Source organism: Mustela putorius, unplaced genomic scaffold, assembly GCF_011764305.1.
Source record: "Mustela putorius furo isolate JIRA1106 unplaced genomic scaffold, ASM1176430v1.1 tig00003974_pilon_pilon_pilon, whole genome shotgun sequence".
Classification (NCBI taxonomy): domain Eukaryota; kingdom Metazoa; phylum Chordata; class Mammalia; order Carnivora; family Mustelidae; genus Mustela; species Mustela putorius.
Genome location: NW_025422117.1, coordinates 14,332,652 through 14,476,830, shown reverse-complemented (window position 1 = coordinate 14,476,830; position 144,179 = coordinate 14,332,652). Strand labels below are relative to the sequence as shown.

Genomic DNA, 144,179 nt, shown 5'->3' with positions numbered 1-144,179 from the left:
AAGGTACAGCATAGGGGCTATAGTCAGTGGGAATATTTAATGTAATTGTGATGTAGTGGAATGGTGGATGGTAGCTGCACTTACAGTGAGCATAGCATAACGTATAGAGTTGTACAGTCACTATGTTGTACACTTAAAACCAATATGACATGTGTCAACTATACTCAGTAAAATACAAATAACATTTGTAGTAGTAGTAGTAGTAATAATAATAATAACTGTGAGTATCTAAAGAGATATCAATAGAAGAACTAGAAGACAAGTTTGAAGTCACATTCAAAAACCTAAGACAAAAATCAAGGTGATAGATAATGAGACAGAAGGAATAAAATTTTTTAAAAATTGAGAGATTAGGCTAGGAGGTCCCATAACCAAATAATGAAGTTCTGAAGAGGGAAAACAAAGACAATAAAGAAGGGAAATTATCAAAGAAATAATTAAAGGACATTTGTCAGAATTGAAGAAACAGGAACCTTCAGATGGGAAGGGTCAACAAGAATCTAGCACAATAAATGAAAAAGTCCCTCACATCATAAAATTTCAGAACACCTAAGAAATCAGTAGATTTCACAAGTTTCCAGAAAGAAGACCATTTATATATGAATAAACAAACATCAAAATGCATTAGGTTTCTCAACAGCAAAATTAGAAACTAAGCAACAGAGGAATCGCTCTAAAATTCTAAGGCATGATTATTTCAAACCCCATATGTTAATAATACCCACTCAAATTATCAAGCAAGAGTGAGAGTAGGATAAAAATATTTTCAGCCATACAACTTCCCAAATCATTTATTTCCCATGTACCCTTTCCCATAAATTACAGATATACCCTCCACCAACATGAGAGAGAGTAAGTACATCAGGAAAGAAGAATGGGGTCCAGGAATTAGAGGATCAATCATAAGAGAATAAAAGATAATCTCAGGCAGACAACAAAGACAGGACCCAAGGAATGATGATATTATATCAGGCAAGAGAATTTCCAGGCTGAAGTCAGTGGATGAAGGGCTGCAGGAGGGATGTCAGAGGGGAAGCCAGGGGAAGAAGGACTTGCTAGATCATCGGATACATGTGATCACTCTAAAGAGTAGATTAGGAAAATTTCATGAAAATAACAGAAAAATTAGCAAGAGAAAAATTGACAACTATTAGTACTAGGAAAATAATTTTAATTAGAAAAGAAAACTTACCATGGTACACTATGTTGTCCAGCAGTAAAAAACAAAAACTTGCATTGTCAGAACAATGTAAACACTAAAGTTCTTAAATGAAAAATTATGACATAATTATACTGAAGGAGAGTAATGTAACTCTATTGGTATGGAGAGAGGGGAGAGTAAAGAGAAATATATCTTCATCTACCACAGTAGCAAGTCAATTGATGTTTCTAAAATTGATAAATCAATTTAAAGTTGACTAAACTGATTTGGATAAATAGCAATATAAGCATATTATCTAGAAATACAGAGGTAAAAACCATAAAAAACAATTAAAAGACTTCAAGGTAGCTGTCTCTGGGGAGCATGACTGAGGGGTAAGAAAGAATACAGTCGAGGGCTGTCATATTTGCTGTTAAGCCTTCATTAAAAGCCCGGACACTTTAAATTGTGTGTGTTCTTTTGATAAAAATAGAAAATAATTTTTTGAGATTAATATTCCTTTCCAACCATTCCATTCCTTTCTCCTTTCTTTTTCTTAAGTTCTAAATGCCCATAAACACATACCTTTATAATGAACAACACAGGGCAAGGGGGGCAGTCATCGTAGTGGTGATCTCGACAGGCGTAAACCAAATGGTTGTTGAGCTGGAATGGGAATTATCTGCTCTTTTAAGATTGATGTCATATGTGAGATACTTAAATTCATCTCTTTATTTTCAAAAGACAGAATTAGGTGGACATGAAAATTTCTACATTCCAAGTTAAGTTTTTCACATAATCAGGTTCTGAAATATAATTACAACCTCAATTCTAAAACTGGGTCTATATGACATTTAACCACTCAGTTAAAAAATAAGAAAACAGAAAAACAAAAATTCTGAACATTTTCACAAAAGCAGTAATACCATAAGGACAAAACTCACCAATACCTATTTGTAGAATTCCATAGAAGGTTATTTTTACGAATCAATACAACCAAAAAGAGAGATCTTTTTTCTCTTCAAAGGGGGCAGGGCAGGGAGAGCTCAACAACATCATGAAATAAAATAAAGAATAAAGCAACAAGTCCAGGGTCCGAAACGTTATTTCCTTAAATTTGAAAATATAAAATGCCTTTTGTGTCTTACAATTAATCGAATTAACCTACACTCAGATGCTAGAAAATACCTGTCCATTCTTCCCACAAAGAAAAAAAGTCCATCTTTACCCAGCATCCTCCCTAGATGGGGTTTTCGCATTGTTTTGCTTTTTGTTTAGGATGCTAAATAGCACTGCAAATTGATAATAAATCAAGCCAGTCTAATATACAGTCTCAAAGTTAACTGACGTTACATTAAACAGATGATCAACCATCAAAATTACTACAGCAGTGTTTATTTTCCAGATCATATTTTGTAGTCTTTGAAATGTCAAGTATGCATTCCCACTGAGAGGCAAATGTGCATATACGTATGCAAGGATGTCATCAACATGGAGAAGATTGAAAGCAAATTTACAAGGATTCATTACAGAACTAATCCTTCCTAAAATTCTGATTAAACAAGGGACTGACAGGTTGCTTGATTCTGGGGGATTCGAGTGATTGATTACTGACATTGGAACTAGAGCTCCTTATCGTCTGACTGAAGAGAATTTCAGACGTGAAAGTCTGTGGCCTCCAAATAAAGAACATTCATTTACATTGTGCTTTGTGGAAATCAACATTATATAGTCTCTGACGACCTATCAACAGACTGAGAGCTGTCACCTGAAGAGCTATATTCCTTTTTATCACATTAAAGAGCAAAGGGCCACGAACGTGTTCATTAATGAGTCTAAAAGTTCTCAAAAAATATAAACCTTTCAGAATAGTGATGGGAAATATTATACCAGACTTCCATGCCAAACACTCATCCCAAGCATTTAAACTTGCCTTTGCTTTCTGGCTGAGCCAACCTCCCACCCAACCTACCCCAAACAAACACACTTTAAAAAGTATCTATGACCCTGCAATTGCACTACGGGGTATTTACCCCAAAGATACAGATGTAGTGAAAAAAAGGGCGGGCTATACCCCAATGTTCATAGCAGCAATGGCCACAGTTGCCAAACTGTGGAATGAACCAAGATGTCCTTCAACAGACGAATGGATAAAGAAGATATTGTCCATATATACAATGGAGTATTATGCCTCCGTCAGAAAGGATGGGACTGGAGGAAATTATACTGAGTGAAATAAGTCAAGCAGAGAGGGTCAATTACCATATGGTTTCACTTACTAGTGGAGCATAAGGAATAACACGAAAGACATTGGGAGATGGAGAGGAGAAGGGAGTTGGGGGAAATCAGAGGGGGAGACAAACCATGAGAGACTGTGGACTCTGAGAAACAAACTGAAGGTTTGGGAGGGGTTTGGGTGAGCCCGGTGGTGGGTAGTATGGAGGGCACATATTTTAAGGAGCACCGGGTGTGGTGCAAAAACAATGAATCTTGGAACACTGAAAAAAAAAAAAAAAAAAAAAAAACTAAAAAAATTTTTTAAAGTATCTGTAAATGTGTTTAGTCATGACGCTCAAGTGACTGACTTCTGGCAGTGGCCTTCTTGTCACAAAAACACCAAGGCACTAAGTGGGAACAATGTCTTTCCTTCAGACTCTTTGTGCCTTTGTCTTACACTATGTCTGGGGACAATAGCACAGGTTTCCCTCTTTAAAGGGGTCACAGTTTATGCACAGAAACAATAGCCAAAGGGACAACTGCAGATAACAGTTGAGTGAGAGAAGAAAGCATGAAGGAGGGATCCGGGGGAAGGAAGGTGCTCACTGCTCACTGCATCCATTTGAGGCAACAGGTAAGCTTGGCCTTGAAGGTTAGGGGAGGAACAGCATCAGCAGAAGCTAAGAGCAACATTCCAGTCCAAGAGACAGCATCTGAATACAAAGGCACTGTCTGCAAGCACAGGGTCTTCAGGAATTATAAGTGGGTTCCCGATAGCTGAGACCAGAATGCGCTGTAGCAAAGGTAAGGGATGGGGCTGAAAAGACAAGTTTCAGGAATAAATTAGAAAGGGTCTAGAATGCTGAGCTAAGAGCCTTGGCTTTTTCTCTTGTAGGCAATAAAGAACCATTCAGAATTTCTAAGTAAGAGAATATAGTCCTATAAGTTTCAAAATTAATCTGCTCCTTCATGTTTTACCAAAAATTCACCTAAGACGACCCTGAAAAGGCTCTTATCTCCATTTTAGAGTTGAAAGGAGGATTCACTCACCAGCATAGATTCCCATAGGGCCTTAGATCAAGTGCCTCTAAAAGGAGAGAAAACATCTCCTCTGTATTTTATGCCCCCTCTAATTCTGCCCTAAGCAAGGGGGCCTTCAGTGCAGGCTAAATCTATCCCGAGAATTTCCTAAAGTAATCTGCAACCTCAAGTCTCCTACAAATAATATTCACCGAAGGAAACTTTTAGAAGCCTCTCTTCATTCTATATATTGCTTCATTTTTTAGGACTGATGTCTCCTTTTTAAAAAAATTCAATGTATTTGGATTTTTTCCCTTTCACCAAACCGGTGTGTGGTTTTATGTCCTGACAAAACCTCCCTTCCTTTGCACTGCACCACAGAAGCCAAACACTTGACTCGGGTCACCTCTTCAACTTAAGACCATTTTCTTGCATTCCTATGAAAGGGGAGCCTTTTTAAAAAGCATAGTAAGTGCTCGATAAATGCTGACTCTTGGACTGATAAATACCAACTGCTAATTTCTAAGCAGACTGGAAGAGCAGCAGATCTCCAGACAAGACCACATTCCCAGGACTGATCTAACCAGAGAACACAAAACCAGTCAGCACTAGAATTAGCCTTAGCTGAACTGCTGGTTAGAGATGGTTCCTTGAAGAACTGAGCTGCACAGTGCCAGATGGACAGATGTAGTTTATTCAGAAATTTCTCCAGAGAGCCGCAGGCTCAAAGTTGCTACTGGGGCTCAGGAGAGGCAGTCCAGACCTGCAGGCTACTGGCCTGAGGCCAATGCACACCACAGTTATAGCCTGGGCTTCTTACATTGCAGATAAGTAGTGGGAGCAGAGGTCTACCTCCTGCCCTGCACCAGAATCCCCCACGCAGCCCTTCTGAATCAGCTGACACCTGTTAACACTGACCCTAGGCACCATGTTGATGGAGGTGCTCTATGGGTACCTTCAACACCTACAGATATGGCCATGCCATCAATCAAAACATTATTTTTTCAAAAATTTTGCCTTTACAATTTATTTTTAAATTATTTTTCAGCTGTGTTATTCAGAATTAAACTACTTTCTAAAGCACCGTTATATTTACCCCATACATAGCTCTTATGTTAAATATTGTCCCCATTCTAGAGATGAGGAAAATGTATCTCTGAGAAGCTGAGTGCCTTGCCCATCACACAGCTTTTAAGCCGTGCAGCCAGAGCCACCTTCCAGATTTTTCTGTTCCCTTTGGCGAATGCTCTTTCCCCTATGCCACACTAACTCATGAGGCTTGTTGAGACAAGTGGAATCAGTGAGCAATTCAGGGAGGATTATCTCCTGGAGATTCAGGTGTGTAACCAAGTCCTGGTAGAGAGGAGGGGCAGAGAGGGTGAGAGACAGAGAGGAGAAGGAGGAAGACAGAGAAAGAGAAGAGCAATGGAGGAAGGGGCCCACTTCCACTCGCCAAGCAGACCTGTAGACAGACTGACACAATATTTACAACAGGTTTCATAAGTAGACCTATGTCCAGCTTATACAAATGTGTTGAGCATTCATCTTTTGGTTTTAGAGAGGCTTTTGTCAAACTGCTCTGGGTATTGAGTCCCTCTCTCTGCTGCCGAACATTGCTGCCCTATGTGCCCGGATGGTTATCTCTGACACAGAGGCAGCAAATTCCGGAGGCATTAGCACACTCTAGGAGGCTGCTTAAAGCCTTGAGTGTTGTGCCCTGGTAAGGGGGTTTAAGACGGCAAAGAGAGGCATTAAATTTACCTTCTACTATCAACTTCCTTCGCTATAGAATCTCGTTTTGCTTTCTTAAATTCTTGATTATGATTTAGCCACTATTTTTCCTGCCTTTCCTCAGAACCCATGTCTTCTTGGAATGTTGTACCCAGAATTTTTTTTTTTTTTCAAGGACAGCCTGACTGATGAAATATTTTATTGAAATACAATAAGAAAGACAATCCCTAATTGCCCCTCACATAATAGAGCTTCTGGGGACCAACCTTAAAAACATCAAATTGCAAATTGTAGGCCTTTTGATTACTGAAGTATAATAATTAAATTATAGAAATTTCCTTAACTGTAGGGTTGAAAGGAACAAAATAACTGGCAATTGGTCTCACCAGAGTAAATAATGTCCTTCTTTTTATTTACATTTGGCTTTCCTATAAACTGCCTACTGGGTTGTGTGGAACTAAGAGGCCAGCAAAAAACTGAATCCCCATCCATCAGTATTAATCTCACACTTTACTGTGGCTCCATCCATTTATCTTTCCGACACAAATTAGAAATTCAAGAGTTTTAACAAATGAGCCTGCAAATGTAAACTTATTAGGCCATATATTTTTACTACACACTGTGCAGTGCCCTCCACAAAGCTGTCCCTTCAGAGAGCATTTTCCTATTTTGTGTTATTGATGGCAGCTAACTAATCACATTTTTAATGTTGTCTTTGGGGAGGGCTGTTTGAGTGAATGTGCAAGCTAAACTACCCAGAATAAATCTACCTTATTAAATGCTTGAAATTATGTGTCTTTTACGATAAAGAAACTCCCGAGCATTGTTACATTTGCTAACCTTCTTTCTGCAGGAATCAAAAGACTGGGATTAATTAAAATAATACATCAAAACTGGGGTGTTGTACAGAATGTGTCTATGTGTGAGGAAAGGCCAAGAAAAATTGGTTAATTGGTCTCTTCATCCCTATTCACTCCCCTCCATCTAAATAGCTTTAAGTGTTGCTTTCTAAACTGGAACTACAATCACATGAGCTGATGCTCAGACAATGGCTGGTCCCAATCCCTAGCTCCACCCCAGGAAATTCCTTCTGGTTTACATAGAGCCTTTCTGATTAACAAAGAACTCCAAAAAATTTGTCCCTAGAACTAGGTGCTCTTAAACCTAGTGTACACAAAGTATAAATTGTGGCCCCAATGTTGTAATTCATCTAAACAAAGATGTCCTGATTTAAATGCCCCTGAACAGAATCATTTATTAGAAGTATCAAAAGAAAACGTCTACATGTCAACACTTCTCTCAAAGCCCAGGTCCTCCTTTCCTTTGGGTATGGTAAGCAATCTAATGATGGGGTTCCCTCCATACTGTGTACAATCATTTCATTATTCTGAGGTGGTTTAATTACTGGCCGGTCCCTTATTACTGAGCTCAAGTGCTAACCTGAGCCCTGAGTGCATCTGATTTTCACTTCTTTGCATTGAAAGTTTTGCACTCTCAGAAGTGGCCACGATTCTGGCTTGTCACATAAATTTCAGGAATAATAAATGATGCTTAAGCTTGAATAGAAGGAATGGAGATCATCTAGGAACTAGAGCTCTTCAACAGTATGAGTGGTAGAGACTTTGCAGGCTGTCATCAATGCATGCACTTCAGGATATAAAGAGACAGAATAGAAATTTACCTAAAGGGGAAAAAAAATGCATGCAAAGTGGGAGGTGATAAAGCAAGAACTCAATTTTTTGCAGATTATTTTCCAATTACTTGATTGTGCCACTTGAGATGTATGGTTTTGTGAAACTGACATTTAAACACAATAAGCATATGCTCTTTGTAGAAATTAAAGTCACAAGCATTTCAAGGCTGTGTAATAGATGGCTTTAGTGTCCCCCTGCAATCAGAGTTCTCTATTACTTAGCTTGGAGGGGAAACATAAACTTGATTAGTGCTTAACTAGAGTGTAATGGCTGATAAATTGGTCTTAACGTTTCAAAACTAGACAACTATGCTAAGGTTGCCTAGAATTTATTTCTTGACTACACAGATACACTCATTTTTCTCACTCAGTCACAGGAATCAACAATTTAAGGATGCACCAGCTCTCTTGAAGTGTACTTCTTACTTGTCTTGGATTACTTAAAGATTTAGCTGTTCTCTCTAGCAAAGGTGCAATCCCAAAAGAGGTAAGTTCTGATGAATTAAAAAGAAAGTCCTGGTTGGCAAAGGTGAAACATGCTGGGAAAGCATTCCACATCAGAACCGGGTTTGAAAAATGCAAGGTGCTTATTTAGTCACTCAGCAAACACTTTCTGAGCACCTACTAAGAGCTAGGACCTGTTCAGGTGCTGGAGAGACAAAATTAAGGACTCCTGCCATCAAGGAGCTGGTGGAGAAGATAGCCATGTAAGCCAGGTAACTAAACATGGTAAGGGCTATTACAGAAACATAAACCAAGAGTTTGGCAGCTCAAATAATCACCAAAGAAATGTCCCTGCCTATCAAATTTATATTTGTTACAATGCCTAGAATCTAAATTACACTTGCTTCCATTGCATTCACATGGGGGAAAGAAAATCCATTCTGCTCTTAATGTTAATGGCAACAACATTCACATTTTAAAGCTACACTGTTACCTTCATTGTGGAACAGGTGGAAGTCCCCACTACAGAAGAGCTTCTAAAAAGTTGAGTTTACACAGTAAATAAATATTCATTTCAATATTTCAAACAGTACATACTAAGGGATATTTACACTTAAAGAGCAACCTGCAATTAATCCTTTATTTAAGCAAAGAACACTTTTGCAATTTGAACAGTCCCCGTGTTTATTTGCAGTATAAGCCTGGATTTTCATATATTAGGTTTGAATCACAAAAATCTTAGTGATGGGTCTTGAGGCAACATTCTGTATTGTCTTCTTAGACCATGAAACTCTCTTGCTTGCAATGAACAGAACAAAAAGCATTAAAAGCACTAATCCCTCTTGCCCTCAGGATAAGGTCCAAACTCTTTAACCTTTCATGGATCTGGTTCCCCTTAATCCTCCAGTCTCCAGTAGAGTGACATAAAATAGTGGGATCTCTGTCAGTCTAGTTTCCTGAGTGACTGTATGGGACAGAAACACTTCTCACCCCACCACTGTCACTTCCAATCATATTAGATATATAATGTGAGCTATAAATAAATGAAACATTTTTCTCAAACTCTTGGATTTAAGAGTTGTTTCTTACAACAGCGTGGCCTAGTCTCAGCCCTCAGCCTTTTGGCAGCTATGGGTTCAGTGTGACCTAGAAGACTGCTTTCCACACCTAAGCCCTTGACTTCCACAATTTTTGCATACCTGAATACTATTTTTATTTAAATCAATTTAAGGGTGCCTGGGTGGCTCAGTAGGTTAAGCCTCTGCCTTCCACTCAGGTCATGATCTCAAGGTCCTGGAATCCATCCCCACATTGGGCTCTCTACTCAGCAGGGAGCCTGCTTCCCCCTCTCTCTCTGCCTGCCTCTCTGCCTACTTGTGATCTCTCTCTCTCTCTGTCAAGTAAATAAATAAAATCGTAAAAATAAAATAAAGTAAAACTACATATTACTGGTGTAAGTGGGAAGTAGAAACTATACAAACCATAACTCTTAAAACAAGATATTTATGCACTGCATTAAAATTGGTAATGTACCACTACTGAAGATCTAACACACTTTTAGAAATACTAGTAAGAAAGGCATAGGCCTTGATGTGTAACAAAATTGGGCATCATCCACCACCTACAGTGTTTCAGGTGATTTAACTGACCTCTCCGAAGCTGATATTTTATCTATTTTAAAACATGGAAAACAATTACATAAGATTAATTTGAACATTAAGTGGGAAATGTATGTGAAATTCCAAGAACATATTTTTTAAGTGCACAATTCCTGTTTTTTAGTACACTAGCTCATTTTTAAATTGCCAGAGATATTAGAGGTTATCGCTATTATAATCGGTTTCATGTAGTCACTAGATCATGAGCTCCTTAAGGTACGATGCTTATTCTTCTCTGAATCCTCAAACCTAGTATTGTCCTTTTGGGGGGAGGGGCCAATATACATAGTCTTTGTTTTTTGTTTTCCATCCCTGTACATATAGAATCAAGTGATCAATTAAATAGCTTTTCAAGTTTCCGCTGTACACCACTCTGACAAAGCAGTGCCTGATTCCCGCCTATAGGCTATTCAAGAGTTCTCATGTTCACAAACTTCTCTGTTCTCCAGAATGATCTGGATCTTGTCTTTCAGTTCAATGATTTGCTAATCAGTATAATCCATAGCAGAAAGGATCTCAAGTTTGAAAATCTGATGCACATGGTTATAATAGAAGAGAAAGCCAGGTTTTACACTGAGAAACGACAGGACCCATGACACTCAGATATTCAGAGCATAAATTACGGCTCACCTTTCCTGGAGACAGCCAGGGGCCATTTCGCAGCAGCTAAGCACACAGAATCTAAAATTAGAGAGACTTGGGTTTCAACCTTGAACCTACCTTGGGCAAGTTAAAAATCCTCTCTATCCTTAGTTTCCTCATCTGGAAATGGCCTTATTAATAGCAGTCTCCTCTTAGGGTTGTCAAAAGGGCTAAAGAGAGATGCACAGAGGTTACACGGATTCGGAACAGGCAGTGGCACACAGCAAAACTTACTATTCTTTTTTAAAAGATGTTACTTATTTAAGAGAGAGAGAAAGCAAGAGACAGAGCATGCATGAGGGGGTGGTACGCGAGGGGCGGGAGGAGAAGCAGGCTCCCGGCTGAGCAGGGACCCTGACAGACAACGGGGCTCAATCCCACCAGGACCCTCAGATCATGACCTGAGCCAAAGGAAAATGCTTAACCGACTGAGCCATTCAGGTGCCCCAGCAAAAGTTCATTAAATGTCAGCTGTTATTACTATCTTTTGTACACATGATTATTATGATTGCAAAACTATACAACTGACAAAGTATAAGGACTCATGCACTGAACCACTGTAAAATTTTTAAGTAACTGAAGAGAGACCTTTTAGGCATCCTACAACTGCTTTTTTGTTAATATTTTTTTCAACTCATTATGCTGTGGTTAAAAAAAAAAAAAAAAAAAAAGTCCAACAAAGGTTTCTCTCTTACTCTCCCAGACAACAGATGACGGACAACTCTCCAGGGTAGCTCATTTCCATGGGCTGCCTTCATTCTCACCTGCTTTAGCCATAAGGCATCTCCACACCAACATGCATGTCCATGGCTGATGGCAGTGAGCGGGATGAGCTTGGCCACAGCAACCTGCATAGCATACCTGTCCTCAGGGCAGCAGGTGGAGAAAAGCCACCTACCCATCTGCTAGAAGGTAAAGGAGAGGAAGAGTGCTAATGCCCACCACAGCTGTGGATGAGTATTATAATCATTTGTGCAGTGCTGGGTCTTGGCTGTTACAATTTTCAAAACTCTTAATGAAAAGCTATCATTACATTAAGAAATCCAATAAAACACTTAACAAAATTCCAAACCAGAGGCTGAGGGCAAAAGAATGTTGCTCAAACATTTTTAATTCACACAAAATTTCGTGGATTTAGGTAGTTTCTTTTCCCACTCTAAGCTCTGATCTTACCTCGTGCGAGATAAAGGGGGTTCCCTCTCTTTGTTGTCCACAAAGCAGCAAAAAAGGAACCTAGTTCTCAGATCCAAGGAAATGTGGGATTTGGACTGTAGTCAATATGATCATGTGATTTGCATCGGGCAGGGGAACAACCAACAATTACCTTCCCATAGGAAAGAGGTGTTCCTGGAGCGCCTCTGGGTGGCTCAGTCAGTTAAGCATCTGCCTTCAGCTTAGGTCATGATCCCAGAGTCTTGGGATAGCCCTGCACGGAGCCCCGATCCCCACAAGAAGCCCCAGACGGAGATTCCTGCTCAGCAGGAAGCCTGCCTCTGGCCTCTCCCACTCCTCATACATGTGGTCCCTCTCTTGCTGTGTGTGTCTCTCTCTCTGTCAAATATATAAATTAAGTCTTTAAAAAATAAAAATAAAGAGGTGCCCCTGTTTTACTGACTCCTTTCAGTTTTCCTCTCTTTTCTTGAAATATAATAACCTTCTTCTAATTCTCCTGCTTGCTCAAGCTATCTCCCTAGTTTGCTTATTTTTCTTTCACTGTCAGCCTACTAAAACGAGTTATATCCCCTGACTCTTGTTCATTATTTCTATTTCCTCCTTCGATGTAACTTTTGAATTTGATCTCCAAATCTGCATCTCCAATCTCAATCATCCAGCCCGCTACATAGCCGTCACATCACTGGAATATCTAACTTCACAGATTCAGAATTGCATGCAGCATTTCTGCCCAAGCTAGCTCTCTCGGTTTCATTATTTTAGTTAATATTCTGCCCAAGTTTGAATTGTCAATAAATTTTGATTTCTTCATCTTTCCTGGCTTTAAATTTTATCTGGTCCCAGGCCTATTTAATTCTTTTTATGAAATCTTTGTTTTGCATGCGCCTCCCTTTCCATTCTTTACCATCATGATACCCAGTACTTCACACCAGGACCACTGAAACCATCTTCTAACTGATCTCCTTTTCTCCAGGCTTTTCTATCTCTGGATTTCAGCATGCCATCTGCACAACCATCCCACACCTTACTTTTGTTAGGTTGACCTCCAGGAAAGGGGAGAAGACCCTTCTATAACTGACCACTACACATAGTATGAACACTACCTCCTTTTCATGGGTGGAACTTTTATCATGGGCATGATTCCCTCCCAAATAAAATCAAAGCACTCGCTGATTTTAGGAGAGATCATGTACTTTCTCTGTCTCTGACTTTCCCCATCAATGCACTGTCCCTGCCTAGCTGGATATAAACTCCCAACTTCAAATCCCACTTGTCATTTAAAACCTAGAAGCAATGCCTCCATAAACTCTTCCTGGACCATGTACACATAATCTGTGTACAAGGAGTCAAAAAGCAGCATCCCACAGAATGACATTCAGATGTATTTTGTTAAGTCAACATTGTGTTGTTGCCATCATTTAGGTTATATTTTAATACTCTTAGGGACTACATACACTCTTCAGTTTCCTTACCGCTTGATTTTGAGAACCATGGTCTATGCTATGTCATGCTGATGGCATTATTTCATAATCTTTGTCTATGGTTTGTAAAAATAAGTTTTGTTTATTTTTCCAACTTGTGAATTTCCTAAGATCAGAGAAGTGTTTCTATACAATTAATATTTTATTTTTTTAAAGACTTAATTTACTTGTTTACAGAGACACAGCAAGACAGGGACCACAAGCAGGGGGGAGTGGGAGAGGCAGAAGCAGGCTCCCTGCTGAGCAAGGAGCCCAATGCACGGCTCAATCCCAGGACCCTGGGATCATGACCTGAGCTGAAGGCAATTACTTGACCTATTGAGCCACCCAGGCACCTCACAATTAAAATTTTAAAAAGGGCAAGATGAAAAAGCACTTTGTACACATAATTAGTCAAAGAGTTATTGGCCACCATGTCTCTTTTACTCCAAATTCTGCGAGTACCAACACCAGAAGGATATCTTTGAGCCATGCAGGAACCAAAATGGTTTTATTACGGGGGAAGAAAAATCGTTCCGTAAACATCTTCTCTCCTCTTTTCCCTATTCCCCACCCAAATGATAACTTTTATTTTTATATAAATTCACAGATCTCCTCAGCATTTTATCCCAGTTGAAGTTTAATATTAAAACAAAAACTTTTGCATGCAAAAGCATCCATTTGAGACCTCTTCAAATCCCAAATAAGAGTAGTTGTTGAAGCAACTAGATCCAATATAAAGAAATGAGCAAAAATGATTTCAAAAGAAAAACATATGGAAATTCAGAGAGAGAAAAAGAATCTCTGTGTTTGCAATGGTTTGGAAATAAAAGAGGAAAAATATCTGTAGGAAATAGTTTGAAAAAAGAGCAAAAGTAGGAACAGAGTAGTGACCGAAAAAGTAAATTAACTAGTAATTATTGAGTATCTAAAGCCAGTCAAGATTTCACACACCTCATATGACATGTGACTTGTATGTCACAGTGACCATTCGAGTTTGGTGTGGTTGTTCTTAGAGGAATTGAAGTTCACAGAATTTACCTGAGGCTATTCAACCCATAAGTAATAACATCATGATTCAAACCGGATCTGTCTGACTCGAAGCCTGCATTCTTGGAACTAAGCTGCACAGCCTCCTAGTAAAATAAAATAGAAATTGTAGGCTTAGTAGATGACAATTGGTCTAGCAGTTTATTTTAATTAATAAAAACTTCTAACTTGATTCAAAAAGAAGTAGAAGCCACAGAAGAAAAATTCTAACGGTCATAAGAAAAACAATGATTAGGAAGAGTTATCCTAGTATGAAATGAGTAAGAAGTGAGCGACAAGCATCGAGCTGCAAGAGAAGACCACAGCAAAAGTTTGGGGAGTCCTTGACCTTGGACAGGACTTGGTAATGATGAGCACACACAGGCAGGAAATACTAGCAAGACCAACACAAGTGAGGGTCGAGATCAAACTTAACATTTTAAAGTGTTCAGACTTTTTGGATGAGGATTTTGCAATATAATTCAATATCCATTAAAATTTTCATGCCTTATGAAACAGAATCTCATCCTCTGGAAACTTAAATCAGCGAAATAATACAAAATGCGGGGTGCTGGAGGGAGAAGAGCCTGAATGAACAGAGATACACATAGCTGTGTTCATGTATTTTTGAAAAAACTACTAATAATATGAATATCCAATAGTTGGGGAAATATTGGGTAAACTATGTATATTATATAAGCCATTAAAATGCTAAATGTGATTGCTTAGAAATCTTGGGAAATTATTTAAAATAGGTCAAAAGCAAAAAGAAAAACATTAATCTTGTATGCGCTGTAATAATAGCTACTATTCTTGAGCTATTCTGATCTAAAAGCATCACACGCATGAACTCATATAAATCTAATAACTTCTCTATGAGGAAGGTGTTATTATAATCTCTGTTATGTAAAAGAGAAGTCTGGAGGTAACAACTAGTTATACCCCAGGTCACACAGTACTGAGTGCATGAGATAGGTTTCCAACCAATGTAGTCTGGCTCTAAGGCCTAGACAATTAACAACCACAGTGTTAATGCCGCCTACATAATTATAAGATCTGTAATTAAATGAATGCAAAAATGAAATATATGTGGATAAAGACTAAGAAATATTACTGAAGAGGAATTAGCACAACCTCGAAGTAGAATGAAATCAGACAATGGAGTATATTTAATTTATTATCTTCCTAATCCACATAAGTGTCTGTACTAACTGTCATAATAAGAGATCTCTCTGGTAAAGATTTCATTCAATCCTTTCTGGAGGGTTAAATTAATTCTGTAGTCCTTTCCGGATTTTTGGTTTGGAGACACTGAAATCTCATAATACTGTTCATATGTAACTAGTCACATCTAGTTGAAATTTATACATACAGTTTCACAGATACTTCACCCACAAAAGAAACTACAATGGCATAAAAATAGTGAAGTATAAACAAAATGTAATAGGAATAAAATTATTCCTCCAGCTCTGTCAAAAACAAAAGTTAAACCCTTAAATTTATCATGTATGTTTTAAAGTAGTGAGCAATTCATACCATAACCTAATTTCTTTGAACTAAAATGTGATTAAACATTGTAAAGAGATTAGTGTACCTTCAAATTTTCAAGTTAGATTTAATCCCTCAGCATCTTAAGGGGGTTATGACAAAGGGAACGCTGCTGTTTTCTTTAGGATAGGGCTGTATAAAATTATATATATTCAAATACTTCTTCAATTAGTCCATTTCTTATGACCTACTAAAAATAAATCTCAAAGGAATACTGTAATACATGATGTTACATCCAACTTTTGCAAACCGCAAACTGTCACTGTAATGTCACGTTTCATTTCAACACAATTTCAAGACTATAACCCTCCAATTCTCAAAGGTAATTTAAGCTGTATTCAACTTTAAAAGGTTTCAACTTTAGTTAATGCCATCTTCGTTGTGGCTTGAAGATTACATAACCTAAAATACTAGGGACAAGTTAACACAGTAAAGCAATCAGAGGTTTTGTTCTTAACAAAAGAGACGTTTTCTCGTGTGGCTCCTGGAAAACAAGTTTTTTCCCTCTGTAGCCACACCATACGTATTGTTTTCATGGGCACCAAGAAATCATCAACTGAACGCCTAGACAAAGAGACTAGTTAAAACCTCTGCGTAATGAACACCGAACCAGACTATACATAATACACAAACATATTTTCAAAACACCCATATCGCATACCATTTAAACAGAGCTCCTATGATTGAGTGTTGTAAGGCAAAGGAATTGTATCCATTGTTTCTAATACTATTTCAAATGGAATCATTTGAAACCTTGATTAAAAATGTATACTGGCATGTCAGGTAAAGTATTAGGGAATAGAAATGTGCTTTTTAAGACCCATTATACAATTTCTGTTATTTGAGAAACAGAAAGTAAGAAACACATAGGTTTCCAAATAACAAGGCTGGCTCCAGCACCCATCCTCAATTTTCTACCAGAGGTTATATAAAGAAATAAAACTATCAAATGGAAGAGCACACAGAGGCATACACCAGCATTGTAAAAATCAATTTAAGAAGTGCAACTGCAGTTGTCTTTCCTGGGTTTTTAATTATGTGTTTGTTTGCCATGGTGGCCTAATTTAGTCAAGAAGATGAGCCAACATTAAAAGCTGGTAGGAGAGGTAAGTAATCCCCAGGGTGGGCTGCTTGTGCTCAAGAGTTTAAAAGCTCCGTACACAGAGGCAGAAGCCAAGACACATTTGAGAAGGGGGTCCACATGACAAACCGTGAAAGGCGAGCAAATCAAATTTTTCACAATTAGTTGAACAACAACTGTGACAGGTTTAGCGCTTAGCATTTTCATTTGTGTGCTCAAATTTGGTTATCTGTCCTCTTTTATGCAAATGCGATGTGACAGGAGAAGCTGGGAGCACTGGAGCAGGCCAATCACTCACAACAGGGGCTGGGGCTGCTCAGCTGAGAGGCCGGGATTAAGTGGACTGAATGCTGATGGATAAATGACAGCAGCCTAGCTGAAAGCCTCATGAACTGATTTAAAACTTCTAAGGGAGGATGCCAAGAATATAATTATGCTTTATGCCCCAGCCTAAACTGTCAAAAATAAAAAGATAAAAGAAGAATATAAATTGTACCAAATGAATATTATCAGCATTCATAATTTAACTAAACCCAACATGTTTATCCTACCCTGGAAAATAGATAAGATTGGAAAGCTCTGTTCTTCTACCACAGCCCTTAGGACTGCAGCAAAGTTTAAAAATTTAAAAGTGGAGCATAATGGAAGGAAATCCTAGACATCGCAGCTTTCTTCTTAAAGGGCACCCATGTCCAGCAAGGCAGGGGCCCTCCCTGCAAAGGTGGCCCAGGCAGTTCACCGTCTACTGTCTCTCTGCAGAGAGCTAGAGGTTCAAGGTTGTGTCTCCTTCAAGCCTAGAGCCGTGAAGCACCATCACCAGCGCCTGGGAGACTCTGAGTGACATTTCCATGAAGCTGCAGGCTGTCTGCATTCTGCCCAACCAGTACTAACAGTCAATGATTCTATCAAGCTGAAAGGGTTGAAAAACATTAGAGCTTGTTAGCCCGTTTGCTTCACGAAGGTCTGGTAATTTTATGGTCTCCGTAAGTTCTTAAGAGAATGTTTTACAACACTAAATTTCTCAGAAGGTAGAGCCTCCTGTCTGAAATCCGGGATGTGAACTATTGTCCTCAGTTTCTTTCAACTTCTGACTACAGTCTCTCTATTATTACTACACATACACACACACACACACACACACACACACAACACACACGCATGCGCGCGCGCACACACACACAGAGCTTTCTGGGAAGACATCAATGATATAAGACAAAAAAGACAGCAAAAGCCCATACATATGTACTTTGTGGATAAACACATACAGAAAGGGAAAATATGATCTGACATTCTCTTCATAAAAAGGGAGGATACCAAACAATGCCATACAATAGGAAGAAACACAGAAAGTAAAGATGGCAACAAAGGCAAATCATGTTTAAATGAACTACATAATATTCATCCTGAAGAAAATAAATACACAAATGGAAAACATGATTTGTCCCAATCAGTGCTATTAGTGGAAGAAAACCTTCCACTCTCTAAGAAACTTTGATATAATTTGTTACCTTAGTCCAGCTCGTAAAATTCAGCATTGTTTACCACAAGATTAACTACTGTAGAGAATGTCATAAAATTCAGAAAATATTAGCTGTTACCCATATGTATTTAACAAAAACAACTGAATAAAAATACCAATTCTTGTAACAAAGACTTGACCTTAATATGCTAAGAAGTAAGAAATAATTAAACCTATCTTTACAAGACTAGAATAATATAAATACAACATTTATTACTAAACAAACCTCTTAAAATTTTTTATGGATGTAAAAATATAGTTGCAGAAAAGTATACAAATCATAAGTATATATATCGACATTTTACAAAGTAAATACACCTGTTTAACCACCATCAACATCAAGAAATAGAACTGCAGAATGTTATGTTCCCTTCTCGTTCATTAGCTCTTCAAATGTAGACACTCTTTTGAATTCTGTCAGCACAAATTTCTTTGGCCTGTTTTTGAAATTCATACAAATCAAGTCATACAAAATCTACTCTTCTGGTCTGACTTCTTTTTTTGGGAAGGTGGGAATGTCTGATTTCTTTACTCAATATTATGTTTGGGGCCTATCTGTGGTGTTGTGTTAAGTATAGTTTACACTTTTTCATTGTATAATATTCCATGGTATGTACAGATTATTCTACTATTGATAAACACGGATTTGTTGCTGTGAGCATTGATGTACATTTACTTTGGTGCATATATATTTTCGTTTCCATGTAGTATATACTTAGGAGTGGAATGCTGGGTCATTGCCTCTCCATGTATATTTTAATATGAATATATAGCGTTAGTAGAATCCTGCCTAATAGCTTTCTAAAGAAGAACAAAGCACTTTTTACATAGTAAGGAAATCTCACTATGCCCTATGAAATTTTCTTTCAGGTTACAAAAAAAAATTAGCAAGAAAAGAAGTTGACCAAAATTAAATACACATGCCACAGACACAATTCTCAGCCAGAAAACAGTGTGCTTAAATTGAAACCTGAATCGATTTCCCCTATCTCTGTCAGCCAATAGTATTTATTATGCCTCACCGTGAGTAGAAAGCAGTGGTAGGCATCACCTCCAACTCTGAAGCAGGCTGCTTAATGAGTTCGTTGAATGCACTAGAAAATGATTAGTTCATTGAGTGGCTTCCCCCAAAGTGTGCCATGTGACTAGTTACATATATACTCCCACAAATCTCAGTCGAATGTGGCAGACACAGGACCCACTCTACGTCATTCACAACATGAGGCCCAATGCTATTCATCTAACATACTGGCTATCCTTTTAGAACAACAAAAGTCCCACTGTTTGGCCTATACGAGTGCTTTTTCAGTGGGTAAATGGAGGCTGCTCTTCCTCATAGCCAGTCTTATACAGGTGAGGGCTTAGACATCATTGTAAGTCAATCATGACACTAGTGAGGCTCACCTGTTGCCGAAATAGGAATGCACAGCTTAAGAAGCAAATCCAGGGGTGCCTGGGTGGCTCAGTGGGTTAAAGCCTCTGCCTTCGGTTCAGGTCATGATCTCAGGGTCCTGGGATCGAGCCCTGGATCGGGCTCTCTTCTCTCTTTGCCTGTATCTCTGCCTGCTTGTGATCTCTAATAAATAAATAAAATCTTAAAAAAAAAAAAAAAAAAAAAGGAAGAAGCAGCAGCAAATCCAACTGCTAACTCTATCTACCAGGCATGGCAACACAGTCATAACTCAGAATGTCAGCAGCCTCCAAACAACATTCAAGTTTATGTCAGGGAAGCCTATCCTCTAGTCCACACTCCCTTCTCCCCAAGTTTTCAATAGCTCCTAAGGAGAAGGAGTTGAGATCTGAATCTCTTCCCTCCAAGAAGGTTTCTCATCTGAGACTTTCCCCCACTTTTTCCCAGAAACAATTATGGTATATGGAGTATTTTTTATTTCTATTTTGGGGTGGGGTGTAGTTTATACATATTAAAAATGAAATCTTCACCCACTAGCACACAATCAGCTTATCCTTCCCTGGCTCCACATAACCTTTCTTCTGGCAACTGACTCCTCTGTTCACCTGACCCTTGATGATCATTCTCATAACTTCATACTTTACCTTGCTGCTATTCTCTAGCATAAGGTACCATTTCCATCCTTATTTTCCTACAGAAGTGAGGTCGTTTCCTGGAAGGCCCTTGATTTCAGGCCACCCCCTCCCAAACCCTTACACAAATTCCCTCATGAACCCCTCCAATCCCCTGCCCCTTCCCAGCCAGTGTGCCTGCTTCCATCTCCAGTTTTGATCAGCATAGTTCTGTCCTCTCTGCTTCCAAGCTGTTATCTGGTGTTATCATCCAGAGATATTTAAACTTCTATCTGAATGACTCATCCCTCCTTTCCCAGGCAGTTCCAATTACATTTCCAGGCCTGCATCATTTGACTAAAGTTTCTTAAACAAACATCAGAATCCTCATTAACAATTATATTTCAATTTTTTAGACTCTACCTTAACCAAAACAACCTGAAAAATAGAAATAATTTGTGGGGAGAAACTCTTTTTCAAAAATGCCAACATACCTAAGCTCTTCTTCTCCACCAGACAAATTTTTATTCATCAGTTAACACTCAGCTCAGATATCATCTCTACAGAACCTGCAGCAACTCCTTGAGACAAAGTTAGTCATTTCAATTTTTGAGCTTCATAAGACCATTACAGCATTTAACATGTTGTACTGGAATTATCTACTATGATGTGAGCCTTCTCCATTGGGCCATGAACTCCACAAGAGGAAGGGCTGTGCCTATTCATCTTTCTATCCCCCATTTCAATTCAATTCAGCAAATATTCAACATGCAGCCCTGTGTCAATTTCAAAGTTGGTACTTAATAAATATTTCATGAGAGAATGGAAGAGTGAAGGGAGATAAATTTACATTATTTTAAAACTCTTTCAAAAAGTTCTGGCAGAAACTTCCTTTTTTATTCTTATTTCCAAAAGGAGAAAGTGCATTTTTCCAAAATCCATGTTTAGACCAGGGAACCTCGAGGTTTGTTTTCCCACTTTGTTTTATGTTTATAAACCTAAATTTACTTGATGAATAACTTGAATTATATGGAATAGTACAAGTGGCCTTGGAGGTAATCTACTCTAGAGAGACAGTTAATATATGGCACTCTCAGGGCCGCTCTCCACCTCCTGCACCCGGAGCAGACAGCACTAATCGATCATGGCACTCCTTCTCATTAAGCCCAGACTCAGCCTTACAATTCTCAACTCAGCACTTAACAAACAGACTGCTCTCTGGAGTTGGTGGTCAAGATGAATCCTGCTTGTCCCTCTTGGTCTATTCTCTCTTATTACAGATTAGCAAAGTGAGTCCTAGAGCGGTTAAATGACTTTGCCTAGGCCACAGAGCTAATTAGTAGTAGTAGAGGCTGAACCAAACCTTATCACCTAAGACTCTTTCCAATACAATACACTTCTTATGTCTATAGTTGATCAATAGGAATGACTACTTCATAGAAAATGTTAGTTTTGGTTATTATATGTGCATGTGTGTTATACATTAGATTATACATTATATATAATGGTTTAGAACCTTCACTTAGTATTTCTCAACCAATGGTATCACCGGGCATAAAGACCTCAGTTGGTTTTTCATATCAATCCAATCTTCCCTTAAAGCCATGGAGGCAGGGGCACCTGAGTGGCTCAGTGGGTTAAAGCCTCTGCCTTCAGCTCAGGTCATGATCCCAGGGTCCTAGGATCGAGCCCTGCATCGGGCTCTCTGCTCAGCAGGGAGCCTGCTTTCTTCTCTTTCTCTGCCTGCCTCTCTGTCTGTCAAATAAATAAATAAAATCTTAAAAAAAAAAAAAAAGCCATGGAGGCATGGTTTTTCAAAACTGGTAACAGCTTAGTCCATGTCACTAGAATAAACACACTATAAATTATTTAGTAATCAAAAGTGAAGTGCCGGGGCGCCTGGGTGTGGCTCAGCGGGTTAAGCCTCTGCCTTCGGTTCAGGTCATGATCCCAGGGTCCTGGGATCGAGCCCCACATTGGGCTCTCTGCTCGGCAGGGAGCCTGCTTCCCTCCTCTCTCTCTCTGCCTCTCTGCCTACTTGTGATCTCTCTCTGTCAAATAAATAAATAAAATCTTTAAAAAAAAAAAAAAAGGTGAAGTGCCAAGAAAAAAAGAAGTGAAGTGCCTCTAAAATTTTGCCATAAAAAATAGTAAACACAAAAAAATTCAACAGTAGCACTGGTCAGTTTAACTGGTATCTTTCTCATAGCTTCTTAGGGTATCAAAGACATATTTGAAAAAATAGCTATGGAAATTATAATATAAGCAGGCCTTATCATCTGTATTAGTTTTTCAGTTGGTTGTCCAATTAGTAATTTTTAAACTGTCTCTGCATATTCACATTATCCTCTTCCACCCAGGTGCCACTGCCACCAGCACAAGTCGTGTTAGACAGGACCCTGAACTTCATAACAGTATTTTTTTTTAAACAATTCAAATACTGTAGTTGTCTATCTTTATCAGACATAAATGCTTATTATATGTAAAAGAGTGTATGTAAAAGAAAAAAAAAGAAATATTAAGAAGTACATATAAGCCATTGTTTTCTTTTCCAGAGCATAAGTTTCAAATTCTCTAAGGGGTGGACTTGTTTCTTCCCAATAGACCAGGAGGAGTATAAGAAAGAAACCAAGAAAGTTGAAATAAATTAAAATCTCAGAATCCTTAGCCTCTTTTTCTTTGAGTAGCAAACTGAAAAATACTCTCAAAGAATCAACACCCAGGATACCTCATTACCAGAAGCAGAGACGTAAATAAGAAATAGAGTAAAGAAAAAGCAACCCCACAGCCTGAGAATAGATAAAAGAAGAAAAGCTAAGTTCTTAGACACGGAATCACACAAAGGTTAGCCATTTTAGGAGAAATGAAATAAAATATTAGCAAATAACAATGATAATGGGAGGGGGGGGGTGTCTGATTTTTGTGGACCAAGAAAAAGTGGTTGTTATTGACCTCTGGTTGATATTTGGGCAACCTGTTTCCATTTATTTCAAGGCATGAATTACAAGGGTAGCAGACTTATGACAGTGGCCCTATAGACATGCCTCTTCAGAGACCTGATGTATCAAAGCAAAGCATTAGCAATTTAATTTTTGCAACAATCCTTAGGAGAAATAGTGATGGCTGCTATTGCGGTACTTACCTAGCACTTTTCAAACCCAGTCCAACCCTCCTACTTCCCGCTTTGATTGTATATCTGCGAACAGTATTTCCTAGACTAACTGCCAATGGGAGGAGCTACTGGGAGACTACCACGGGAAGAAAGGGAGAAGAGATGCTCCGACTTCAGGTCTCATTTGCATCCTTCCAGCATCTTTTGCCACTTTCAGAATCAGCTGTGTGATCCCCTTAGGAATCCAAGCAGCAACTGTGAGTTAGTCCCACTTCCCTGACAGCTATCTGTTCCCTTCTATTCTTTGCTCTTGAAAGAACGACCTCCATCAGTTTTAAGCTGGTGTAACTAATACTTGATTACCCATTTTTATAAACTGCTACATGAACTTATCACTGGGAGACAAGAAGGAACACAATGACATGCTTTGCTGTATGTGTGTGAACTGAATAAAAGATGCATAGTGACCAATCACAGACAGAGTCTGAAAGAAGCAATGTGATTGTTCACTGATCATGATACACATCTGTTATTCACACAGTGATATGCAGACTTAAGAGCTAGCGTTGAAGTTTATACTTTAAGCACTCACAGTTAATATACTGTGGTTAACTGATTTTGAGTCACAGTGTTGTGGGACTGTGTTAAGTAAACTATGGTATGTGAAATTCATGTACATTGGGTTAGTCTAGAGCAAAGACCGCCTGTAGTTTTTATATTAAGACTCAAATATTTGAGGGTTCATAACTACATTTCTTTTGAATCATAACTCATCCATTTCAAGAAATGTACCTCCAGACTCAACTAACCTTGCTTTTGAAACATATTCATGGTAAAATGTTATGAATGAGGGCTATCCATTCCTCTCTACTCTCTATATTCTCTCATGTGATTGACACCTTTCCTAGTGTTCACATACTAGATACAAGTCATGTGGGTCACACCCATTGACCCATTGTTTCCACTGTGGGCTGTTCTACTCAGCAGCGTTTTGTTAAGTACAGCCAAAGATTTGATGAGAGTGGGCACCTGATGTACACATAGATTATAGTTGTCTGGGACAAAGTTTGAATCGTTGTTTATAATTATTCATAACTTCCTGTTTTAGAATTCTACACCCATGCTCTTTCCCATGTGACACTGTTTTATTAAAGTAAGAAAAGTATATTTACTACCATATTGATGGCTTTGGCTATGTGCCTTGCTTAAGTTGATGAAATATGGGTAGATGTGACAATGTGCCAGACTGAGGTCTCAAGAGGCATGAATTGGTCAATTATCCAACATGAGAAGAGAATGCCCAGGAAGCTGTTGCTTAGCCTCGCCCCCAGAATGAACATACATTCATATATGTATGAATGAATGTACATACATGACATGAGCTAATGTCAACCCACAGCCTCAAGCAAATCTTCCCAGTTGACCCCAGTTCTAAATAAGTGGAATCACCATCAACCTGTGCACATGCAAAAGAACAAAGGCTTATTGTAAGCCACTGGGATTTTTTTAATATTTCCTTTCACGTCTGTGGGTTTGTTGTTGTTGCTGCTGCTGCTGCTGTTTTATTTGCAATAGCTGAATAATATAATATAATAATAATATAGGACAGCAGAGTGCATTTATTTAGCTAATTAGAAAATCTTCCCAAAGTGTGTACTGGAAAGTACAGAAAAGAATTTCTACCTAGTAGAGAGAGAAGAATGGAGTAGAAACACAGAGAAGGCTGAGAGATTATGGAAAAGAAGCACAGAGTGATAACTGAATAATTCTGGAATTCCAGGCCATATACGCCTCTGAAACCAGTTTTCCCCAAGACATTGAAATCATAGGAAGTAGCCAGAGTTCTCTGCAACACAGAGCTCAACTCTGACTATTCCACAGCTGTCATACCTCCTTAGATTAGGGTTTCAGAGTATATTAGAAGCAGGTCGAGTAGAGAAGAGGAAATGATGAGCCTTCCCCAGGATTCTCTGTATCTAAAGCAGATCAGATCTGAGGGTAAATCCAATTCAGATTTCTGAATGCGGCACTGGGAGTGGATGATGGAACTACACTGCATCCATTTTCCTTAACACTATCTGGGCCTTTCCTTTTTCCTAAGATATGTAACCCACAGGAAATAGTTTCCATTTCCTGAGACATTCAAGTAATTATGAATCCATTGAGCCATTACCGTAGCCCGAGAAAATCCTTAATCCACACAATTTAATCAGATTTTCTCAATAGTGAGATGGTGCTATTTTTACCTCCATTATACATACGAGAGGACGGAGACTGACCCTGGAATTCGTTTGCTTGAGGTCACACAGTTTCTTTAAACCCAAGTGCTCACCTCCCTACTCCAGCCGTCTTATGCTGGTTGTCTTTAGGAAGTAGAAGCAAGAGCCAAAGTACCAACTCTCATTTTCTTTACCCTGACTCCAAGATAGAGGTCACTGAAAGAAACAAATACCTCAGAGGAAAACAGAACATTTTTGTTTTACTTGCAGCAAGCATAAACAAACATGTTTTTCCTTATACAGGGTGTTTTTACTCTAGTACTAGGTTTTGTTATTACACCTTTCTTCCCTGGGATTCTCCCCTTCCTACACCCTTTTTTATCAGTTTTTTCTCCCTTCCCCCCAGAAAAATCCAGGGCAACCTAATCCACTTATTTTACAAACATTTGGGTGCTTATTATGAGCAAGTTACTTAGGTTTTGTAAATAGAAACTACGATACTTCAGGTGTGTTCAGATTTGTAGGGATTGGATGAAAACAGCTATCCTCATCCCCTGGCATGGCCCAGCTGCCCTGAGTTCTGAGCAAAAGAACCTTCTATTAAAACGGACTTAAAAGTCCATGAGTTCCATGCATTTCTGTTGGCCATATCACATTTGGGCAGTCCCCAAATGATCGGGCTGCGGTGGCCGTGTTCTAGTACACTCTATCGCTGTGCTCACAACTCATTCTGTCCTCCCTTCCCGCGGTGTGCCCTGAAATATCTGTCGGTTATAAACCACTTCTCTTACATTCTTAGTCTCCTCCTTCCCCATTGATGCTTTTCCTTCAGCTTATAAAATACAGACCTTTCCTTTCCTTTACCCAGCAAAGTCTTCAAGCTACCATGCTACATTTTGCCTTCTGCTTGGAATTTCCCACATTCAGTCTCCACCAAACACCAGTCGGACTTCTCCTTCCATGAAACTGCCTATGCACTTCCGAATTTGCCATTCCACGGGTTCCTTCCGTCTTCATCGTCCTGACTTCTTGCTTTATCAAGCCCCCTTTGGTGATGTTCTCTCCTTCACTGGCTTTTGGGACATCCTTTCAGTTAGGTCTTTTTTTCAACTAGCTACTCTTTTTCGTCTACTTCAGGGGTACCCTCTCCTCTTTCTTTTACAAATATTGGGGTTTACCATCCTTAGTTTTACCACTCTGCATGCTACAAGTCCTCACTGAAGAATCTTACTCAGGTAGTGTATATGGTTCTTCGGTGTGTACCTGCATCCCAGACTCCTCTCCTACACCTTAGAGAGCAGACATCTGCCTAGAGGGTTATTTCCATTTTTATATCCCTCAAGGCCCTGAAGCTCAACATGTCACACATGAGTTCAACTCCCCTTCTTGTCCTACAAACTTGCTCCCAATCCCATTGGTGCCACTCAGGGTACGACAAGACCATCACCTTTGTTGCTCAGCTTAGAAGCCTGGAGTCTCGGCCTTTGTTATACTCAATGTCATCCCTGCCTCCAGCATATCTGCCTCATCATTGCCAAAATAACCACTTCACATTTCCCTGCCCTCATCTCTTCCTTCTACTCCATCCCCTTCTTTCTTCTAAACTTTCAAACTGTTCAGTGCCTCCCACTCCAACACCTCAGGATGAAGTTCAAAGATCTTACCATGCTCTGAACCTTGTTTCTTTCCAGACTCCTTCTATCTTAGTTTCTATTTCTTTTAAAACCCTCTACATCCCAAGGGCTTCATGCTCCTGGCCACTCCTACTATTTTCATAAATTGATGTTTACGAGAATTTCTTCCCACTAAATATCAGGAGAGTAGATAGAGGGGCACCTGGGTGGCTCGGCCATTAAGCAGCTGCCTTCAGCTCATGTCATGATCCCAGGGTGCTGGGATTGAGCCCTGCATCGGGCTCCTTGCTCAGCGGAAAGCCTGCTTCTCCCTCTCCCACTCCCCCTGCTTGTGTTCCTTCTCTCGCTGTTTGCTGTGTCTGTCAAACAAAGAAATAAAATCTTAAAAAAAAAAAAAAGAGTAGATAGATCAGAAAAAGATTATAAAAGGGATGGCAAGATATTTGTTTACTCACTGGCTCGAGAGGGCAAGAAATAAAAGGAGCTGTGTTAAAAGATGTTATGCATTGGGTCCCAGGAGCAAAGATTGATAGATTTGAAGAAGGATCATGGACTTCCTCAGACTGCAGTGCAGCTTTGCTGCCCTGAAGGTGTGGTACTGGTAAGGGAGAGGGGCACTGTGAAGTGTGGGTGTATCCAGTGAAGCAGTGTTGTAACAGAGGCCACAGAGATTGGCGGTAGAGGCTGTGGGGAAAGCTCCAGTTGAGTCTGGATGACAGAAGAATGACAGGGGATTAGTTGAGACTATTTAGGGAATGCTCAGGGGTAACTGGGAAAAATGATAAAAGTGGGGTGGGAATGCTATTTACCATTATAGGGTGGAGGCCATGAAGCAAATGATATTCCTAAGTACCTGCAAAGAAAACTAAAGTCATCTCACGGGAACCCTTTGAATCCTACCACCAAGCTTTCTAAAAACATGACATTTTCCTCCTGTCCTTACTTTTCTCTATTACCTTCTAAAGGCGGTCCTAAATGTGTTTTGGAGTTTTTCTCATTTCCTGTGTTTTGGCATCTTAAACTATCATTGTTAATCTTTTTACCTTCTTATTAGGACTTTTCTGTGAAGATTAAACATGATTTTCTGGCCTCCCTTTATCCTACTTGCCTTGCAAACTACTAATCTCTCACTCCTACCCTTAAAAAATCTCAAGGAACCTGCCTGTACTGTTTTTACATCCTCACCTTCCTTTTGCTCTTTAGCCTATCCATTTTGTCTCCCATATCCATCATTAAAAAATAAGCAAAACAAAACAACAACAAAAAGACAAAAGCATATTCCGGAGTCAATGATTTCGTTATCCCAAAATCCAATGGACATTTTTCACATTTCATCTTCCTTTGCCTTTTAACACTTGACACTTTATCACCACCTCCTTCCTAACATTTTTTTTGGCAGGGGGTGGGCAGGGGAGGGCTGCTATTTGTAACTACCATTCCTAGTTTTGTTCCTACCCTTTGGCTGTCCTTTCTAATTCTCCTTTACAGAATCTGCCTACATTATCTGGATTAAATGTAGACTTCCTCAATCTATATGCAATCTCTAGGAATCTCATTCTCACCCATAGATTAGTATTTCTCTACTAAATCATTCTCAAATTGTTTATCACTGCATTGCAGTCGCACTGGGCTTCCTTCTGCCCTGAAATAGACCATATTTGGTCCTTGTATGGTATTTTCACACAAAACTGCTTATTCCTCAAGAATATGCTCTCCCTCTAGTAAGATCCTGCTCAGCTTTCAGACCTCAACTAAAAAATCACTTTTCGTGGGAAGACTTTCCTGACATCATAGGTCAGGTCAGGTTTTTTGTTTTTTGTTTTTCCTTTAGAGCATTTAATTAATTTATACTTTTGCTTTTGTTCTATGTTTTCTCTTTTGGATGATTTCACACACACCACCCACCCTCCCCTGAACTATGGTAAAAAGGGCAGGGAAAAATAAGTAAGCATCAGTTGTTTTAATCATCACCCACCTTTTCATAGGTGAGCTCTGCCATTTCTCAGTATGAAGTCTCTTTCAGGCAGCAGTACTGATGGGAAGAATAAATGAGCCACCATGTATGCAGGACTACTTCGTTTACTGGCACTGGGTATGTAACCAGTGGGAGAAGTAAGTGTGCAGTACTTCCAGAAATTCCCAAGCATGTGAACTCAATTGATTCCTTTTATATACCTCAAGGATTTCATTCGTTATGAGTAGCATGCATCCTTCCAAGGCATTTCTCCAGATTGTGCCCTAAGATGGAACTGGGTGTTAGTATGCCTTTACTTTTTTCCCAAATTAAGCTTTTTGAGATAACTTAAATTCACAAGCAGTTGTAAGAAATAAAGTTCTCGTGTATCCTTTACCAAGTTCCCTCCAATGGTAATATCTTGCAAAAAATGTAGTACAATGTTAACAACCATCTAGTCAAGACACAGAACATTCCCATTACCTTAACATTTCTCATGTTGTCCATTTACATTCACACCCACCACTTCCATAACACCTAGCAACTTTGTCACTTCAAGAATATTATACAAATGGAATCACACAGTAAGTAGCCTTTTGCGATTGGCTTTTTTTTTTTTTAATTTCCACTTAGCATAGTCTGGAAATTCATACAAGGTGTGGCACATACCAATAATGTGGTTTCTGTTTGTTTGTTGTTGTTTTTAATGCTGAGTAGTACTTCATGGAATGAATGTATCAGATCAATCATTCACATATTCAGAAACATGTTAGATTACTTCCAGTGGTTTATTATTGTGAACATTTATATATAAGTATTTGTGTGAAAATAAGTTAAATGCCCAGGCGTATAACTTTGGTTGATATGATGGTTGGTTTAGCTATTTTAATAAACTGCCACACTGTTTCCCAGACTGACTATACAATTTAACATTCCCACTAGCTATCTATGAGTGATCCAGTTTCTTTTAAAAAAAATTTTTTTTTTAAGAGGTAAGGGGACAAAAGCAGGAGAGAATTTTAAGCAGGCTGCATGCCCAGAACTGAGCCCTGTGTAAGGATTGATCTCTGGACCCTAAATCATGACTTGAGCTGAAAACAAGAGTGGACACTTAAGCTACTGAGCCACCCAAGTTCCTCAGTGAGTGATCCGGTTTCTGTGTATCCTTGCCAGCATTTGATTTTGTCACTTTTTCTTTGGCTATTCTGATAGCACGTAAGAACATCTTAGAGTGGTTTTAATTTCCACTTCCCTAATGGCAGAGGATGTCGAGTATATTTTCATTTGTTTATCTGTCACCTGGATAGTCTCTTGGGTGAAATGTCTTTAGCCCATGTACTAGCTGGATTGTTTGCATTTTATTGTTGAGCTTTTAAGGAATTATATATTCTAGATACCAGTGCTGACGCATACTACATGTGGTTTGCAAAATTTCTTCCATTTGTAGCTTATGTTATTACAACAAATTCTTTCACACAGCAAGTTTTAAGTTTTGATGAAGTCCCATTTGTCATGTTGTACAGGACCATACTTTTAGTGTCAAGTCTAAGAACTTTTGCTTAGTCCTGGATCACACAGATTTTTCTTTTCCCTAAAAATTTTATAGTTTTATATTTAAATCCTTGATTCATTTTAATTGTTGAATGACAGGAGAATTCGTTTTTGCCAATAAATGTCATTTGTTCCAGGATCATTTGAAGATTTTATTTCCTACATTCCATTGTTTTTGTACCCTGTCAAAAATCAGTTGGGCGTATTTGTGTGCATCTTTAGGAGGTCTCTATTCTGTTTCACTGATCCATGTGCTTATCCTCCCATGAAGACCCCTCCATTATAAAAACAATCTCAATTACTATAGCTTTAAGTCTTGAAACGGGTAGACTGATTCCTTTCATTCCATTTCTCTTAAAATTGTATTCTCTTTTGCCTTTCCATATAAACTTTAAGATAATCTTACCTATAAAAAACTTATTGGGATTTTGGTATTATATTAAACCTGTGTGTGAATTCGGAGAATGAACATATTATGTTGGGTTTTCCAATCCATGAACTCCAGCTTTCCATTTATTTATGTCTTCCTTGGTTATTGGCATTTTGTAGTTTTTAGCATACAAGTCCTGTACATGGTTAGATTTTCTTTTAGGTATATCATTCCCCCCCCCCCCAGTTTGGTTGTAACTAGCATTGCACTTTAAATTTCAGTCTCCCACCTGTTTGATGCTAGTATTTGGAAAAAAAAATATTCTTTTATGTTTATGATTCGTAGTAAGCAATAGCTAGAATTGCACACAGAAAGGCCCTAACTGTTCATCTTTTGGAAAATTCTCAGGTCCAACTGGACAAGAGCAGTTACACATAGGTTATGTAAGTATGTAGCACAGTGAAAATCTTAGGAAATTGAACTTGGTTGAACATTAGGTCTAAATGGTGTGGCTTATGCTTTATGTGGTAATGTAAGTTATGCTGAGGTGCTCTTGAGGCAGAGAAAAAGGGTGGGTCTTTTTTTGGAGGGATACCTTAGAACTCAGGCTGCAATCACCCCTATATTGTTTCCCCATGAGGAACAGAGGAGGGTCATTGTATAAATGTATTCTTGGGTACATGTTTTATAATACACATTTTTGTATTTTATATAACTCACACCCCTGCAATCAAGACCTGAGCTAAGATCAAGAGTCAGACACTTAACTGACTGAGCCACTCAAGTGCCCTGGATGTGTACTTGTAATAAATTTTATAAACTGAGCTATATATAGCATAGCTCAGTTTATAAAATATAAGTCAAAATATAAATATAAATTATAAATTTATATAATATAAATATAAAATATAAATTATATATAAATATATAATATATAATTATATTATAAATATAATTATAATATATATTGTAATTATAATAAAAAATAAATATAAAGTATATATATAAAATATAAATATAGAATATATATATATATATATATATATATCAATAAGGCTCATCAGCTTGGGAAAAAACCTAAAATACAAATGCATTCTTGCTTGTAGGCTGCTTTCTTTCAATTAGAACTTCCACAAATGCAGGACTAAATCTAGTCTCCCCATCTCCAGCACCTTAGAAGGCTCTATTCCGTGAGTATTCCCAATTTGAGGATTCTCTCCTCTTTTTCACTGGATATCTTGATAAAACAAAATTTAAAAACTCCTCTAGGTTAATCATAGAATCATTGGTTAGGATGCTATTTTGTTCTCAATATATGTGGTTTTCATCCATTTATTATTACAAATATGGCACATGTGAGGGCTATCGTGGCTAACAATCAAATCAATACTCAAAGAATATTTTAAGAGTTACCTGTTTGATGTTTAAATTCTTACCTCATTCAGACATGACAAATGCTAAGTGCCAGAGATCTTCTATCATTCTTTAATTTCTGTTAACTCTGAATATTAACTTGATAAAAAAAAAATAAAATGTGAAATTGGCATATTACCTACTAGACTTACCACACAAAAACTAAAATGCTGCATTAAACTTAGTACAAATTTGACTGCTATCCATTTCTAACTCCAAAATTGCAGACATCTCTAAGTATTTCTTCCTAACATCAACTTCTAATAAAAAGTGATGATCATTAAGTCTTAAGTCATAGATATTACTCTTTTAAAAATGGTATGGTAACAACCCTGAAATTTTTTTATTTAAATAAGATCTTTGGAATAAGTAACGTTTTAACATTAAGTGTTTCAAAAATGTGGGAGATTTTAAAAGCTTACTTTGCGTTTAACTTGCACTCTATCCTCCTTGAAGTCAGAAGTCTTTTCATTCACTCCATTTCCTAAATTCAAAATCCTCAAAACAAATACATTGCATACTCATTTTATATCATCAGAATCGTGATTCTCAGAGCACGGAACACAAAGTGTATTGTTCCATACTTCAGTAACACATTCTAGGTTTTAAAAAGGTGAATCAAAGACTGGCAAGAAAACACCACAAGGCAAACCCTCAGATACTGGAATTAATGTCATATAATGTAGTAGATTAATTAGATAAAACATTACCATTACATAAATAGCTCAGGAGAATGTTCATGCTTTGCTAGGGATTTTATTCTTCCCAAGAAAATGGATTATCTTTTCAATTTTTTTTTTTTTTTTTGCTTAGGACATAGAAGGAAAATCTATGGAACCCATTGTCTTCCCATTTCTATATAATTTCCTTCTTTTATTCCATTTCATGCTTTGTGTTTCAGAAACAAATGTTCATGAACTTCATGGGGAAAACAAATTGTTTTCCTGAAGAAGAGCAGTTTGGAGTTGAAATTTAAAAAAATAAGGGGAGTTTGTCCTTGCTATAAATTATGTGGTCTTTGTGTATTTCTAGTGCTTGTGAGATTGAGAAATGGAAATTCCAGTCCTGATTCTGCCATTTATCTTACTTAATAAATGTAAAGATTATTTGTCCTTTCAATACAGACTAGATAGGAGACTATAAAAAAATTTTGGTATGGTATACAAAATCCTGGCAACAACATACTATGGAAAATACTAATAGTGTCACCACTGCATCAGAGTTGAACTACTCTATCAAGCATAATTTAGTTCCTGTTAAAATATGAATATAAATTCGGTTTTAACACACGTAAAAAACTGAATTTATGCTGCTCTCCAAAGCTAAACTGTGGAAGTACCAACACATTTATACATCTCTGCTTTGTAAAAGATCAAACTGAAAACATAACGTGTTTTAAAAACAAGTATACTTTAACCCAGTAGTTTTGAGAATGTATCTTGCAGGAATAATCAAAGATATTCAAGGGTACAGCATCATGTATATTAAAATAAAAAACGGCCCTACACACCCAAAGTAAGGATTCAATACATTATGATTCATCTACAACTAGAGGGGCTTTAAAAAATGGAATGAATCTACTATCATAACTGAAAAAAAGACCACTAAACGGTATATATTATATAACCCCATTTTTAAATGTTCTGTGATAATTTATAAATAACAGGCTATCATGCTTTTTAACTTCTAGCTTTCTATATAGTAAGATACTATATGTGATTTAAAAAAAATTTTTTTTAAAGACCAAAGTCATTCATACTTCATGCAGAAATATTTTTTCAAGTTAAGTGAAGGTTGATAATATGCTCAATGTGCAAATATCCACAGGGCTGGATATGTAAAGTATGTTTTAAAAATAATTTTACCCAATACATCATTATTAACCAAAAACCTCCACTATTTCATAAGCAGCTTTAACTAGATTTGTACCAAGACTTGTGCACTTTTGAGATGATAATGTATTTTCTTGTAGAAGCAGTGTCACAAGTGGAAGACACGTTATTACCAAGCTTATTTAACCCACATTATAGATGACAGGTGTATCTGCAATGAAAACAAAAAAAAAAATTGCAGTATTTATCAATCAGTGAAACTGAATATGAAATGAGCATGCTGAATGCTGAGAAAGCAGATCAAATCAGGAAAACACTGAGATGAAAACTGAAAATTAGAGGGAAGTTCTAGAAACTTTCAATGGCTTTGGAGGTTGACAGCATAAGCACTTTACAGAATTTCATTTCAGAATATATGTCAGTCTTTCTTTGACACACAGTAGTTATGTTTATTACTCATGATAAGGGAAAACTTTCTGGCCCCCGAATAGAATGAAGAGACAAATTCTAGCAGTAGAGAGGCAGGTATTAAGGAGAAGGGTATGGAGGATCTGTATGTGTGTTAGAAAAGGAGTCACTAGGCCAGTAACAAATTGGTACCAAAGGTGACTTAGAACAATTTAAAGTGGGAATGGAGGGTAGAGGAGAAGAGGCAAAGTGGAGCCACTTGTACGTATATGTGTATATATATGTGTGTGTGAGTGTGTGTGTGTATATATGTACACACACACATATATAAATATTTTCAAAATTCTCAACTGTGAAATACCTGAGGGTTGCAAATTCTTCTTTCTATTCCATATTAATATAACTAATGCAAGATGCAGGACAATTTTAAAAAGTTAACAACTGTTTTTAGTAAGACTATTTTATTTAAAAATTTTTCAAAATATAAAAATAATAAACATTATGGATATTTAACAAACAAAACAACATAATTCAACTATAAATAATAAAAATGTTGACAACCCCACATAAACATGTAATACTATAAATATTCTAAGCATACAAGAGTAGTTTTCTAGTTCAAGTTTTACCTTTTTCAAGTTTTATTATCACTTTGAAAAATAAACCAAAAAAAAGCTGCTACAGCTTAACCAATTACTTTCGCTCCACTCAAAGAGCAGGGAACTTTTTCCCCATGCCAACACACATTCGTGAAATGGGATACTTATGGGCACAGGTATTAAAAACTGGAACAATCCAGTCTCCAGACAAGAAAAGACTCCTTTGGTGTTTTTAGGTTCAACAATCCACAGAAATTGAGTAGAACTAAACCATTTATTAAAGGAAATCTTGTGCCAGATAACATGTTCTGAAGTAATATCACATCCAAAACAGATTCAGGATTCTGAGAATCAAAAGTAAACATCTATGAATGCTTTGTTGATACTTAAAAACTGTATCTTAAGAACATTCACTAAGGTGCTGGAATGAAGTCTTCTAGATGTAGAAAACAATCTACACATCAACGCAACACTTGTAGAACGTAAATAATACATCCCTTTACAACTCATCAAATGTTCTATTATTATGTAAGAATTACCCTGCCGCCTCCTGTTCAGTTAAAAACAGATGGGAATTTGAAGCAGAGTAGGATTACAGCATATCTTTAGGACTAGAAGTTTTCCACTTGAAATTTGGAATAACTGAGCCATGCTGAATGTATCTTTTTTTTTTTTTTAAATTCTAGCCAAATTCAAATTCCTCTTATCAAAAGAGCTAATGAAAAACTGAAGAAACTACTTTCTTTTTTGGAAGCTGGGCACAAATAAGTGTACTGTAATTCTGTATCATATTTTTAAATTCTAACAGGCTGGGCTCTTTACCTGACTTACCGCAGACCACTTTATGCTGCTAGATTAGAGTAAGTCACAAGTGATCATACATTAAAGCCTAGCGAAGTCTAGATAACAGGTTCAAAAATGATATTGAAAGGTTTTTTAGCACCAATAACTTTTTCCTAAGACACTTGAGGGGCTGCATCACTTTAAAGTATTATTTATCTTGTAAACAAGACCAAAAATATTCAGTTGATCTGTATTTTGAGCATAAATATTTATAAACTCTATTTAAAAAAAACAAATATAGCATGACTAGAGCTGCTAATAGTGTAAAATCTAAGTATATTGAAAAATATAAAGATATATAAAAGGCTTCCATAATGCAATCATGCAGAGGTAAACCACTTCATTCAATTACACAAAAGTGATTCTGTACAGTTATCTACACATAGCTCCATGAGAATTCTATTCAGGAAAACAAAATAATGAAAATCCTTATCTTTAATTAATAAACACATAGGAATTTAAATATGTAACTGACCTATTGGCTCTCATAGAAATTTTCAAAAAGTACAATGATCTTGCTGAGAGTCAAATCATCTCGACTTCTGATTCCCAATGGCATGTTTAATTTTGCTTTGCTTTATTTTGTTTTTTAATTTAAAAGCAAGGGAAAGAAAAAGAAAGATGACAAAGTAATTTGAGGGTGCTGGTATGTAGTCCGCATCCAAGAACCAATCAAAACTGTTAACAAGTATGGTCTCTCTTCAGTCTATGTTCTTTGGGTTTCTAACCTAGCAAGTAAGTCACTACCATCAGGGAAGAGAATCTTCTTTCCTTGAAAAGAAAAAATACTGAACTAATGAGGGAAAGTATCTTTGAACTCCTTGTGGCTATATGCTAGTTTGCGAATATGAACTAAAACAAAAGTCTAATTTTAAAAATGTCCTGTATGCTACTAGGTCATAATTATATTAGAAGACCTTCCGAAATATATGTACTTTGCCTTTAAACACAAACCTAATATTACCAAAGCAATTATCAACTAATGTGGATCAAAATAATTTACATTATGATTGATGTGTTCATTCTTTTTATTTTTCATGAAGACAAATGCACTGCACACTCAAGAAAAAAGTGTTTGCAGAACAGTCAACTGCACACAAAAAAAGTGAAAATATGAGCATGGCTTAAAGAAACTAAAAAAACAAGGATGAATAGAATCAAGTATAATTGGGCTTTTCTAATAAAGTGTAACTTTCCAACTTCTCAAATGCCTCATGAGAATCTATGAAGGAATACTCAAATTAATTTTCTGAAAGCTTCATATGATGCTCATTATAAAAAAGGTATTTGGGGTGAATATTTAGGATCAGATTTAATCACACTCTTTATAAATAATTCTAACCCATATTGCTTATAAATAAATATTATGAACATACACCTTTTAAACAACGTTAGACATACAACACAATTTCCCCTTGCTTTTAAGATTGTCTTTGATGTCTTGATTGCAAGTGAGGAAAATATGGAAAAACTGTGTAAATTAGACATTTAATAGATATTTCTCAATATTTATAATCCACAGATCATCCTGTATGACTTGAAAAGAAAATTGTTCTCCTTGTTGGCTTTGAAGAGCTAAGAAACTTTTTAAAAAAATTATTTGGATAAGTGGCCTTGGCAACAATTTCAGTTAAGTATATTTAGAAGAAATAGGCAAGTTATTACAGTGTATAAAAAAGTATTTTAGCATCTGTTCAAAATTATTTAAGTGACTATCCTAACCCCAGAAATGTATCCTAAAACCCAGAAAAATTAAAAACAGACTGATGCTTAACTGTTTAATCATTTTCTTCATTCTAAATTGTTCATGCTAATGAACACAATATCATGGCTTTATAGATTTCCTAGACACAATTTTCAACTTGGCTGAGACTGAACTTATCTCGTATTAGGAAGCCAAGAGGTCTTTTTCCTTCTTAGTGTTTAAAAACTAAATGGCTATAAAGTAAGGGGAGAAGACGTTTAAGAGCAAGGTCAGACAAAGCACACACTCAGACATACTTCTGGACTCAGGTGTAGCAATTAGAGAACTGTGAAAAGACAAAATGCGAATTATAGTACATGTAAACATCTATTCAAATTGATAAAGAGCAAACATTAAATGATAGGATGATATTATAACAGTCGTCTCCAGACAGGAACAGGTCTTGCTGTTGTAGTCACAAAGCTAAATTCAGGCAATGATGATCTCTCTCTGCTGGAAAAAGAGAAGACTATTAAAAAACACTTTGAAAATTGTAAATAAATCTAAAAACTGAATCACACCATAAATTGATCTCCAACTTTTCTAAACATTAAGAAAAAATCTATTGGAGAAAGGAATCAAAATCAAAGTTGCAGACAAATTTCACAAAAAATCAGCTTTGGGTTAAATGATTTTAACAAAACCTCTCTGCATCATGCTTCCTCCTTAAAACATTAAGCCAAAGATCACAGCTCTACAACACAGCCATGATCTATAACTTCTGCTCAGGAAGTGCAGTAACTGACAAGATACTCAAATGTTAAATAAGTGTGGGTAGGCAAAGTAACTTTAAGAAATCACAAACAAATTCCAAGATAGATTACATAAAAATAAAAGCAAGAACAATTTTCTTAAATTTCCCAATGATTTCAAAGTAATTGTGAGGTGTATCTAATTTCCTTAAACTCTGTATGATAACCATTTCATTCTTTAATTACACTACAGGACATAAAATTCTATACTGAGCACAATGATTAAACAACCAAAAATAAAAAGGAACACATCAGAATGAGACAGTGCTTCATATACAAAGGGGAGACTAACTGGATGATGGGAAGTTACTGGATGGATGAAATCAAGTAAGAGGGAGGGAAGAATCAGGAACAATAATAAATTGATACCAAAAAAAGTAAAACAAATAAGTGCTTTTAATACACTATGTAATGAATACATATTACTGATAAACTGCAAGAAAGTTATTTACCAAACTCAGAATTTTTCTACTAACCAAGTATGATGTTTTCATTAGAAAATAGTGAGAATGGCAGTCATTTCACCAAGATTTCTTTTTTTCTCAGAACTTTTAGGTAGCTAATTTGGAAGATAATCTCTTGTCATCTGATAAGTATATAATGATCAGAGAGAGAGAGAGAGAAAATAACAACAACAACAAAAAATGCTACTCTCCTCTAAAAGCCTGTATACATACCTGAGAGCAACTAGCCAGTTCAAGAAGTTAACAAGAAAAGGGTAGTTCCTGAGATCTGGGAAAATGAAATTTTCTCTCTGCCTTACAAACATCATTCATTGATGACTTAATCCTAAATTTCTGTTTTTATTTATAGGGCTTTAGAAGAATAAAAGCCCTGAGAGAAAAGACCAAAAAGTGAACTAATTAACTAGAATTCCACGCAGGATATTTTTGTTTTAAAAGATTAAAAGATTTTTGTGTAAGGTAAGAAAAAAAGCTTGTAAATATTTCTACAAATTCTAGGATGACTAAAACTAATTTTCTACAATTGGTTCACTTTATGTGTAAGGGGAAGAAAAAAAGATAATATAGATCGGTAAAGTTTGTATAACACTCTAAAATAACCATTGATATTTCAACATACCAAACAAGCAAATGTTTTGCTTTCTTATGTAACCCTTAGAGCCAATGATTAGTGTCCCAAGTTGAAGATTGGAAATACAGTCCCCATAAAACAGTTCTAGTCACAGGAAATTTCCTACAATTAAGCTCAGCCATACTTTTCTGCAGGTAATCAGCCTAAACCACTGAAGTTTTGTTTTTATGGTAAACTATTGGTTGATACACTTGACTGTATTACAATAAAACAAGAGCTATGGAATACTCTTCCATTCCTGCAACATGATTTCATTAAATAGTTGGGCATCAATTAAATACTAAAATTAATTTTTTAAAATCTCACAATTATTCAATAACATTTAAACAACACTGCTTAAGACATAAAATATTGAGTGAAATATATAAAATGACAACCATCCCTTGAGGTAATCCTAATCAATCTTTTAACCAGTAATACAGAATTTCTCTCTCTCTTTTTTTTTTTTTGGTTAAGTAGCAGCTACCTACACTGTTCTGAATCTTTTTTTCACTTCAAACTCAGCCCAGATCTGTACTAAAGCAAAGAACTTGTTGGGAGAATTGTAGAATTAAATATATGTTTCAAGTTTTAGGTAGCATATCATTAACAGAAAGAGTTTTAGACTTTTGAGTTTAGAAGCAAAAGGAAAGTTGTAAGCAGAAGTCTACCAAGTTTAGTGAATAGGGAAGCTGAGCTATACTTTAAAGTTAAATTAATTTTGTGCCAGCAAAAGCAAGCATTTGGGAACACTATATACAAAACTGTACTGAGACACATTTATTCAGACTATCATAACCAAATCTAAGTTGTTTCCATTGATGACAGAAACAACAATACCATCAACAGGTAGGGGGAACTGGCACAGATACATTAAAGTGTTTTATATTAAATATACTACCAAGGAAATTACAGTGTGAAAGGGACCTTAAGATCATCTAGTCCAAGCCCTTTCATTTTACAGACAAGGAAACACCCCTGGATAAGTTGAGAGATTTGTCTAAGGCCAAAGAGTCAGTTGCAGAGCTGGGACCAAAAGTTAAATCGCTTAACTCTTATCTGGTACCTCCATGCTAGGTCATCTTTGGATATAAAAAAGTTAGTGGGATGGACTAGATTGGTGGCTCTTGGCATTTCTATTCTCACACACAGAAAGAAACCAAAGGCTAGCTTACTCCTGAAACGGACTACAACATTTAATACTCCAAATTATTAAAGTCTTAACTGTTGTGGAAATTCCATTAAGACTATATGTATATTCCTCCATCAGTATTTTTAACCCCACTGTTGCAATACGTAACTGTTCAACTGTTTAGCAAAATGGTCTCAATAACTGAGAAGACCTTCAGGAGAGATTTGAAAAATTGATAAGAATTAACAAGGGAGGTAATTGTCACTCCATTATTGGAGATCTAAATATGCATTCATTCATTAATTCACCCAACAAACATCTGAGTGCCCATTATAAGCCAGGCTTTGTGATAATCACTAGAGATAAAAAGATGAATAAGACATGGTCCCCTTCCTAGAGGAGCTTGTAATTTAGTGGGGAAGACAGACATATAAACCAGATAAATTATATTACAACATAAGTACTATAACAGAGATATGAACAAAGTGCTGCATTAGAAGGGAGGGTAAAGGTATGAACTGGCTAATGACCAAGTCGTCTACCAATTTTGTGCAAGAACTACCGTATTTACTGCAAACACAATCTCATGCTCAATCAATATTTAGGAAGGAGTAGCAATGTAGAGTTAAAAAAAAAAAAAATGGCACCCAAATCAGAACACCTGCATTCAAATCTAGTCCTTTCATTCACTAGCTGTGACTTTCGGAAGTCACTCCATCTCTATTAGCCTAAGTTTCCTTATCTGTAAAATGGGAATTAGCAACTACTTCAAAGGGATACCTTGAGTTTAAAATCAGAACATTTGAAAGTACATGCACAGTATTTATAAGCATATTCATTAATTTCAAAAATCCAGTAGCAATTAAGTACTAATATTTATAGTTAAAATCATCTTAATGATAATGAAAATGTAACTCTGAACCTAATGAATGTAATATTTACTCTGCATTCTTTGGAACGAAACTGAAACACACTTGTTTTCTGATTCATTCAAAGCAACATGGCTTAAAACATTTTAATTTTGGGTTACGAGAAAATTTAAGACTAGGGAAACTGATAAGCTATTTATGGATTTAAATAAGTAGGTAATTTCAGTTACATTATAAGGGAATTTTATAATAATTTCTAAAAATCAGGCTAAAATTTACTAGTCAAATTATAAAGCCAAAAATCAGCATGGAGATTTAACTGGCCTTTGAAAGATTTTCTTTCTTTATAATACCTGTTTGGTGTAAAGAGAAGAAACGTGAGCCTCTGCCAATTTGGCACCTTTCACGACTACTAAAAAGAAAAGAAAACAAACTTACCTAATGAATCAGAATAGCACATAGTCAACATACAAGAGACTACATAAAAATATATCACAGATCTAAGTAAAGAAGTTTTTGAGTAAAGTCACTATTTTGACAAAAGAAATCGATTTTGAAATTTTAAATATTAAGACATGTACCAAATGTAAGCCAAAACATTCCTATGAAATAGTATTACCATCAAGAACATATATACAACTTTAACCCTAAGTGTGGGAGGAAAAACATAAAAGAGGAACAGCATCCATTAGTTATTCCACTGACAGCGGACTATGGTGTTGGAATTACGGTTTGTGACTGTGAGGACCCCAGTATGGGAAGAATGTGATTTTTTTTAATGTGACACTGAATATAATCACTATAATCTCAGGAGGGGAAGAAACACTTGCAAATGAAATGATAAATTTTGAAAGGTAAATATGTAATCTCCCACCCCCTCATTCTACAAAGAATGCATTTATTTCCTGAAACTGCTGTATCAACTTTCAACGATCATGTTCATTTGCCAGAGAAATCCACTTAAAAATCACAATACTGTTGCAAATGTCAAAGATTTTTATACAAGAATAGGAAATGCACACTTAAAATATCAGACTGGAACACTTACCAAACAGTGTTTTCCTAAAGTAGTATCTATAGTACATTTCTTTATTCATACATCTTCAAATGGTCAAGTTTTCTTTCATACATCCAAAATGTAATGTGATGTTTTCTTATTCACCAAATGTTAGCTCTACTTGAAGTCTGGTTCCAAACTAATCAGCCTGCTTTTAAATTTTAAGACATCTGTTGAAAATTTATAGGATCAAACCAAACTGAAGTGGTATAAATTTTTTACATTGGATTGTACATTATTGTAAAGGTACCAGTAACCATTATTAATAAATTAGTGATTATAGCTCCTTTTGTGATAATTGGGGGGAAGGGTAGATCACCATCTGGAATGGTCTATTTATTTTAATTTTTTTTCTTTTCTTTTTTTTTTTCTTTTTTTTTTTTTTAAATCAAGGAACATTGTCTTGGTCTTTGTGGGGTTTTTTTGTCATTGCTTTTTTTTTTCTTTTCTTTTCTTTTCTTTTCAAGAGACCATTCCACTTTATTTTTAACATCTGAATGCATAAGGACTCATATGCAAAGCAGTCATACACCGTTATCATTAAAACCCATATGGTAAAATACATACACAAGTCCAACAAAAGGCTAATACATAGTAAAGCCTAAGCATACTACTATGTAATATTATGAATACATAACTTGGAGACTTTAGTTAGAGTACTATGTTATCTATTCATTTTTGAAAACATTCATTAAGATTTTAAATGCAAATTCATTCCTTATTTGGAGTAAAACAAAATCCTCTAAGTTATAACAAGTATTGGTCGTAAGGTTTTAGACCTATTCATTAAATTACAAAGAACCCAAAGAATTCCGTAATGTTCAGTAGAAGTATGTAATAAAAACATTGCATATGTTTCTAGTGTGATGTCTTTAGCAATTGTTTACTGAAATAAAATGCAAACATCAATCTTTCAAAATACAGGATCAGAAGGTAGTTTGCTTCTCTTCTATTTGTGAAATCCATCTTCATCACATTTTACCAAAAAAATTGTTTTTACAAATATGTAAAAGTACATTAGATAATACTAATGAAACACAGGTAGAGTTCTAGCATATGCAGATCAATGATCAGTCAAATCATCTTCTCCAAGAACGAGATTCATTGTCCTCTTCTTCTTCATCATCATCTTGAAGTAATGAGTCATCCACCAAAGACTCTTCCTGAAACTTTAGGTTAAAATGCATTTAGGAATTTACCCAAAAAAAAAGAAAAGAAAAAAGGTGACACTTTTAAATACTGATTTCTCTCAAAAGAGGCGAATACAAACGGTATTTCTATAGCTACAATATTCAAGAACAAAGAAAAGCAACCTTTATCCACTCAATGGTTTCTCTACAATATCTAGTCTATGGTTTATATTGAACAGATACTAAAATAATATCCAAGTAAGCCTTTTTACATGCCATTTCTCCTGCCTCAACTTGATCAAATTATGCCATCTTCTACACCTACAAAACAGTGCTCAATACCTTTAGTTTTTAAAAAAAGAAAACATCAATAAGTGTTCTCTGACTTACCCTGTCTAACCCTGGACACTAAATCAACCAATAACTTGTAGAAACATCTATCAAGATTTATAGATTTATATTTTTTTCTGCTATATGAAACAAACATTTCTTTTATAGCATTCCTTGCTTTTCCCCATTCCCTTCATAAAAGCTTCTCAGACTGCTTTTCAAACTTTTCAAAATACCTAATACCAGGAGCTCTCCTGCTTTTCTCCCCATTCAATTCAAACTCATGGAAGGACAAAGGTATAATCTAAAATATAAAATGACAAATCATGTATATGAGTTTCAAAATACACATTTTATTCTTGCATTTGACTATGGATATGTATAACAGCCTCGAATGCTCTTCAAACAAAATGAAGTGCCATTAAGAAAATCTAACAAAGGCAAAACATGGAATCATTATTTCCCCACCTTACCTTTATTAACCTCAACTTTTTCCTACAGCTTATTTCAAGATCAAACAAACAGAGCTGTGCTTATGTTTATGATTGCAAAGGGCCCTCCCACTGCATTGTTCTTTATGTTCACACCTTTCAGCCAGCATACTAATTGTTGTTCCCAAGAAAAATGGACTGTTCAACACCTAGTCCCCTTTCACACCTACAATGCCTCTCTCAACTCTATTCCCAGTCCCAGCTCTTGGTTATGGAAAGCTTTTTTTATCACTTAGGGTTCAGCTCCACTGTCACCACCTTCTTCAAGACTCTTTTGGTCAGAAATAACCACTCCTTCCCCAGGGTTCCCACAGCGTATTGTTCAGATCTCTTATTGAGCGTATCACTCTGCCTTTCATTATAATTAGTTTCTTATGTGTCTGTCACCACCCCCCTTTCCCGATTAAAGCTCCTTGATGATAGGGACCGTGTCTTATTCATTTTTGTGCCTATCACAGTATCTACCATATAGAAGGCATTCACGCTAATGAACTAAAAAGGTATAAATTAAAGGAAACCTGAAATGTTAATAAAGCAAATAAGTAGGAGATATACTCTAAAACTTAAAATATTACAAGATATCCTGTGGATAAAAATCTAAAGAATAATTATTGTTTTCTAAGAGTAAATGAAAACTGAGTATATATATGATTTTCTTTCTTTCTTTTTTTGGATTAGTAATCCATAGTTCTCATTAATCCAGAAAATTTAGAGTTGGTCTGCATTTATCTGACATCCCCTGCCTGGAATATGGCTCAGGAATAAAGGTTTTATGTTAAAATCACAGCCATAAAATATTTCATATAAAAATGTGAACATTTAAGATCCAACACAAATTAAAAAAAAAAAAAACATACTTCCTCTTCATCAGGTTCAACTTCTTCTGTTTCAACAGCTGAAATATTAGTTATTGGTTTATTCCATGCCAGTTTTAGATCCTGCCCTTTGAAACGAGCTCCATGAACTGCAGCCTAAAATAATTAAGAACATTAGAATGCAGAATATTAATAATTTCTAAACAATGAAATGTTATAGTATCTAATATTTAAATTAGTAAAACAAAAGCGAAGATACCTATCCATTTACTTTGTGGTTATTTCTCTATTTACTATTTATTATTATAATTTATAACTTACTTTTTATGGTTATTTACTTCTAAAATCAGCTTTGTGTTTGGAAATAAGTTTAAAAAGAAAATGAGTACACTTTCTCATGATAGAGCAGAGCTATTCTACAAATGGCCAGTATGTGACTATTACTATGTCTACATGTTTACAATACAATGATAATGGCTATTAAAGGCAACAATCTCAAGACATTTCAAGATTCTGGCTGTAGGTTCTGAACTGAAGTCTAAATTAGGATCCACAGGCTAAATGTACTTTATTGTATTTTAATTCTTGTTAATTTATGAATGACATATGTAGTAACTACAAACTAGAAACCTTTAACAGATCTAAGAATACTTCTGCATGCGTAAAGTACCACATTATTTTAAAATTACATCAATAAGGTATCACATTATCTTTAAATATATGATGCTCAACATGTATCACTCTTACGAAACCTAAGTATCTCCTTGAAGAAAAAAAAACCCTGAATGTTTCTACTGAAACTAAAGTACTTCCTACAAAGCTTTCAGAACTATGTAAGGTAAAAGTCAAACTTAGTATTTGCTAAATTAAGTGATTAGGAAATCGTGCATTCAAATTAAAATAACATGAAGGAATATAAATGAATGTTAGCAACATACCAGAATAACTCATAGTCATGATTTATAGCACAACTTCATAGTATAATGTGAAATCCAGAAACAATTACATGTTCAACAACACCTAATCATGAGTTGTGTGATATTTAAGTCTCCAGGTATAAATTTTAAATCTGCACATGTAAATCTATTATAAATTTAAGAGATTTCATACCTATTACAAAATGCAGCTCAGGAGTTTTTAGTCCATGGCCTCACCACAATTTTTTAAGTACTTATATATGATATTTAAGTTTAGAAATGACTTGTAATTTTTTAAAGCTAAAACTATTACATAAAAATACATTACTATAAGAAATTCCAATAGTGTCATGCAAAATGTCTACTCATAAAGCTCATCTTTTCATCCAGTTAAAAAGGGCCAAAAATTTTCTCTAAGTTCTTAAGTTCTTAACAGTTCTGATGACCTAATACTGTAAATCTCTGTATTTAGCACATATCTCTTCAAATTTATAAGGTGAGTCTACAACCCTCTAAAGTTTTTAACATTTTATAGGATGATTTCAAAGCTAGGTATATTTAACATTTTATCAGCATTCGCCATTAGAAAATTTTTTTTTTAAAGATTTTATTTATTTATTTGACAGAGAGAAATCACAGGTAAGCAGAGAGGCAGACAGAGAGAGAAGGAAGCAGGCTTCTCACGGAGCAGAGAGCCTGATGCAGGGCTCGATCCCAGGACCCTGGGATCATGACCTGAGCCAAAAGCAGAGGCTTTAACCCACTGAGCCACCCAGGCGCCCCTCGCCATTAGAAATTTTTGATTTGGCTATATAAATCTGAGATAACTGAGTTCTTCCTTTTTAAATATACAAATTTATTTTAAGTCATTTGCAACATAAAATCTTTAATGTTTAAAAAATTCATTATATAATCTACCCATTTTATTTTTTTAAAAATTCCAAAATTTCTGGTTACATAATATAAAGTATCATAATCCATGACTGTCCTATCCTGAAGAGATAACCACTATTCTATGAAGAGTTTGGAAAAAAGTCCTGTAACCCACTAAAAAAAGTCCTATGCACTTATGAAGAGTGTTCATGTATATAGATATATAGGATATGTACACGGGAACATACTTTACTGGTCTCACACCTCTTTCTTGAATTATTAATTCAATTATGTCACAGACCCTTTCCATAGCCATACCAATAGATTTTTCACTTTTTTGAATGGCTACTTACATACACACACACCTACACCATATTTAAACTAATTTCTTGAATGGAACTTTGTCCTATTTGTTTGGCAGAATATTCTTTTCTCAACTAGACCTTGATTTTACAATTACAATGGATGTTTTACTAAAGGGAAAGGGGCTGCTACTGATCTTTTTGTCATAAATTTAAATAAGTTTAAATTTTCATGTACTGTAATTTATCAGTGTTTACCTTTATGGCTTCCAGATTGTGCCAGTCCTTTAAAAAGCCCCCTCCACACTAAAATTACTTTTAGGAATTCCCAGCTTTTTACTAGTCATATGTACAGAAAAAAGAAAAAACTTTTATGCAGCTTTATTTTGATACCAAAAATAAAGGCATAATGTAAAATGTTTTCCTAATAGTCAAATGTCGTAACATTATTTTCAGATTACTCAGTAAATTTAAATTTCCTGATTTAAATAAAATACCTTAATCCTCTATAATTCTTTCATAGATTCAGGTCTTTTTCTGGACTATTTTATTGTCTGTCTATCCATACCATTACTATATTAATTATTTCACAATGAATTTGGTATCACTCTTCATCTTTTTCAGAATATTCTTAGTTATTCTGACATTATTTTGTCCTTATGCTCTCTGGAATATTTTGCCCAAGTCCAGTATCACACTGTCTTACTATTGCTTAATAGTATAATATCAACTAGGTCAATGCTTTTCAATACTGTGGCAGTCACTTCAAGAGTTCTGCAACCATTTTATTAAAATGTACATTTAAAAATGAACTTTGTAACTAACTACTTATAAAATGTTAACAAAAACATTATGTTTAAATGTATTCTACAGGATGCTTATTTGAGCAAGGTGGTAGTGATTATAAAGGTGGAAGTGGGGCTAACTGTAAAAATAAACAAAATAAGGAAAAGTGGGGAAAATAACTCCAGAAGAAGATAAAATTAAATTTGCTCATCTTAATGAAAATAGTTGATAATTTCAATGAAAAACCACTAACGTAGGGGTGCCTGGGTGGCTCAGTGGGTTAGTGCCTCTGCCTTCACCTCACGTCATGATTCTGGGGTCCTGGGATCAAGCCCCACATCAGGCTCTCTGCTTCAGCAGGAAGCCTGCTTCCCTTCCTCTCTCTCTGCCTGCCTCTCTGCCTACTTGTGATCTCTGTCAAATAAATGAATTTTTTAAAAAATCTTTAAAAACAAAACAAAACACCAAAGTACCAAAATAAAGCCAAAAAAGAAAAAATATATATATCAGGACTCCTGGGTGTCTTAGTTGGTTGAGTATCTGCCTTCAGCTCAGGTCACGATCCCAGGGTCCTGAGACCAAGTCCCGCATCCACTGGGCTCCTTACTCAGCACGGAGCCTACTTCTCCCACTGCTTATGCTCACTCTCCCTCTCCCCTTCTGACAAATAAATTAAATCTTTTAAAAAAAGCAATAAATAAACAAATCTTTTCTACAGAAAAGAAATATGTTTTAAAAAGATACGAGAGTCTAAAATCAGTAGAAGCTGATATATTCACAGATAAACTCTATTAAACATTTAAGAAAATGCATCTCCAATGCTACTTAAAATTAACTCAGTACAAAGAAAGATGGAAAACTTTTCAGTGACTTTTTATAAAGCCAAGTAGTATTGATACCTGATGTAAATAACACCCCTCCAGTCTACAAACAAATCTTACTTCCGAAGACTAAATTAAAACTACAAATAAATACAAGAATAAAACCTTATCATCTTATCATCGACAACATGATGAATCTGGAGGGTTATTATGCTAAGTGAAGTAACTCAGAAAAAGACAAATACCATATGATTTCACTTATATGCAGAATATAAAAAACAAAGCAAACACTCTTAAATACAGAGAACAGACTGGTGGTTGCCAGAGGGGAGATGGATAGGGGAATGGGCAAAATTATCTACAGAGAATTAAGAGGTACAAATTTTGGTTAAAAAATAAGTATGTCACATGGATCAAGAGTATAATATAGGAAATATAATCAGTAATATTGTAATAATGTTATATGGTGACAGATGGTGACTACACCTATCATGATAAGAAATGAGTAAGAGAATTGCCAAATCACTATGCTGTACCCCTGAAACTAATATAACATGCCTATCAACTATACTTCAATAAAGTCTTTTAGAAGTAAAAATAAATAAAAATTTTTTTTAAAAAGGAAGACTTCAGACTTCAGTGATTTATCAGAGAAAAATACAGTACCATGGGGATCTGTACCAGAAGCAAATGGTTAGTCAATCTCAGGAAACAATATAAATAGATGGGGGGACCCTCATATTTCTATAAATACACAAAAATTATGATAAAATCTCTCTCTGATCAAAACCCAAAATCACTACAGCTTCCAAAAAACAGGAATCATTTGTATCCTATCCTAATCTAAAAAGCTAGCATCATATATGATACTAAAATTAGAAAAGTTTTCATTCATTTCATGAGCAAGACAATGAATGGAATGTCATGAGTGGAGACACAATTACTATTCCTATTTTTAATATTTTTCTAAAGGTACCAATAAGTAACAGAAAGTAAGAAGTTATAAACATTAAAGACAGATATGGTTACCTGAAAAACCAAGGACAACAAAACTAAAAATCTATCAAGATAATTTGGTAAGATGGCAGCTACATATTTAATAAGAACAGACAAATGATTTTTCTACATAAAGAAGACCTAATTTAAAATAACTAGAAGTTAAATGGGGGAAAACTAATGTATTTATTTATGTAAAAAATTATACAAATGTTATATATATTTCACATGAAATACTATATGTTACTATATTATATACTTATATGTTATATATTATGTAATCTGCAGCATATAAGTATTACCTATATCGATTTTACATATATAAATAAAATCTATATTTAAAAAAAACCTCTAAATGCTGTTAGAGAAAAAAAGATTGAAATATAATGATGTTATAGAGGAATATTTGTATCACAAAGATGTTAAATCTCATAAATTATTCTATCTTATTAGAACCTGGTAAGCTTATATAACAAATAAACATATAAAATCTATGAGGAAGATGTTTAAAATGAGTTAATAGGTGAGTACAATAAGAGGGAATCCAAACAACAACCCTGACAAACTATTAAAATATAAAGTTTAGCTTAATTAAAGCAGTGCAGAAGAGGCACATGAAAAGAAAACTGATCAACAGAAGAGAATGAATCCCGAACATGATCCAATAAACATGGAAAATTTTTACACACTAAGGGTAGTTCACCTAAGTTTGGGAAACTAGCTTTTATTCAGTAAAATCAAGTAGGCTCCCTATTTCACACCTTATGCCAAATAAAAGTCACATGAATTTTCAATGAAATGTTTAGAAATTATGAGCTAATTTTCTAGGAAAAAAATTGAAAAAAAAATCATAATAGAACTCAGCAAGAGAGTAAACAAATGACATTAACAGTTGACAGAAAGAGAAATAAAGAACATTTAAACAAGTATGAAAATGTTCAATTTTAATCATAAAAGTGTATTAAAACTGAAATGAGTTGCTATTTTACCAAAATAAAACTGATACTATTCTGTGGCTCATGTACCCATGTATTTTATATGAGCAAACCACTACACAAAGTATACACTACGGCAAGTGTGTGGGGAAAAGGCACTCTCATACATCCTTGGTGGGCAAGGAAATGTGGTACAACCTATATGAGGGGGAATGAAGGAAGCAATCTTAGAACTATCCAGCAAAAATTTAAGCGCACATATCATTTCATCCAGCTATATTGGATCAAGAATGTATCTTATATTCATATTCACATATGTACACAGAGAAATATGCTCCAAGAACATTCACTGCTGCACTGTAAGAGAACAAAAACAATTTAAAGGCCATCAGCATGGTTGATTAAATTTGGTACATCTATATGGGGAAAATTTCTCACTTTCCAGTCATATATGAATGTCTGAAGTACCTTATTTTGTACTTTCACTATGAAATACTATGCCATCTATTGATTACAGAAAATACAAAGACATTCATTCACTCATCTAGGACAATGGTTCAGAAAATAAAAACAAAGAAATATTTGGAAATAAACATTTAAAAAGGTAGGTAATTTTCTTTTCCTGGGAAGACCTATCATTTACCTTGAGTTTATAACCTCTTACATTTTTGGTGTCAAAATTTCCTTTATTTTACAAAATGATGATGATGGTACATGAAATTTGTTTGTATTTTGTAAGTGTTCATCCTTAACAAAATTAAAAACTGGCGCCTCTATGTCAAACACACTAATTTTTTTAAATTCCCAAACTTCAATGGTCGCCCAAATCTAGACGTTTGGAAAACCGCTGCCTTAGCCTATATAGTTTGGAGAAGATAAGCTTCAATTTAATTTTCTATTCTACAACAGAAAGTCACAAAATTTCAAGAACTGTTTTGGCTTATTTGGCTTTGGATCAACAACTTCTATAACTTAATTCAAATGTTTATCATAGCAATGGTAGTTCTTCCTTTCAGGCTATTAAGTAATTCCAACTAAAATGGTATTTACTCTGAAAAGATAATTCTAATTGGATCTAACTTACTCTGTCACTTCTTTAACTCCCATAAAATTCAGTGTTTGTCATACATCAATCCCTAGTCTTCCGAATTGATTGCTATTCATTTGGAAAACATATGCATTGTATAAATATACATGTATTTATATATATATTTATATGTACATATAAAAATATATTTTATATATAAATATGTACACATATATATAGTATGTACATATAAATATACATATCTGAGGTGGAAAAAGCAATACCCAAGAAAGAGGCTGTATGTCAATAAATTTTCCAAGAGCCAAACTTTCAAAAATTATTTCAAAGGTAAAAAGTTTTTTTCCCTTAGCCACATAAACAAGAAGTTTTTAACAAACTTATAATCATTTATACAATGACAACTACCACTGTTTTAGGACTACTGCCTAGAAAATAGAACATAAAGAGACTTACTCAAGCTACCTAACAAAAAGAAGCTTATTTTTCAACTTATACTCAATAATACCTTTGAGAGAAAACTTGATCAAAGATCTATTTTCTAATATAACATGTACACATACAAGTTTATAAAAGTTTTAAACTCTCATCAATAACAAATTTTACTCTGAAAAAAGATCTTTAAGTGAAACATTACCCAAAAGTAGATTTTAAAAAAACAAACTCTAGGATCAGGAGCTCCTATTCCAAAAAACTATCCATCTCCTACACCACTAATCTTGACACTAGTTATTACAAGGCCCCAGCTGAGCACTTCACTGAGACTTTTCAGACCCACAGTCTTTTATTGGTGACAATGCTCCAAGCCCAACTCCTACCAGGCTAGGTCCCCAGTAAGGTACCATTGTGTTGTCAGGGAATATTCACTACAAAGAAGACAAATCAATTTAGAAAGTTTTTAAAAACTTTAATTTAGACCACAATCCACTTAAAAACTTCTGAAAAGCATACTACTCTTTCATTCACATTAGGTTAACTGTTTGGAACTCTTACTTTTTCCAAGGATAAGATGGTACATCTATTTCTCTACAATCCTGAAGAAAGCACACACAGGGCTAAAAACATTCCTATCAAACTCCTATACTTTATACCCATTTTCCTTTTTTTTAACAATCTTTTAAACCCCAATGGAAGACAGGGTTGCATATACTCATCCTTTATAAAGACAATTCAAGATGCATGGTTTAAAACAACCATAATAAAAGGACCCTAAAAACTAATGCAATGTATCATGCCTGGGCAGGAAGTTATAGAAGCTTAGTTGGGGATATGCTGAGCTAGGGACATGTTAAAGTTCAGCCTACTGGACTAGAAAGCAAGCAGATAAGGGATGCTTTAGAAGATCCGACACCACGATTTATCTTAGCTTCTACCTTATCTCTCATCACTCTTTCTGCCAAAGCAGACTATGTTCTGTGCCAGCTGAGAAAAAGGATAATGGAAAGTTGGGTGGCCTTATCCCCTGTGAAAGAGAAAGGAAGGAGAACTGCTAGTGTCTCAAGACAATACAACTTACTATTCATCTTGGTGACTATTCTAATTATATCACGTGATAAACAGAATTGCCTAACTGCTTTAGGACATTCTTTGTGGCCATGAATTACTTCTTATAATCTATCTACTGTCAAACTGTAGTTATTTAGTAAGTAAAACAAAATTTCTTTATATTAAGACTTAAAAGCAATATTTATAAAACATTTAAATCTGAATTTTCAACAAATCAGATTATTTCTAATACTTACTGCTTCAGCTTCTGCTCTTGTCTTGAATGTAATTACTGCATGAAGTGAAGAGTCATCAATCTGACAATCTTCAATTTCACCATATTGCTTTAAATTAAAAAGAAGTATTTCCTCCAAATAAATATTTTGAAACATCCAAAATCCTAATGGCTTTTAAAATTACCAATAAATGTAACCCAGAATATATAACAATTCATGGTGATTAACAGAAAAAAATGATGAATAATTCATTTTAGTACTTGATATTATAAGATAAAGAATGGTCCTATTTACAATTCTATACTTTTTAGAATTAGGGAAACTTATATTTGAATCACCTATTCCTTAAAAAAATGAAATAACAGTCACAATTGGGCTTCCTTACTGACCTTCATAATCCTAGAATATGCTAAATTCTTTCTGAAACAGAATATTTAATCCTCAGGATAGTCTATGAGTTTTTTGTGTCATTCCCAATTTAAAGAAGGTGCCAAAAAGAAGATTCAGAGAATTTAAATAATTTTCCCAAAGTAATTTAAATTAAATAGCAGGAGAGTCTAGGTCTTTTGATTTAACATCCGAACTGACCTTGCTTTCACTCCTATTACATACTCCTCTACACAGCACACGCTAAAAAAAAAACTAAATAAATTATGCTTGCTTTTGTTTTGTTGGATTTTATTTTTTCTCTATGTAGAAGGATTTTTTTTTATCATATTTCCTTTAAACAGCAACCTTTATCATATAAAATTCTAGTCCTTTATCATTACTAATACCTGCCTTCTTTCCTACCCCAAAACAAAATAACTATAATCTCATTAAATACACACACACACACACACACACACACACTCCCCATATTGAAAATTTCTGTAAAAATAACAATACTCTAGCATCAATCAGCTCCTTTCAGCTCTGTGTTACTAGCTGTTTGAACTTGAACAAGTTACTTAATCTCTTCATAGTTCATCTTCATCTCTAAAGTGGGTACGTACCTCAGAGATGTTGAGATAACGCAAAATATAATGAATTATATAAGACACTCAGAATAATACCTGCCACAAAATAAATGCTCTAAAACTTTTAGCTATTATTTTTATTACTAATACTACTACTGGTTTAGGTGGATAAATTAATGAAAGCATGTTGTTAATCACAATCTGTTAACAGTTAATGGTCCTATAATAACGCAGTTTTCTTCTGTTACTTGTCACATGTTCAAATCGCAGGTTGAGACAGAGAACTAAATGTTAAACATGCACCATTCTTAAAGACTATTTTTAAATGTGCATTACCACTACTAACTTTGAAAGGAGTTCAAATCTCTAAATACACACAAGCATCTCCATTTAGAGACTCTGAATATTTATAAAACCAAAACCCATCCTAGTTGTCACTAAAATACATTATAACAAACTCACTGGTGTATCTGGATTATTTTAGCATATTCTTTGCTATATAACTGCAGGCAAAACAATTATCTGAATCTCCTTTCCTTTGTGAAAGGGGTGGGAGAAGCTGGGGTGAGTAACAGACAAAAATTGGGTTAAATTATCTCTAAGATCCTTTGTAGTTCTCTGATCCCTTTCTTTCTCCCTTTGAAACCATCAAGCACAAGACTTTCCAGACTCCTCATCCTTAAATATTAATCATTTTTGTTACTTCTTTAATATTTTCCATTTCTTTCAATAATTCCCTATGTCCTGACAAAATATAGTTTCACCTTTGTAACTTCTATTAACAGCCTAGAATATAACTGTCAAACATCTAAATCAGAATTTCCAAAAGATTCAATCTTTTGTGTACCTATCTATAAGCTTACTGATCCTTCAAGATCTAAGCTCCAGTTTTCCTACCTTATGAAATTCTCCTATACTATTCTTTTTCCATCATATGCCTATGTGAAAGATACTTTTCTGAGTTACTCAAGTACTTACAGTTTTTAATAAATTTAGCTTGATGATGTGGTAAATTATGTTTGCAGCTTACTTTAACTGCCTTGTGTTAAAACAATATATATAAAGCCTTTGAAGGTGAAGAACTGGTTATTTCTTTTGTATCTCCAGAGCAATTACTATAGTCCTGAAGGCAAGGCCGATGCTTAGTAACTAATCTTTGAGATACCACTAAGAATCACAATATTTAAGTTGAAAAGGCCTTTAGGCAAATATAATTTCTATTCTACACACAAGCCCAATGGATCCCAGGAAGTCCAAGTAAAATAATGGGTTAGCCAGGACTAGAATCTCATTCTCCTTTCTCATAGGTCTACATTAGACTTACTCCCTTTAATTATATCCTGCCAGTGAATACAGGCAACTTCCAGGTCATATATCAAAATTTTCTCTTGTTTCATTTCTAAGGTCAGCAAGATCAAGAATATGGTATTAAGACATAAAATTCCATCTTAATTTTAAAGTATCTGGGTGGCCTTTGCGATGTGTTAAGTTTTCTATTCCATGTATATATCAAATGAAACTAAACTATAGGACATTCCCCTCTGAAACAGCAAAATTTAAATCATTCATTTCACAATATCTGAAGGCCTACTGTTAAGAATAGCAACCTGTCTTCCAGACAGTAATTAAACAAACAAAAAAAATCCCTCAGTTTATTTTTTAAATAATTAGCAAAAGACTATTATGGATTAATCAAACCCTTTGGTCAGATTAAAGGGTTTAAATTACTCATATTTTCATAATTTGCCCTTCAATATCCATTATCCCCAACAATGATTATTAGTATGTGTTCTGTTGGACAGTAAGAAAGTACCGCAAAATGAGGAAGAAGATCTTCTCTATCACTCTCTGTAAACGCAGAAATCTCCAATGCCCTGGGACGATGATCCACCACGGCATGACCAGGCACACCTCGACCTCGACCTCGACCCCTGCCTCGGCCATGAGCTGCACCTCGACCTCTTGAGTGAATTCCTCTACCCCGACCAGATGAAAGGATCCCTCGTTTTGCAGCCTTGAAGAGATCAGACACACAAGTTAAACGTCACAATTTCTAACACAGGCCGTGTTACATATATTCTGTGAGAATAGTCCATCTTTTATACAATTTGACATCATATTCAAATACTGGCCTATGAAAGGATCTCATAATTTAAGGTAGGGTTTTAGTTTTTGTTTTTTTTTTTAAAAAAGATTTTATTTATTTATTTGACAGAGAGGCAGAGAGGCAGGTGGAGGAGCGGGGGTAGGCTCCCCTGAGCAGAGAGCCCAACATGGGGCTTGATCCCAGGACCCTGGGATCATGACCCAAGCCGAAGGCAAAGGCTTATTAGCCCACTGAGCCACCCAGGCACCCCTGAGGGTTTTAGTTTTTAAAGTGAAAGCATTTTAGGTAGCCGATGCAATTAGAAAACAAAATAACATGGATTTAAACAACGTTTTGTTTAAATGTGCCTTTTTCTACTAAGTTCCTACTTTCCAAGATATCAGACTGTATCTTAAAAACACCAGCAATTCTTGATTTCCAAATAATACACAATGTTAAAATGTTACTTCAGCAGTTTAATACATACAAAATATACAATAAATTTATTTTTCCACTTAAAACTTCTAAGTAGTGTATTTGTTTGCCTGTTGGACTTCAGTAGGTATAATTATCTCGAATTCATCATTTTAGTCACTTATACTAACATCACTTTATAACCAATGTAGCACAATAACTTATATTCCACCACATTTTTCTATATGGATAGTATACCATTCCTTCACTGCACAAATATTTAACAGTACTTCCTCTATGCAAGTCCTTTCCTTCCTGAAACTCAAATCCTAGAGGGGTAAGAGACCTTTAGCAACCAAGTTACTTAATAGTACTAATGAGAAGTAAAGCAAAGAGTTAAGGAAATGCTTTAAAGACTTGAACAGAACATTAAAGACTGGCAATGAGTAAGATACTAGAACGAAAGCTCCATGAGGATACATACTTGTTTTATTTTCTACTTGATCCCTAGCACTTACAATAGCAGCTGAGAGAGCAGATATTTAATATGTGTTCAGTGAATCAAAGAAGACACAAAGAACAAAAAACGTAAGGGTATGGAGTGGGCTACAGCATGAACAAAGCAATCGAATTTGAAAGAAACATGGTACATCCAAGAATACAGGAAATGCAGTTCAACTGGACTACATGCGATGGAAAAAACAAAGCTAGAGAGACAGGCAGAACCATATCACGAAAAATTTTAAGGACCACAATTAAGGATTTTTAATTTTATCCCAAGAGCCAAGAAAATCAGTTAAAACATTTTAAACACAAAAGCAGAGTGATACCATCAAATCAGTATTTAACATGTTATTCTGGCTAGTTTTAAGAACAGAGTAGAAAAAAGTAAGAACAAGCTGGGAAACCAGTCAGCAGGCTACTAAAATAGCTCCAACAACAAGATGGAAGCTTCGTCTACAGTGGTGGCATCAGAGAGAAGTAAACATATTTTAAGATATATTTGGAGGTAATATGTATAAAACTTGGTAATTAATTGATATGGACAATGAAGAAAAGGGAGGAATCAATGAAGATTCCCAGATTTCTGGTTTGGGTAACTGTGTAGATGGAATTTAGGGGCAAAACAAATTCAATTTTGAACAGGTTGAGTCTGAGGATGTGAAGTATCCAAGCAGAAATGTCAAGTAGGCACCACTGACAAATCTCTTTAAGTATAAATATTTGTTTGTTCATCTCAAGACAGTTCATCTTAACATTTGTTAAAATAATAATCTAAAACCCAAATAATAAATTTCACAGGTCAAGGATTAATGTTCATAATAGAGCAGCATATACAGACATACGCTTTGAGCAACACTATCTCAAAATATTCCCTGAAAGAGGATTCATAACAAATCTGAGCAATACTGAATACTGAATACGTATATTTAGGGATTCACAAACCAAAAACCTCTAAAGAAACCCTATGGTAACAAGCATGTTTAATATAAACTTTTCCAAATTTATTTGGCCTCAAAAGCTTTTTGCACTAATATGTTAACAAAAAAATGGAATTGGTATGGTCAGTGACACACTCTGGGAAATAATACATTATTGCATATTCCAACGGTAACTACAAACTGAAGTCTAGCCATCATACAAGGAAACCAGAAAATGCCATTCAGCATTTAGTTTTATTATGATAGAGAAACAAAGCATGGACTAATAAAGATTACTGGTAGAACCACTATTTACTAAAATTTCTGAGCCAAAATTTTAAAAATAACCTGTTTTTTAAAGTATCACCAACAAACAATGAATTCTGGAACACTGAAATTAAAAAAAATAAATAAAAATTAAAAATAAAATAAAGTGCCACCAACACAGGCAAGTAATCTCTATAATAAAGAAAACACAATTTCTATCTTAACTGAAAGAAATCTATCTTTTTCAAAACCTGTTCCCTTGGCCAGAATACAAAGGCAACCCTATCAAGTTTCCAGAGAATGCAAAATGTATGCAGGTTGTGAGACCATCCTATGTTTCTATGACAGGCAAGACGGAGCCTTAAGACAGCACAGTGGTTTGGCTACTAAATGTTAAGTCTTTAATACCCGGATGCCAGTACTAAATTCAGAATATGTCCTATTAGGAAAAAAATCAAGGTGCTAACAAATTTGGGCAAAAAAAGCATAATTCTCAAATGAGGGCAAAATAATTTAAAATATAAAAAATTTTAATTGTGGCATCAATCATAAATGTACCCAAGGACCAACTGCATTAATGACATTAATGTCTCTGTACTTCAAAATGTAATTCTGATTTTTAAACACTGTTTTGCTAAATGTTACAAATGCTCATTATAATGATCAATTTCATTAAATTTTTCTTATACAATCATATAGCTAAATTAGAAGAAGTTTATTTTCTTTTATAAACATCCACAGCACCATCTATAGGCAAAACTTAAGTAAGCATGCTTTTAATACAGTTCTCCACTAAAGTCTAATCCTTACAGCAACTCAATATAATATGTCTGTATACACACAGAATATCTTTGTAATAACTGAAAAGGCTTTAACAGATCTTGGTCCCAGGGAGAAGGAGAGACTAAAATTAGGAAAAGAACCGAATTCACTAGAAGTGGAAGGACTTAGGTGTAAAGGTAGAACTGCCGCCACCCCTCACTAAATAACAGATTTTCTCTACCAGTTCTGAAAAATTTGCTAATTTCTTCTCTCTTTCCTGTACCAAATCCCAGTATGTATGTCATAGACTACCAACAATTACAATGAGGGGGATATATTTTCAAATTGACCACCATGACTACATCTGCTTCTCTTTGGCATACTATGTAGTTGTGGTGAAACATACTTCCAGCTGTAATTCTGTATACTTTCTCCTAAGTTCAGTGACTTCTTCTCCAGCTTGCATCTTCTTATATAAATCCAATTCTGTATCAAGCAATTCTTTCTGCATCTAGAAAATTGTAATTAATAATTTAAGTGACAAAAATTAATATCCTGCATTTACAAAAAAACTTTTTTTTTTTTTTTTTTTACAAAGAGCTTTTTATACATTCCCATTTAATCCGTACATTCCTTCTGTATCTCCAGTCCTACCACCCTAGTCCAAGCCATCAATCACTTCTGGTCTACACTACTACAATAGCTTCCTAACTTGTTCCTACTTCCATTCATTTCCCTATAGTTCATTTTCCATACAGAAGCCAGAGTGAGATTTCTATGGGCTGATATGAAGTAATTTTCAGGAAATAACTGTGAAAAGAAAAAAACAAAAACAAAAAACAAGATGTTAATGAGCAATATATAGTATGCTTTTACGTAGGAAAGAATACATACACACATACCAAAAGGGAGAGAAAAATGGGGATAGAGTGGCAGGGATTAAAGGGAAAAGGTATTCTATATATACTTTTTTAATGTAATTTAACTTTCAAAACATGTTTATGTTTTATTCAAAAAATAAAGGCAGCAAGAATGAAATGGAGGGAGATCCAAAATTGACTACGAATAGACACATTTAACTTCATTAACTTGATGGCATAATCACATAAAAGGGGAAAAAAAGTAAGCATAGGCCACAGTTCTGACCCTATACTCTTAGTTGAATATACTGTGAGCTTGTAAAAAATACAAATACATTTTGAATCTTTTACTTAATGGTCGGAAGTGCTATTGTTAGAGCAATTCAGGAACTATGTGGAATGTATTAAATGACTGTGAAAATGAGTACTGTACTGATGTTAGTGGGAAGCAAGCTGTTATTATGGCAACAGGAGATAAAATACGGAATAAGAGGAGGAAAAGAAGCATCCTGTGGTACTGGAGAGAATCAGAAATATCAATATGAGTTCATGACTTTACACATATACGTACATACACACAACACCAAGTATAAATGTTGTGTAACTGGAGATTTTTAAAAATCACTTACTATCACATGAAATTATCTTCCTCACTTATTCACATCCAACAGACTGATGTACTTGAATGTCCCCCCTTTTAATCAATTCAATATAAGGCTGCTGGAATGTTATTGTTTTTTTAAGATTTTACTTATTCATTTCAGAAAGAGAGAGAGAGAACGAACAAGCAGAGGGGTTGAAGGAGAAAGAGAAGCAGACTCCCCACTGAGTAGGGAGCCGGACATGGAACTTGATTCCAGGACCCAGAGATCACAACCTGAGCCAAAGGCAGATGCTTAACCAACTGCGATACCCAGGTGCCTCTGGAATGTTACCTCTGTTTTTAACCTTTTGTACTATGAACTCCTTATAAAATGAAGTTCAAATTCTTCCCTCAAGTACCTGTATCACTCAAGTTATCTTTTAAAGATTATCCATAACTATTCTCCTAATTACTGACTCTAACTGTAATCTAAAGAATTTAAAAAATTAATAGAGACAGGATTTAAAAGAATAATAGAGTTTGCTTATCTATACATATTTACTATTAATTAATGAAGGAGGGAAAAAATGTTAGCATATAATAGTCGGATTTTAAGCAAAAGATATTACCTAAAAGGAAAATAATCTTAAAGCATTTAAATGTTAAATGTTTTTTAGTAAGTGGTATAATGAAGAACAACACGAAGTAAAATACCTGAGTCTTGGTTTTTATACTTTTTGGAAGACAGCGTCCAGGAGAAACAGCTTTGACTTCATCTTTCAATTTGGTAATATTTTTGGTCAAAACCTCTAAAGTTTTCATTATTTCTGCTTTATCTTCAGACTTCATTGATTTGTTTTTCTCCAGTTTTGAAATTAACATCTGCCAAATTTTTTAAAAAGAAAAAATTAAGATACTTATTCCTCATACTATTAACAAAGCAAACACAGCAAAATAAACATAAAAATAAATAACTACTAGTTTTAATTTATATATTTATGGCAAGGCTTACAACTTCTAAGCAGAATAACAGATTTTGGTGGTGCTATCTCAAGTCTTAATCTTGGCACACTTTGTCAAGAGTTTCACGTTATCACTGGTCTCTCAGAATATAAGTTCAAATCACAAACATAAGAAATTCAATCTGACCACCGAAAAGTTGTCAATTTAAAGTAATATCAATAATTTTACTTTCCAATCCTTGTGATTATTACTGGCCCTAAGTATTCCCACTCCAAATGTAGTCTGCAGCCCAGAAAGAACCAGAGGAAGTTTTACGGCTCCCTTCACATAATGAAATCTTAAAAAATTACTTACATTCTTTGTCACAGGGAACAATAACTGGCTAGCCTAAGACTGATATCCCCAACTGATTCCTGATGGACAGGAATCAAAAGATAAACAAGGCAATATGGGGGAGAAGATGCCACATACTACAGGTTTTCTCAGTCAAGCTGGTTTCAGTTTGTGGTGTAAAGTACTATAATTTCTCTTTACCAAGTATATCTAAAATTTAAATTAGAAATTTTAAGTGAAAATGTAAGAAGTTTCTGCCTTTTCAATATTTTGAAATGTCATAACTTTTATTACAAGACATAATCAAAAACTGACACTAATTAAATGTCACAGAGCAACCCCGTACAAAATACTGTAAACCATGCAATTTTACATTTTTCTAGCAGCTACATTAAAAAGATTTTTAAAAACCCAAACCAGTAAAGTTAATACTGTGTTTAACTCAATATATCCAAAATGCTATATTTCAAAAAAATTACTGAAATGTTTTACTTTTTTCCTTCATATTACATCTTTGAAATCTAGTATGCATTTTATATCCACAGAGCACATAACAATTTAGACAAGACTTTTCTCTAGTACTCAAAAGTTGGATGAAGCTACTATCTACCATACTGGACAACACAAAACTAGAGGATTCCAAGCCAATTAAAGAAAGGTACATATTTCAACAGAAAAAAAACCTGAGAAAAAGATTCCAATTCACTATCAGTTGACAAACTACTATGCAGCAACATATCTTGATAAACACTCATTTTCACTTCAAGTTGACGACCTGAGTTCCGTGAAATCACTCCAAACCCCAGTTCACCATTTAATGCTCTTCATCCTCAATACATTAAATCAACTGATATATACCTTATCAGACAAATATTTCAGTTTTACCCTTTCCAATTACATAAAATATATTTCTTAGGATTAGCTATATAGTGTCAAATTAAATTTACTTAAAATTAAAAGAACATAAATATATTTTGCCAAATCTAATATTTTACCTTCTGTGTTTCAATGTGCTTTTCTAAAATTTCTTGTTTCCTTTTCCTTACATCTTGCTGAAGTTTCAGTGCCTCCTAGTGAAAGAGACCAAGAATATCATTAGAATATTTACTGTATATTTTTCCGATAAACAGATATTCCAGAGGAAAGAAATGGTTGTAGATGCAACAATTTGGCAACAAATAAAGTTTACAAGTTAAATACATATGTAAGTTTCAAGAGAATCCTTCAACCCCAAATTAATACCTATTATTACACTATGAAAAACAGAAGTTCAGTGGCAGCCAACATACACTTTTCTTTTAGTTCTGTTTTGTGATAAGTCTTGAAAAAACATATACATGCAGAAAAGCTTTCCCACATGCACATTTTGGACACTATTATCTGTACTTACCTGTTTTTTTTTCTGTGCTTCATTATTATCAACTGCAGAGGTGGAAACAAGTAAGGTTTTCTGCGCAGCCTTCAAAGCAGCTGGATTATATACTGTTTTAGTTAGGCCAGTAGATGTAGACAACACCTACCGATACAAATTTAATTTATTAAAAAATGTATTAAGCATTCATGATACCTGTCTTTTCTATAAAACCCAATTTTAAAACACTTTTGTCAAAAATCAGTACACTGAAATAAATGTATTATTTAAATAATTGTAACATTATTAATTAAACCACATTTCGTGATTTGAAAGGGTATGACTGAGGCATAAACTATAAAATAAAAAAACTAAACAGTATATATCTATAGAAAAAAACATACAAAAACTGGAAATCAAGAAAAAGACACTGCAATTACTTCACCACTGAGAAAATATTAGTTGCTAAAAACATTTACTTAGTATCCCTAGTGACTAGAACAAACACTGTACACAAGAGCATGACACAGGAGGAAACTGGATACTGTCCCTCAATTTAACATGATCGTTCACGATTTATAGTTCTGAAATTAACCTTTGTTAAGAACTTAAGAAACTGCTTTCTTTCTCCATTCCTTTTGATGCATTGATCCCTCTGTTTTAAGTGACCTTATTCCCTTAAACCTAGCTCAAGTTCGGCACCAAATGGTCAAGACCTCCACAAACCCCTAATTATTTATTTCTTCTACCCAGATCCTTCCATGAAATTTTATTCCTATTCCTATTCAAACACCTAACTAAAATGACCAAATGATATATTAATTTATGTGTCTGTCTATTCAGTAAAACCACCAAAACCACGTCTTTCTCCTCTTTGTGCTTCTTCTAGTACCTAAACCTTGTTACCAACTAATTATGACACTCTGGGTAACTTCAAGCACCTTCAAGCACCTTCTTTGGGCCTCAGTTTGTTCATCTATAAAATGAAAATGTTTAAATTAATGGCATCTAATGTCCTTACAAACTCAAAAATTCATTCCATGAGGGCACAGCTTTTTTTTTGCTTCATTCACCACTCTATCTTCAGTGCCTATAACAGTGCCAGGGCATGTAGTAAACACTCAATGAATAGTTTTGCACCTAAATTAAACTGAAATGATGATAAACTGAAGTTTACAATCTATTCATGAAAATAAAAGTGTATAGGCTACCTTTTTCATTCTTCAAAAGCAGGAAGCTGTAGGTTCCAGAGTGTGGTCAGTTACCAGTTTTTAAGAAAGGAGTCTAGAGATCCCTTAAGAGTAATCTATGAATGTTACAAAAACTAAACATGGAATCATATGTGTGAACGATGTAACTTTCCAGAGGAAAAAAAACACAGTTTCCAAAGTGTTAAGGGAGTTCCCTTCTTAAAATTAGGTTAAAAGAATTACAAAAACAAATTATCAGTGAGAAAAAGCCTGACCTTTTAGCTACTAAAATATAAACATCTGGGTCTATCAGAGAAGTACCAGACACTATTTTCTAGTGTGCTTTCATGAAGTTAGATTAGTAAACATCACAAAGATTAGACAACTCATCACTAGTCTAAGTATTCAAGAATGTTTTAGCCTCCAGGTAACATAAAAACCAAGAATACTATTAATTATACTGGTTCCACACAATAAAACTGACGTTTAAAAATAAAGGTTCTTTATAATACTTGAGGTGTATCAAATCTGACTGATAATTTTCTTCAATAACAAAAAATAATACTCAGATATCACTAAAAATAATGAAATGGTTGCCTTCGGTAATATATGGAGTAGATACAGATTTACTTTGCAGTCTAACTTCAGTCACCATTCTCTGTAATATCAGAAAAAAAATTTCTTCTATGCTACCCTACCATACCATGTGATGCTAAACTGCACGATCATACAAGGATGACATTATAACTTTATAGAGAAACACAAGATAATGTGCTAAAGACAGTCTGAGTGTCTCATAAACTGTTTCCTTCATGAGCGTGCCATAAAAAGTTGAAAAGTTGTGACCAAAAAGATTTTTATACTCAAATAAGTTGGAAATAATACAAACCTACTTTCTAGTTTCAAGATGCATTTTACCATAAAAGCTGTGAGAAGGCCTGAACTAAAGAAACCCATGTAACTTGTTTAATCTGGCATTTCTCCAATTTCAGTGAGAAGGGAACACTCCTTTTCAAAGTATACTTGTTAACATCTGATATCAGACTAAGAAATACTAGTTCGAAGTGAATAAAACTGTATGACAAAAATGAGAAGACTCCGTTACTCCTAAAAGCATCCCACCTCCTTGTTTTATCCAGGAACCGCCTTCTATTCTCTCTACACAGAACATTAGCTGGCACATTTCACTGAGTTCAAGACATCACTAGGAAACACATTATCACAATGTACCCCTACTAAAGACAAATGTGTTGCCAATTATAACCGCAAACAGATAAGATGTAGCTTAATTCAGAGGTGTTGAAAGGTGAAAATAAAATGTCTTATAAACAATGAACTATATGATCACAAAAACTGCTCACTATTTGAATCTATTTGGTTCTAGAGTTTATAGACAGTAAGAGTATGAATAGCAAGGGATATCTGTATTTTCAAAAGACAAAGATGGAGTTGTGATAAAAGAGAAGAAAATCTGTTAAGAACGAAACCAGTGGAAGGACATGACAAATCCAAAAGAACAGAAGGTGCTACAACTTCTAAGAACAAAGTCAAAGCACAGGTGGTGGCTTTTCAAACAATCACACCTTCTCTTTTTTCCAAATGGGTTTCTGCCTGCGCTGTATTTTTTTTATATATTGACCTTACTGCATTCACCTATTAATTCCAAAGGTTGGTGAATTCCTTTGGATTTTTCACATATATGATGTCATCTGCGAGTAAATACAGTTTTGTTTCTTCTTTTGCCATCTTTTCACCATTTATTTCACTTTCTTGCCTTACTACACTGATCAGGCTCTACACTTAAAAAAGTGATGATTTCTAGAAGAAATCTTGTTCCTGATCTCAAGAAGAAAATCATTCAATATTCCACTATTTGGTATTTTAGCTATAGAGGTTTTATGAAGATAAAGTTTATCAAATTAAGGAAGTTTCTATTCTTATTTTGTATGCTGTTTATTGTGACTAAGTAATAAATTTCATCATATGCTTTTTCTACTGAAATAATCATAGGAGGTTCTTCCTACTCTTCTCCCCCTTATTCTGTTAATGTGGTAAATTAAGTGGATTTTCAAATGTTAACTCAATCTTGCATTTCTGGAATAAATTCTACCTGGCCAGCACGTATTTTCTTTCTTATTATCACTGAGAACCTGCTAATATTTAGCTTAGGATTTTTAGGTATACATTCATGAGCTATTGCTTATAATTTTCCCTTATTGTAATATACTTGTTAGGTTTGGTGTCAAAGGTTTGTTGAATTCAAAAAGTGAGCTGAAAAGTATCATATATGCTTTGTTATTAAAATGTACATCACTACTACCTCTCACTTTCCAAGACAAAAGTCAATTTCTTAACAAGTTACAATCCATTAACACCTCTTTACCTTATTTCCTATGTGAAATATTATCAGACGTAAACTACTATTAATTCTTGTAAATAAAAAGAAAAACAGGGGCGCCTGGGTGGCTCAGTGGGTTAAGCCGCTGCCTTTAGCTCAGGTCATGATCTCAGGGTCCTGGGATCGAGCCCCTCATTGGGCTCTCTGCTAGGCAGGGAGCCTGCTTCCTCCTCTCTCTCTCTCTCTCTCTCTGCCTACTTCTCTACTTGTGATCTCTGTCAAATAAATAAATAAAATCTTAAAAAAAAAAAAAAAAAAACCAATCTTGGTAATAATTCTGACTAAATAATCCAGGTAATAATCCTGAGAAAGATCAATGCATTTAAAAAAAAAATCAGGGACACCTGGGTGGCTCAGCCATTGAGCATCAGCCTTTGGCTCAGGTCATGATCCCAGAGTTATGGGATCGAACCCTGCATCAGGCTCCCTGCTCAGCAGGAAGCCTGCTTCTCTCTCTCCCACTCCCCCTGTTTGTGTTCCCTCTCTTACTATCTTTCTGTCAAAAAAAAAAAAAAAATCTTAAAAAAAAAACAAAAGTATTCAGTAACAGTTACGAAAAGAAACTCATAAATTCCTTAACTGTTATATTTAAAAATTACACAACAAATGAAAATTAAAAAATCAGAGGGTTACTTAGATGGCTGCGTTTTTTAGTTAAGGAAACAGAGAGTAAGCTTTGTTCAGGATCATACCTAATGTCAGCTGTTAACTCAACAGCTGAAGTCTCCAAATGACTCGCAATGTTCCTTCAGTATACCACATAATTTCCCTTTTAAAAGTCCCATGGTGCTTATGTTAACATATCATATTGCAAAGAGACAAAGATACATATTTTTAGATTTTAAAAAAGGTAAGGGGGAGGAGGGAAAGAAAGAAACTATTGCTAAGCTGCTAAGGAACAATAACATCCTATACCTGAAACTGATAATGATACACAAACCTTAAATATTCATGTAATTAATCATTTTACTTTCTTAGTTAAGAAGGGTCTTAGGGAGATAATTTGGACAGTCTTAAGTCTTTCTGTAGACTAATCAAGGTGGTACACACAGATGCCACCTTTATTCTTAATAAATCACTGTATCTTGAGAAGTACTCAAACATCATTTCACTGATCAGTCTTTCCAAATCATATCATTTAATAGCTACTGCAATGTCTTAAGATTTCGGTGTATAAATTAAGTTTTAAGTTTTCTCTTTCAACATAAAAATGGGCTTTTAGAATAAAGAATCACTGGAGGGTTTACTCAGTGTTGTTCAGAGGAAGGGGAAATTTTTTATATTTGTATACTTATTTGCTTTCATAACGACAGAAGACACTGTATAGATACTAGTTTTGAGTATTTCCCAGCCTTCAATTTGATGATGGGAAACATTCTTCTATCCTTCCTAAGACTTCTCTGAATCACTAAGCTCTAAGGATTCTTCATCAAAAACCCCTACAGACTTGGGGAATGGGAACAACCAAGAATAAGCAAAAACAAAATGCTATTCTATAAAGAAGTTCACTGAAGATGACTGAAAGTTACACACTTCTAAATAACTGTTTTCCTTAAAAGATTCTTTATAGTATTTACAGTATTTCTTCATAAAAATACTACCATTAGTGATTTTTCAGTTAATGGTAACTCTATTACTAAATGTACACTATCAATTCCAAATCTCTTTTATCCTAAAGCTATATAAAACACATTAAAAAAGAAAAAAAGAAGCAAACATACCAGAAGAGTTCTGTAAAAGCTATAAATTTCAGATTCTAAATCTTGACATAAACAGATGCTAAGTATAAAGTTTTTAGACCTCTCCAGAATTGGTCATTACTAAACAAAGTGTAACAGACTTATTTTCTTTATTCCTTAGTTACTTACTATCAAGGTGATAAACCTAATCAAAGTTAATACTTAGATACTGCTAAAGTCAGTAGCATGGACTAAGATATAGACAAATACAGGGGGGGAAAAGGGAGGCATCATATGGGGAAAAAAATTAAAGATTTTATAGACTAGGGAAAAGAGATTTTTTCAAATCTTTAAAAGAATGACTAGAATTCACTTAGAGGAAAATGGACTCCAGGAAAATCACCACCAAAAAAAGAAAAAGAAAAAAGGCAGGAAAGAGTGAGAAATAATGAGCAGAAAAAGGCTTGCTAAGGTAAAAAGAAGATCCAACACAGAGACATAAGCCCCAAATAACTGAGATCTAATACGCTACGAATAAAGCAGGTATGTAGCTGGGGAAATGAAGTTCTTAACTTCTGTAAGAAGTTAACATTAAAATAAGTCTGAAAGTACAGTGGTGGTAGTATAAATCTCAGGAGGAGCATACGGCTAGGACACCACATCCAGAGGCCAAGAAACTGAAGGTGGGGAAGAAAAAGAAGCGGATGACAAACACAAGTGAATGACTCTCGGGTTTTTAGACTGCACAACTTGGAAAATGGTGGTAGAACTTCCAGAGTCAGAGTGAGGAAGAGAGGTTAATTTAGGTGGCAAATCATCATTTTTTAAGCACATTATGCCTGAAGTAATGTAGAGGTGCCCAAGACGAAAATCTGAAATACAGAATGAGATTCAAATTCAAATTTCTAGAACTGCCTTAGTTTAACATGGCAACTAAGGAAGAGGATACCCTGAAAAACCAGTGAGGAGAGGTTAGCCGTTTCATGGGGTGCTCTACGTAACATCTAAGAATCAACTTTCTACATAATCTTAATCATGGAAAGAGCCATGGATATAAAATAGAGGAGACCCACATTCTAGTCCTGACTCACTAATTCCTAGTTTATCCACCGGCCCTTACCTTCCTTCTAAGGTGAGGACACAGAAATGAGAAAAATGATCTAATCCTATTCTGTGATTCCATATATCAGATAAGACTAAAGACCAGAGCATTCGCTCATACCTAAATGGAAAAAATAAATAATACACCTACACAAAACTATGAGATAGGTCCATTTAATCAGTAATTACCCCATTGTTTAAAAAAAGAAATGACAAATGACAATTGTCAGGCTATGTACAACAGCTGTTAGTAATAGGTAACAAATTTACATTTACATCATCCTTTCCAATTAAAAAATACTTTTAAATGAATCATTTTATTTAATCCTCACAAAACTCTGTGAGCAACACAAATTTACAATCATCATTTCACCAACGAGGAAAAAGAATCGGAAAGGTTAAGAGCACTGCCCAGTACCATGCAGTTAGTAAGTGAAGAGCCAAAACTCAAACTCAGGTAAAATTTCTAATTTGTGGCCTTTTCCATTAGGCTGCGAGAGTTTTCAAATTAAAATGCACAATGTCGCTAAAGAAAATACAGTAATAAAATGAGAAAATGAAAAGAAGGAAGCACATAGACATATAGTGAGAGGCAAATATTAAAATGCTGATGCAAAAGTTAAAAAAAAAAAAGGCAAAATTTTTTCTTTTTCAGCAGATGGAAAGCAAAAAGGTAGGAATAAGAGATACAGATACTATTAAGAAGCAAGAGTTTAGAACTATGAAAAAAATTAAAAAATTAAGATGCCACCTGAAAACATTTATGAAGCCAAGACAAACAGATCATGCTATTATTCTTCTTACCTTTTCAGTTGCTGAAACAGATGGCTTTGATACAAAACCCAACCTGTCCTTCACAGATAACTTAGTTACATTCTAAAAAAATTAAAATGGACATATTCAGTGTTTCCCCAAACATATAGGTCTGTTGGGATTTTGAACATTCTGATTCTACTAATATATTCTAACTCGTTAAGTATACTGATGTTAATCACACAAACCTGGGCCTTTTTCAAAGACAGAGACAGAAAGAAAATGTGTGTGGAAAAACAAACAGTACGCAGTATTATGCACTCATAAAAAATCATGATGTAAAGTAAGGTTTCAACTAGGTATTTATTAAAGTCCCTCCACTGATACAGAATCATTAATTCTTAGAATCCTATGTTGACAAGTGTTCAGAAAGTGTGAACACTGTAAATATTAGATTTGAGAAACTAAAATATCTGCCTGCTTCTTGAGCTTAAAAATAAAAGCCATTCTTTCCTAAAGTATGTTTCTATAGCCAAATACACTGTATCTGGCGATGATTTGAGATTACAGGATGGGGAATTATTATCACTGGGGTTTTTTTAGTAATTGAAAATTATCAATTTCCGTTCTGCATGTTTCCATACAATCTCATTATCTGACTCTTCAGGAATTACCTAGAAGACTATTTTAATAAAATAGCATCCTAACTATATCCTAATGCTTACACTGAACAACAAATGCTAAAATACATAGAGAAAAAGAAAGCTAAGTTTCAAAGACAGAGGGTGCAGAAACAAGAAACTGCCACTCAAGTGTGGAAGGGAATGACATGTGGAGAAGAGAATCTGAAAGTCAGGAATGAGTGATGCAAAGTTCTGAGAACTATGTAAGTAACTTGAAACAGTATCATCAAGCATGCTAAAACCTGATGGCTTAAGCCTTCCCTTCACAAAAGCTTTTGGTGCAGTCTACTGTATCATCTTCTCTGGAATAGAAATGTAGTTAAGTAAAAGATGATGGGAAAAATAAGATTTAATATAATGAACTTGATTTTTCAGGCAGTTTTGCTTAAAATTAATTCCTTCACAAAGTGAAAGGGAACTCAAGTATTAACTAGAGAGAAGAATTTAAAATTCAAATACTATAGGAAAAACAGAATGTGAAAATCTTATGCTAATGGTAAAAAGAAAATTTACACGCAGAGTTCATATATGTACAGACTGTATTTCTGTATAAGATACACACAATTAACTATAATTCAAATCACAAGGGACACTAATTTGCTGAGAACCTGTTATGAGACACACACAATAAGACTTTTCATTTACCTGAGGAAGGTCTGAACTGGCACTCTGTGCTTCTGCTGGTTCAATAGTATTTGAAGGTACCGGACCCAATCGCTCTTTAACTGACTGCTTCACAACAGGCAAAATGGGCTGCTGGACTAAGGGCTGCATTACCTCAGAATAAAAAAAAAAATGTTAAACAAGAGGATCAGCTCATGAACATGTCAAGTAACCTCTGTTATTTGTTATTACATTGCCCATGCAGAAAGTTTTAAAAGTGCAGCTTATAATCAAAACCTGTCTTCCAAATTCCTTCACACACACATATGGATGTTTTTCTTTGCATAAATTAACTTATTTATAAAGGAAATAATGAACAGGAGAAAATTCAATCGAGAAACAAACTGCTATAAAATCCTCCTGTAAGCAACTGATCTAACATTAGTGACTGATTCAGTGACTGAAAAAGAGAAAGGGAAGGTGGGCGGGGGATGGAAGGATTTCCAAAATGAACACACAGTATGAGTTTCTGAAATATGTATAAGCCACCACATACTGATTGGCTCCTACCTACTAGGCACTTTTCTATATGCTTTTTATCTTATCATCCAATGATTCTCTAAACTAGGGACTAACTTCTCAATAAAGAGAACAGGTTAAGGACATTAAATAAGTTCCTTCAGTCTTCACAGTTTTGGAGAATCTGAATTTAAGTCTACCTGACTGCAGTACTCCTGCTCTTAAACACTATATGCTAAGAGCTTTCTAAGAAAAGCATTGAGTTTCACACAAATCTCTCTCTTACCTTTGGAGAAGTAGTTTGCAACTGCTGGGTACTTCCTTCTCTGTGCCAATAAACCTTAATAAAGCGATTGTTTAGTACTGCTTCTGTACTTGATATAGCTTTCTTTGCTTCTTCATATGTTGCAAATTGGATAAGGGCACCTTCAGGATCACCATTATAAGCAACCTAAGATTTAAAATATTAAGACCAGTGAATCCCAAAAGAATCCATCGTTTCATCCAATAAAATTCCTCAAGAGATGAAATTCTGGTCCTTCCAGGAAGCATTCTATCTTTACATCTAGATTATTTTCTTTCTTACGTCTAGATTATTTACCACGGTTTACTTTCACTCCCAAAGAAATGTTAACTAAGGACTGTATTAAAAAATGCAAACTGAAACAGTAGTCAGATACCATGTTTTGCTCCTCAGTTTTGAAAATTTCCCTAAATTAATATTACCAGGGCACTTAAATTACAAGAGGAAAAGAATATTCTGAAAACTTTTTTGTGTCTACATCTAAATGTGGTAGATAAAATTGAATTACTGTAAAAAGATACTCAGAGATGTTCAAGATTACGTAACTGTGGAGTAATATGTATACCATGGGTCCACATATTTTTTAATATATATATCTTTTGCGCATGCTAACTGAAACACAAAAAACCTAGAATAATATATGATATATTTTTAACACCAATAGGATTATGGGGATATATGGGGAAAGGAATGAGAAGTACACAAAGAGTTAAGGTGGAAACATTTCCTTTAAATTCTATATAAACTTCTATTGCCCCCGGGCGCCTGGGTGGCTCAATGGGTTAAGCCTCTGCCTTCAGCTCAGGTCATGATCTCCGGTCCTGATCGAATCCCACATCGGACTCTCTGCTAGGCAGGGAGCCTGCTTCCTCCTCTCTCTCAGGGAGCCTGCTTCCTCCTCTCTCTCTCTCTCTCTCTCTCTCTCTGCACCTGCCTCTCTACCTACTTGTGATCTCTCTCTGTCAAATAAATAAAATCTCTAGAGGGGGAAAAAAAAAAACTTCTATTGCCCCACACCAAGCAAGCATGCATTTTTTCATGTTCTTTTTATATTATTTATTTATTTATTTCTAAAGATTTTATTTATTTATCTGACAGAGACCACAAGTAGGCGGAAAGGCAGGTAGAGGCGGCAGCGGGGGGAAGCAGGCTCTGCCGAGCAGGGAGGCCGATGCAGGGCTTGATCCCAAAGCCCTGGGATCATGACCTGAGCCGAAGGCAGAGGCTTTAACCCATTGAGCCACCCAGGTGCCCCTATATTATCTTTTAAATGTCAAAAAAGCAAAATTTTCCAAACAATCGACTTCAGTTGTACTCTCTAAAAGTTATTTTTATCAGGTTATGGGAAGTAATTATTTTAGTTGAAAAGAACACCATACATACTGGAAAAAAAGCCCAACATAATTACAGTATTTTTGACATATATAATGTTAACTCATACTAAATAATCTCATCTAAATCTAAAATACCCAACCCAAGGTCTAATTTTAGGTGAAGTCATATACAAATTACACTGATACTTAATCCTTAAGGATGTTCAAAAGTGATAGAGGAAAAAGTAAATATTTGAACTAATTAAGTATTCCTTAATTAGCTGATATTTGGGTCCCCCAAAAGTTAACGTTTAAGTGCTTCCTGATATACAAGCAGCAGAAACATCCTGACTAAAGCATTCTATTGTAATGCTTCAAAGAAACTGAGGAACACTATTAAAGATTAGATATTCCTGGGCACCTGGGTGGCTCAGTCGATTAAGCATCTGCCTTTGGCTCAGGTCATGATCCCAGCTTTCTGGGATCGAGCCCCACGGTAGGGTCTCCTCTCAGTAAGAGCCTGCTTCTCCCTCTCCCTGCCACTCTCCCTGCTCGTACTCTGTGTCAAATAAATAAATAAAGTCTTTTTAAAAACTAAAAAATAATTTTAAAAAGATTAGATTTTTCTACTCTAATTATTTAAAGTTTGCTATAATTTTGTAATAACTTCTATTAGGTAGAAAGTATATAATATGATCAATCAAAACTCCTTGCCTTCTGAGAGCAAAAAACTTACTCAAAATCATACATCGTTTTAAAAATATAGTTTTGTATCATTCCAATTTTCCAAATTTAGAATGTCACCAAATTTTCCATATTCCTTTATAAAAGTGTTTTTCTTACATTAAAATCCCTCCCTAAATAATTAAGCAAAGACCATAGAATTACTGCATAGCTCTTACCTGTAAGTTAACCAAGGTTCCAAATCGACTAAAATGTTCATTAAGTTTGCTGATATTATTTAATTCTGGAGGAACTTTTCTAAGTTCAAGTTTGGTGTTTTCATTTCCAAACTGAACCTTCTTCTGGAAGCCTGGGCTGTTTGTTCTATTAAAATTTGGCCTGTAACAAAAAATAAAGTTGATTAATATATTTATTTATAAATCCTAACCCCTATCAAGCACAGATTAATAAGGTTTTACAATTTAAGTTCTATTGTTTTTTCAAACTGAAATTACTGGTTGATAAAGAAATTTTCTTCCAAAAACTGAAATTTCTTAATTACTACTGTACATATCGTTCACAGAAGCTAACTGAGAAGGCTTCTCCTATGCCATTTATTATGTCCCATTCGAATCCACGCCCACTTAAGCAGGAAAAGTCCAGTGCTCTTTCAGTAAATTTGCATATGCAATTTTTGTTGCACTTCTGCAAAAGCTAGCTTACTGAAATGTATCCTATTCTAAAACAGTGATTAAACAAGGTATAACCGTCTCAACCACTTTCCACTTTAAAAAAAAAAAGTCAAAACTGTAAACCATACATTTGGCGCTTGAAAAAAGGCCAAAACTGTGGCCCAGAGAGGTTACACACTTTCCTTACATCACAGAATTACAGGCAGAGCCAGAACTAGATAGTACCCATTACTAAATTATGTTAAAGCTCTGAAAGTGTGATCCTCTCTCCTTTAACTTACAAATGTTATAAGAGAATCTTCACATGCACCCCAGCATTCTGGTTCTTTCAATTATCCTCTTTCTCTGAAGCCCTTCCCTGACAACTTTAATGACTATCCAGTCTCCCCAGCTCCCCAAAAGATCACTTTCCAGCTCTAAACAGGACTTGCCTACATGCTAAAGCCTCTTCCCAAACCTGACCCAACTTCCTTCTCAAATAGTGGTCTCATGACTACCCTTTCTATAGGTAGTTTTCACTGACATGTCTAAGTTAAGCAGTGTTTTTTTCTGGACGTGGGGAAAGGAAGGAAGAGGAAAAATTGTGTCCTTGACTACCACAACAATTCTGTAGGAAAATACCCTCCAAGTACCTATTAACTTACAAATATTTAGAAATCAATGTACACTATAGTGTGAGACTGCTTATAAAACAGAATTATATAAAGCTCATTTTGAAAGAGAATACTATACTGCCAAATAATACTCCAGTATCCTAAAAATCACTATACATTAAAACTTCTCAATCCTGCCAGCTTACTTATCAAACCAGGTCTTCTTTGTAGGAGCTCCAGGCTCCCCGGAACCAATGGTTCTTTTCCTTGATTCCGAATCCACTACTATCCTCATACTGCTTTTATTAGGAGGTTTTTCTATTTGAAAAGAAAAGAGAGCACAGATTAATATTTTCTGTTTACCACAGATACTTCCTTAAATGCATACTGAAAACAAAGTTCTGGCTTCTTGTCCAAATATACATTTTTAGAAGAAACAGAAATAAATGCAGATTCAAATAGAATAATCTAAAGGATTTTAACTTATTCTGAATTCACTTCATATCTAACTAAAGACTCAGGAATTCTTACATGTCAAATTACAATATGACTCTATAGGCCACTTCTTTTCGAGGTAGCGGTTGGGGGGATGGTAAAGGTAAAATCAATGCCACTGTTTTCATTGGCCATCACCCTCCCCGTAAATAAATGTACAAATAAATCAGAAATTTAAGTTTCTGATTTATTTAAGGCTTTGAGTTCATAGTTTTGAAATCAAATGCACAACCTAAATTTAACATTTATTCAAATTTAAATTTATTCAAAATTTAACATTAACCCAATGACCTTCAAGAATTGATAACTTAAAAAAAAAGAATTGATACTATGATCTCCCTGATATGAGGAAGTGGTGATGCAACATGGGGGCTTAAGTGGGTAGAAGAAGAATCAATGAAACAAGATGGAATTGGGAGGGAGACAAACCATAAGTGACTCTTAATCTCACAAAACAAACTGAGGGTTGCAGGGGGGAGGGGGGTTGGGAGAAGGGGGTGGGATTATGGACATTGGGGAGGGTGTGTGCTTTGGTGAGTGCTGTGAAGTGTGTAAACCTGGTGATTCACAGACCTGTACCCCTGGGGACTAAAAATATATGTTTATAAAAAATAAAAAATTAATTAAAAAAAAAAGAAAAAGAAAAAGAATTGATACAGTTGTGATTGAAGTTGCCTATTTAAATATCAACACAGTAACACAAAGCACACTTGATTTAGAAAGGTATTCAAGATTGAAAGCACACTTGATTTAAAAAGGTATTCAAGATTGAACTGCAGTGTAAAAGAGCTGGACACATCTGCTACTTCCAACACTTTACATTTACTTAGTTGGAATGTGACAAACATAGGTACATTTAACCTGTTATTCTGAAACAACACTAAAGCTGAAAACATGCAAACCTTAATCCACATAGAAAAATATAATTTTAAAATTCTTTTTAAAGATGGATAAATTGATTGCATACATCCTGTTCTTAATATTTCTAAACACATAACTAACCAAAATAACTTAAGGTGTTTCAGCACAACCTCTTATGGATCGCTACAACTCGATCTCCATGCAGGCGATCACATCAATTTCTCCACCACACACTGAACTCTTGTCCAGAAGTCAGTCCTCAATTCCTAACTTGTTGGTTTTCTCTGGCCATCTAGTTCTCAAAATCCTACAGGTTTCTCAAAACTCAAAATTTGTACATACGAAGTACAAATTATCTTCATATCAAACGTACTTTTAAATCTTTCTTAAGCATTTCTATTAATGAAACTATTATTTGATTTCTGAGTCGGCCCATATCCCTTCAATTCACCTTGCATATATTTCCTCTCATTTCTCATCGAAACAACCTTGGTCCAAACTTGCATTACTTTTCACCAAGTCTAATGTACTAACTGAATTTCTGCTTCTGGAGTTCCTTCCAGTAATTCGTCCCATATAAAGATCAGCAAAATCAGTGCCCCAGAGCTCTGCTGTTTTCCTTCATCTTCAACCTCTTCCTCTGAACTGGAACTTCCCATCAACATTTAGCAAGCTCAAATTACCCCATTTTTAAATAAAATCTCATAAAACTACTTCCCCGGCAGACACCACCTTCCTTTGCTCCCCACCCTCACAGCTATTTCCTAAGAGATGTTACACTTGCTAACCTGCTTCCCTACCACCCAATTCACTAATCCTCCAAAAACTGGCAGCCGTTCTCATTACTGCACTTAACTTTCTCATCCTGAATTTGCTGATGTCCTAACTGTTGCTTAAGCTTATAAATATATCTCAGTCCTTCTCTTACTTGACCTCTTACCATTAAATGCTGTTGATCACTTCTTTTCCTATCTTCTTTGGATTTTTCAGGACTCCTCACTCCCTGCTTTTGTTTGTGCCTTCCTGATTTCATTTTCTCAGTGACCTACTTAAGCTCCCCCTTCTCTGCCCACAGCTTCAAATACTGGCGTTCTCCAAAGTTACTTACTTGAACTTTCCAATCTCGCTCTACACAATCACCTTAAGACATCTATTATCATGGCTTCATTCATCATTTTTAGTGATTCTCAAAGGGAAGAAAAGTATATCAGAAACACACGAGAAGAGCTTTCAGAACCCATATCCGTCAGGCTTGCAGATTTGGATATGCCTCATTCCATCTCCCTATACCTCCCATAATTACTAACAGCACAGAAGAAAAGATTAAGAACTACTGCTTTACATGCTCATGATTAAAAATCTGTATTTTCTAAACCATCTCTCTTTTAAGAGACCTGGCATCCAGATCTTACTTCCAACTGGATATTTCTCTTCAAACACCCCAGGACACAACAAATTAAACACTTCCAAAACTAAATTTATTTTCCTACCAAATCTGTTCTTCCTCTCAATGATATTATCAGCTGCCCAATTATCCAGAGCAGAAATCTGATGTATTCAATTTCATGCTCTCCATTTCACCCATTCTAAGTCCCGCAATCCAATAATGTCATCAATTCCACTAAATTTAGATCTTTCATTTTCCACTATTAGTACCCTACCCCAGCTAGTATACTTACTGTCATCTCTTTTTCTAGAATTCTTTAAATGCCCTTAACTGGTCTCATACCTCCCTCCATATATCTCACTCCCTCTGTTCCAGTCATCAAGTTTTCAGTTTCTCAAAAGTATTATGGAATGTATTTGCTTTACCTACCCCCTTTCTCTGGCTAAACCATCCTTTGTTTCCACAGCAGATCAGGTGGAAACATCCACTATCTAACACTGGTGATATTCATAGTGCAAGCTGGCAGCTTCTTTGCTCAGTGGCACCTTCGCAAGACCAGTTCTACAAATCCTTACTCTTGCCTCCCACCCGGTTCACTGACTTTCTTGAAGTTTTTGAGTTATCAAATATCCTTTTTTACTTTAATATGTTCTTTATCCAAAGGTTCACTAAGAAAGGCAGTGATATATTCTCCCCTAGTCATTGTGATGTGTTTGTTCCAATTCATCTATATTCTCTGACTCAGACTGCCTTTCATTGTTACTTATTTAAAGAGTATTAAAAATGGAAGTAAGTTCCTCTTGGTATTCAATTAGCAAATGAGTCTATTAGTTATATATACTGAGTTTTCCCCCACAGTATCCTTTTAATAAATTGTTTTTAAGCTTAAAATTTTTAGCCCTGGTTTTGTTGACAGCAAAAGGAAAACCACCTAGCCCTTACTCCTACCTATATCCAGTCAAGGAACATCTATCAAATTCTCTACCTCCTTAGAAATCTGGAAAGGACAATTCTCAGAGCCTCTCAGGCACTTTTATTAGTAATTCTAAGGTATCAATGGGCCTAAATTTTTTCTTTTGTTTAATGATGATGATTCCCCATCAATTTAAAGTATTGAACAATATAATTATCACATAATAGCCTATAACAAATTTAAATTAAGCCTATCATCTATAGATAGTAAGAAATGTACACTGATTATGTAATAAATAATATAAAAACTTTTAATTATTTATCTGTCACCATCCAGGAAAATAAGTTTCAAACCAAATGGGCAAACGATGAAAACATTTTGCGGGGGGGATAGGGGGAGAGGAGGAAGAATGAGAAAAGATGAGGAAATAAAAATATAGGTACTACTCAATTAAAATGGGGGTGCTAAATCAGTTCTGTGGTATATAAAAACAATGTTATTAGTGGAGAATATATTCCTAAACCACATGACAAATATACTATGTGATATATATGAAGAACAGTACAAAAATAATCACTATATACAATGAATCTATAGGAAAAGGCATTCAAATTTCTAACCATACATATTAGACATTGCTCTCTCAATGGGGTCACTTCCCATAACTTGTAACTACACATGTAGAGCTGAAATTACCATAACTGCAATTTCTACATGGTAGGAGATTTATGTAAGGAACATGATCCCTCTTCCTTTTCTTGACCACCATCAGAAAAATTTGCCTGGCATTGGAATGAGTCTAATATTGATCTGTAGAAGCATGTATTTTTGCCACACCTAAGCAGCTAGGTAAGAAAGAGATGACTTCATGTAGGAGGTTCCAGTAAAAGCAAAGACTATAGGTATGATAAAAAGAAAGGTGCTAAAGCAATGACCAAAGAAGAATGGGGTTTTCTCTAAACTACGCAGGAGAGACTTGGGAGATGAAAAGCCACAATCTTAAGTGGCTTATAGTTTTCATTTATAAACAATCTTATCCTTTATAAAAAACTCAAAAAAAAATTTTCTTCTGTTGTTATTAATGAGAGCTATTAGAACTCCTCAATAAGAATTTAAAAAGTGTGAGGGAAAAGTTATATCCACGTGAAATGCTTTCCTGTAAAATCAAAGATGATATAAATTAAATTGGTTATAAATTATAATGTTCCTCATACCTCTGTGACAAAGTCCCCTGAACACTCAAGAATGACCAAAGAATTTGATCATTTCAATGAACAAATAAAAAAATGCAAAGTATAAGTATTCACAAATTTACTAAACCACATTAGGCACTACCATTCAACAAGTTGCAGTTTTATTCATAATTGATGAGGCATCAATCATGATCTTTTTGTTGTTGTTGTTACTAGAAAAAAAAGGCAAGACTACAAAGAAAATGGGATTTAAAAGTTAGCTGAAGTAGTTAGGGAAAAAATATATTTTATTGGCCTACATACATTTTCCGTTATGGAAGACAACCCCTCACTTCCTGTTATCTGTAGCCAACGCTCCCTCTTTCAAATTAATGTGACCTTTCTCCCTTCCTCTAAACCTATCAGTTGGTACTTCTAGCAGAGCAGTTTTGCTGCCCCAGCTTGTGACTTCATCTAAACTCCGACCTTCTTTTCTCATTTAGAAATTTTATCAAGAAGTCTGTCCCCTCTAAGAAAATTTTAAAAGCTGGTAAGTCACTTCCTAAAACATAATTCTTTTTGATTAAAATATTATGATCAAACCAGTAACCAATTCTTCTAAGTAAAATATGTATCAAGCACAAGTTTGTAGAAGCTTGTAAAGCTTACTTCATTATCCAATCTACAAAAAAAATCTTCAGGAACTAAAGCATTTCTCGATCTGAAGGCCCCTGAGATCACCACCCAGCCAAAGGCAGATGCTTAACTGACTGAGCTACCCAGCACCCCTAAATCATTACTTTCAAGAGCGCAAGACTACAAATAACAGAGGTGCCTGAGTGGCGCAGTTAAATGTCTGACTCTCCATTTCTCTTGATTTAAGCTCAGGTCATGATCTCAGGGTTGTGATATCAAGCTCCCTATAAGGCTCCATGCTGGGCATGGAGTCGGCTTAATATTCACTCTCTCCCTCTCTGCCCCTCCCCCCTTAAATAAATAAAATAAATCTTTACAAGAAAGACTGCAAATGATACAAAATAAACCCCCAAAAAGCTACCTTAAAAAATATGTATTTTGGGAGCACCTGGTTGGCTCAGTCGATTAAGCATCTGCCTTCGGCTCAGGTCATGATCACAGGGCCCTGGGACTGAGCTCTGAGTCAGGCTCCCTGCACGGTGGGGAATCTGTTTCTCCCTCTGCCTCTGCCTCATCCTCTTCCCAGCTTGTGCTTTCTCACTGGCGCGCACTCACTCTCTCAAATAAATACAGTCTTAAAGAATTTTTTAAAAGATTTATTCTCCTTTAAAAAAAAAGAACTTTCAGGAAATTCCTTTCCCCTCCAGTGATGGAATAAAGTGTCACCAGTAACACAAATAAAAAACTACACATTACCTTTTCTCTTAAGAAAGACCAAACTTAATCACCATCCCTTATTCAACCCCAATAAATGCAGGACCATATTCTTTATAAATGTTTGCCACTCTTGATATGAAAATAAGAAGAAAAGATTAATCATAGTACCTCTGGGTGGCAAATCCATATCCCCTGATGTTAGTCCTATCAAGTTAGGCCTTTGTGCGTGCACTCTGTGTCTATACATAGGTCTGGAAGTGTTTGTTATGCTTGGGGCTTCAGGATTGTAGCCATCTGTGTCATATGTATCTGGTAATACAAAAACTGTAATTAAAAAACAATTATAAAACACCACTTGGTAATTTTTTAATATTGATAAAAGAAAAAGCAAATTATATAACATTACTAATACAGAGCTAACATGCTACATGCATTAAAAAGAAAATTTAGTTTTCTAAAAATAAAAAGTTAAATAGAAAATATAACAGTAAAAGAAATTATATATATGTATATATATGTAATTATATATACATATATACACACATACATAAAACTTAGTCTTTTAAAAATCCAAGGGACTTATATTTAATATACAATCCCCATGCCTACATTTTATTCTATATGATTTTACTAAGAAAAATAAACCTAATAGAGCTAGTCACTCTCTAGACATTTTTAAATTCCTTATCTAAAACTCTGCTCTAAACCCTCACTACATTATGAATATAAAGAGGGGCAAAACTGCACCTGCAGTAAAAAGAGAGGGTGGAGCAGGAGGAGGCTGGTGATGAATGCCAGTTGTTACTACAGTAGGAACAGAACTGGTTGCAGAGTTTGGGGGAGCATCCATGCCAGATGGCTGCAAAGGAGGAAGTGGAGGTGGTGGTCCTGTCAAAACCAAAGAATAAGAAATATCATCTGAAAGCAAACAAATAAAATAAGTTATTGTATATCCAAACATGATATTCTCATTTATCAGCAAAATTATAGTATCTATAAACTCAAATTCTTATAACTATATTAGTTTTCTAGGGTAAAATATCCTTTTACTGTATTCCAAAACAGGTTTGTCTTAAGCTATAAAGTACTACTGAGAGCTGGGACTCGTTGGGGATGTGCTAAGTCAGGGCCCCTCCAAACCACAGTAAACCATAGGTTTGGCAACACCCACAAAGTGCAGGTATATTCTAAATAAGAGTATCTTGCCCTTGGTTTCTAGCAGGAATCTTTAGGATTACTTCAGGTAGTTTTAACAAAAGCAAGCATCAAACTATTAACTTCTAAAAAGGCTATGAATGGACAGATAATGGGTACTGGCAAACAAATATATTTACTTACCTGTGACAGGTGGTAGGCTGGGTGGTAATGGGCCTGGTGGAGGCACTGGGGGTCTCAGATTCACAGGTGGAGGTGTAAGAATTGGTGGAGGTGGGGGAAGTCCAGGAGGAGGTGGTCCTTCAACAACTGGCGGCTGTGCTGGGAAAGGCAGCATGCCAGGAAGATTCACATCTTCTACAACTACAGGGTCACTTCCATGGTCAAAAGGGCACATGTCTCCTCTCATACAGAAACCCTTTTCTGTAAGCAAGAATAATTAGAAACATGGAAAGTGTCAGATAAATAATTGTCTGTAAGTTAACAAAGGTAAGATATTTAAAAAGAAGAATATTTTTAATATTGGGCCAGTATAACTAACCATAACACAAGAGCTAATTTCCAGTAACATAAAATACTTATGATGTAAATACAGCTAACAAACACATTAAAAAATATATCCACAAATTAAAATGAGTATACCTAGCTATCAAGCAGGCATAAAACTTTTACGTACTCTCTGTCATTAGAAGCAATTCCTTTATTTATTTTTCATTTCCTTTAAATTTCACTTAAAACTCTGAGAATAATGCAACTATAACTTTAGTACAATTTACAAAGCTTTTACAGTAAAACTTTGAGTCTTCATTTATAAAATTCTTATAGGTGATATTCACATTTCTAGGTTCTAATTACATGCCAATAACCATTTATTTCTAAAGAAGTGAGTTTTGTCAAGAATGTTTCAGTAGCAGATTCCCAGATAACAACTCAGCAAATACTACTCTTGTTTGATAAACTCCAAAAATATATTAAGACTTATGTGTAAAGAAGCAGTGTCTTTAGGCTGATATACAATAGTCAGTAGTGACTAACAAAGGTTTAAATAATACTGAAGAATTCAAGAAGTGCCTAAGACTAACTTACCACCATTAACTGGGCTGTCCATGAATAACTGTGCAACCTAAACTTACAGAATTTACTGGAAATACTAATTCAGTACTTCAGGAAACAGTAAAAACTTACCATCATAGTCTCTACACCGTTTCTTTGGCATTGGTGGTCTTACATAGGAGTTATGGTCCACTTGGTCCTCATGAAATTCAGACCAACTTTCGGTAGTGTTATTGCCATGATGAGTAGGAGCAATTACTGTAATAGTGCTGCTCAAAGTAGGTACAGGGTAGTGACCAGACGAAATATTTGGTACCGAAGAGACAGGAGTATAATTGTTTTCTAGTGGATCTGTTCTATCCAGGTCATATTTAGGTTTTACTAGATCCCTTTCTGCAACAAAATATAAATAACTTATAAAACTATATAAAAAAGTCACAGATATACAAAATAGTGGTATTTTTCCTAAACACAGAGAAAATGTTCACATTGTACACAAGCCTCCTTTTCTTTAAAAACTACTAAATGAATACACAATGTTCCAAGATAAGCTAATTTTTTTTTTCAATATGACCTGAAGTATAAAATCGCACAAAATTTGCTGTACTTAATGAGCTTTTTCTCCTTGGAGTGCTGTTTACAGAAAAGAGATTTTTTATTTTCTTCAGTGCAATCTTAGTATGCGTAACTTCAGCCCGCAAAACAAAATATACAGTAAAGTACGGTTATTTTTTCTGTGATGAACATTTGAATTGTAATTCACCTAAAGATCCCAGCATGGGTTTTTAATTAAATAGAATACACTATTAATAGTATTAGTGGTGGAAAACTATTTATTGAAGATGGAAACAGATGAGCCAAGAGAAAGGAAAAGGAGTTCATACTAAACATGAAAAAAAAACATTAACTGGGCTATGTATGGTCCCAAGGAGAGAGAAAAGGAATTAAGGAGATTAGTGAAGTGAAGCCATGTGCAGAAAAGACCTAGTATACCTAGATCACAGAAAGGGAAAATGCCAGGGCAAGTATAAAGCATATAAAAGGCCACAAATATTATTTCCCAAAGACTAAAGGTGACTACACAGTAAAGGCCAAAAGAGTAGCAAAAATCTAAGTTTGAGTAAAAGTGTTTTACTTGAAAGTGTTTTAGTTGTTTTATTGCCTCCAATATCTTCCTTTCAATAACACACACTGGAAAATAAAATGTTGGAAATGACATGCTCCTGCAAATATATTCACCTGAAATGAGACTTTTAACTGTTTTCCTGATTTTAAAAGATAACTCTTATATAATAAACTGAACATATTTATACAATCTAATGAATTTTATCTATGTATATACATGTGAAAGCAAACACAACCAAAATCATATACATAGATATTCATCACCCCCCAAAATATCCTTGCCCTCCCTGGTAATTCTCCGCCCTTTACTCCATCCCAGGCAACCAATGATCTGTTTCCTGTCACCAGAGATTAGTTTGTATTTTCTAAAACTTTATATGCATGTATATTCTTTTTTTTCTGGCTTCTTTCACTCAGCATTATTATTTTGAGATTCATCCTTTTGTGACATATACCAAAAGTTACATTCTTCTCTTCCACTGTATGGATCCACCAGTTTATCCACTCACATGACATCTGGGTTGTTTCTAGTTTCTGTCTATTTCAAAGGAAGGTACCATGATCATTTGCGTACAGTCTTTGTGTGGAAATACACTTTTGTTTCTCTTAAATAAATAGGTTGGAGTTGGGATGGTTGGGTCATTTGGTAGGTGTAGATTTAAAATTTAAGATACTGTGAAAGTGTTTTCCAGAGAATTTCAGTTTACCTCCATCCTTAACAGTATTAGATAAAGTCAGCCTTTTTACTTTTAGTCATTATAATGGGCATGCAGTGGTGATTCACTGTGGTTTTAATCAGCATTAAATAAAATTTTTAAAGGAAATTTTTAAAAAACATTCACTTAGACCACAAAATACATCAAAAAAAATAGAAAAATGAAGACAAGGCTGACAAAAACTAAAACCATTTTTAAAATCCTCAAATATAGCTCATTCACAAAAGAAGAATGCTAATCGGAACACACACATATGTGGATTATTTACCCCGGCTTCGTGTTCTGCTTCTGCTTCTAGTCCTGCTTCTATCCCTATCCCGGTCACGAAGCCTCTCTTTACTCCAGCTTCGACTCCGACTCCTGCTGTAACTGCGACTTCGGCCTCGTCTTCTATTGTACCGGTCTCTGTATGAATCTCTCCGAGGAGGGTTTCGATCATAATCTCTTTTGCGAGAACGATCATCTTTTTTCCTCTCATCACGACTTCTAAAGAAATAAATGATCACTTTTAGGAAAATAATTAAGTGGATACAGAAAAAACTCATTAAATGCAAAAGTCACTTTTAATTCCTGTAAACATCATGATTCTTTATTCCACCACATATTTAGGAAACTCAAATTGAAAAACTGAACATTATCTGCTCAAGAACTCTAAAACCCCTTTAAAGGGAAAAAACTATCAAAGTCTCAATCTTCACCCTTATACACAAAGACATCTATACATTTAGGATCAGTACATGCCATCTCCTAGCACACGGTGTCCTGTACACACATAACCTCATACTTAAAAGCATGTAGCCCACCTATTGCCCACACTAAATGCTTCTGAAATCTTAAAGGGAAAAATAACTTATTCACACTAAAGGGAAACTTCACGCAAAAAAGTTCTCACATTAAGATCTCACTGGAATTTGAAGTTAGAAATAAATACCATAATAATTTTTTTAAGCACTATTCCAGATCTCACTTCCAGGACCTACGAATCTGACATAGATAGTCTTTGTAAGAAAGGAACTGAGTTACAGTTTCCTAGACCAACAGAGTAGATATTACTTGCCCCTAGGTGAAAGACAATCAAATCTAAGCATTCATATAAAAGATATCCAATTTCTAAACACTGAACATGGTTCAATCAATCAATCACCTATTTTCTCTGTATCGGGAACTTGACTGGGGAGGACTATGATTTAGCCTTCTGGAAAACTTCTTCTCTCGCTCTTCCTCCTTTGTGATCTGATATACAAAGAAAAATATGCATTAAGTTTAGCAAATTATTCCTTGCCATGTTACTATCTCAATGATTTAATTGATATTAAAATACAGTCGTGAAATTATTCTTTTCTAAAAGCATTAAAAAAAATTTCTCTTCTAAGTACAATCACTTAATTTAACCACAGAAGAAAGGCTTGCTGAAACTTAAAGTGAATGCTAAAGAAACCCAAAAATGTTTATCTTAGAGAATAGTGGTGAGAAAACACTTAGGCCAATGTCCTCATTTTAACATTATTAGTAGAAAGTCAATTTTAATTCTTTCAAAATTTCAACACACACTCTTGTTTTGGTTCCACAGATTTGGCCTGGCACCAAACACATTAGGAAACATAGCAGAATGCATTAGAACTAACCAAGTCAGAAAAAGAGATATAAGAGAAAATGATACACAAGATCAAACAGCTCTCCAGTTCTCAGCAGTATGGCAGCTATATATTCCTCTTTCCTACAAGGGGCCTCCATTCATATTATATTATTAATAGAAAGCAGCCCTGGAAAACATTCCCTTTATCAGTGCTACTTTTCTGAGGCCAGAATTTTCCAGGCTACACTGTCCAGAACACTGGTTATATAGGACATTAACAGGTGTTACTAGAAAAAAAAAGGATTTAGAGGATAAACAAATACAGGAAATACTGAACATGCGGCTTCTGTAAATACAACTCAAGATTTTGCACTTTTAATAAGAACTCTAAGACAATCTGATGCAGGCAGTCTGCAGGATAATATAACAGTGTCCCAGTTCATGCCAGCTGTTCCAATACCCCTCTGGGTAAAAGTCTCTTACTGTCAGAAGTGTCCAATGTTGGGTGATAAATTAAATGGAAATCCTATCAATAGGCCAAAATCTGAGAAGCACTGCTTAAAAGCCTTCTTTTTTTTTAAGTCTTTTTGTTCTTATAAATACTTTCATTTTCCTTTTCCCACCCATTTCGACCCTTTCCCACCCAAAAAAAAAACAAACAAAACAGGGTACAATGCACCTTTTCCCTTCTACTTGCTTCAACACACACTCGCGAGTAATTTATGTTGAGAGATCATCATATTCCACAGTACATGCTCAACTGGGAACTTTTACTATACCCACGGTATTTTAAATCCAGGTTGTCATCTGACATTTTGACAGTTCTGAAAGATCAGGGATAAATATCCTTCACAATTGGTCAAGAAAACTGTGGAGAAATATTATTATGTCAATAGACGTAGGACTAAGGTTTTTGCCACTAACTCATTTTGGGGATAGACTTCTTACTGCTTCTCAAATCAAGAAGTCTGCTTAAGATTATCTAAGAATTAAAATATGATTTGCAACAGCAAATATCTAGAACTAACCCACCAAACTTCCATTGGTGAGCAAAACTTAAATAAATTATTGTGCATCTCTATGTGGTATAAGCAGTGTGCCAGTACGACAGCCACTCTTCCTTTCTTCCTTATTAACAGAAAAGAACCCCTACTGTTAGGTATGAAATACGCACAAAATTATTTCTGGTTTTCCCTTACACAGAGAAGTAATAGAGGTGTTTTATGTGCACGTCTGTGTAACTATATACATGTACATGTGTGTAGATATGTTCAGATACAGAAATAAAAATATATTTGAGATTACTATGTAAAGTTATACATATATTTATATTATTACATAATAAGCATTACTTACATAATCTGTAAAGAAAAAAGAGTATGAGGGGAAAAAAACCCAATCACATCTTCCATCACACAACAATCTCTTAACAATAATAGGAACTGCCATTTATTGAGAACATACTATGTGCTACACACTACACCAAGTGCTTTAGAGACAACATTTTATTATTCCTCAAAAAAACCCTATATATTTCCATTTCACAGCTAAGCAGACTAAGGCTTGGAAAAGTAACATTTTCAAACTCATAAAGCACTGACTGATAAAGCAAAAACTTAACCAAGATTTATTTGGCCTAAAGCAAGACTAACTGCAGAAATATATCAGCTTATCAATTAGTTATACTCGAATTTTCAATCTTTAAACATCAAATTGAGAAGATCTGAATTTTTATGATTACTCAGCAAGAATGGCAATCTTGTATAAAAGGTAAACTCTTGGGGCGCCTGGGTGGCTCAGAGGAAAAAGCCTCTGCCTTCGGCTCGGGTCGTGGTCCCGGGATCCTGGGATCGAGCCCCACATCAGGCTCTCTGCTCAGCGAGGAGCCTGCTTCCCCCTCTCTCTGCCTGCCTCTCTGCCTGCTTGTGATCTCTGTCTGTCAAATAAATAAATAAAATCTTTTAAAAAATAAAAAATAAAAAAATATAAAAATAAAAATAAAAGGTAAACTCTTCAAAATCTCTTAAAGGATGAAGTCATGCCCACTGCCCTGTGAAGGCCTTTATACATGACTACCCTAAAAACAGTACCCTACAAAATGCAGGCAGGACAGAGCAAATCGGTCTAATGTTAATCTAATTATTTTCACAGAACACAGATAATGAAAGTCCACAGATATAAGATACTATGCAGAAAACAGTTAAAAAGCAAGCCTGAGACTGTTGTCTTTAGAAAGGCCTGCTTCTTATAAGGCAGGCTCTAGGCTAGTATCTGAACTTTGATTTCTGGAGGGTTCCCATCATTCCCTGATAATAATAGCTCACCATATGCCTGAATTGTTTTGTCACTGATATGGCTCTAAGCTGAACACATGCTTTCCTCCAGGGAAATCGCAATTTTAGTACATAGTAGGCAGAAGGTGCATCTGTGACCAGCCTCAAAAAAAAACCCTGGACACTGAGTCTCTAATGAGCTTCCTCTTTGTTCAAATGTGTTGAAACTACTTGTTACGTGCATCCTTTGTGATTCTCCTAGGAGAAGTCTCTGGAAGCTTACGTCTGTTTTCCCCCAGACTGTGCAACACCTACTTTTTCTTTCGCTGATTTTGATGTAAGAAGTCATAGCCATGAGTATGACTAAGTGCTAAGTTCTATGACTGCTCCTAGGGATTATCCTGAGGATCCTTGACACAAATACAGAAATTAAAACTCAGTTTAATGATTCCTTATATTTTTAAAGAACATCTAAGATTTAACACACAAATCCTTACCTCTTCTTTTTTAATATCTTTTTCTTGGTGCTGAAAAAATTCTACCTTTAAGCTTCCTGATGATGGCTGCTCTGGAGGAGGTAGGTAACTCTTTGTATTCACAGCATCAAAAAGCTTTTCCACAAATATCTGTGTCTCTAAAAACAAAAACCAAGACAAAAAAAATGCAGATTAAAGACACTTGCTAAGACTGAATCCTCCTCTTCTACACATCAGAGTTCAATATGATGAGATATACACGGACTTTCCTAACTCTCAAATATATTACTAATACCAACAGCTTCCCAACCAGTGAGTCATGACACAAATCTTACGGTAATATTAATCCATTCAAATTCAGGGTAGTGGAACTACGATGGCCAGAGCTTCTGGGCCAGTCACTTCCAGCCATTACTAGACTCTGACCCTGCACCCAGAGTGCTGAACATAAATATTATTATTATCTATATAGTAGCAAAATGAAAAAAGTTAGAAGCAGTATCAAGCTAACATTCCAAGTAGCTTCTTAAGCAACACAATCTTTAAATAAACAAGCATTCATTTACTTAATCTTTTAAGGAAAAATACCAGCTTGCTTTAAGAAAGAGAATAAAGATATTAATGAAAAAGGTTTTCATTATAAATAAGCTATAATCAGTAATAATACTGTTTATTCAACTTTGTTACAATTAGAGTCTATTCTCTTATTGAGTTCCTTTAATATTATGATAAATCTTGCTTTAAAAGATTTATTAAAATAAACTAGTATTTTTAAACTAAAGATGTTACCTTTTTGAAGAAATACATCCAGTTGATCAATACATAATGCCTTTAACTCTTTCTCACTTTTGTCTTTCTTTACCAAAGCGAGAACATATTTCGCTAGGGCTGATGGATCTGCATCACAACTGAAGAAAAAAAAGCAATATTGATGGAAATTTAGCCATAAACAATTGCACATTCTAAAAATTCCAGTTACAGACTTAGTTGATATGATAAACAGTTAAGTGGATTAATACATGTAAAAAGCAGCTACCCATGGAAGGCAATAAAGAAATGTTAAGTTCTCCCTTATAGTAATATATTTTATATTACATACATAGCCACTACTCTGTATCCTTCCACATTTGTACTAATATATGTATTAAACTCAGTAGGCTTTATTATTACTAAAAGAGAAGTTGTAACACAGTACCATCAAAAACTATTAGCATGGAAAGAATAAAAATACAAAAAGCGCCCTTGCCTTACCTCCACCCCAAGTACTAGCTAGAAAACCCAGACAGAGAGGGCACTAGAGAAAACCTGAAAACATACTACAGGTTTAGAAACAGACCCAAATAAATAAATGTATGAATTTTGATTTTATAAAGGTGGCATCCAAGTCAACGAACAAGGGATGAATTACACAATAAATGATATTGAGAAAAGTTGATAGTTATCTATTTAATAACTAAGTTGGTTCCATAACTGATTCCATACAGCATAATAAATCTAAAACTGAAAAACATGAAACCACTAAAGTATTAGGGAAAAAAACAAAGTTATTTTATAACTTTGGAGTAATGAAGATTTTCTGAGTAATGACAGAAATCTATAAGAATAATTTGATTACACACACATACACACACACACACACACAAAAGGCAAAAACTTTGGAATGAAAGAGTCAAAAGACAAATAAAAGCTTCCCATTCCAAAAGGTGAATTCTCCTAATATGTAGTTTCTATCAGTAAGATCAAAGCCATAAGAGAAAGAAAACAAATAATATATATAGACTCTAAACAGAAAAAGAAGTCTAAATGAGTAAAAATACACCCTCATCCATAAGAAAAATTAAAACTTAAGCTATACTGAAATACAATTTTTCAGTTATAAAGCTGGCAAATATAAAGGTATGAAAATATATTCTGGAGGTAAGACTATGGGGATACAAGCAGTTTTCAAACACTGTGGCTGCTGTGAGGAGACTGGTAGCCCCTAAGGAATGGTAGCATACAATCCCAAGTGCAAATGACCTAGCAATTCTACTTCTCTGAAGTTACTTTACAGACATACTTACATATACAAAGTGACACATGCACAAGTCATTCATTGGCACATTCATTGCAAAATAAGAAATGTGCAAAATGTCCATTTACAGAGGACTGGAAAAAGAAATTATACTAATCTACACTAAAGAATGAATACAGCAAAAAGACACAAAAAAGAATGAGGACGTGTTCCTGTCACAGAAATTCTCCTTATCAATTTGTTATGTTTAAAAAGCAAGGTAGAGAAAACTGGTCATCATGTTACCATTTGTGTGGGGGGAAAGAGAAAAAACTATGTATTTGGACTGGCTTATGTTTGAATAATAAACATATGGAAGTACAAACAAACATTACTGGGTTTTTTTGGGGGGTGATGGGGGTAGACAGTGGGGACTAACTGAAGGAGGAAAAGAGTGAGGCAATCAAGTTTTTGATGCCTGAGCCACGCCCATCCTGACAAAAAGCCAAATAATTGTTTTTCGATGAAGCTACAATTGTTACCCATTTAATTAATGATCACTTTATAAGTTAGGTTAAGTAAGAATAAAATAGTAGCAATAGCCAAACACTAATATCTACCGAACACTTAGTCTGTGCCATGAACTGTACATACTGTATTCAGCTCTATTCTGTAACAGTTCTACAAAAGAACAGAAGTAACGTATGTCACTGAATCAAACAGTACATCTTTTAAAAGATAATGAAGAGCTTTGGTTGCACAGTAAAACACCTATAGAAAAACCTGACTGCAAGTGAAATCAACAGACATTCAAACCATTTGTGTTTTGCTTTGTTGTTTTATAACGGCTACACAGATGAGTCTAATACAGCAGAAGAACTGACAACTACTCTATTAAGGAACTAATATAGCATTTATCATATGTTCTAAGACTTCCTAATTTACATTACTGTGGTCATTAAGTACATCTGCCAATTCTTCACTCCTCCCTTTGAAGGCAGAGCCTGATTCCCCACCCTTTGAGAGTAGGCTCGATTTAAGGACTTGCTTCTAAACAAACTGAACAACAGAAGTGAGGGTGTCTACCTTCAGAGACTAGGACTACAAAGTATTGTGGCATCATCCTTGCTCTCACTCTGCAATCACTTCTAGAGAAAACAGCTGCTATGTTCCAAGGACAGTTAAGAGCCTTATGGAGAGCAATGTGGCAATGAAATGAGGACTCTAGTCAACAAAGCACTGAGGTCTCTTTCCAGTAGCCAAATGTGAATGAGCTTGGAAGTGAATTCTACAGTCACCGTAGAACCTTGAGAAGACCGCAGACCTGATCTACAGCTTAACCACAATCTCATGATTCAGAGCCAGAAATATTTAGCTCACCTGCTTCCAAATTCCTGACGCAGGGATGGTAAGTATCATGAGGTGGTGAATGTCTGCTGTGTTCATGAATTAAGTTGAAGGGTAATTTGTCAGTAATCATACTTTTCTCATAGATCTATTTACATTTATTTACAACGACTTGAAACAGGCTATTACTTAAACAAGAAGCAAGAAAAAATTCCATTTTAATGGTACATGAAAGATTTTTAAGGACTTTTTCTTTGAAATTCTTTTTTCAATATACTTAACAAACATTTTTAAAAAATAGACAAAATGATTTAAGACTTTTTATGTTTTGGGACGCCTGGGTGGCTCAGTTGGTTGGACGACTGCCTTCGGCTCAGGTCATGATCCTGGAGTCCCGGGATCGAGTCCCGCATCGGACTCCCAGCTCCATGGGGAGTCTGCTTCTCTCTCTGACCTTCTCCTCGTTCATGCTCTCTCTCACTGTCTCTCTCTCAAGTAAATAAATAAAATCTTTAAAAAAAAAAAAAAAGACTTTTTATGTTTTATCACAATGAGTATAGAAATACTTACATCGGTGATGAAATAAGCCCAAAGAAATGGGACATCTGTAAATACACCTCATGATGTATTTACAGATATATACTCATACCCACCAATTCAGTAATACTACTCAAGAAATAATGAAACAATGCCTATTCATGTTAGGTAAAAACTGAATAAGCACAGTCAACTAAACACTTAACTAGGCAACAAGCTAAATATATTCAATTAATTGAAAAATCAATGTGAAACATAATACTACCACTGTCTTATACTGTTTTACTGCAACTGCTGTTAATGAACAAATTTACAGTCTCCACATTGAGTCCAAATGCTATAGTTTAACTCAACATTGGTCTTACTGTTGTGGTGAAATCCACTTAAAAATGACTTTTCTAGTGACTTAACTGTGACTTTACATTTCTCTTAACTAAATACCAAATCTATTCCATTGCCACTCCATTATTTTTCTAAATAGGACAGGTTGAGCCAAATAAAATTTTAGCAGTTAAACACACAGGCACGCCTGGTGGCTCAGTCAGTTACGTGTCCACCTTCAACTCATGTCATGACTGCAGGGTCCTGGGACTGAGCCCCATGTTGGTTCCCTGCTCAGCAGAGAGTCTGCTTCTCGCTCTCCCTCTGCCGCTCCCCGCTGTTTGAACTCTCTAATAAATAAAATCTTTTTTAAAAATGTATTAAAAGACTTTTGTGATTTCTATAATTATTATGGTTTATAGACCACAGTTTTATAAAACAGTAAGACAAAATCATTCCTGAACAATCACTGCTCAACATCTTTTATAGGAAGCTACTGACTGAATAAAAAACCAATAAAATCACAACTACAGCAAATCAGCTACTATACACAAAAATTCTAAATCCCTGAAACAGTCTGAAAGGGCAAATTACTTCTTAAAATTTGTTAAATTACAAATTATATAGTAGAAACAAGGTTTATAATTTCACATTTTATGCCAAAATAGGTAGATTTACATTTGAGAGGCAATTTTTCTTAAATCCTATAGTCATTTCCTATTCAGGATTTTTTTAAAAAGAGATACGTACATGTAAATTGCAGCTAAGTAAAAGACTATGTGAACTACAGAGGTTTAATAATATGCCACATTATAAATCAAGGAGAAAGGGCAAAATACATGTTCTCTTTTCCATACATGTGAACTACAGAGGTTTAATAATATGCCACATTATAAATCAAGGAGAAAGGGCAAAATACATGTTCTCTTTTCCATGTTTTAATTAAAAGTGCCAATGCTACTTCATCTGAACACCCAACAACATGCTATGCAAAATTAATGCAGTAAAAATGTTTAAATTACCTAATCAAAAGAAAATTACATTAAGATACTAAGAGGTTATTTTAAAAAAAAAGTCTCCACGGCAAGCGAGACTAATGATGGCACCAGTTGCCATTGTTGATGATAAGTTTGCAGTTTCAATGAACAGATCTTGTCAGAGCTAGACTCCACCCTATACTATGTTACTAGCATTCTAGAAACAGTGAAAGAAAAGTGGAACTGAAATCTTTCAGATCAGAGAGAAGGGACAGATTTTGAAAATGTTTAGGTACAAAGAGCACTGAGTGACAGGTTTCATCCCTATCTTAGCAAACAGGCTGAATTCCCACTAATTCTATATTCCATAAGGACTTCTCAATCCAGCAAGTACATAATCTGCTAAAAAGGAATCAAACCAACCACAGAGTGCTCCAACTCCAATTACTCTTGTGTCTTGTGTGTGTTGGGGGGTTGAGAAGGTTGGGTGGGCAAAACACAAAACAAACTACAGAATAAGGCAGGCGTGAGACACGACTTGCCAACAGCACTTGTGAGAGGTGGGTTGGAGAAGGAGCAACTAAGTATTTTAGTATGTCAAATGAGATAAAGAGTGACATGGTTGGGGGGAAACTTAAATCATAAAGATGCAATTTAAAAAAGGTAACAGTACTATGGTTTGTCTCCCATCCCAATCCCATCTTGTTTCATTTTTCCCTCCCTTCCCCTCAAGAAGCCCGCCCTTCCTCTCCAACTCCTCATTTTGAGAGATCATATGATAACTGCTTTTCTCTGAGTGACTTATTTCGCTCAGCAAAATACCCTCTAGTCCCATCCACTTCGTTGCACATGTCAAGATTTCAGGGGTTTTGGTGGCTACATAATACACACACACACACACCACATCTTCTTTATCCATTCATCTGTTGATGGAAATCTAGGTTCTTTCCATAGTTTGGCTATTGTGGGCACTGCTGTTATGCTGCTATAAACATTCAGGTGCACATGTCCCTTTGGATCCCTACATTTTTATCTTTAGGGTAAATACCCAGTAATGTGATTGCTGGGTCGTAGGGTAGCTCTATTTTCAACTTTTTAAGGAACCTCCATACTGTTTTCCGAAGTGGCTGCACCAGCTTGCATTCCCACCAACAATGTAAGAGGGGGATTCCCCTTTCCCCACATCCTCGACAACACCTGTCGGCTGCTGGGGTGGAGGAGAGGGATGGGGTGAAGGACACTGGGGAGGGCATGTGCTATGGTGAGTACTCTGCACTGTGTAAGACTGATGATTCACAGACCTGTACCCCTGGGGCAAATAATACATTATATGTTAATTTTAAAAGAACACAGCACTGAAGAGGAAGCAGTGCAGCTCCCCAAGCCTTAAAGAGAGCCACAGCTTTCACTTCACTTTTACAAATACATGAGCAAACCCAAACGGATTCCCAGAAAATGACCAGAATGGTAAATGGATATCATTATCAGAGAGCTTACTAGGGATTCTTAGCCTGGAAAATTGAAATGTCAGAGAGAACTTGGTAGATTTTCAAATAATTGAAGGGCTATCATAAGAAAGATTACACTTATTCAATACATCCTCCATGGGATATAATTAGAGCCACTAAGTAGAAGCAACAGATTTTGGCTTAAAATAGAAATGAACTTTTTTAATAATCAGAGGCCTCCCAAAGGCAGAATAAACTGCCTGAAACAAAGTGCATTTTCCATCATTAGAATGGTTTCAAGCATAGGCTGAACGGCCCCTGGCAGATAAGCACTGGATTGAATAGTAAATCCCTCACAAACCTGAAAGAGTATAACCCTTAGGTTTAATTTTGTTTGTGGAATATTTTGCAAATATATGAAATATAAGACAATATAGTATTCTTTTCAATTAATTTGTAAGTATTAGCAATAAAAAATTTTAAGTGACCTGGCACTACAGATAAAATATGTACTATATAAGTGTTTATACCAAAATCCAAAAACAGAACTTCTTACACACACATGTAGCCTCTGTGCCTAACACAATACCTAAGAAAGAATAATAAGACAGAGAAAATATATACAAATCTATCCCACTAGATCAATAGCTCACTTTTATCAAGGACCCTTTCTTTTTCATCTTCTTAAAGGTAAGTACTGAGAATAAAATAGTTGGTTATCTTCCAAATATCACATTCATCTTTCAAAAATACTTAACAAGCACCTACTATGTAAGGCACTGTTCAAAATCCTAAAAATTCAACTTCAAAAATAATTTAAGTTCCTGTCCTCACAGAATTTACACTATGGCTGCTGAAACTCCAGTGGAGGAAACAAAATATGTACATAGATACATACAACATATTGTCATGTGCAAGTGCACTGAGGAAAAATAATGTAAAGCAGGAAGTTAAAATACAGAGTAAAAGGAATGAAGGGAAGGAAGGAGGAAAGAATAGTTAAGAGGAGAAAGAATGAATGTATATATATAAGATCATCAGGGAAGAACCTTGAAGTAACATTTAAACAGGGATCAGAATTTAAACAGAGATCAAAATGGTACAAGCAAGCTCTGGGCTAGCTGGAAAAAGAACAGCCCAGGCCAAAGGAGCCCAAAAGCAAAGGTCTGAAGTGGATGCCTACTTATACATGAAGCACAGGATCCAGTGGGATAGAGAAGAGAGAGCCTTCATGAACAGCTGGATTTCTAATCTCTCACCTCTAAAGATTTAAAATCAAATGCTCAATGAGCTTTAACAAATTAAATGTCCAGATCACTATGAAATCATTCAAATCAATGCTTTTAAAGGAAAAAAAGTAAAATTTAAGCAATCTCTGAATTTGTGTTAAGGATATAGTAATAATAATGAAACACATTAGCAGGGGTAACCATCTAGGAAGGTCATTCTTTTCCTAAAGTATCTGAGGAGGGATGTACATACACTAAGAATGTTGGAGAAGCCAAACCAATGCAGAAAATCAAATGTTATAATAAAAATAAAACTTCCCAAAAGCACTGACATGAATCAAATCACTCCTAGGTATAAAGATTACAATTAATCTTCCTAACACACTCTTCATATTAGCTTTTAATTTTAATTTAGGACTTTCAAAATAGTAATGACAAAGAAAACAAAAAAGCCAGCCTTCCAGTACATTCTTTCAAAAAGAAGTTTGTTTTGTTTTGCTCAAGTTTCTTGGAGGCTTTAGAAATTCTGTGGAAGATAACTTAAGGAATTTAACCCAAGCTTCCATTTTTGGTAATCTTGAGAAGGTGTAGCTGGAGGTGGCAGTGGAAATTAAAAATTAAATTTGAATATGTTAACTCAGTAACTTTAGAACACGGATATACACCCACATCTGTTCCTACCAAATTTTCACTTTATATTCAAGAAAAATATCTAATCTGCATCAAAGTCATAGTTCTATCATTCTGTACTTGGGATTATTCTTTTAAAAATCCAAATCCCATTACAACAAATATAATACATACACTGAAAAATTCAATTGCCATAGTTTACTATAAAGTTACATTCAATTCAAATAAGGAGGCAACAATAGATTATTTGCATGTAGTAATTAGCTACAGCAAAGGTTAATCATTAAGAATTATCACACCCACTTCCTTCTACAAAATAAAGTCAGGAATACAAAATAAGCATATCTTAACATGATCCATCCATGAGCATCATATAAATCACTTCTTATCACTGCAAACACTTACCACAATACATGTAATTACAACACTGAAAACTATTCAGTCAGGTCTTTCATTCCCTCTCTTAGTCCCAAGAAATAGCAGCAATGTCTTCTTTTCCTGAGATCAGTAGTCCTCAAACATTTTGGTCTCGAGATCGATTTACATGTTAAAAACTACAGAGAACTCTAAAGAGCTTTCATTTAAAAGGACTACATCTATCAATATTTATTGTATTAGGAAAACTGAAAAAATTTAAGTTATTTATAGTTTAAAATAACAACTCAAACAAATTAAATAACAAACCTACAATTTAACATAAGTAGCCCTTTGGGTTGGGGTGGGTGGTAATCAAAAGCAGGAATTTAGTAAATTAATTTTTGAATTAACTTAAAGGCATAGCTGGATCCAGAGGTTCCAATAATAATCACCAGGACCATCTTTCCATTCTGCTTTCCCTTGAATTCATTTTATTTTAAGCAGGCCCCTCCACATGGCAACAAAGATGGCCCTGAGCAGTTCCAGGTTTACATCATTCTGACAGCTAGTGAATCCAAGGAAAGGGAACTGTCTTTCTCTCCTCCTGCATCACACTGCTCCTTGAAAATGATTCATCCTCCCCAGTTGGGGCTAAATCCCTACGCAGGGCAGGGATAGGCAGAGTTCCTTGACTAACAACCTGCCCTGAAACTAAATACCCTACTTTTTTTAAATGAAAAAATACTTCCACAAGAGAATAAAAATTTGGTGAGAAAACAATGTTCCACAATTTTACAAATACCATTAAATGTCTGGCTTAAAAGAACAATTCTAATATCTTTTTTTATATTCAATCTGTTGGGATATGATATTTTGGCTGAAATACATAAAAAAAAAAAAAATCTGACCTCTCAGGGCGCCTGGGTGGCTCAGTGGGTTGAAGTCTCTGCCTTTGGCTCAGATCATGATCTCAGGGTCCTGGGATCAAGCCCTGCATCGGGCTCTCTGCTCAGCAGGGAGCCTGCTTCCTCCTCTCTCTCTGCCTGCCTCTCTGACTACTTGTGATCTCTGTCTGTCAAATAAATAAATAAAATCTTAAAAAAAAAAATCTGACATCATACAGATAAATAGTTGGAAATGGGAGGACTTCACAGACCTTATGAAAGGTCTCAGGAAAGCTCAGGAGTCCTCCCATCACACTTGAGAACCACTGTTTTAAAACTCATTTTAAAAGTATCTGTTAAGGGCGCCCTGGGTGGCTCAGTTAGTTCAGCGTCTGCCTTCAGCTCAGGTCATGATGCCAGGGATCTGGGGCGGAGCTCCGCACTGGGCTCCCTGCTCTACAGGAAGCCTGCTTCTCCCTCTCCCACTCCCCCTGCTTGTGTTCCCTCTCTCCTATCTCTCTGTCCAATAAATAAATAAAATCTTTAAAAAAAAATAAAAAGAAAGTATCTGTTAAGTATGTGATTCAAAGACAAAGTCAATTTCATCTTCTCAAAGATAAGACCAACTAACTCAGATTGGAAAACTCTATGCTGTTCACTAAAAAGAACAGTAGCCCAAACGGCAAACTGAGCACAGACAGGTACGGTTATGGTATCATGTCACAGAACTCTCTCTTAAAAGAAAAGTGGGACTGGAGGTGAAATGCTGATATGGCAGTCCACAACAAAACTCCACATTTAGTCCATGTTTCATATTCCAATTCATCGAAGACTTGAGTTCTCAGGGAAAGGACTCTGGCGTCCAAAGGCCACCGCTTCACTTACTCATAATCACATTCTACCTACTTACAAACCAGAGCTGAGGTAGTTCATCCAGTTACTAGAACAGAAAGGAAGCCAGGAAATATTTTCTTTTTGTGACCAAGAAGAGGCAGAATTATCCAAAAGAAATAGCACTAAAACAAGAAGTTTGGGAAAAACCTAGCTAACTGAACTTTAAAATAATTCGGTATATAACCTGAAAATTAAAAGAATTTCCGCCTACCTATTTTTCAGGAGCCACAGAATCCCCCTTTCTGAACACTCATGAGTAAATTTTAACCCTTTGGAAGAGATAAAAACAAAATTCAACTAAGTAGAAACATTTTACAGATTTTTCCTTAACTGCCAGACCTTAAGATCTGTACACATGTGTGTCCTACTAAATTGTTATTGTGGTATGCTATGCTTGTCTGTTTCCCCTACAGGAAAGGTAACTATGTCTACCTTTTCCCCAGACCCAACTACAAAGTTCTGAGAAGTATCGACTAACTGTCACACTATTTAAGAGCACACTAAATCAAGAGTATCAACTAAACTCACAAAAAACAGCTCTCACTTTAGGTCAAAACCAATTATGACATACTTAAGGTGTACCACCAAGTTCAAAGACCTGTCGCACATATAAAGTCAATAAAATGTCTCTAGCATACTGACAGGTCTTTCCTCATTGCCTTTCCTTCTCATCTCTATCAATACCCAAGTCCCAAGAACATTGCCATTTCTTCTTAACCTCTTGCCAAAGTCCAAATTCAGGCATTTCACAACTCACTCTTAAAGCTACAAGAAAGAACAGCTAACTAATCTTCTCTGCCTGCAAAAGTGCTTAACCTAATCAAACCTCCATACACTCATCATTCTTTAAAAAAAGAAAAAAAAATCTGTTAGTTACAGCCCAGATTTAACATATCTTTCCCAGTATACCACAACCCGGTCCCCAAAATGTCCAAACACTTCTGCATGGCCATAAAATCTCATCTTACTCTGAAGCCAACAAAGCCTCTTCCTAACCCAAATGAACAGCCATAATTCCTCACAGAACTGTTCTTCCAATTTTGGCTACTTAATGTCATCAGAAGCTTCAAAGTTTAACAGAATCCAACTTGAGAGAGTACATGAAAAACTTCAGAGACTGAAGATCACTGCAAGTCTATCAATAGTTTTCAAAATGGGACCTATCTCATTCACTATTATAAAGAATTAAACTTTATAAAACGTAAAGTAAATACTAGAGATATCATTAAAGAAAATATAAACATACAAATACAGTTACATTGGCAATTTCTTATAAAAAGCCCCCAAAAGGTCTTGAAGTACTTAATACATTTAGAACTATATTATAGACATCAGCATCATGACAGCATGGGTCATTACCTTTTTCTCTCCTCTATGATTTACAACTAACTAGATATCCACAACTGAAGTGGGGGTGGGGGGTAGCACCTCTGCAGAGGACACACAAACACCGGAGAGATCTATCCATCTGCACACCTGAAAGTGAGTGGACTTGACCACAGAGGCTGTAGCAACAGCAGAGAAGGTGGTGGCTGGTCCTGCAGGAAGCCAGCACAACCTTTCCAGCAGAGGAGGTGGTGGGTAAAGGCACAACAGCGGTCTGCCCGACCGCGCATGCTGAAGCTGCAAAAACCAGTTGCTCTCTCCGCAGAGACCACAGTGACTGGGAAGAGGGGAAGGAAAAGGAAGTAGGCAAAGAGAACAGAAGGAAAGGGTCTTTTGCTATAAGCCCTGGGGGACAAGAGGACCACCCAGGACCTCTGGTTATCTTCCCCCCAACAACTTGAGGATCCCCCGCAGACCACTAACATCCCAAAGCCTGAAGTCCTCCCCAAGCTCTGCAGCCACCCTTTGGTCCTTTTTCTTTTTCTTTTAAATGAACCTGCTCAACAACCTTAACCATGAAAAGTCAGCTCTGGTAAGAGAAACCAAAGGCTTGTACTATAGCGCCACCTTCTGGGAAACAAGATGAAGGCTCCTAATTACAAATCTGTTGAATTGTTAAGAATCAAAATAAACAAAACCTTACCTAAATAAGAAAGGTGTTTACTACTTTAAATGGAGAAATTGAAGCACTTCCATCAAACACCATGAAAAAACACAGTAATATGGCATCACAATAAAAAATGACAATTTTCCAGTAACTGAACCCAAAGACACGAAATATTGTGATCTAACTTGGAATATAGAACAGCCATTATGAAGAAATTTAATGAGTAACCAGAAAAAACTCAGAAAAACAATTCAGTGATCTCAGGGATAAAATTAACAAACGAAGGAGTATTTTGCAGGAGAGATTAAAACTAAAAAAAAAAAAATTCTGGGGTGAAAAACTCAATATATGAAGAATGAATTAGAATGTACTAGAAATACAGCAGATCCTACGGAAGAGAGAATTAACACATTCAAGAACAGAAATACGGAAATGATTCAGGTGGAAGAGGAGAAAGAAGTAAGATCTTTAAAAAGTTTTTAAAAAACCAAAAACATACAAACAAAAAAAAAACACCCCAGGTGTTGGCTGGCTCAGTCAGTAAAGCATACCATTGTTGATCTCAGGGTCATCAGTTCAAGCCCCACAATAATAATGGGTATCTCAAAAAAAGAGTGGGAGAAGGGAGCACAGAACATATTTAAATGATAGTTGATAACTTCCTAAACCTAGGGAAATAATTGGATACACAAATCCACAAAGCTAACAGAACACCTTATTACACCAACACAAAAGATCTTCTCCAAGACACATTATATGAAAACTGTCAAAAGTCGACGATAAAGAATTTTAAAGCAGCCCAGGAAAAAAAGCCAGTAACCTACAAAGGTACCCCCATAAGCTATCAGCTGACTTCTCAGCAGACACTCTATAGGTCAAGAGAGAATGGAATGACATATTCAAAACATTGAAACTGGGAAAACCTCTACATCTCCTTTGTATCTCAAAAATAACTCTGCCAGTGGAATACTCTTGGCTGGTTGTTTTTATTTATTTTTGAGAGACAACGGAGACATAAAGGTCTTCCCAGACAAATAGAAGTTGACGGAGTTCACTATCATTAGACATGCTCATAAGAAATGTCAAGCGGTGCCTGGGTGGCACAGCTGGCTAAACGTCCAAGACTTGGTTTCCACTCAGGTGGTAAACTCAGGGTCCTGAGATCAAGCCCTGCATTGGGCTCCATGCTCAGCATGGAGTCTGCTTAAGACTTTCTCTCCCATGCCCACTTGCTCCCTTTCTCTCTCTTTCTAAAATAAATAAATAAATCTTAAAAAAAAAAAAAAAAAAAGCTAAAAAGAGCTCTTCAAGCTGAAATGGAAAGACCAAAGGACAGAAAAGTCTAATTAAGGTAATAAATAGAATATCCAGAATGAGAATACTGTAACTCTTTTTCAGAACAGTGTATTAAACTCCTCCCTATGGCATAAAGGTTTAAAAAAGCATATTAGGGGTGCCTGGGTGGCTCAGTGGTTTTTTTGTTTTTTTTTGTTTTTTTTTTTTTTAAGATTTTATTTATTTATTTGACAGAGAGAGATCACAAGGTAGAGAGGCAGGCAGAGAGAGAGAGAGGAGGAAGCAGGCTCCCTGCTGAGCAGAGAGCCCGATGCGGGACTCGATCCCAGGACCCTGAGATCATGACCAGAGCCGAAGGCAGAAGCTTAACCCTCTGAGCCACCCAGGCGCCCCTGGCTCCGTGGTTTTTAAAGCCTCTGCCTTCGGCTCAGGTCATGATCCCAGGGTCCCGGGATCAAGCCCCGCATCGGGCTCTCTACTTGACGGGGAGCCTGCTTCCCCCTCTCTCTGCCTGCCTCTCTGCATACTAGTGATCTCTGTCAAATAAATAAAAATTTAAATAAATAAATAAATAAGTAAAAAGCATATTAAAGGGTCACCTGACTGGCTCAGGTGGTGAAGCATGCAACTCTAGTCTCAGGGTTGTAAGTTTCAGCCTCACATTAGGCATGGAGTCTACTTAACATAAGGAAATAAAAATTTTAAAACAAGTGCATATTAAAAATATAGCTACAACTTGATAATGAAATCACAATATAAAAATATACAATTTATGATATCAAAAATACAAAAGGGAAGATTAAAAAAATGGAATCTTTATAAGAAAATGAAGATAAATTTTTATTAGCAGAAAATGGCTGCTTGTCTAGATTTTTTATGTAACCTCAAGGTAACCACAAAGCGAAAACCTACAGCAGAGACATGAAACTAAAAAAAAAAAATGGAAGACTGAGCTAATCACAACGGAAAACCAACTTACAGACAGAAACAAAAGGAAAAACAATGAAAAGAACAAAATAACCAGAAGAAAAAAAGATGAAACAGCTGTAGTAAATCCTTAAATATCAATAATCATCCTAAACATAAATGAACATTAACTCACTAATCAAAACACAGACTGGCTGGATGGATAAAAAAACAAAATCAAACTACAAGAGACTCATTTCCACTCTAAGGACATACACAGGCTCAAAAGTGAAATGACAGGTGGCTCAGTGGGTTAACACCTCTGCCTTCGGCTCAGGTCATGATCTCGGGGTCCTGGGATCGAGTCCCAAGTCAGGCTTTCTGCTCAGCAGGGAGCCTGCTTCCCTTCCTCTCTCTCTCTGCCTGCCTCTGCCTACTTGTGATATCTCTCTCTCTCTCTCTGTCAAATAAATAAATAAATAAATCTTTAAAAATAATAATAATAACAAATCAAATACTGTGGGATGCAGCAAAAGCAGTTCTGAGAGGAAAATTTATAGCAGTAAATGTATATATTAAAAAATTAGAATATCTCATATAAACAACTTAACTTTACAACTCAAAAGAAAAGAATAAATTAAGCCCAAAGTTAATAATGACTACAGTAGAAATACATGAAATAAAGACCAGATAAACATCAGAAAGGATTAACAAAACTAAGAGCTGCTTCTTTAAAAAGATAAACAAAACTGATAAATCTTTAGCTAGACTAAGAGGAAAAGAAGTGAATGCTCAAAAAAATAATAATAATAATAAAGTAAGAAATGAAAAAAAGGTGCCTGGGTGGCTCAGTCTGTTAAAAAACTGCCTTTGGCTCTGGTCATGATCTCAGGGTCCTAGGATCAAGTTCCACAATGGGTTCCCTGCTCTGCAGGGATCCTGCTTCTCCCTCTGCCTTTGCCCACCCCATCTCTCATGAATAAATAAATAAAACCTTAAAAAAAAATTTTTAAAAAGGCATTACAACACAATAGATATTACAGAAATGCATAAAATCTTAAAGTACTATGAATAATTACATGCCAACAAATTATATAAACTAGACAAAATGTATACATCCCTAAAACACACAGCCTACCAAGAATTAATCAGGAAGAAATAGAAAATCTAAACCAGACCAATAATTAGTGAAGAGGTTCAATCAGTAATCAAAAACTCCCAACACAAGAAAATGCCAGGACTGGATGGCTTTACTGGAGAAGTCTCTGATGTATTTAAAGAAGAATTAACTCTTCCAAAATAATACTCATACTTTTCCAAAATAACGAGGAGGGAACACTTCCTGACCCCTTTTATGAGGCTAGCATTACCGTGACACCAAAATTAGATAAGAACACCACAAAAAAACTACACAACAATATCCCTAATGAATACATATGCAAATATCCCCAACAAAGTATCTGCAAACCAAATTCAGGAACATATTAAAGGGATTATATGGCAAAACAAATGGAATTTATCCCTGGGATGGAAAAATGGTTCAACGTATGCAAATCAACAAATGTAAGAAGACACCACTTTAATAAAATAAAAGATAAAAATCACACAATCATCTCAACAGATGCAGAAAAAACATCTGACAGTATACAACATCCCTTCATAATAAAAGACCTTAACAGAGCAGAAAAGAACCATACCTCAACACAATAAAGGCTATCATATAGGACAAACTCACAGCTCACATTATATCCAATGGAGAAAAACTGAAAGCTTTTCTTCTAAGATCAGGAATAAGGCAATGATGCCCACTCTCACTTCTCCTATTCAATACAGAACCGTAAGTCCTTACTAGAGCAATTAGGCTAGGCAAAAGAATAAGTGGCATCTAAATTGGAAAGTAAAAAATAAAACTATTTCCCAATGACATGATTTAATAAAAAGAAAAAAAGAAAAAAGAAAAGACTCAACCAAAAAGCTTTTGAACTAATCAATGACTTCAGTAAAGTTGCAGAATACAAAATCAAAATACAGAAGTCAATTGCATTTCTTTATACGAATGATGAAACACTGAAAAATGAAGAAAATATCCCTTTTACAATAGCACCCAAAATAATAAAATGCCTAGGAATAAATTTAACAAGTGAAAGATTTGTACAACAAAAACTACAAGACTGTGAAAGAAATCAAAGAAACAAATGGGAAGAGAATCCATGTTCATGGAGCAGAGGAATTAATACTGTGAAATTGTCGATCACTGCTCAAAACAATCTAAAGATTCAGTGAAATCCTGAGCAAAATTCCAATAGTATTTTTCAGATAAATAGAACAAACAATTCTAAAACTTTCATGGAAGCACAAAAGACCCTGAATAGTCAAAGCAATAAAAGAAGAACAAAGCTAGGGGCACCATACTTTCTGATTTCAAACTATATTACAAAGTATAGTAATTTTAAGTGTGGTATTGGGATAAAAACAGACACACAGATCAATAGAACAGAGCCCAAAAATAAACCCATGCAAACATGGTCAATTAATTTATAACAAAGAAGCCAAGAATTTACATTGGGGAAAGGAAAGTCAATAGTCTCTTCAATAAATGCTGAGAAATTTGGAAAGCTGTATGCAAAAAAATAAAACTAGATCAAAAGCTTACACCATATACAAAAATTAACTCAAAATAGATTAAAAGACTTAAATTTAAGACCTGAAACAAAGGTCTTAAAGACAATTGGTGGTAAACTCCTTGACAAATGTATTGGCAATGAGTTTTTGAAGTGGACACCAAAAGCAAAAGCAGTAAAAGTATAAACAAGTGGGACTACATCCAACTACAGGCTTCTGTAGAGCAAACAAAATCCTCAACAAAATGAAAGATAACCTTAAGAAAGGGAGATTTTTGTAAACCATAAACTGGAAGGGTTAATATCCAAAGGATATAAAAACTCCATCAACTCAAAAACAAACATTCCAATTAAAAAATTAGAACTAAATAGCCACCTTCCCAAAGAACATCAAAATGGTCAACACACAGAGAAGATGCTTCATGAATCATCTGGGAAATGCAAATCAAAACAAGGAGAAACTGTCTCACACCTGTTAGAATAGCTACCATCAAGAAGACAAGAAACAACAGATGCTGGTGAAGAGGTAGTGAAAAGAGAACCCTTATACACTATTGGTGGGGAAAAAAAAAAGTGGCCCAGCCACTATAAAAAAATAACACAGAGGTCTCAAAAAATTTTTAAAAGAGCATTCAGTCCAACAATTCCTCTTCTGGGTATGTACCCAACAGAAATGAGAATAAGATTTTGATGAGATATATGAATTTCTATTTTTATCACAGCATTATTCACAACAGCCAAGATCTAAAAACAACCCAAATGCCCATCAATATATAAATGAATAAAAAAGATGTGGTACATAAATACAACAGAATATTATTCAGCCACAAGAAAGGAAGATATCTTTACTTTTGTGGAAAAAAAAAAAAGATGGACCTTCAGTGCATTATGCTAAGCAAGATAAATCAGACAGAGAAATAGAAGTACTGTATTAATCACTTACATGTGAAATCTAAAAAAAGTTATACCTGTGAAAAAGAGTAAAATGGTGGCTACAATGAGTGAGCAGGTCTGAGAGGCAGGGGTGGGTCATACCAGGCATGATGGTATTTAAGGTCACAACTTGTAATGAGTAATAAATAGGCCACAGAGACCTAATCCACAGTATTATAGACACAGACAATAATACTGTACTATAATTATATAATAAATATCACTACATCGACAGTCATATTAAGATACATAAATGTATTAAAGAGACACACTACACTTTAAAAATTATACAATTTTACTCAGCAAATTTATTCAATTAAAAGAACTGTGTTACAGGTGGGGTTATGGACACTGGGGAGGGTATGTGCTTAGGTGAGTGCTGTGAAGTGTGTAAACCTGGTGATTCAGACCTGTACCCCTGGGGATAAAAATATATGTTTATAAAAAATTTAAAAAAAAAACAAAACAAAACTGTATTACAAAGAGCAACAAATGATCTGCTAAACAGCATATTTTAATGCTTTTATGTAGAAATTGTAATCAAGTTATCTTTTACTTTTGGTAACTTTTTAAGATTTGTATAAGTCTTAAATTTGTAGAAATGCCTTTTCACAGTAACTTTTAAATTGCCAGTAAGCAATGGAAAATTAATAATTGGAGAATGTGGGCAAAGCAGCAGGGAGTGTCAAAACAGCAGGATGTAGAAAGTTATAAAGTCAAAAACAGACCAGAATTTATACTGACACACTATCTCTCCCTCTGTCACTTTTTAAATGGATCTCTGAGACAAGAACACTAGATATAGTACTTGCCACAACACAGTACATGACTTCAAAAAATAAGTTAATCTGAACTACCGGATTTATTAAACAATCACCACCAAAAGCACACCTGGCTGAGCTTTCAACACATCTTTTAATGTTAAAAAGGCCTCCAACAGCAGTATTCGATGACATCTGGAAAATAATTCCTCTCTAATGGGAACCAGGAGGGGGGTGGGAAGAGGAGGAGAAACGAAAAAGAGAAGGAAAGGAAAGGGAGAGAGATGGAGAGGGAAGGAAAGAAAAGGAAAGAAGGAAAAGTTAGAGAAAAATAAACTACAAATGGCAAGATGTTCATTGCAGTTATTTATAAAGTAAAAAAACAAACCAAAAAACCTCTAGGAAATGAACTAAATCACAAGTAAAAATATGGCTAAGTAAAGTATGGCAGAGCTACTCAAAACTGGAATCAGCCATTTCAAAGGTATAAAGAATACATATTAATATTAAAAGTGCTAGGGTGAGAAGTGTGAAGAGGACTTTAACTTTTCATTTCAAAGCCTTCTGGCAAGTTTTCTTTCTTGCAACTATGTGCAGGTATTTATTTAATACATTAAGAAAATAAGCTAATTTTTTTTTCTAGAAAGTAATGCCCACGTCTTAGGTAAAACACTATTAAAGTAAATGATATAGTATATTCACATAATGTAATACTATGGAACCACTGGGCAGAACAGGAAACTAAAGAACATACTCACATGGGAGGATATGCAGAGTGTCTGCTACCCATATCACTTACAGTAGCATATAAACAACATGATCCTGCCCATGTTTAAAAATTACAGTTCATCCTGGAACAACGCAAAGGTTAAGGGTGACAACTCCCACACAGTCAAACATCTGTATAACTTTGACTCCCCCAAATTTTAACTCTACTAACCTACTGCTACCAGAAACCTTACCAATATAAATTAACACAAATTTCATATGTTATATATAACTATATACTGTATTTTTACAATAAAATAAGCTAGATGAAAGAAAATATTGAGTTATTAGAAAAATACATTCACAGTACTGTAAAACATTCATGTGTAAGTGGATCCATGCAATTTAATTGGTTTCTTTCTTTCTTTCTTTTTTTTGGAGAGAGAGAAAGAGAGCATGAGCAGGGTGAGGGGCAGAAGGAGAAGCCTGCTCAGCAGAGCCCGACTTGGGGTTTGATCCCAGAACTCTGGGAAAGTTCTGGGATCAAAGGCAGATGCTTAACCAACTGAGCCACCCAGGCACCCTGGACTCATACAATTTAAACCAGTGATATTCAGGGTCAACTGCATATACCTACATAAACACAGTATATGTATGTTTATTTTTATAAATATACAATTATGTTGATCTTTTTACATACGATATCAAGATGGGGTTAGGAAGACTCACTTTTGGGTTATATTCCTATACTCTATGAGTTTTTATTAAAACAAGTATGTATTATTTTTAATTAAAAAGAAAAAAGAAAAATTCTGTTAAATTAACTAATCAGTACTAAAAAAAATAGCATGGGTATTATTATAACTATATAGCATGCACCTGACAATGGACTACTACTCAGCAGTAAAAAGGAAAAACTAAGATATATGCAACAATATGGATAAATCTCATGAACATTCTGAGAAGTAAAAAGAAGTCCTGCTTAAAAGAGCACCTAATCTAAAATTCCATTTAAATGAACTTCCATAACAAGCAAAACTAATATACAGGGGGAAAAAATCAGAACAGTGATTATTTCTACGGGTAAATGGTAGCATGGGATGGGGAATGAGGAAACTTTCCAGAATGATGGGAATGTTCTTTATTTTGACAGGGAATTGAGTTACAAAGATGTATACATTTGCAAAACTCATCAAAGGATACAGTATAAGATCTGTGCACACTATTATATAAAGACTGTATCAGGGGCGCCTGGGTGGCTCAGTGGGTTACACCACTGCCTTCCGCTCAGGTCATGATCTCAGGGTCCTGGGATCGAGTCCTGCATCGGGCTCTCTGCTCAGCAGGGAGCCTGCTTCCTCCTCTCTCTCTGCCTGCGTCTCTGCCTACTTGTGATCTCTCTCTGTCAAATAAATAAATAAAAATCTTAAAAAAAATAAAAAATAAAAAAATAAAGACTGTATCAAACTTCTTTTAAAACTATAAATAATGAGGGGCGCCTGGGGGGCTCAGTGGGTTAAAGCCTCTGCCTTTGGCTCAGGTCATGATCCCAGGGTCATCCAGCCCCCTGGGATCCAGCCCTGCATCAGGCTCTCTGCTCAGCAGGGAGCCTGCTTCTTCCCCTCTCTCTGCCTGCCTCTCTGCCTGCCCATGATCTCTCTCTATCAAATAAATAAATAAAATCTTAAAAGGGGGGGGGGGCGCCTGGGTGGCTCAGCTGGTTAAAGCCTCTGCCTTCAGCTCAGGTCATGATCCCAAAGTCCTGGGATCAAGCCCTGCATCAGGCTCTCTACTCAGCAGGGAGCCTGCTTCCTCCTTTCCTCTCTGCCTGCCTCTCTGCCTACTTGTGACCTCTACCTATCAAATAAATAAAATCTTTAAAATAAAAAAAAAAAGGTGGTGTGTTTGGGGCACCTGGGTGACTCAGTGGGTTAAGCCTCTGCCTTTGGCTCAGGTCATGATCCCAGCGTCCTGGAATGGAGCCCCACATGGGGCTCTCTGCTCAGCAGGGAGCCTGCTTCCTCCACTCCCTTCTCTCTGCCTGCCTCTCTACTTGTGATCTCTGTCAAATAAATAAATAAATAAATTTTTAAATAAATAAATAAAACTATAAATACTGAACTCTAATGATATGCATAAGTACTTAGCAGTAAGTTCACTAACATCTGCAATTTACTTTAAAATATGTCAAAGAGGACGCCTGGTGGTTCAGTGGTTTAAAGCCTCTGCCTTTGGCTCAGGTCATGATCCCAGGGTCCTGGGATCCAGCCCCACATCGGGCTCTCTGCTACACGGGGAGCCTGCTTCCTCCTCTCTCTCTGCCTGCCTCTCCACCTACTTGTGATCTCTGTCAAATTAAATAAATAAATAAATAAAATATATCAAAGAAGGACAGGGCAAGTACACTAAAATATTAACAGCAGAATCAAAGAGATTCTGGGTGTATACATGGTATACATGGGTGTGTCATGTGGTAAATATATACACTGTAGTACTTTTTCCAGTTCATCAATACAGATGATTAAATTATAGTATATCTATTACATTAAAATACTACGTAACCTTAACAAAAAGGAAACACTTTTATGTATTATATGGAATGATATCCAAGTATGATACCAATTGTGTACAAAGGAGAAAGAAGAATACATAAACATACCTGCTTACGTGTTGGTAAAATATCTCAGGAAGAATCACTCAGTAAACAGACCTCAAGTGAATTCCATTTCACACACACACACACAATATTAAATATGACCCCAAGTTAAAAATAAACTTTCACCTGTTTGAGAAGTTACTATTCGTAGACTAAAAAGGACTGTTCCACAGAAATAAGGCAGCGGGAGTAAGTAAGTGACTAAGTTTGGTAGGAAGGGCTTATACCATCCATTCATTTCTCCCCTTCTCTTTTCTCTGGGACTAAGGAAGCAGGAGGAAGGAAAAAATATTCCTAGAAGCTTTTTAGCTCAAGCTTAAATTAGTCATTCCTGATGTGTAGACACCAAACACCGGAATATCTGACTTCCTATTTTGCTCATAATAGTACCTCTGTCTTTTGATTTATATGCATATAAAATAATTTTATTTGAGAACTATTGTAAGAAAAGACAAGGATGTGCTAAAACATACAGAAAATGCTAAATCCATTTTAACTACTCAGCACTCAGATGAAAAAGCCAAAAAAGGTCGAGCAGCAAAACGTGGTAATGAGAGTCAACTCAACAAAAGTTAAAGGGATAAGGAAGATAATGAAAAATATTTTAACCAATAATTAAGCATAGAAAAGTTCTTTTTTTAAAAGATTTTATTTATTCATTTAGAGAGACATAGCGAGAGAGGGAACACAAGCAGGGGGAGAGGGAGAAGCAGGCTTCCCGCTGAGGAGGGCACCTGATGCTGGGCTCACCTGAGCTGAGGACAGATGCTTAAGGACTTAAGACACCCAGGGGCCTCTAGAAAAATTCTTCTACCAGCTGTAAAATTCATCAGACTAGAATTATCATACAGCATTCTTTTCTGGGCAGCTCCATGGAGGCCCACAGCTTACACATAACAGAATTCAAAAATACTTTGAGTAAATGTTATTATTTTTCAGTGTCCTTTCCCCCTTAAAAAAAAAAAAAAAATCACTTAGGCTTTACATAATCTGAAAGTGCTATGAAGTAAAACTAAAGAGAAACAGACAGAGAGATTAGTAACTTTTCAAATTGCTCACACATCTGCTGCTCAGAAATAAAATTCTCATTGAAGTATGGTAGATTTTAGAGTTTACATTTCTCTCTCCTTAGGTTATGATTACCCAAACTAGAAATTTCAACCAGTGCATTTAATTTATGACACACAAGGCACTCTGCTGTGTGCTGTATACGACAAGAAGACAGTTAAATCTTATGATTTGGAGTCCACTTTCAAGGACCTAAGATTCTAATAATGAAGCTAAAGTAGTAAGAATTAATTACTAAACAAGTAAGCAAGTGATGAATGTCATAACTGATGCAAACTAGTGCTAGGAGAAAAGAGTCATGTCACTCCTTCCAGATGGATGGATCCTAACATTCTGGAAGAACTGGCATCATCCTTCACCTTTAATTTCAACATATATAAAGGAAATGGAGAAAGGCAGTATACCATAACATGCAACAAAGCTCTGAAATCAAAATATCTTGTTTGGAATCCTTTCTCCATTATTTATCAGCTATGAATGAACCGTATTACTTAATCTGCCTAAGACTTAATTTCCTCATTATTTAAAACTGAAATAACAGAATCTAGATCACATTCAATGAATACACAATGATTAGTATATGATAAGCACTCAATGAATGTTACCCTCTAAAAGTCTGGAAAAGGGGACAGTATAAACAATGTGATATAGAAAAAAGATCAGCTTTGCTGAAATTAAGACCCACCAAAAAAAATGGGAAGACAAAACTGGAAAGATAAGCAGATTATACATTTTGAATCCTAAGCCAAAATGTATGCAATTTATTTAGGAATGCTAAAGATTTTGATTAAATGAAAGCATATAACCAAGACTGAGCATCCAGGTAGGAACTAAGGGGAAGAAAAAAAAAAAAAACCTGCAAAAGTTTAGATAAGGAGTGTGAGGCCCCCTATTGCAATGTCATTAGTGACAATTATTAAAAGAGATAGAACCCAATGATTAACTGAAGGGGGAAAAGATGAAGGGAGGAAAAACTAAAAAATAAAATTTCAAGCCTAGAAAATTTGAGCAAATGAAATGGAAATTAGTAAATTCAGAGAACTTTTATTTTCAGAAATGTAGTTTGAAGTTCAGATGGGAGAACCAGGTGGATAAACAGCTAGCAACTGGAATAAGACTCTGAAGAGAGGTTATGCCTAAACATACATATGTGAAAAATGATGTAGAGATTAGAGGTTCTCTTGGAAAAGATCCGAAATTCAAAGCAAATTTATATACAGCATATGCAATATCCTAAGGAAGGAAGTCTTTAATCAAACTTTCAAAGACTCCAACACACACACACACACACACACACACACACAGAGTTTTTAAGAACCACTGGAACAGATTATAATGGAAACTATCCATGGGAATGAACATGAATGAGATGACAGAAGTAGAAATAGTTGAGAAGAAAAAAAGCATGAAAAAAGAACTTGGAAAAAATATAACTAAAAGGCAAGAAAAAGAACTGAAAAGGACACCTGATTTGAGAAGAAAGAGAAGTATTAGGGATTTAAGATAGAAGTTTAAAAAAAAAAAGGCAGCATCAGCACTGCTTAGTGTTATATATATAGGACAAAGAATATAAAATTTATATAAAATCTCTACATTTAATAAATTCATTGGTAATACTGAGGTAAGCTATTTTGTGTGTAAGGAAGAAGAAACTAAATGAAAAAGGAAACTAAATGGTTGGGGACAAAGGAGGGAAAAATTAAAAACTGACTACTATTTCTAGATTTACTAGTGAAAGGAAAAGCTAACATGAAAATTACTGGAAGAAAAGTATTATTTTATTTTTTTGTTTTGTTTTTGCTGCAATTGTTGCTGAGTTTTTCTTCCTTAAGGACTAGGAAATTGACTTTCTATGCCAAAAGGAGTCTGTAAAAAGAGAAAGTTTAAAGGAGGGAAAGAGGAATAAAAGTTCAGCAGTGAAAAGATCACCTTTCAAATTCTTCCTGTAAAACAGGAACAAAAATCATTTTAATGTGGTAAGAAAGGTATAGCTAACAAGTGTGGGTGAGGGGGAAAAAGACTACAAAAATTCTGAAGAAGTTTCTTTCTTAAACTGTAAAGCACTGATAACCATAATGCTTTCGAACTTTACTCCTTTATAACGGCAGCTAGTATTATGAAAATGTAATAGGATAAAAAGTGCATACAGTAAGAGGGCAGAATACACTAAACTGTGTAGCAGTAAATTAAGTACACGGCTCCAGAGGCAAAAAAGCGTGAGTTTAAATTACTGTGTGACTCTGGACAAGTACCTTAACTTTGTGCCAAAGTGTCTTCACTTGCAAAATGGAGGTCTCCTTACCTCTCAGAACTTGGAAATAATAGAAAACTATCAACAATGCATACAAATGCAGGTGTAGTGGCAGCAGCAGTGGTCGTAATAAAAGTAACCTATTTATGTTTAATCAAGCAGTATTTAAGGAAAGACAGAAGGGCTAGGCTCCTAAAAATGTGTCTCAAGGGTTGTTGGGTGGCTCATCGGAGAAGCATCCAACTCTTGGTGGCTCAGGTCATGATCCCAGGGTTGTGAGATGAGCTGGCAGGGCTCCAAGCTCAGTAGGGAGTCCGCTTAAGATTCTCTTTTCTCCCTCTCCCTTTCCTCACGGTGACCATCTCAGGCCGTGGCTCTCTAATTAATTTAGAAATCTTGAAAAAAAAAAATGTGTCTCATTTCGTTCAACTGCAGAAGGAAATAAGTATAATTCCCCCTATTATACCAATAAGGAAAAGGGAGGTTCATTTGGCTAGATTACTCAGTAAGTGGCAGAACTTAGATGTGAACACTAGTTTATATGGTTACAAAACTTGGCTTCTTTCCACTACACAACATTAACTCCCCAGCACTACATAGCAGCAGGAACACAAAACTATGCATTCTGTTCTTTACTACTAACCTCACAAAATCTGGGCACATCATTAAGTCTATCTGCCTTTCCATCGTCTGAAAAATTAAGGAGTATTTTTTAATTTGATTTGATTTTGAAGTTTCTCTCTGGCTAAAAAAGTCTATGATTTTATTAAGTTACCCATTTAGTGATGTATAAACTCATAAAAAGTTTCAAAATACAGCAGAAAACCTTCTTTATTTAAAAAACAAAAACAGAAAAATTGCGCACACACACACACACACACACAGAGCTTAAAATTTTTTTCCAGGACTTCCCATTAGCAAAAAGAAATAAATGTTAAAGACAAGACCAACATCTAATTTCATTTTATTATAGCAAGTATGACTAAGCAAATGCTTGAGAGAACAAAATATCAATCTTAAGTATTTCAAGATGCCAGTTTTAACACCTACATTTTCAATGGGGGGAAAAACAAAACTCAGAGCCCTGACACATCTACAGACCTTATAATCAAATAACAAGCAGATTTACCGACTTTTATTTCATGCCAAAATACTGCAACCAAGCTGGGGATTTGTTTGTTTTCATGTCAATCTGAAAACTCCTGCACTAAAAGCCCTCCCCAGCTTCCCACTATCTTTCAATTAACATCCAAAATCCTTAACATGACTCAACAAAGTCCTGAATGATCCAGCTCCTCTCTCTCTGGAGCTATCATCTGCTAGTCTTCCCTTTGCTCTTTTTTTCAATTTCTTTCATTTCCCCCAAGACACTTTTTTTCTTTCATTTTAAGGCTTTCATAAATCTGTTCTTCAAAACCTAGAATGCCTTCACAGCTCTCCCACTGTTTTGCCCTAGCAAACTGATCCTCATCCTTTTAAGCTAAGATCAAATATTATGCCAGCAAAAGCCCTTCTTGACCTTCCAAACATACATTTCACAGCATTCTGGACTTCACAATACTCAAAGATCTTCACAAAACTCAACATCTGTCTTCCCTGCTAAATAGTAAACAATATGAATATAGTTATTTCAGGTCGTTTCCCAATATCTCCAATATCTAACACACCGCAAAGTACAGATTAAGTACTCAATGTTTACTGAATTAACATTGAAAATGCAGGGGAAGTCCAAAACCATGAGATATTTTACTAGCACAGGTAGCTAGAAAGTTCCATACAAGTTTTGAATTACATCTTCACCCTGGGCCTTCAAATATCCTCCTTCAAATAAGTGCTATTTGGCAATTACACTTTTAAAGTAACGCCAAAAAAATCCCTTTAGATAACACATCCTAAAGTTTCACAAAACCAAGGCTAGAAACCACAAGTCTTAAGCAAATAGAATCAGCTTTAAAAGTTATCGAGAACTCACCTAAAATGCAATGAAAGGACAGGAACTTGGATAAGGGCTCAATTTTACCACAGCAATGTACATTATGAAAGGGCCAATCCCAATTCCTACCACTGTCTAGGCTGTACTAGCAGCCTTATTTATCCTAACAGTAATGACTGCAGTGCTACAGTCATCTAAGTAAGCTATAAGATATCTGAAACATACTTTATTAAAACTGAATAAAAGTCACAAGCATACACTACGTAACTATAATCTTCTTTTAGGTTACAGTATAACATATAGAGATGTTAAATCACTATGTTGCTTACCTGAAACTAATATAACATTGTGTGTCAACTGTAACTCAAAAATTTCTTTAAAAAGGAATGCTATTTAAACTCAAAAAAACTTTTTTACACTTTCTGTTCATCTAATACCATTGAGTGCTAATTACAAACCAGGCAGTGTCTAAAGATTAATACGTATTATTTCCCCATACAGATGAGGAAACGGGACACACTGAGTTAAGTAATTTACCCAATATTACACAGCTGGTAGGTGGCAGAGGCAAAATTCAAAGTCAGCCATTCTGACTCTGAAGTTCATCCTCTAAACCACTACAACCACTGCTGCACTCTCTCTCTCTCCATCCTGAAATAAGGCTTCTATCTGGACCATCTCACTTCAAAGAAACTATTTTGCTAAGGTCACCAATGACTCCTACCTTTCCCAACTTAAGGGCCACTTATCTGCCTCACCTTTTTCATCCACTCTGCAGCATCTCATCAAGTTGACAACCCACCTCTCTTATCATACATTTGTTTCGTAAGTACCATAAATCTCAGTCTCGAGATCTACCTCAAATGTGGGCCCTCATTTCTTCCCTATCAACATTCTGACTAGGAAATCTCCCACAATTCCATAGTTTCAAATACTCTCTGCATGACTCTTTTCTTTCTCTAGTCCTACGTGAGTTCTAGACTCAACCCAACCACCTCTTAAATATCTAACTTGAATGTGTAACAAACACCACTTATCTCCCCTCAACCTGTTCTCCCCCAGCCTTCTCCATCATCACCCATCCAGCTGTTTAGGCTAACCTCTTAGTCATTATCCTTGATTTCCCTTTCCCTTATCTCCCACATCCATTCCAACAGCAAGGTTCATCAGATCTACTTATAAATCATATTTTGTTCTGCCTCCATTACCATTTTAATACAAACGACCTACATTTCTGCCTACAGTGCCCTTCAGAATAGTCTTCTCATTCTTGCCCCCTTAGTCTCTGCAAAGCAAGCGGTGTTAAAATCAAATCAATCCCTGCTTGCTTTAAATTATCTAAGGTCTCACTGTATTTTAAATAAGATCCTAGGTCTTGACCATGACCTCACAGAACCTAAATAATGTGCTCCTGACTAATTCTCCAACCTCCTGTTACTCCATTCTCTCCCCCATCACAATGTTCCTTGCAGCCAGCGTTGCCTTCCTTCTCTTCTGGAACACACCGTGATCATATCTGCTACAGGGCCTTTGCACTTGCTGTTCCTTCTACAAGGAACAGTCTTTCTCCTGACTTTGACACAGATGGTATCTTCTCCTCCCTCAGGGTTGCTCAAAAGCTACCTCCTGCGAAAGGCCTTCTAATCAGTCTTTTATATGACCCTCTATTATTACAACCGTCACTGCTATTTCAATCTGGAATTACCTTATTTCTTTAATACTCATTTACTACTGTCTTCTCAACTTTGTAATTTAAAAGCTCTATCACCAAAGCTTCCCACAATATACAGCAGGCACTTAATAAACTTATTAAATGAATGGATTTTCCCTCTTTCATTCTGTTTATTGTAAATCAACTAATTTTGATAAAGCACCTGACCCATGATGTATTTTATATGTATTAAAAGTTAAATCCTTAAAACACTCTTATTTTTTCCAAAATAAAACATTCCAGCATTCTGAACCACCACCACCCCACACACACACACACAAACAACTGAGTCCATCTACAGCATCCCACTTAAACGTGCCAAATATACCATATGGATAAATAACATTTTCTTCCTCCTCTCCAAGCTAACAAATCTGCTAGTGGGAAAAGGGAATCTTACTGGGCAGCTTAGCACCTGTTACATCTTCAATCAGTTAAGGGAGGTGCGGGTGAGCCAGATAGCACATGGGAAACGTGGCCTTTCTTTCGGGGACTATATTTAGGTAAAACGTGAATGGCTTACATTAGAACTGTCCTAACCCCTAACTAGGGCCAGTCACTTCATTTAAAGAAACAAGGTAAAACAGTCTGTGGGCAAGAGGTTATGCTCGGGTTCACTAAAAGAAAAGAAACCGATTTGAGGGCCCTCACCAAATGTGTGTGTAGACTGGGATCGGTCTACATATAACGGGAAAACAAGGGAAGGAGGTATCAGTTGGAGGACCAACTCAGCGGTATGATAAAGGTCAGCTCAGGCTCTCTGGGGAATCCTGAACCTGTAAGACAGGGTGGAAATGGGGAAAACACAAAACCCGGGGATCTATGTTCCCCGCTTCGGCCTCCATCACAGGCACTTCGGGCAACTGCACAGATCTCTCTGTGTCCGCCTATCTCCCACTTTCAACCCTGCAAGGAGAGAGCCCCCGGATACTCACATGGGCTCGAGAGTCTTGCTGAGCCAGGACTTGAGTGCCTCGAAGTTTTCAATGATCATTTTAGAAACCATCCACAGCGGCCCCGAGGCCCGTCACACTCCTCTGCCCGCCCAGGTCGCGGCCGCTACAGCCGCCGCTGCCCCCGCCCCCTCCTCCGCGCGCCTCCCGCGTGGGCCGCGGTGGGAGGCGCCGGTGGCAGGTTCCCGCGAGCCCCGATCAGCGAACAGCTCTGCGGGTACCGTCGCAGGCCGCGAATCCACGGGGTGCCAGGAGCTCCCCGTCCCCGGACCCCGACTGAGGCAGCAACGGTTTGCCCGGGCCCTCCCCCTTCCCTCCACCCGAGCAAATCTTGAACCGGGAGCGCGACACGCGCCTAGATCCGGGCTTTCACTCAGCCTCGGGATCAGGTGGTGTTGGCAACGCAGAACAGGCAAAAGTGAAGAAAAGCGAAGACGAAGGGCAGCTCAATGGGAACGATTCGGGGGGTCTTCCCGGCTCCCAGCACCCCCAAGAAGATGGCTGCCGATAAATCTCGCGAGAATTGATGAAGTCTCGCGGTGACTCCCGGAGCCTGCTGGGAAGAGACGTAAGATCGGCGGAGAGCGCGCTGGTTGAGTGCGGTACTTCGATTTTTTTTTTTTTTTTTTTTTTTGGCTTATTTACGTGGTTTGCGGCCTTTGTGTTTTTTTTACGCCTTGGCCCGGGTACGGAGTAAAGATTTCCTTTCTTACGAGAAGGGAGAGGCCGCTGTCTTCAGAAACAGTGGGAGGCCCAGTTCGTCCTATGTAATAGATGGCTGTGGCGCAGGAGTGGAGCGAACCTCCGGACCGGAGCGCTCCTGGAGAGCGTCTGCACGCTGTGCTGCGGACGCAGGGCGGCCCGTGGTCTCCAGGTGTGCCGTACTGCCTCCTCCGTTGAGCTCAGGGTCCTGCAGTACCGTACTGTGCGCTGTGGTGTGGCCAGGACGGGGAAGCACGGGCTGGTGTAATCTAACCCTTGGAGACTTCTAGAGGATTGGTGTCTTGTCCAAAATTACTCGCCTTGATCGCAGAGAGGTAATGATCTAGGGCTGCCCCCAAAGGAAAGGTGAGATGACCTCGACGGTTCCGAAATAGTTTTCCAACCATCTGAAACTTCGGACTTTTCCCCCAGCTCAAGATAAGAACAGTGTGTTCTTGATTCTCTTCCTTTAGAGCCGATTCCGCCACAGATAGGAAATTAAAGTGTCAAAAGACCCTTCATATCAGCCTTCTAAATAAATGAACTTCCCTTCTGGGGAAGTTTGAATCCTGTCTGTTAATTTATTTGCTATTATTCACTATGGTTAAGGTACGAGGTGGGAAAGGTCTTGTGCCTGTAAACTAAAATGAAATGAAAATAATTAGCAACATAAAGACATTTAGAATAAGTAGAACAATAAAAAGCTCTCGTGGCAGGCGGTGGTAGACGAAATTGTCCTTAAGAACTCTGAGTTTGTAATTTGCTGGATTGAAGTGTCCTTAAGCAATAAGTGGGAAAGATTATCAAATAAGAAAAGCTAGACATTTGTTTTAAAATACAGCATGTAGAGTAGAATGAAATTAGAATTCAGTCACCGAATAACCCGGATGTTGGTTAAAGTGATTTAGCCAAGTGAAATAAGTTAGAAGCAAGAGGACAAATATATGATTCTACTTATGAGGTACCTAGAGTAGCCAAACTCAGAGACAGAAAGTACAATGGTTGGGTGTCAGTAGTGGGAGAGTAGGGGGAGGATGGGGAAAGAGTTTTACTTGGGATGCTGAAAAGTTTCTGGAGAGGAACAGGGTTGATGGTTGCATGGTTAATGCGATCGAATTGTACACTTAAAATGATTAAAACAGTAAATTTTATGTATACTTTATGACAATAAAAGTGATTTTTTTTTTAAGATTTGATTTATTTATTTGACAGTGATCACAAGTAAGCAGAGGCAGGCCGTGTGGAATGGGGGGGATGGTGGGGAGCAGGCTCACCACTGAGCAGAGAGCCTGATGCTGGGCTCAGTCCCAGGACCCTGGGATCATGACCTGAGCTGAAAGCAGAGGCTTTAACCCACTGAGCCACCTAGGCACCCCTGATTTTTTTATTTTAATGTTGCTGTGGGAAAAGTAAAATCCTAATTGTTTAGCTTGTTTATTTAATAGACTTGTCAGGCTGACTCCGGGAGGGTATTCAACTTCATCACCAGCTGTTCCTTAAATGTCCCTCTGCTCCTGCCTTCCAAAGCTAACCACCGTTCTACCAATACTGTATACTCTAGGTAAACGGATTTGCTCACCCTCCACTTCTCCAAATACTTACCTACATCATTTCCCCAAGGAACACCTCCACTTCTTTCTCTGGTTGCTCAAATCTTACCCACTCTCTCCTAATACTACTGGTACTGTATGTTTGAAGTCTCCTTTGACTTTTCCTAAACAATAGCAACAGCCTTTTAATCTCTGCCTCTCTGGCTGCCCCCATTATCAGTTCATCTTTAGTTGCCTTTATCATCATTGACTTTAATAGCAATCATTGTAAAATTTGCATGTAATGATGTAACTTACCTGCTTACAATCTTCAGCTCCCACATTGTCTTTAGGATAAAAATCAAATTTTTCCAACATTCTATAAAAGGGCTTTCATAATCAAACCCCTACCTATTTGCCTTAGAAAGTTCTTTCACTTTCAGGCTTTGCTTCTGCCATCTTGAGCTATTCCATGTTCCTTGGAAGGAGGTGTGTTCCCACACTAAATGGGGCTATTGCGAATGTTTTTTCTTCCCTTTCACTTGATGAAATCCTACTCATCCATCATAATTCAGTGTATACAGCCTCACCTTTGGAAAGGCATCCCTAACCTCCCTGCTCTAAACCAAGAGTCACTCAGATTTTCTCCTGTGCTTGCGTCTGTTATAGCACTCTTGCTTTATTTTTCCAAGTATCTGAATATCTGTCCCTTAGTAACTATAGTTTTGAAGCTCCTGCTCCAAGCAGAGCCCCAATATATTCAATCAGTTCTCAGTTTTTTGAATGATTCAGTGAAGCTCTGCCATTTCCATGAAATTTTCCATGACCAACGAAGCTGGCAGTGACCTCTTCCTCCTCTGAATCCATTGCACAGTGCTTGTTATTATTCCATATTTAGTCATCAGTGCTTTGTAGCGTGCTTCTCTTTCTTAACCATTAACATCTATCCCTTATCACTTCAGCTTCATCTTTGGCTTTGCCTTCAAAAGTGATAATTAGGGGCACCTGGGTAGCTCAGTGAGTTAAACCTCTGCCTTCAGCTCAGGTCATGGCTTCAGGATCCTGGCATCAAGCCCTGCATCAGGCTCTCTGCTCAATGGGGAGCCTGCTTCCCCCTCTCTTGCTGCCTGCCTCTCTGCCTGCTTGTGATCTCTCTCTCTGTCAAATAAATAAATAAAATCTTTTCTTTTTAAGCGATAATCAGCTAGTGTTATTGTCACTGCTGCTAAGAAATGACTAAAACAACTTCTGTTGAATACTTTTTGCATTCAATAACATTTCAGAATGTTTGTCAGTATTAGGTTACCTAGTTAACGTTTTCCAATACACAGTGCTCTTTGAAAACCCATTGACTTTGTTAGTGATGTTCTTTTAGCCAGGAATGACTTTCCTCATTGCTCAAAAACCTGCTTCTCTCTGATGCCCTAGGCAAGGATAGTTGCCTCTTGGTTGCTACCTGTAGGATATGGGTTACAACATCTTGTTTAGTTTTCTCCTCTGTCTCCTTAACTAGATTATGAACTCTTTAAGGACTAGGACTCAAGCTTATTCATCATTGTACTTCCCACGCTTAGCACAGTGTCTGGAACTCAGAAATGTTTACGGAAGGATATGTGCTTAATTTTAAATAGGAAAGAAGTAGAGGCAAGGAAAAATATTTTGGACAGACAAGCCATAATGATACTTCCTAATAGACTTGTATTTCCTCGTGGTTTATTTAGCTGCCCTGATCCTAGGAAGATTCTCCATAGTGTAGTTGACTCCTTCAGAGGTTCTTCCAGTTCTCTCTCCTAGCTGAGGGATGTAATCTTATTACTCTCAGTGGTGTTTTTGGGCTCTGGTTTAAAAATTCAGCCTGCATTTTTACATCACAAAGATACTCGATATGTTCTATTTCCTTTATAGTTCATTACTCTCCAGAGAATCACATTTAGATCCTTATTCTCCCTGGAATACATTCCTTTATTTGGTGTAAGGTGGGGAGCTAGCCTATTTTGTCTCCAGATGGCAAGCCAATTTTTCTCTGAAATTCTACACAGCAGTATATCCCTTTCTCATTGGTTTTTCATGGCACTTTTATTATAGATCTTCTTTCCACTTATATATGGCTCTGGATCTGAACTCTTCAGTTGGTCTCTCTATTTATGACTACAACAGTCATAAATAAAACCTGTTGTTTTTATTGACCAACATCTTATAGTCTATCTTAATACCGATAAGGGCAAATACCCCCTTTTTTGCTTTTTTTTTTTTCAAATTTTACTTAATGTAAACCTTTGTTTTTCCAAATACTTCCTAGAACAAGATTGTTGAGCTTGTAAAATAAAAATCCCTTATTGAATGTATAAATTAATTGGTTGTGTGGTAATCACAGGTGCGCTTCTCAGATCTTCCTTCAAGAAAGGGCTCGCTGCCCAACTGAAGGCATATAGTCAGCTGACAGCTGTTAACTCCTTCTAGGTTCACCTGAGCTTTCAAGCTGAAGTTACACTATTTTCAGGGCAGCCAGCCCCTTTTCCCCAAGCCCATCCTCAGCCAAAGACAGTGTCAGGCATTGTATAAGGACATACTCAACGTTGATGATAGAGGCTCTGTCAGATCTTCCATGGCAATCTGACAGCTCCTCCTGCCCAGTCCTGCTTCCTCTCTTTCACTTTCACAAGTGCTAGTCTGTTGTAAACCTTTTGAATTTCTTTTTTTTTTTTTTTTTTTTACCTTTTGCATTTCTAACTCAGCATCTCCCCAGAGAATCCAACTAATGATACAAGTCATCTGATTCATTCTATTTTTATAAATTAAAGTCACAATCAATAACAAAATCTAGCCATACCTTTTGGCCCAATTGCTTCTTTGAAACCATCCCTATCCAACTCAATTTAATATAATCTCATCCCAACACATACCTTCTGGCAAGCCTATGACTTTTTCTGGCCGTCATTGATTTAGCACCTCTCATTGAATTGAATTCCCTGTGACCTCCTTGAGTACTTTTTTCCTTCAGTTACTTCTTTATCTCCTGTGTTCAACCCTTGTACTCTACTAGGCCTTTCCAATGCAGTGTTCAACAAATGTTTCCTAGAGGTCTCTTCTCCACTGCTTGTTGAGAATACATTGGTAGATAAAAAGAGGGGGAAATGAACCATTTTAACAGTTTAGAATGCTGAAGCATGGTTTCTCTAAGGATATGATATTTAAATGGTTAAGAAAATGGAATAATGAGTACAAGTTAGCCATGTGAAGCAAAATAGAAACAAGAACATTTCTGGCCTACATAATAGCTTGTGGGATGTTCCTGAGGTAAGGAAGGGCCAGGATCTTAAAGGTCAGAGAGTTGAGAGTGTGTCAAGTCAGGAGGAAACATAGCTATAGGCCAAATTAGGTAAACAAGGGCCATGTTAAGATTCTTAAACAAGATTTTATTTAAAATCTAATGTGCAGGGGCGCCTGCATGACTTGGTTGGTTAAGTATCTGCCTTGGACTCAGGTCATAATCCTGGGGTTCTAGGATTGAGCCAGCTTCTCCCTCTCCCTCTGCCACTCCCCCTGCTTGTGCACTCACACGCAATATCTGTCAAATAAATAAAACCTTTTAAAAATAATAAAAATAAAATACAATGTGCATCAATTGAGAGGTTTTCAGTGTGGCAGGTTGAATTAAAAACATGAACGTATACACTTCTTAGAAAACTTAATTAAATTTGGGAGTTTTTAAATAAAAACAAAAAAAAGGCAAATCACCTTTACATAAAAATGCTAGGATTTTTGTCTCTCCTAGAAGTAGAATCAAGATCATGTTAATAAAAGGAATACAGTTTTCTCATCTGAGACTAGAGGCCAATAACTTGGAAAGAGAAATAAGGCTTTGCTGTGGTGAGGTATGTCCTTAGGTAATTCGAGAGAAAACCCTTCAGCAATTGCTAGTAGTGTAAACTAGGATCAGAGGACATATGATTTCCCCCTTAATAAGATCAGAGTACTTCTGGTTGCAATAAAAGAATTTGAAGGACAATCACCAATTCTTTAGTGGGCACTCCATTTATACCCATAATTGATTATAATGACTCCCTATAGCAGTACTTTAATGGAAGGGGTCTAAAACCTAGCAGAACAGTACAGAGTAAGAGAACTAGGAGTTGTGTTATTAATATACTGAGCTTTTTATTCTACATAAGGAGAGTAAAGTTCTTCCATTTGGGGAAAGCACTGTCCAATAAAAATATAATAGGAGCCTCATATTTAATTTTACATTTTCTAGTGGCCATAATTTTAACAAAGTTAAAGGTGAAATTACTTTAATAACTAAAATACTGTTTTTTTCAGTGTGTACTATAAGACTTACTGAGATATTTTACTTTTTTCTGGTTACTAAGTCTTTGATACTAGTGTGTATCTTACCCTTGTAGCTATCTCAATTTAAGCATGCCACATCACAAGTGCCCAGTAGCTACACATTGCTAATGGCTATGCTCTTGGACAGCACAGCCTTAAAACTAGAGAGTGTCTCATGTGGGTATTTAATTGTGGCTGATGTCTGTTGTTTCAGTGTCATTCGTTATTTTCCTCTGCTGAGGTACTGGCCTTCAATAAAATTGGGCTTGAATTTCAAAGACCCTCATTAAGGTTCTACATCATTACTTTCATAATAGATATTTTTGCCCTGAGGCTACTAAGGAAACAAAAACGAAATGTAGAGTTGAACTTTCTTCAAAAGATGGTTCATTCCTCCCTCACTTCTTATTAACCAGGCAGTGAGAGGGGGAGGAACAATAGGATATACCCCGTTTTCTTCTGATTCTTGGCTTGAAGGACAGAGATTGCTCCATAATAAATATGTGTTGGGGAAAAAAGCAAAGAGGTGAAATGATTTGGCAGAGTCCCCACAGAGGCTCTCTAGAGATCATATGCATATAAGCCTGTAAATACCTACTTCTCATGGAATTCCAAAGTGAAGTTTGTCAGTCTTCTTTGCTTTCTCTTTGATATGTTTTTGTTTTTGTTTTGAGGCACTCATCTTTACAGTAGCTGATGGAATGTTACTTGTATCATGATAGATGAAGAGAAGCCCAAGACCCTTTACTCTGAGCCTAAGCTGTGAGACTCTCACCCAGGTTATAAGTCTTGTTCCCCAGTGTTCATTCGTTCAACAAATAATACACTGAGAGCCTACTGTGTGCTATGAACTTCTCTAGGTCCTGAAAATATAGATGTAAACAAGACAGGCAAGCTTCCTTCCTTAGTAATTTCTTAAATGTTTTTTTATTTTGGAAAAATTTAAACATGCACAAACACAGAAGAGTACAATCTTCCCTATCATCTAGTTTCAACAATTATTGACTCATGATCAGTCTTATTTCATTGATACTCTAGACTCTCATCTTACTCCATTTCAAATTATTTTGACAACAAAAACATCACATCATTTACCTGACAGATGGGTGTTTTTTTAATTTTATTTTTATTTTTTATTAACATATAATGTATTATTAACCCCAGGGGTACAGGTCTATGAATCGCCAGGTTTACATACTTCACAGCACTCACCATAACACACACCCTCCCCAGTGCCCATAACCCAACCACCCTCTCCCTACTCCACTTCCACCCCCGCCACAACCCTCAGTTTGTTTTGTGAGATTAAGAGTCTCTTACGGTTTCTGACAGATGGTTTTAACACTATTACAGATTTTTTTCCTCTGGATACTGAGAATTATACCTATCTGTCATCATCTATGGCAGTTTATACAAAGGGCTTTGTGTGTACATATGTGAATATGAATATGTAATGTGTGTGTGTATATGTGTGTTTGTATATATATATATATACATATATATATATATATATATGCATTAATCTCTTCAACCACCATTCAATTAATCATTAATACTTACTGAGTCTTCCTCATAAGTACACCTACATTTACTCATTATCATTTAGCCCAGGCTACACACTGCAGCCAAAGAAATCCATAAAAGCCCATGCTAATCATGTCACAATTTAAAATCTTTTATTGACTCCCTGATTACCAGACTGAAGTACAAATTTATTCATAATAACATCTAATTGAAATGTAGTGTGTTTTATGGTATTAAGTACTGTGCTAAGTGCTTTATAGATATTATGTTAATCCTCACAATTTAGCATTCCCATTTTATAGCTGAGAAAATTAAAGCCTTGAGTGGTCTAAGTACATTCAGGGAGTACTCAAGCATGGTAGAACTTGAACTCAGATCACTAAACAACAGTGACTGCTTCTTTAACCACATTTTACTTAATCTTTCATTATTTGGTGTCTGTCTGGCTCTCCAAATTCATCTCACTTCCTCACCTTTCACACCCTACCGAAGTATTTGTGTAGTTCCCCAAATAAACAGTACTGTATTGAGCAATAAGCAATCTGGTATATGCTGAAGAAAACATCAAAATAGGGGATGCTTGGGTGGCTCAGTTGGTTAAGTGCCTTCCGCTCAGGTAATTCCATGTTGGGCTCCTTGCTCAGCAGAGAGCCTGCTTCTCCCTCTGCCTGCCACTCCCCCTGCTTGTGCTCTCATGCACTCTCTCTGACAAATAAATAAGATCTTAAAAAAGAAAAATCAAAACAGGAACATAAATATATTTTTTAGAGAATTTGGGAATTTCTCTTAAAGTATCCAACCAAACATGATAAAAACCAGACTGAAGGAATTTCCTGCATGTATTTTGTTATTAACATTATTTTGAATTTGACTTTAAAATGAAAAAGCATTATAATATTTTTGATGCCTTAGGCCTATAAAATCCTCAGTCTATTCCTAACTGTCCTTTATTCTATTCCAAAACACACTGCCCTTTATTCTCATCTTTGCACAAAAAAACCCTGCTGTTAAGAACATTTACCATACCCAGCCTTATTCTGTACTTCACTCTTAATCACACTTCAGAATTTATCTTAAAAAAACCACTTCCTCTAGGAAGTCTTTTCTGACTGGGTTGAGTGTTCACAGTGTGCATCCCTACTATAATTATATACCCTGTATTGTTAATAGTTGTCCACCACATTAAAAGATCACATTTCTTGAAAGCAAAAGCTTTTTTCCATTCACTGTTTTATTCCCAGTGCCTAACATATAATAGATAGTTCTTTTCTCTTTTCTTCCTTCAAATCAGGTTTATCAGCTGGCTGCTACGAGGGAGAATGTACACTGTGGGGAGTTCAACATTTCAACAGGTGGCACTTACAAAAGAATACCTATATAGAGTTTGTAGAGCCGGAAGTAGTCATAGGATGGCCTTGGCAGAGATTGCTCTGAATTTGTAAACTAGGAACCACTGGTAGTTCTATCTTTAGGACACATGACTTTTTGTGGAGTTATTGTTCGGTTGGTCTGTCTGTGTGGTCTTATTCAGACTACAATGGGTCCAATGAGTTGCTATGCAGAGTCTGGAGACAATTTGTCTTGCGTGTCATGGTTTTGTACAGTTTTTCTATTTTGTGAGTGATGATATGGTTTTGCTAGTGGTAGTTTCTGTTTCAACTTTCAGTTCCCTTTTCAAATCCTAGTTACCAGGTGAACCAGTTGTCCCTTTATCCAAAGAATAATGACAAAGCTCCTGTCCTCTCAAGGAGTTCCCAATCTAGGTTATTATAATTTGATATAATAAGATATAAATAAAGCATTATGAGTTCAGAAGAAGCAACAAACTTTTTTTTAAACTACCATTTTGTTGATATTCTGCCTTATGTGAGGCTCTACATATGATAAAGTACTAGGCAAATTACATACATTATTTAATCCTCAAAAATCCTATGAAATTGATATTATTTTTCTTGTTTTAAAGTCAAGAAATTGAGATGCAAATGGTTAAATAACCCACAGAGGGTCAGCTTGCTAAGAAATGATAGATCTAGGACTTTATTAGGCAAATATTTGCTGGATACTATTCTAGGTGCTTTATCTAATCTCCAAAACATACTTTTGACGTAGCTACCACTCTATCTTATTTCACTGTGGAGGAGACTGATTCATGGGGAAGTAAAATAACTCATCTAAGATCACAGAGCTTGTGACCACATTGTAGAGGCAGGATTCAGACCTTCGCCACTTGGCCCCGTGGTCGACAACCTTGTCTGCTGCTTCCCTTGAGCCCTATTCTTGGGTTCTCACTGTGCTGATCTGGACCATTGACAGAGAAGAAGCTTTACAAAGGAGTTGAATGTGAGCTGGGGCATCCCAGTTAAGTAGGATATTTCTGGATGGATCAGTGAGATAAAGCTGTGCCATTCTATTCAGGGGGAGTAGTCGTCCAGAGTCCTGGGAGCAGGGAAAGTCTTGTTCAGGAAATAGTAAGGTTTGAGGAATTCTGAGTGCCTTGCATGGGGAGTTGTGCCAGCTGATAAAGCGGGGTACATGTATTGGGACCAGATTAGAACTTCACAATTGCCCCTCACATTTAACTGAAGGGACGCCCCTTAATACTGCACTTGTCTCTGATTGGCCATTCTGGTCCTAATGTATCCCCAAAGGAAAGAGATTTGTCACTACTAAAGATACTCATGCTGGAGGCAACTTCAAAAGAAACATTCCAGGAATGTGTTAAGCAAAGAGACCTTTAGGGGAAAAAATGCTGCTTAGAGATATTTTTAAGGCAATTGCTTTGTGGAGCATAAGGGGCATTTGATGGTATATGTCCTTGTCAAGTAAAGAAAAAATATGTCATCGTTTTCCATCAATCCAAAGTCTTGAATAGCCTATTTTGTTCATGGAATTCTGAGAGCTGACATGCATTTACTCATCACATGAATCCCATAAGGTAAATACTATTCATGTCCCCGTGTAGAGATGAGGAGATTGAGGCTGAGAGGAAGGACTCAAGGGATTTGGGCACATCGCACAGTGGGAGGTGGGAGAGCCAACATTTCAAGCCAATTTACCTGATTTCAGAGCCCGTTGTGCCATACCCTCAAGGAGTCTGAGACCTTTTAGCTTGTGGAATTGCAGAACATCCCAAACAGAGCAGGTAGTCAAATGTTTGGAGAATAAGTAGTCAGAAGATAGAGGGGCCAAGAGGAGGGAACTTGGAGCTTCATCCAACCCTGCCCCTTTTGGTATCAGACCCCTTCCCCACCATGTTTGCATACATCACTGGGAAATCTAATACCATCACTTCTTTCACATTCTGTTCTTTAGAGTTACAGTATGGCTCACATTCCGGTGGGGGTGGGGGGTAGGTGCTGTGGACTTATATAAAAAGTCCTCAAAGAATTTGTGGACTTACTTTAAAACCACAGCACTAACATTGAGGCTGCATGAGTAGTACATCAGTGATTCCTCCAGGAGCATCAGCAGAGAATTGACTGCTTGCCTTTCTATCCTACCTTCAGGGATAGAGACTGGGGCTCTGCTGGTTAATGTTTAGCAACTGCCTTTCTAGAAAGTAAAATGTATGGATACATATGTATGTACCAAGTTTGACTGATACAAAGGATATGTAAAACACAACTTAACAAATAATAAAATATACAATACTCTTTATTACAAATTCCCTACAACAAATTGATTCTGACAAAATGTTTTAGATGATTTTTACAAAATGCTTTTATCTGTAACATTTTCTGGATTACTTTTTTATGTCTAGAAAGATAATCAACAAAACAATAAATCGAGTCCAACTCTGTGGCAGTTGCCAATTTCCATGGTATAAATGCTCCCAAACTAGCTTATTTCAGGTTATCAACATATCGCCAAATGCAGAGTTGGAAAGAGAGTCACAGTAACATACCTTTGCGCACTATTTCCACCATGCAGATTCAATAGATGTAAATAACCCGAGAGGCACAAATAATAATAATATAGGGTAGAATAATTAGGAAGTAATAAGTTTTTAGTACTTATTGCCTTTTAAGGTACAATTGGGTAATTTTAAGTTTAGATCGTTTTTAATAAAAGTTGTCCAAACAACCAGCTTGCAGAATTCTTGTAAATAAGCTCTTACAGGCTGCTAACAGAGGGCTCCAGCACACCATTGACTAGAAGCACTTTGACCTTCCACCACATGGGGAATTCCCAATATTTCAGCAACCAGAATTCAGCAACACATGAAACGAGAAGCACCAGTAGTTTGAGAGAGGAATAGCAGTCAGAACAAGCAAGAGGAAAATGGAACTGATAAAAAATAAAAGAGAGGTAAAAACCTGAATTGCTTTTTTAAAAGGCATCCTTTGAGAGGTTTAATTAAGTTCATCACGAAAAAATTGAAGAATTTAGTGGATAAAGAGAAGGATCAGATGGTCACCACTGAGACACTAATAAATGTTTCAGAAAATAAAAATAGAAAACATAAAAGGAAGAGGTAACTTGTAATTTTGCAAAGCACATCATAGATTGTGCTGTTGTGACAAAAAACTATAGATACTCAAAATTGTCATGTGAATTATTGCTTAACTCTACAAATATTTTACATTCCTCCCTAGCTTCAAAATATGCATATATTTTTAACTAATTAAATATGAATATACTAACACAACGGGAACATTTATGATTACTGAAATTTGAAAGGCATAATAAATTAAAATATCCCTATACATATTGTGCATGTAGAAATTTTTTCCTCTACAGCCCACTAATGTGGTACCATATTTAGGAATTTTTTTTTTTTTAAGATTTATTCATTTGACAGAGAGAGAGACATCACAAGTAGGCAGAGAGGCAGGCAGAGAGAGAGGGGGTAGCAGGCTCCCTGTTGAGCGGAAAGCCCGATGCGTGCTCGATTCCAGGACCTGGGATCATGACCTGAGCCGAAGACAGAGGCTTAACCCAATATTAAGGGATGTATTAAATGGAACAGGCACATACTATATAAAACTTCAACATTAATATTGAATGTTCCTCTTACTTGCTAATAGTAGTAGTACATTAGCAGACTTTAACATGTATAAGAGTATGGAAAACACACAGTTTAAAACAATTCTCTTTAATATTGGCAAATGAACTAATGGCGTTAACTGTGTGCCAGTTTCTAAATAAAACCAAACTACATGCTGATGTGCTACTACAGAGCCGGCAGAGGGAGCTCAAACATTTTTTGCTTTGTTCTTTAAATCACTACCAAAAATTATTTTCTTTGAAAAGGTGCTTTGTTCTCAGTTTGTTTCTCAGAGTCCACAGTCTCTCATAGTTTCTCTCCCCCTCCAGTTTGCCCTACAAACTGAGGGTTTTAGAGGGGAAAGGGGTAGGGGAATGGGTTGACCCCATGAGGGTATTAAGGAGGGCACTTATTAGAGCACTGGGTGTTTGTTTATATGTAAACAATGAATCTTGGCCCACTACATCAAAAATAAGACGGACTGTATGACGACTAACGTAACAATAAAAAATAAATAAAAGGTGCTGGATTCTGAAAAATATGTAGTTATTATTTAAATAATAGAATGTATTAGTAAAAAGTCCTTCAGTTAAAAATATATTCACAAATAAGATATCAATATCACTAATTTTATTTAGAAATGGTAGACAATTGAAATGTCATTCTTTCCATTTATTTTTTCCATAGCCTGTGCTTCCAAAATTGTTTTTTTACCAAGATTTTTGGTTCTGGTAAAGTGGACCAAACTATAATGAAAACTTGCTGGTTGTAAACATTTAACGTGATAGGTAAAATATTACACATTTTAAGTTTAATTCTTATATATGTAATAAAATATAAACACATTCCCATTCACTCAGTTCTCAGCCCCTCTACATACATAAACACCATTCATTATTTTCTTAAGTATCTTTCCAGGATTTACTTATGAATGTAAAGTCTCGTTCTAATCCACCTTTTCCTATGCAATAAGTAGCATATCATATATCCTATTCTGTATTTTAGTTTCATCACTAATATATCTTGGAAATCTTTCCAGTAAGTCTATTATAGAAAACTTACTCATTTTTCTTAAACATCTGTATAGTGGAGGGACGCCTGGGTGGCTCAGTCAGTTAAGCAGCTGCCTTTGGCTCAGGTCATGATCCCTGGGGTCCTGGGATCGAGCTCTGCATCGGGTTCCCTGCTCAGCAGGGAGCCTGCTTCTCCCTCTCACTCTGCCTGCTGCTCTGCCTGCTTGTGCTCTCTCTCCATCTCTCTAATAAATAAATAAAATCTTTTTATAAAAATAAGCATTTGTATAGTGAATAGCAAGTGAATTTTAAGAACATATCATAATTTATTTTCATGTTCCCATTTGTTGAACTTCTGAGTTGTTTCTGATCTTTTTCTCTTGCAAATAATTTTTTTAAAGCAGTATTTTTTTTTTAAGATTTATTTATTTGACAGAGATCCCATATAGACAGAGAGGCAGGCAGGGAGAGAGAGGGGGAAGCAGGCTCCCTGCTGAGCAGAGAGCCCGATGTAGAGCTCAATCCCAGGACCCTGGGATCATGACCTGAGCCGAAGGCAGAGGCTTTAACCCACTGAGCCACCCAGGCACCCCGCAAATAATTTTTTAATAATAACCTTATATACATGGACCATGTTGTTTATGTAAAGAGTGTATCTAAAGGATGAAGTCCCCAAAAGTGGGAATGCTAGGTAAAAAGACATATGAATTTATACTATTAATGGATGTTGCCACATTACCATATATGAAGGTTTTACTAATTTACATTCCTTCAGGAACAGTGTAGCTGTTTCTTCACAATATTGTCAACTGAATGTTATCAAACTTATGAATTTTACCAGTCTGGTAGGTGACATGTACATTTCTCTTACTATGAGTGAGTTAATTGAACAGCAGTGACAAAGCCATTTTTATTTCTTTTTCAGGAACTTACTGTTCATAATCATTTGCTCATTTTTCTGTTGGGTTGTTGGTCCTTATTAAATTGCTGTCTCTCCTTATTAGGGTGACTAGCCCTTTATGCTATGTGTTGCCACTTTGTTGTCTTTTGATTTATGGTATATATTTAGCATGCAGAAATTTTCATATCTACATAATCAAATTTATCAATCTTGTTTACAACATTTTAGATTTTGATTTATAGAAAATCTTTCCCCACTCGCAGGTTATAAAGAATTCTCCCATGGTTTTTGTTGGGTTGGTTTGCTTGTTTGTTTCAATTTTGGAGGCTTTTCTACATAGGTGATCATGTCATCAATGACAAAGACAGTTTTATTTCTTCTTTCCCAATCTTTATAACTTTTATTTCCTTTTCTTGTCTTATTGCATTAGCTGGACTTAACAGCATGATATTAAAAAGCAGTGGTGCAGGAGACATCCTTGCCCAGTACCTAATCTTATCTGAAAAACCTCAACTTTCTCAGTATTAAGTATGACATTAGTTGCAGGGCTTTTGTAGATGTTCTTTAACAAATTGAAGAAGTTCTCTTTCTATTCCTACTTGTCTAAGAGTGGTATTTTGTTTTGTTCTTGTTGTTTAAAGGTGATTAACATCACTGGATTCACACTGTCTTACCTATGGAAGGCAGCAGCCGAAATCTCTGTTCAGATCTTTTGACTTCTCTGGGTTGCTTTAAATCTGCCCTGAGCAAGTTAGAGTTCAGTCTTTAACTAAAATTTGAGCAGAGTATTTGGAACTCTCCTCTCTGAACCTCTCTTGTATATTTCCCCTTTTTATTTCTGACTATAGTGGTTACCCCAAACTCTATGCTTTCTTATTTCTTGAAACCAGAATGGCCATGGGTTTCTCTTCAAATTTTAGCTCCTTCACTGGAGCCTGCCCTCAGGATAGAAATCACATATAATATTTTCACCTGTTGCCTTTTACTTCAAGTATTGACCTCCCTCCAGCTTCTGCCTAATTTTGCTTACTCTCCAGTTCATTTAGTTGTTCTGTGAGGAATTTTTTTAAGATCATGATATATATTTGAATGATTACTGTAATGCCAGTACAGAGAATTGGGCTTAGTAACAAAGGTTGGATGTAAGAAATCCAAGTAACAAGCTGACAATGACTTAAAATGGAATAACGAACCCAAGAATAGAGAAGGCAAACAATTAGGAACATCTGCAAGCTCGTGTGACTCTGAACTGCCACATTTGACCCATCTAGAATTTTCTTTAGTGTGTAGAGATGATCAGAAAAAGGATTGAGGTAGTAGCAACCAGAATTATTGCTTGTCACCTGAAGTTCATAAATGAGGTAAATTAATGATAGCTTGAAGCAAAAATGTTGTTTCTCTTCAGTTTCCATTCACAAAAAATAAATTTAAGCATTTCATGAAGTACCACTAGTATTTGACTGCAGATGTATCATATTACATAGGGATTTTATCAGCTGCTAGTAATAGAAACCTGACTTCTATGGCTTAAACACCCAAGAGTTTATTGTTTTACATAAAGAAGTTTGAGTGTTGACTCTCCACAGTGGCATGGAGTTTCACAAAAACAATAGGAATCCAGGCCTTCCTATAGTTCAACAGTGCTTTTCTTGACACATAGCTACCATCCTCAAGGTCACAAGATGGCAATAGGAATTGAAACCATGATATGTCCATTTTAGGCAGGAATAAATAGAAGGGTAAGGAATGAAAGGACTCATCCAAGCCTTCTGTTAATAAGAGCCTTCTAATAAATACTAACCTATTACTTTCACCTATATATCTTGACTAGTACTTAGTTACATAGTCATATCTGTCTACAAAGGAGGTTGGAAAGTACTTTTTGTTTTTTTAAAGCTGGGGCATTTGGAACCTTAAATAAAATTGAGATTATGTTGCTAAGGATAAAGGAGAAAATGGATGTTGAATAAGCAACCAGCTGTCTCCGCCACAGGTACCAAATGATTTTGTTGGAGCTCTCCCAACAACTTAAGCCAAACAACAGCAACAACAAAAACCAGGGAATATATTGACCCCCATAGCGAACTTTAGGTTAACTCTACGCAGGCATACCAATCTAGGCACTCAAATAAGCATTAGGAAATTATTTCCTTTATCTCTCACCTGTGCTTTTACCTGTATTGGAAACAGGCTTAGACCTATTTTCCCCTCCTGGAGGCAAGAGAGCTACTAGAAATAATGGACTTACATTCTCCCAGTTTAGCAATCTCAGTGGAAAAAGATCACCTATTTCTTCATTTTAGAAAGAGTCATTAAGAGAACTCATGGTTCTTGGTATCATGTGCCTATTCCTACAGTTGTAGACAGGGTATGTGCTGCTCTGATTTGTCCCATCTGTGCCATGGACTTTATCCTCCTGGGTCAGTACCAGCTAAACCATATGAACTGAGTTGGTGCAGGATGGTCTCCAAATCATTTTATTGAAGATTTTGTTTCTGTTTTTGTTTTTAATTTGACAGAGAGAGAGAGATCACAAGTAGAGAGGCAGGCAGAGAGAGAGGGGGAAGCAGGCTCTCTGCTGAGCAAAGATTCTCGATGCGGGGCTCAATCCCAGGACCGTGAGATCATGACCTGTTCGAAGGCAGAGGCTTTACCCACCGAGCCACCCAGGCTCCCCTTGTCTCCAAATTAAACTTGATCTAGAAGAAGGGTGGATGGACACCAGGCAGGCAAAATAACAGGCCTGGTAGAGAGGATAAAAACTTGGAAGAAAAAATAATTAGATACTTTCAGTCTAGAAATGAAAAGACAAAAATGGCAAAATACTCGTGATCTATGAATCCCTGGCATGATTCCTATTCGCATCAATATTATTCAATAATACAATGTCCACAGGGAGAAAATCAACTTCCAGCCAGTGCTGATAATACTTTGAACATTATGAAAAGCTTTTAGAGTTCTAAAACAACTACCAAAATACCAAGAAAAAGATTTTCATAAGTTTGCTATTTATAGTGGTATTTATTTGTGGTAACTCTTTTAAGAGCTAAACCAAGAAGAGTCAACGTGATGCACAATCATAAGTTAATCCTTTCAGTGCTGTTTTGAAAAAGATTATGGGGAGAATAGGGTTCAAAGCAGTGATGTGCTTTTTTCCAAGGTCATAAATTGAGTTAGTAGCTGACCAAAGTTGCAGATTCCCAAAATATATGACTCATTCTGCTCCACATTTCTATAGTTTATTTTAGTTTATCACAATGGTTGGTCCTTTTACGCTTTTTTTTTTGGAGGTGAATGGCAGAAAATGAAAATGGCCATATGTTTGAAACTCAGCAACATATGCCCTAAGGAAATAATAAACAAAAGAAGAGAGCACAAATACTCAAATGAAAGAAGCAAATGGGACACAGCCAAAAAAATCTATGGAGAAAATTAGTAGGCAGCTAAATACAACCAATAGTTATGTAAATTGAGGTGTCAGAACTTTCAGCATTTGGTAGGACAGTGAGTACACTTAGGGCTGTCTTTTATTTTGTTTTTCTTTAACATAGTGTCATCCTTACAGAGAAGTTTCAAAAATAGTACAAGGAATTCTAGAATAACCTCTACCCAGATTCCACAAATGTTAACTTTTATTGTCTCATAATCTTCTTCATTTTTTCCCTCTCTACACGTGAGTGCGCACACACACACACACACACACACACACACCTCTGAATCATTTAAGTATAAGTTCTTTCCTGCTATACATTTCAGTGTGCATTTTCTAAAATCAGGAACATTTTTGTATGTAACAAGAGCACAATTTTCAAAATGGGGAAATTACCGCTGATACAACGCTATTATATATTACACAGCCTTTACTCAGATTTTACTAATAGACCAGTAAAGGCAATTACAGAAAAAGAAATTTGGGATCATGCATAACATTCAGTTGTCATAACTCTTTACTTTCCTTCAATATGGAAGCCCCAAGACTTACTTTGTATTTCATGAAGGTGGCCTCTTTGAAGAGGGCGGGACAATTATTTTGTAGATGATCCTTCAAATTGGGTTTTGTCTGATATTTTCCCTTTGTTAGATTCAAGTTATACAGGAATATCACAGAAAGGATCCTGGGTTCTCATTGTACCACCTTAGGAGGCATATGCTGCTGACTTGTCTCACTATTTGTGCTTAACCTTGATCATTTGGCGAAGGTGGCATCTGTCACGGTTCTCCACTGTAACATTGTTATGTTACCTCTTAGAATTAGTAGAAGACTTTGGGAAAGATACTTTGAGATTGTGTAACCATCCTGTTACTTCTCAAACATATACACATTAGTTTAAGCATCCATTGATGACTACTACCCGAATCAATTAGAATGAGTATTTTTAAATTAAACTTGTTTCTAAAATGCACACCACTCATGCTGTGCTAAGTGTGAGCATAATCATAGGACTTTTATTATAGATGAATTCCTAAAATCTAAAAAAACATAATCAATGATGAGGGTAGGATACAATTTTAATATGCCCAATAATGGATTAAAGACTGATTTTATTGGGGGTTGCAAGTGTTCTAAAACGGACTCATGGTGGTGATTGCAGCACTCAGTAATGTTACTAATTGAGGAGTGCTTTGGTGGTGCAATTAGTTAAGTGTCCAACTTTTGGTTTTGGCTCAGGTCACGATCTCAGGGTCATAAGATGAAGCCCCATGTGGGGCTCCAACCTCAGCGTGGAGTCTGCTTGAGATTCTCACTCCTCCCTCTGCCCCTCCTGCTTGTGGGCGCGCACTCTCTTGCTCTCTCCCTCAAATAAGTAAACACATCTTTAAAAAAATAAGTTTACTAATTGAATCACTGAATTGTATACCTGAAGTGGGTGCATTTTATAATATGTAAAATACATCTTACTAAAGGTAGAAAAATAGGAGATAATATGAGTTAAGGAAATAATTAACTAATTTGAGTCAGAATACAGAAACAAAGGGCAGTGAAAGTGACTATTTAGTGTCATAATTGACATAAGTAATAAATACCTCCTAATTCCAGGGCTCTTAACTTTTTTTTATATCATGGGCCCTTTTGGCAGTGTGGTCAAGCCTATGGATTCCTACCAAGAATAAGGTTTTTAATACATAAAATATATAGGATTACCAAAAATAAGTAATTCAACTGAAAACATTATAAAATATTATTTTTGTAATGTAACAACATATGAGCTTTTAAAAATACACTAAATTACAATAGATTTCAAATCTGTTAATTTCAAGTCAAAGTTAAGTTTTATTTTTAGAACACTTATCTGTGTGAAGGTCATTGTTACTGAATAGGAATAAGAATGATCACCTTTGACAAGGGAATGTGTCTGTCATGTAAGGTATCCTGTTGATGTCCAGTTTGGGGGTTTGTTGGTTACAAGTGTTGACAATTTGGATCGCCAAAAAATATATTATCATAAATTTAATTAAAGTTTCCTTGCCTTGCTTCACAAGAAATGGATAGGTTCCCTCAAAGAATGCCAAAATTCTTGGAAGCTGTGGTAGTTAAATTTCTATTATGAGGTTATATGTCTTCACCAGTCGGAGGACTGGACTTGGCCAGTTCCAAACTGGGAGGCTGAGAGCCCGTACGCAGCACTTTTTGAGAAATGATTAGCACAAATGTTAGTTTAAGATATCTATAACTTCACTGTGGTCTAAAAATATCTATGAATTCTAGCGGTGACCAAGTCACAGAGACCAAGGTTTTGCCAACATTCATACTTAAAGGACTTTCTAAACTTCAGTTAAACCTTACTGAAAATAAAGATGTAAATTTTTTACCCCTCAAGTTCAAACACCCGCTGAATTCTATCTATGGACCTTTCGGGCACACCAGGACTTCCGGTTAAGAACTCCTGATATAAACAGATAAACAGAATTCATAACCCTCACATTTTGGTTATTCGTCCTAAAGACAATGTAAATACATCTTGAAGCAAATTTTTTTTTTTTTTTTTTTTTGACAGAGATCACAAGTAGGCAGAGAAGCAGGCAGAGAGAGAGAGGAAGAAGCAAGCTCCCTGCTGAGCTGAGATTCCCAATGCGGGCTCCATCACAGGACCCTGGGATCGTGAGGTGAGCCGAAGGCAGAGGGTTTAACCCACTGAGCCACCCAGGCGCCCCGGAGCAAGAATGTTTTAAGAGAAAAGTCACATTCCTGGGTTTTGTCTATGTCAAGTCTAAAGACTTGAAAACAGAGTCCTAACTCGGTTTCTCTCAGGTTCTTTCTCATAAAATGTGGTCAAAATACTTAGTGCTTTTAATAAAAAAATCCAATGACAAGACACCTCTTCTCTCTCATTACTAGGTATTATTGCTGCTTGGGATTTTTCTGCCTCATCGCTTGTGATAGAAAAAAATTGATCTCTTATTTCTTATTCTTATCTCCAGTTTGGGGCTGCCTTTTTTAATTTTTCATTATCATCTAAATTTAGATATTGAATTCTTCTTAAATTCATTGTAGGCAGGAGCAGTCCATTTACTTGTTTCTGGGCTATTAATTCTTTCCTCTTACAAAACTCATTTAGTCTCAAAATATGTTATCAGGTCCTTTAGTTCTCTGAAAGAAAACTACTGGAGATAAGATTTCTGCAACATATATACTAATCAAAAGAAAAATTTCTGGAATTAGGAATTAGGATATAATAAAATTATCCTGGTGGAAGCTATATATGTGCTGTAATCCACATTGTGCCAAATTAGGTACTCTTAAGACTATGTCTCTGAGCCTCAGTGTTGCTTATGTAGAAAATGATTGTTGTTTTTTGGGTTTGGTTTGGTTTTTTTGAGAAAGCAGTAGGGAGGGGCAGAGGGAGAGGGGAGAGACAGAACCTTAAACAGGTTCCATGCCCATCGCAGAGCCCAATGCAGGCTTGATCTCACAACCCTGAGATCACGACCTGAGCTAAAATCAAAAGTTGGAAGTCTAACTGACTGAGTCACCAGGTACCCCTCTATCTAATCTCTAAAGTACATTCTACCTTTAAAAATGTAAGTTGTGATGGTTTCTAACAGTCATCTCCTAGACTGTGTGGGTGGCCACCTTCCCTTTATCTGGCTGGTTTGTTTATCCCCAGTCCCCTAGTTGTTATGAGTTCCTGTTGTTAGCCATTCACAGCTGTCCCCACCTCAGGAGAATGGCTCTCTTCCTTTCAGCAGAACAAGAGACTGGAACAGCCACACCCTGAGAGCTATAGCTGCCATGTGATAACCGACCAACAAGAGCACAAAATTTGGCCCCATTCACTCAAGATGGGATAAGAATTTCCTCGGGAACTAGACGGAAGCTAATGTCTTAAAGAGATTACGTCCTTTCCCCTGTACCGTCTTGCCTCTCTCACCCACCTTCTTTTGAGATCGCTTCCTCAACTAATTATTTTAACAAGAATCCTCATCTCGGGCTCTACTTCTAGGACTTGACATAAGATATAATCAAAGATTCAGCAAATCTTTGTGGACGAAGTAAATGAAGGAATGAATGAATGGAGTTAATTTGTTCAATGTTCATCTTAAAATTTATAGACAAAGCCTAAGAATGTTTCATACAGTTTTCAGCAAGTTCCCGGTGTTGCAAATATTTTCTAGCAAGTACTATGAACTGTACACTTGC

At 36.0% G+C, this 144,179-nt stretch overlaps 1 protein-coding gene across 19 annotated transcripts; it reads right to left on the bottom strand.

The window, feature by feature from the left end:
- Positions 1-35,697: 35,697 nt before the first annotated feature.
- Positions 35,698-122,063, bottom strand: RBM26 (RNA binding motif protein 26). 19 transcript variants are annotated; one of them, XM_045070897.1, is made up of 24 exons: positions 121,538-122,062; positions 91,938-92,056; positions 91,170-91,306; positions 87,968-88,056; positions 87,092-87,309; positions 85,115-85,375; positions 84,113-84,352; positions 83,522-83,692; positions 82,943-83,098; positions 76,800-76,911; positions 75,548-75,707; positions 73,315-73,479; positions 72,552-72,683; positions 71,275-71,346; positions 64,142-64,267; positions 63,747-63,821; positions 62,170-62,337; positions 60,419-60,523; positions 56,876-57,076; positions 54,125-54,211; positions 45,750-45,863; positions 42,933-44,110; positions 42,238-42,296; positions 35,698-38,510 (listed from the first exon to the last, which is right to left on the bottom strand). In XM_045070897.1, the coding sequence occupies exons 1-22, from the start codon at positions 121,606-121,608 to the stop codon at positions 44,021-44,023; spliced, it is 3,069 nt and encodes a 1,022-aa protein (XP_044926832.1). In that variant the 5' UTR covers positions 121,609-122,062; the 3' UTR covers positions 35,698-38,510; positions 42,238-42,296; positions 42,933-44,020. The 19 variants fall into 19 exon arrangements, with proteins under 19 accessions (XP_044926832.1, XP_044926835.1, XP_044926834.1 ...); XM_045070900.1 differs by having other exon boundaries at positions 35,698-38,507; XM_045070899.1 differs by having other exon boundaries at positions 42,238-42,293.
- Positions 122,064-144,179: the final 22,116 nt, after the last annotated feature.

Coding starts and splice junctions, on each gene's coding strand:
- RBM26 (XM_045070896.1), bottom strand. CDS start 121,608: ATGGTTTCTAAAATGATCATTGAAAACTTCGAGGCACTCAAGTCCTGG. Junction 87,310..87,967: donor TCCCGATACAGAGAAAATAG/GTGATTGATTGA, acceptor TTATTTCTTTAG/AAGTCGTGATGAGAGGAAAA. Junction 60,524..62,169: donor GTATAAAAACCAAGACTCAG/GTATTTTACTTC, acceptor ACAATTTTCTAG/ATGCAGAAAGAATTGCTTGA.